Source organism: Capra hircus, chromosome 25 (genome assembly GCF_001704415.2).
Source record: "Capra hircus breed San Clemente chromosome 25, ASM170441v1, whole genome shotgun sequence".
NCBI lineage: Eukaryota > Metazoa > Chordata > Mammalia > Artiodactyla > Bovidae > Capra > Capra hircus.
In genome coordinates, this window is record NC_030832.1 from 2,098,939 (window position 1) to 2,220,834 (window position 121,896).

The 121,896-nt window shown below is 53.1% G+C and overlaps 8 protein-coding genes and 1 long non-coding RNA gene across 25 annotated transcripts; 5 read left to right on the top strand and 4 right to left on the bottom strand.

The window, feature by feature from the left end:
• Nucleotides 7,738-10,324, bottom strand: LOC102189536 (zymogen granule protein 16 homolog B). Its single transcript, XM_018039849.1, has 5 exons — nt 10,131-10,324; nt 9,819-9,924; nt 9,648-9,729; nt 9,320-9,425; nt 7,738-8,234 (listed from the first exon to the last, which is right to left on the bottom strand). Exons 1-5 carry the CDS (start codon nt 10,322-10,324, stop codon nt 7,895-7,897), a joined length of 828 nt encoding a protein of 275 aa, XP_017895338.1. The 3' UTR covers nt 7,738-7,894.
• On the bottom strand, nt 21,119-23,108 carry LOC108633841 (zymogen granule protein 16 homolog B-like). The gene is made up of 4 exons (XM_018039850.1): nt 23,010-23,108; nt 22,845-22,926; nt 22,513-22,618; nt 21,119-21,431 (listed from the first exon to the last, which is right to left on the bottom strand). The coding sequence occupies exons 1-4, from the start codon at nt 23,106-23,108 to the stop codon at nt 21,119-21,121; spliced, it is 600 nt and encodes a 199-aa protein (XP_017895339.1).
• On the bottom strand, nt 32,437-36,131 carry LOC108633876 (testisin-like). Its single transcript, XM_018040102.1, has 3 exons — nt 35,927-36,131; nt 34,971-35,275; nt 32,437-32,668 (listed from the first exon to the last, which is right to left on the bottom strand). Exons 1-3 carry the CDS (start codon nt 36,070-36,072, stop codon nt 32,631-32,633), a joined length of 489 nt encoding a protein of 162 aa, XP_017895591.1. The 5' UTR covers nt 36,073-36,131; the 3' UTR covers nt 32,437-32,630.
• Nucleotides 45,211-56,627, top strand: LOC108633241 (putative serine protease 41). The gene is made up of 4 exons (XM_018039851.1): nt 45,211-45,431; nt 46,060-46,718; nt 55,914-56,068; nt 56,349-56,627. Exons 1-4 carry the CDS (start codon nt 45,217-45,219, stop codon nt 56,601-56,603), a joined length of 1,284 nt encoding a protein of 427 aa, XP_017895340.1. The 5' UTR covers nt 45,211-45,216; the 3' UTR covers nt 56,604-56,627.
• PRSS33 (protease, serine 33) lies at nt 62,415-65,800 on the top strand. The gene is made up of 6 exons (XM_018039852.1): nt 62,415-62,460; nt 63,255-63,281; nt 63,383-63,593; nt 63,914-64,185; nt 64,597-64,766; nt 64,964-65,800. Exons 1-6 carry the CDS (start codon nt 62,415-62,417, stop codon nt 65,120-65,122), a joined length of 885 nt encoding a protein of 294 aa, XP_017895341.1. The 3' UTR covers nt 65,123-65,800.
• TCEB2 (transcription elongation factor B subunit 2) lies at nt 71,494-75,836 on the top strand. Its single transcript, XM_018040152.1, has 4 exons — nt 71,494-71,587; nt 71,708-71,842; nt 73,062-73,167; nt 75,447-75,836. Exons 1-4 carry the CDS (start codon nt 71,585-71,587, stop codon nt 75,557-75,559), a joined length of 357 nt encoding a protein of 118 aa, XP_017895641.1. The 5' UTR covers nt 71,494-71,584; the 3' UTR covers nt 75,560-75,836.
• On the bottom strand, nt 75,837-93,951 carry SRRM2 (serine/arginine repetitive matrix 2). Of its 16 annotated transcripts, none has more exons than XR_001917222.1 (16): nt 93,719-93,949; nt 90,340-90,612; nt 89,319-89,426; nt 88,964-89,128; nt 88,730-88,807; nt 88,255-88,317; nt 88,127-88,159; nt 87,860-87,910; nt 87,621-87,713; nt 86,771-86,960; nt 78,949-85,598; nt 77,910-78,194; nt 76,999-77,617; nt 76,735-76,848; nt 76,492-76,602; nt 75,837-76,400 (listed from the first exon to the last, which is right to left on the bottom strand). XR_001917222.1 is itself a non-coding variant. In XM_018040149.1 (15 exons), exons 2-15 carry the CDS (start codon nt 90,579-90,581, stop codon nt 76,391-76,393), a joined length of 8,190 nt encoding a protein of 2,729 aa, XP_017895638.1. In that variant the 5' UTR covers nt 90,582-90,612; nt 93,719-93,948; the 3' UTR covers nt 75,837-76,390. The 16 variants fall into 16 exon arrangements, 4 of the variants coding, with proteins under 4 accessions (XP_017895638.1, XP_017895637.1, XP_017895639.1 ...); XR_001917230.1 differs by adding an exon at nt 78,613-78,707 and having other exon boundaries at nt 76,735-77,617; XR_001917226.1 differs by having other exon boundaries at nt 76,735-77,617; nt 88,255-88,314.
• On the top strand, nt 102,170-103,938 carry LOC102186545. Its single transcript, XR_311067.3, has 4 exons — nt 102,170-102,337; nt 102,692-102,752; nt 103,427-103,572; nt 103,763-103,938. It is a non-coding gene; the product is annotated as an uncharacterized LOC102186545 (long non-coding RNA).
• On the top strand, nt 108,976-115,378 carry FLYWCH2 (FLYWCH family member 2). Of its 2 annotated transcripts, none has more exons than XM_018040153.1 (3): nt 108,976-109,147; nt 113,450-113,878; nt 115,059-115,378. In XM_018040153.1, the coding sequence occupies exons 2-3, from the start codon at nt 113,548-113,550 to the stop codon at nt 115,160-115,162; spliced, it is 435 nt and encodes a 144-aa protein (XP_017895642.1). In that variant the 5' UTR covers nt 108,976-109,147; nt 113,450-113,547; the 3' UTR covers nt 115,163-115,378. The 2 variants fall into 2 exon arrangements, with proteins under 2 accessions (XP_017895642.1, XP_017895643.1); XM_018040154.1 differs by lacking the exon at nt 108,976-109,147 and adding an exon at nt 111,251-111,292.

Here is a 121,896-nt window from a genome sequence, read left to right on the forward strand (position 1 = left end):
AGTGACAGGCCATGGAGGGCCAAGCCCAGGCTGTCTCTACCACCTGCCATAGGCCCTCAGAACTGAGCTGTCTGCTGCAGCTCTGAGGGTTAGAGGGGAAAGCCCAGGGCACACAAGGCTCTGCCCAGGCCTGAATGAGGCCCCGAAGTGGGTTCTGCATGAGGAGGGAGCCCTGAGCCCCATGAAGCTGCTGGGGGGCAGCTACGCTGAAGCAGCCGAGGGGTTGAACCCTGTTTGCTCAAACTGGGAAGGGCTCTCAGGACACCTCGCCACGGCTGAGGTCAGGGTCTGGTGCAGGGTCCAGACAGGAAACCCAGAGGTGACAGTAAAATGCCCCTAGAGTCACATGTTGTTTGTGGTGACCACGAGACCAAGGCAGTAAAGAGCATGTCCCCTCCCCCGGACGGCTCTGCGGATTCCCCCAGGAAGAGCTTTCCCCAGCTCCTTCCTGTCCCACTGGCCCCTCGACCGTTCCTCCTGCCGGGGGGCCACACGGCCCAGGAGGGTATAAAGGGCCCAGAGGAGGGTGCCCAGGCACGAGACTCCCGGCACCAGGACGGGACCTCAGGACTCCGCAGGCCCGGTAAGGCCCCGCCCCCACCAATCTTGGGCCCGCGAGGTCAGGGGAGGCCCCTCTCTGAGATGGGATGGCCTGTCCTCTTCTCCCCAGGAGCCTTTGACTCTCCAGCCAGAAGCCATGCTGCTGTGGCTGACCCTCGCCCTCCTGTGGTGCCCCACCTGCTGGGTACAGCATAAGTCTAGCTGGGGATCCCCCCCGCTCATCCCCCTGGAGGCCCCCCTCACCCCCCTCCCTCTGTCCCGGGGGGTCTGGGCCAGCCCTTGAGACAGACAGACTCTGCTCTCAGGCCTGTCCCCTCGTCTGGAGGGGCTGTGTCCTCCTCTGGGCAGAAATAGCCAACATGTCACTGTGTGTTTATTTTTTCCTCTTCCCCACCTGGTTCTTTCATATAATAGAGACATTAGGGCCTGGAGGAGGTACCTATTTCAGTACCTCTAGAGACTTCCAGACAATATCACCGGGATTTGAGTGTTCATAGGTCCTCAGAGCCTAATCAAGAGGTGAGTTGAGCAGGGCTTGGAACCCCTCACTGCATCCCAGCCCCTGCCCCAGTCTCGGGAACCTGGGGAGGGGGCTGGTCCCTCCTCCCAGCACCCTCACTGGGGTGCTGCTGTCTCCTGAGTCAGCTGGGGCCTTGGGGTCCTGGAGCCCCCAGCCAGCACCTTCTGTCTGGCCCTCTTCCTCTGCTCTTTCCTCCCCTGCACCCCAGCCCTCTCCCCTCCTCTCTCCTCCTGCAAGTCCGGCCTCTGCTTCCTGGGATGGCCGAAAGGGAGGGGTGCTTCTCCCCACTGCCTCCTTTCAACCCCAACTCAGCTCAACCAGAAATGGTCTCTCAGTCTGAGAATGCCTATGAGAAAGCAGAAGTTCTGCCCGGGTTAGGGTCAAAGAGAAAAAGAAGGAGGGTCAGAGTGGACCGCTGATTGAACACTAGAAGCGTAGAGGCAGCAAGCCCAGGGGCTCCCCCTAATGGTTGACTGCAGGCTCTGCTCAAAGTCTGGGGTAGATATTTGCTCTGCATTTACGGGGTTCCAGTGACCTGGGAAGAGGCAATGGGCCAGAGCAGCAGGCACTGTGGGGGCCAGAGTGTGGGCGAGGCCAGGTGAGGAGGTAGGCTCCAGGACAGGCACTGAGCTGGGGGAAGATCACAGATCGGGGTCACCTGCTTCAGGTCCCCCCACCTGGTCTAGTGCAGTGACTGGGGCTGCAAATGCTGGGCCCAGGGTCAGCTCCCCACTCTGAGCCGTGAGTCCACCTGCACCTCCTGAGGGTCACAGTGACTGGGCATCTTGAGGAGCTCTCCTGATGGAAAATCTCAGTGACTGCTCCACAAAATCACTCCCATTTTGCAGGTGAGAAAACTGAGACTGAAGAGCCTGGCTAACAAGCCCCAAATCACCAGAGCCTGAAATTGGCAGAGCAGGGAGACCTAAGACCAGGAAGCCTGTCTCGGGTCTCAATGTCACGTGTCACGGGCTTATGCGGCAGTGACAGGCTGCCCCCTTGCTGGTGATGGGAAACTGAGGACCTGGGATTTGGGGCGTCACCCAGATCCTGGACCTTCAAAGCTCCCCCTTCTTCTCAGTATCCAGGTGAGATACAGCTCCTCCTGGAGTGAGAAATACAGAGACCCAGGTGGGATAACTCAGGAGTTGCTCCTACAGCAGGGTGAACACATTATAAGAAGCCACTGCTCCTACACGAAATACCTTCAGTCTTTGCTCATACGCACTGACCTAGGAAGTTCATCCATTTTGAAAGAAAATCAGACAGCACTTTTGCTGCCTCCCGTGATGACATAGAGAAGGTACTCACCGGCGTCTATGGACAGTGTACGGTTCAGAGCATTACCCGCATCAGCTTTGACTGGAATTATCCTTCAAACTGAAGCAAACAGCACTTCAACCAAAGAGAAATGACTACTCCTGGGTCCCCAGGTCTGGGCCGTGGGTTATCCAGCCAAGGCCATCCGACTGATGGTGGGCACGACGCACCAGAGGCCTGAATCAGAATCCACCAATAAATCCAGCTTCTGCAGCGACAGTGGGTCCAGGGTGCTCCTTGGCCCGGGATGTGAACAAAGCCTTCTGAACTTGCGGGGACAGGGCCTCCAGGGTGGAGCTGCAAGAGAAGGCAGGAGGGGGTCCAACACCCCAGGGCTAGGTGATTCTGACAGGATGCAGGGCCTGCTTGTGCAGACCTCGGGCTGATCCCATAATCTCTGAGGATTTGGGGCTCCCAGAGGCCCCATCCCCGACTCACTGGTGCAAGGCCATCCAGGTAGCCTGAGCGGTTCAGGCTCAATTTCAGGATTCTCTGAGTGTGCAAAGCTCCAGAGAAGCCATTCAATCATTCACTCACTCATTCAGAACACGTATGGCAAGCCCTGGCTGGCTACGGGCTCCCTGGACTCTGGAGGAATGGAGGATGGGCCATGTCTAACCAGGGGCTTTCCGTGAGGAATGGATGCAGAAGCAGATGGAGCAACTGATTGTTCCATCTGCACTGATAAGGACAGGTCTAGACCCTGTACTCAGAGTTTATTTTCTTGGGCTCCAGAACCACTTCAGATGGTGACTGCAGCCATAAAATTAAAAGACACTTGCTCCTTGGAAGAAAAGCTATGACCAACCTAGACAGCATATTAAAAGCAGAGACATTACTTTGCCAACAGAGGTCCATCTAGTCACGGCTATGGTTTTTCCAGTAGTCATGTATAGATGTGAGAGTTGGACCATAAAGAACGCTGAGCGCCGAAGAATTGATGCTTTTAAACTGTGGTGTTGGAGAAGATTCTTGAGAGTCCCTTGGACTGCAAGGAGATCAAATCAGTCAATCCTAAAGGAGATCAGTCCTGGATATTCACTGTAAGGAATGATGCTGAAATTGAAGCTCCAATACTTTGGCCACCTGATGGGAAGAGCTGACTCATTGGAAAAGACTCTGAAGCTGGGAAAGATTGAAGGCGGGAGGAGAAGGGGATGACAGAGGATGAGATGGATGGATGGCATCACCAACTCGATGGACATGAGTTTGAACAAGTTCTGGGAGTTGGTGATGGACACGGACAGGCTCAGACACGACTGAGCCACTGAACTGAATTCAGGCACAAGGCCAGTAGAGGGTGTGCTTCAGGGAAGACTTCCTGGAGGAGGCAACATCTCAATTAAGTATAAAGGCTATGTGAGAGCTGGCCAGGTGGAGTTAAGGGAGGGAGGCCTTCCAGGCCAAGAGATCAACATGGGAATGACCAGAGCCAGGCATCCCCAGGACCCCACTTCTTGAAAGGCGGGCATCTGTTACAGCACGAAGGGAAAGGAAAGCAGCCCCCAGGCCTGGCACATTCTCTCAACGCCTCCATCAGACTGCAGCAGCCTGCCCCTCAGCCACGGTGCAGAGGCCGCCCTGTCCACCCTCAGCTCCCTGCCCGGCAGCCCTTGAGGGACAGGACTGCTGCTTCCCCGCTTGCAGCAGGAGACAGTGCAGGCCCAGAGGACACAGAGGCTCGGCCTGTCACACGGCACGAGTGGAGGAGTCGGGATTCAGGGGGAGGAGGTCTGGCTGCAAAGTCTGGACTCAGATCCCCAGACCCAGTGAAGCTTGCCTTACTGATCAACATCTCTCTGCAGTTCCCTCGCTGACGTGTTCCTCTTCTCTACTTTTACATTAATTATAAATGCTGGTTGCGTGTGGGAGAGGGAGTGTCAGGTCCTGGGCCCCACAGGGACCCCCAGAGAGAATCCTTGCCTTTGCCCAGGAAAGAAATCAAGAGCACTTCAGAGTAACAGGAGAGGTTTATTTGGGGAGATGCACACATCCTAGGCAGAAGGCGGTCCATCTCTGAAGCTGAGCGTGACACCAGGGCTCGGGGTTAGAGGTTTTTACAAACTCAGTCATTTCCCGCAGTAACAAGTGGTGGGACATTTTTGCTACTTCTGGATAGGGTGGGAATTTCCAGGAATTGGACCACTGCCTGTATTTTGGTTTAATGGTCACACTCGGAACTGTTGTGGTGAAGGGGGGTGATGTTCAATAATAAAGCGAAGGCAGAGTGAGCTAAAGTTAAGGACCCAGCTATTGTCAGAGTCCCCTTGGCTTCAGCTGGTCCAGCCTGTCTTCACTGCCTGCTGGCTGCCTCCCTGCTGTCTCAGTTGAGGGCTATTTGGTGGTTCTTAGCCTGGAGTCTGTGGGAAGAACTCAGGGATCCGTGACCCAGGATGAGGAGAAAAGCTCCCATGTTTTCACTGTCCTCTCCGGGCAGTTTCCGGTTTCCTCTGGTTTGTCAAGGCCCGGGCCCCCCTTTCACAGCGCCTGTGCCCTCGTCCCGTCAGTTACAGTTGCCCCAAGCCCTTGGCCGTGGGGTCTTTCCTCTGATTCCCATCTTCTCCAATCCTGGGTCCCATCTCTCTGGGGTTTCCGGCTAAGCTTGGATTGTGTGATCTTTTCCACATCTATTCCTATGTTGGATGAGGTTGGCAAATATCCTTATTGTGGGTAAATGCACAAATTATGAAATTCACCATTTAGCTCTTTTTAAGGAGAGCAACTCCGTGATTAAGCACATTTGCTGGTTTTGCAATATTGCTTGCTGCTATTCAGCTCCAGAGCCTTTCCATCGCCCCTCAGAAATCCCACACCCAGTACCCATTAAGCAGGAAGTGCCACTATTTTATCTCATTTATACAATCGACCTTAAAAATGCTTCTGTGAATATAAGTTTTCCATTTCACGCTCTCACGTCTGTCCAGATTTTGCTCGGAGATCTTGTCTACCTCGTCTAACGTGGTCACGTGACCCTCCACAGGGTGTCGACAGTCAGCTATAGTCTCTCCCCAGTTTTCCTGTTTCGTTTCTATTCGGCTTTATTGAAGTACCATTTACATGTAATAACACGCACGTATGTTAAGTCTGATGAGCTTTAGCAAGTGCGCACACTGACACCCATGCATCTCCCACCACTCTCGGATTAAGGAGACTTTTTGCCGCCCCTACACGGCACCTCGCACGCCCTTGGCATTTGGTCCCATCCCAAACTCAGCTTCCCTAATTACAGGTCTGCTTTTGTCACGGTGAGTCACTTTTGTGTTTTCTAAAATTCCACATCCATGAAATCATACGGTCTGCTCAAAGGAAAACCTGCGCCCCTGCCCACAGGGGTAAGACCCTGGCGTTCACCCTGGGTGGAGAAGGGTGTCACTGAAATCTCACAACCCCTGCGAGGAGGGGCTATTGCTTCCCACGTGTAACAGGGGGGCAATTGAGACACGTGGGTGACCTGAGCTCCCCAAAGCGGGGGCCAGGGAGAAGGGAAGTGGAGCCTGTAGGGTCTGAATCCCCCCTTCCCTGGTGCGATCTGGGCCAGGTCGTCTCTTGTCTGTGGAAGATGGGTTTTCTCCGAGGTCTTCCTTTTCTCATTGGATGTGTGAAATGTCCCTGCCACCTTGAAGGGGTGGTCCTTTAGTGAACAAGCTAATGCCTTTCAGGTGCACCTAAGCTGGCAGAGCACAGGCTCAGGAGCTGTGGCACACGGGATTCGTGGCTCCTCAGCCTGCGGGTTCTCCCAGACCAGGGACTGGATCCACGTCTCCTGCATCGGCGGTGGATCCCCTACCACGGAGCCACCCAGGAAGTCTGCGAGGGTTCCTTTTAAAGTCGAGGATTGAGAGCGCTGGGACGGGGGGGGGGGGGGGGGGTGGGGAGAGAGAGAGAGAAGGTAGGCTTACATCACGAGAAATTCTGTTCCCACGTGCTGCTTGTAGAAATGGGTTTCTCCTAAAGAGCTTTGTGTGTCTGCTATCAAGTTGCCTGTCATCTGATTTATTCCTTGAATGAGGGGATGAAGGGTGGGTGGATGGATGAATGGATGGAAAGATGGCATTAATCCTGCACCCAAGTGGGGCCAGGCGGAATGCCAGGTGGTTTAACAATTATCTGATTTGATCCTCACAACACCTTTCCAGTGAATGTTAATCTCCCATCATCACAGATGTGGAAACTCAGGCTGAGAAAGTGGAACGTCATTTGTAACAGACTCTGCTGTTTTTAGTAAGAACCACTAAGTGGCGCTCAACCAGCATGTAAAATGAAAATAAAGGTAGACAAGAATCAGGCAGTGTCTTCCCAGAGATGAGGATCCCTCTGGAAACCCTCTCTGGGTCTGGGGATCTCAACCCAGACTTTGCAGCCAGACCTCCTCCCCCTGAATCCCGACTCCTCCACTTGTGCCGTGTGACAGGCCAAGCCTCTGTGTCCTCTGGGCCTGCGCTGCCTCCTTCTGCAAGCCGGGAAGCAGCAGTCCTGTCCCTCAAGGGCTGCCGGGCAGGGAGCTGAGGGGGGGACAGGGCGGCCTCTGCACCGTGGCTGAGGGGCAGGCTGCTGCAGTCTGATGGAGGCGTTGAGAGAATGTGCCAGGCCTGGGGGCTGCTTTCCTTTCCCTTCGTGCTGTAACAGATGCCCGCCTTTCAAGAAGTGGGGTCCTGGGGATGCCTGGCTCTGGCCATTCCCATGTTGATCTCTTGGCCTGGAAGGCCTCCCTCCCTTAACCCCACCTGGCCAGTTCTCACATAGCCTTTACACTTGGCTCAGATGTTGCCTCCTCCAGGAAGTCTTCCCTGAAGCACACCCACCACTGGGCTTGTGCCTGAGCACAGGACACTAGACCTGTCACTCTCTATGCAGATGAAACCACCAGTTGTCTCCGTCTGCTTCTGCATCCATTCCCCATAGGGAGCCCCTGGCTGGACTCTTGGCCCATTCTCTATTCCTCCAGAGTCCACAGAGCTTTGTGCTGGCCAGGGTTTGCCATATGAGTTCTGAATGAGTGAATGAATGACTGAGGGCTTCCCTAAGCTCATACGCACTCAGAGAATCCTGGAATTGACCCTGGGCTGCATAGGCCACCTGCATGGGCTTGTAGAAGAGAGCAAGGGATGGGGCCTCTGGGACCCCCACGATCCTCCCAGATTACGGGATCGGCCCGAGGCCTGCATGGGCAGGCCCTGCATCCTGTCAGAATCACCCAGCCCTGGGGTGTCGGACCCCTCCTGCCTCCTCCTGCAGCTCTGCTCAGTGAGCTCTGCCCCAGAGGCCTCGTCCCCACGATCTCAGAAGGCTTTGTTTGCATCCCAGGCCAAGGAGCACCCTGGACCCACTGTCGCTGCAGAAGCTGGATTTATTGGTGGATTCTGATTCAGGGCTGCACTCAGGTCCCTGGTGACTTGTGCCCACCACCAGCCAGACGGCCTTGGCAGGGTAACCCACGGCCCAGCCCTGGAGACCCAGGACTGCTCATTTACCAAGCTTAGTTTCAGTTCCAAGCTATCCTGGAGTAGTACTTTCTTGATCATAGGTCAACTGTACTATTGGATAATCCCACTCAAAGCCGATGCTGGAGATGCCCAGAAGCTTATGCTGTCCGAAGACTCCAGTGAGCACTTTCTCACTCCCGTCAGGGAAGGCAGAAAAGCTCCTGCCACTCTTCTCTCCAAATGTGGCCTTACGCCCATAACTGGTGTAGATGACGAGGTGCCGGAGGAAAAGCCTGTAGGAGCCATCAACTTCTGTAATGTATTCACCAGGCTGCAGGACAAATTCCTGAGGGGTCCCACCTGGGGCTCCATATTTCTCACTCCAAGAGGAGCCAAACTTCACCTGGATACTGGGAGAAAGGGCGAGCTTTGAAGGTCCAGGGTCTGGGTGACCCGCAAATCCCCAGTCCTCTAAACACCACCCCCCTATGTCCAGCAAGGAGAGCCCATCACTGCAGAATAAGCCCCTGACATGACTTTGGTGCTTGAGTCAGACTTACTGGTCTCAACCCCTGCTCTGACACTTTCAGGCTCTGCGATTTGGGGCTTGTTGACCAGCCTCTCCAGGCCTCAGTTTGCTCATCTGCAAAGGGGGACTGATTTGGGGGAGCAGTCACTGAGATCTTCCATCAGGAGAGCTTCCCAAGGTGCACAGTCACCAGGACCCTCAGGAGGTGCAGCTGGTCTCACGGCTCAGAGCAGGGAGCTGACCCCAGGCCCAGTATTTGGAGCCCCAGTCACGGCACTAGGCCAGGTGGGGGCCTCAGGAGCAGGTGACCCGTCTCTGTGACCTTCCCCCACCTCAGTGTCCATCCCAGAGTGTCCCCTCCTCACTGGCCCCGCCCACACTCTGGCCCCCATGGTGCCTGCTGCTCTGGCTCATTCCTTCTCCCCAGCTCCCTGGGGCCCCGTAAATGCAGAGCAAATATCTACCCCAGGCCTGGAGCAAAGCCCCCATTTAACTTAACCATTAGGGGAAGACCTGGGCTTGCTGCCTCTACGCTTCTAGTGTTCAATCAGCGGTCCACTCTGACCCTCCTTCCTTTTCTCTTTGACCCTAACCCGGGCAGAACTTCTGCTTTCCCATAGGCATTCTCAGACTAAGAGACCATTTCTGGTTGAGCTGAGTCGGGGTTGAAAGGAGACAGTGGGGAGACGCACCCCTCCCTTTCAGTCATCCCAGGAAGCAGAGGCTGGACTTGCAGGAGGAGAGTGGAGGGGAGAGGGCTGGGGTGCAGGGGAGGAAAGAGCAGAGGAAGAGGGCCAGACAGAAGGTGCTGGCTGGGGGCTCCAGGACCCCAAGGCCCCAGCTGACTCAGGAGACAGCAGCACCCCAGTGAGGGTGCTGGGAGGAGGGACCAGCCCCCTCCCCATGTTCCCGAGAAGGGCAGGGGCTGGGATGCAGTGAGGGGCTTCCCGGCCCTGCTCAACTCACCTCTTGATTATGCCAGCAATACCTATAAACACTCTGATCCCGGCGATCTCATTTTCATTGTCTTTAGTTGTGCTGAAATATGAGCCTCCTCCATGCCCATACAGAGCTGTTCATGAGAGAACCAGGTGGGGAAGAGAAAAGAAAAGAAACACACAGTGACATGTTGTTATTTCTGTCCAGCAGAAGACTCAGCCCCTCCAGACAAGGGGACAGGTCTGAGAGCAGTGTTTGTGACAAGAGCTGGCCCAGACCCCAGGCCCTGGATGGTGGGAGGTGAGGGTGGTCTCCAGGGGGATGCTCTGGACAGGGGAGCCCCAGCCAGACTTACCCCCTGCCCAGCAGGTGGGGCTCCACAGGAGGGTGAGGGTCAGCCACAGCAGCATGGCTTCTGGCTGGAGAGTCCAGGGCTCCTGGAGAGAAGAGGACAGGCCATCCCATCTCAGAGAGGGGCCTCCCCTGACCTCGTGGGCCCAAGCACGGTGGGGAGGGGGTGTCTTACCTGCCTGCGGAGTCCTGTGGTCCCGTCCTGGTGCCGGGAGTCTGGTGCCTGGGCACCCTCCTCTGGGCCCTTTATACCCCCCTCCTGGGCCCTGTGGGCCCCCCTCCTGGAGGAAGGAGCAAAGGGGCCACCAGGGGGGCAGGAAGGAGCTGAGGGTGGGGGTTCTTCCTGGGGGAATCCCCAGCGCCATCCAGGGGGAGGCTCCCGGATGCGCTGTGTTTATTGTCTTGGCCCCGCAGCCGACGCAAACACAAGGAGACAATGACAGGTATTTCACTCTCACCCCTGGGCCTCTCCTCTGGGTGCCTGCACTTGACCTTGACTTCAGAGGTGGGGGAGGTGTCCTGAGAGCCCTTCCCAGTTGACCAAACAGGGTCAGCCTCACAGGGGTGCTTCAGGGTAGCTGCCTGCAGCAGCTTCACGGGGCTCAGGGCTTCTACCTCGAGCAGAACACGGTTCAGGGTCCAGGATCCCCCATGGTGACAAGGAGAAGGGGTGCAGAGCATGGCCTGGTGTGTGCACGGCCTCGCAGGAGAAGAGCTGGCCACCAGCAACCAGGGACCCTGGCTTCATCAGGATTGCAGTGCTGGGGGCCTATGTCCAGTGGAGGCTCTGTCTAGCTGCCACCTCCCTACTCATACCACGTGGCTAACCCAGGGGTCAGCACACTATTGCCTGAAGGGCAAGTCTCACCCTCCATGGGTTTATTCCCCCACCACTTGTGTGCTTAGAATACTGTTTACATTTTGATATGGTTAGAATAAATTTCCAGAAAATTTGCAACAGTCGGAAAACCCTGAAGTTTCAATGTCGTTGTCCATAAACACGTGTTATTTTTCATCATCTGGATACAGTCTGGGGCTGAGTCCAGGCTGGAAGTGGCACTGGGGAGCGTGTTCCACATACTTCATGACCTGGAAACATAAGATGTGTGGCCCTTCACCCACCACGTCAGGATTCCTGGTGGACCCCTCTTCCCTGCTTGGGAAGAGACCACTCTGTCCATGGTCCTGGCTGCAGGGCCTGGGGGGCTTCATACAACAACCAGCCTTTGTGCAGAGAAGGGAGCAGAGGGCAACTTTGTCCAGAAGCTGGCCCCTCCTCTGGGCCTGCACTGGCCCCCCTGGACAGGCTCCTTAGGGTTCAGGCCCCCCCTGACTCCTAGGCCCTCACCTGTCCTCCAGAGCTCTGCACACGCCCCCAGAGGCCTCCAGCCCTGTGATGCCTCTGGGCTGGGGAAGGGTAGGGCCAGCCGGCTGCAGGGGGCAGAGAAGCCCTCCCGGGGTCCCGGATCCTCCTGGGGAGGTGGAGACGCAGGAGGTCTAGGAGCCTGGCAGGTACAGCTGCTGGAGGAAGGGGCCCAGAGGAGGCACAAAGTGGCTTGTGTTCCTGCCCCAGCCCAGCGCCAGGCACTTTTTCTGAAAAAGCTGCCAGTTTGGGAGCCTTCCTTCTCTCTGCAGACTGCCAGGGTTTGAGCTCAGAAGGAAGGTCTGTCTGGCTGGGACTCCAGGAAGAGTACCTGGGGTGGGAACTGGAGGAAGAGTTGGCTGCCGGCCTGGACAAGGAGGGGATGACAGGACTTGCCTAAGGTCACAGAGGGTGCATTTTCATAGAGCACACGATTATTCGAGATGCACACACACGTGCATGCGTGCTCAGTGGCTTCAGTCATGTCCGACTCTTTGCAATCCTAAGGACCATAGCCCATCAAGCTCCTCTGTCCATGGAATTCTCCAGGCAAGCATGCTGGGGTGGGTTGCCATGCCCTCCGCCAGGGGATATCCCCGACCTAAGGATTGAACCCACGTCTCCTGCATTGGCAGGCAGATTCTTTACCACTAGTGCCACCTGGGAAGCCCACATATACACACACATAAGCTCAGTCAGTCAATCCTAAAGGAAATCAGCCCTGAATATTCATTGGGAGGACTGATGCTGAAGCTGAAACTCCAATCCTCTGGCCACCTGATGCAAAGAACTGACTCATTGGAAAAGACCCTGAGGCTGGGACAACAGAGGATGAGATGGTTGGATGGCATCACCGACTCAGTGAACATGAGTTTGAGTAAGCTCCGGGAGATGGTGAAGGACAGGGAAGCCTGGCGTGCTGCTGTCCATGGGGTCGCAAAGAGTTGGACACGACTGAGCAACTGAACTGAACTGAAGCTCAAAAGGCACCGCAGGCTTGTAGACACCTTCAAACACACACACCTGCCAGATCTCCCGACAACAGGAGCTTGCACAAGCTTCTCCACGCGTGTACACCATGCACTCATAAGCAGCAAGCCCTCGTCCCAGCGGAGTTCTCCTGCCCTGCAGACAGTCGCCTTCTTTCTGCGCCCTCCCAGGGCTGATGTAGCCAGCTCTCTGCTGTCTCTTTTACAAGGATTCTGATTCCATTGAAAGGGCCCCACACTAAGGCCCTCATCTCACATAAGGACTTCCCAAGGCCCCATCACCCAGCTTCCATCCTATTGGGGCAGGGCTGTAACATACGGATTTGGAGGGAGCCCAACTTTCAGTTCATAACCCATCCTGTGCGGACTCTAACTTATTTTCCTGCCTCTGTTTCCTGCTAATTGATATCTGTATCCAGAGGCTTGAGCAAATACAAATCAGTTTTTCTGGACAAGATACTTCAGAGTCGCAGGAGTGTCTTCTATCAGGAGGTGTGCGACGCTTGCTCATCTCTTGGTGATGGAGGCAGTTGCTGGACATCATTGCAAAGATCAATTTATTTATTCGATTGCACCATGGTGATATTCTATAATTCCTTCTCCACAAATAAGCTGCAAATTGTCTGTAAAGAGTAAATTTCCTCTTCTATTTAATTATCCTGAGGTACAGCTCATGTGTGACTGGAGCCCGGGTCTCCCAGACACAGGGGTGACGAGCTGCCTGCAGGATGGCGTGGCTCCACGTCCACTCCAAGGGGCCCGGACCAGCTCCGCCGACCTTGGCTCCTAGGAGGGGGTGGCCTCAGATGAGCCTCCTCTCAGCCATCTCCCTGGAAGGGCAGCACAGGAGCCCAAGAGGACTAGGGTGAGGGGTGGGCCAGGTACCATCAGTGAGGGGCCCGCCAGCCGTCCCCAGGCACCGCCGACCCCTGAGCAGGGTCTGCAGGAGGAGGGCTTGTGGGGCTGGGCGGCCTCCTGCTGCTTCTGCTGCCAGGTCTGCTGACTCCGAGGGGCCCCTCCACCCCTGCCCCACTCCTCCTCTGCTCTCCTGTGGGCCCTGGGTCTCCTGCTTCTCTCATCCTCCAGGGAACTTCCTGGATGTCCAGGATAGGGCTGCCGGCCAAGGCCCGGCCTGGGGGGCAGCAAGCCTGCTGGGGAGGGGGCAGGAGAAAGAATCAAGGAGGAGACCCGGAAGCCCCTCAGTGCAGGTGGGTCCCCTCTGCCCGGAAGGAGAACTGGGACTCGCCCTGTCCTTGCACTCCTGGCCTTCAAGACCAGGAGGGTGACCCCTCCTGCCCCGGCTGTCTGGTTTCCTCGGGGCCCTCAGGGACGTGCAGCCTCTGGGAAGGCCCAGCCCTGGATGTTCCAGCCAAGGGTCCAGGCCAGGGGCAAGCGTGTAGAAGACGCGGGAGGAGAAACAGAGGAGGAGACACGTCTGATGTGTGAGGCTGGGCCCCGTCTCCACCAGCCTGGCCCTCCAGGGTGCGGCCCCTGCAGGGAGGCCAGGAAGACTATGGGAGACCAAGAGTCCCCCAAGGACCGTGGCTGCGCACGTCAGCTGGGGACGGCCTCAAGGGGCAGGAGGTTGGGGCCCCCCTCACCCCCCAGTTGGGCGCCCTGGGGGTTACAGTTTCCTCGGGTGGGCGGAGGATGACCACAGGCTCTTCACCTCGCCCCCAGCACCTGCGTCTGTCCCACCTCTGTCCTGACTGATTGATTGATTTATGTGGTTGGGAGCAGCTGTGCTTTATTGACCAGGAGGTTGTCATCAGTGGGCTTCGTGAAGGGGGATCTCCACCCGGGGCCCTGGATGCAGAGCCAAGCACAGGCCAGGATACGGGGCCAGGGGCCTGTGTGCGCAGGAAGCTGAGCCGATGCTCCAGCTCTCATTGCCACCTATCTTCACTAGCCCCGACCCCAGCCCAGGACACCTGCTCACGGCTCCCACGCAGGGCCCCCTGCCCGCCCTGCCCCTGAGGTCGGGGTCCCTGGTCCCATACTGTCGATCTCCCTGGGCTAAGGTGACCAGGTCGGGACTGTGAGCGGGGAATCACGCTGCACGGGGCCACACCAGCCTGGTGTCTACACCCAAGACCTACACAGACAGGGTGGGCGAACCCTGGCAGGTCTCCCTCAAGCAACATCATTGCCCACTGCGCCCCTGCTGCAGCTGCTGGCCTTTCTCTTACTTCACAAGTGAACCCTGAGTGATGGCGTCCAGATTCACCTTCCGGGTGAGATTTGCAATTCAGGAGCCTTGGTGGTGACACAGAAGACGGTGAATCTCAAATGGATTTGGGAGTTCCCTGGTGGTCCAGTGGTTAGGACTCAGCACTTTTACAGCCAAGATCAGGCTCAAGCTTTGGTTGAGGGACTAAGAGCTCACAAGCTGTTCAACACAGCCAAAAACAGAAACTCCAACAAGCAAAAAAAAAAGGGGGGGGGGCTTTGAAGGAGACAGCCAGGCATTTGAGGCCCAGGGCTCACAGTGACTCTGGTGCGTCATGAGTCCTGATGTGGCGGAATCCAGAGTCGCAAAACACCTCGGAGGACACTCGGGACAGTGAAATACAGTTTATTATGCCAGCAGGTCCAAGGGGAATCAGTTCCCAACAAGCACCCTGACGTTTCTGAGAGGCCCAGTTTTATATCCCCCACTGCATGATGTTGGGAACCTCTTGTTGTATATGATTGAGTTTTACAGCAAGTCGGTGCTAGGAGAACAAACAATTAAGGTTAAAGAACGGGGAATAATGATTATGCATCAAGGGGGGATGTCTCCATGGTTAATCTAACAGGGGCAGCCTGACCTCAGCAGCAATCTCTGTTTGCCGTGTGTAGTGAAAGAAGTCTCCAGATCTGGTTTTCACCAGCAACGGTTTCCTCACTCTTGGGCAGGGCTCAGGCCTAGTCCACATCCTGTCTTTAAGACCAATGACAGGCTTCAAGATGGAGTCTCTCTTGCTTTCCTTGCACTGGCCCCAACACTGGGACAGCTGGTCATCACTGAAGGCAAACACCCCGCGTGGAGTGCACGTCTGTGTGTGTGTCTGTGTCTGTGTGTGTGTTTGTCTCTGTGTGTGTGTCTCTGTGTATATCTCTATGTGTGTCTGTCTCTTTGTGTGTGTCTGTGTCTGTTTGTGTGTGTCTGTGTTTCTGTGTGTGTGTCTCTGTGTGTCTGTGTATGTGTGTGTCTGTGTATGTGTGTATCTCTGTGTGTGTATCTGTGTGTGTGTGTCTGTGTGTGTGTCTCTGTGTGTCTGTGTATGTGTGTGTGTCTGTGCCTCTGTGTGTGTGTGTGTCTATGTGTCTATGTCTGTCTGTGTGTCTGTATGTCTGTGTCTCTGTGTGTGTGTCTCTGTGTATATCTCTATGTGTGTCTGTCTCTTTGTGTGTGTCTGTGTCTGTTTGTGTGTGTCTGTGTCTCTGTGTGTGTGTTTGTGTGTGTGTGTGTCTCTGTGTCTCTGTGTGTGTGTCTCTGTCTGTGTGTGTGTCTGTGTGTATAGTGCACGTCTGTGTGTGTGTCTCTGTGAGTCTGTGTGTGTGTGTCTGTATGTCTGTCTGTGTGTCTGTGTATGTGTGTGTCTCTGTCTGTATGTGTGTCTGTGTGTGTTTCTGTGTGTGTGTCTCTGTGTGTCTGTCTGTGTGTCTGTGTATGTGTGTATGTCTGTATGTGTGTACCTCTGTGTGTGTGTCTATGTGTCTATGTCAGTGTGTCTGTGTGTGTGTGTCTGTGTGTCCTGTGTGTCTCTGTGTGTGTCTCTGTGTGTCTGTGTGTGTCTGTATGTCTGTGTGTGTGTGTGTTTCTCTGTGTGGATCTCTGTGTGTGTGTGTCTCTGTGTGTGTATCTGTGTCTGTGTGTGTGTCTGTGTGTGTCTATGTCTGTCTGTGTGTGTCTCTGTGTGTGTATCTGTGTGTGTGTGTCTGTGTGTGTCCCTCAGACCCCACACTCTTGCCAGCAGCAGACAGCAGAGATTGCTCAGCTCCTGGGCTCCTTCTGCCCCCACCCCGCCTCCTGCTGTGTCAACAGTGAGTGAGGAGGAAGGAGCCCGAACCTCAGACCCTGCAGCCCGACCTTGGCCAGGATCTACCTCCAGCCCCTTTGTCCTCTTTCCCTGCAGCTTCCAGAGGGTGTTTGCAGAGGATTCGGAAGACTGACACTTGTGCTTATAGAACTCCACCCCAGCCCCGGCCTGGAAAACAGACAAGGAGGGTTCTGTTGGGGCCCGTGGGGGGTGTCCTGGGGGGCGGAGGGAGCCCCGCCTCCAGCAGCTCCTCTTGGCCCCTGGCTGCCCACTCCCCCCGCTGCATGGCTGAATATCTCTCAAGGCCCCAGGGCTGGCGGGCCCCCGCGCCCTGGGCGTCTGGCGGCCCAGGACGAGGCCCACCGCCCAGGGACAGGACAGGGGAGGGGCCGGGCGCTGCACTGGTCAGTGCTGCGGAGGAGAAACAGCTCACAGCGCACACGCGAGGACCCTGCACGGCTCAGCTGGGACATGGGTAAGGAAGGGGTTAGAGGCCCTGGAATGTTCCGAAGGCCGCAGGGCTGACGTCTGACCACAGACCAGATGAGGAGCAGGAACCAAGCCCAGGATAAGCCACCCCACCCCCCAGCCAGGACCCCAGGGCTCAGGTGTGGCATGTGCCTGGTCTCTGAACTTTCTAGGACTGCTGAGAAGGAGCTCACGGGCACCAGGCCAGCTCTGCCAAAGGCCTTGAGCGTCAGCAGGAACTCTGCAGGGAGCCCCGGGCCATGGGAGTCTGCAGCGTGTGGGCACGAGGGCTGTGGGGACACAGGAAGGGATATTTCTCCCCAGAGGGCACCAGATGGACCCTGGATGGACATCTGAATGTGGGGGCAGAACGGTGGGGGGTTTAAATCCCACAGCTCACTGGGTCAAGCACGTCAACTCTCCTGAAGATAGGAGAGGAATACCCCTCTGAGAGGTGCCGTGAGGATTAAATGAGATCACACTTGTGAAACCCCCGGGCATTAGGCCTGACCCCACGGGGGTTCAGGATCAATGCTAGTCTTCCATCCATCCATCCCTCCCTCCATCCACTACTGCAGGAATAAATCAAATCACAGAACTGCTCACACACACATGAAACTCTTCCGCAGGAGTAGCTTCCACCAGCAGCACTTGGGGACTGGCTCCTTTCTGTTGCAGAATTATAATTCCTTGCCTCTGACTTGCTAAAAGGGACATCGGTTTCAGTCCTGAGGAGACTGGACCCCTTTTCTGGTGCCCATCTTCTCTGGAGCTGGCAGCTGGGAGGGGGTTGCCTGCCAGTGTCTCCTGGTTGGGGAAAGGAGGGTCAGGATGGAAGGCTGATGGAAGGAGGTTGATGGAAGAGAGACAGGACTGATGTTCACAGCAGGCCCTGCCTTAGTCTGGGGAAGGCAGGAGACAGGAGGATGTGGAGGAGAGACAGAAGGATGTGGAGGAGAGCCAGAAGCCGGGGAGGAGGCGTGGGGCGGGGGGCAGGGTGCCAACTAGGTGGGGGGCTGTTGTGGGGGTTCATTGAGAAGCGCATGCCTGGGCACAGTCCAGCCACATTCGGGAGCCGGTTCTCAGGGATTCCTTCGTGGTTCCCACAGCAAACACCGAGGCATCCTCCAGGCTGAGCCCTGTCCCATGCAGTCACACGTTGGGGAGACGCCACCCGGGTCCTCAGCATTTCGGGTGATCCGCTTGCGAGGCTTGCACGGTGTGCCAGCCGGCGGCTAGCACCCGGGACCAGGGAGCTTGGGGGCCCCTGGAGCCACTGCCCTCGGGAACAAGAACCAGGCGTGCTCACCTGCGTGCAGAACCTTTATTCAGCGCGGGCACTCAGCGTCGCTCTGGCCTTGCAGACTGGTACCAGCCCGGGGTCACCTAGCCTCTGGTCCCAACGGGTGGTTGGAGCCCACCTGACTGCAAGGAAGCCCCAGGCAGGGGGCGGATCCGGGACTGGGCCTCGCTGGGTCCTGCTTCCCCGGGCGGGTCGTCGGCTCCGCAGTCACCGCAGCAGGCCGACTGCGCGGACAGCTTCTCAGGGTTGAATCCCTGCCTGAAGCTGATTCCCGAAAGGCAGAGGAGCGGGTGCGGGCGGTCAGCGGACTGACCGCTGGGAGGCGGGCGCGCGCGGTACCCGGCGGCGGCTGGCGCCCCTGCTGGTGCCGCAGCGCGCGTGTGGGAAGCGGATGCCCGCTGCCGGCCGCCGGCCGACGCCTCTAGCCTGTCCACTGCGGGGACTCCAGTCCAGGCTGCTGGGGGCTCCTGACCGAGGGCTTCAGTGGGCCCCAGACCCCAGCCGGACTCTGGGAGGGACGCAGACTCACCGGCCGCCCCTCCCTACCCTAGCACCCCCCTCCCCACTCCAGAACTGATGTTTGTTCTGAAACACCCAAGATGCACAGAGCTGGGGGGTTCGTGGGGAGGAAGTATTCAGGCAGGTTCTGCCCAAGGTGAGCTCCAAGGGGAGACACAGAAACAGCGGCCCAACACAGGCTGGCTGCAGAGAAAGTGGAGACAGGGCCCCACCCTTCCCTCACTTGGGTAGAGTTGCCTGAGCTCTTGGTAGATTTCCTGTGTAAATTACAAATCTAAACCCCTGCCCCTTCCATAGACTTGGAATAAGGTACGTGGATCAGGCCTCCAGACCAGGTGTCTGATCCCTGGTGACATCACTTCACTGCTTTTTTCCCCACAGTATCTTAAAGAACAGCATGGGAGAGGTTGATGACCTTGCCCAAGGTACTTTGGGGAGATAGTGGCCAAGGCCAGACAGGATCTTGGGGACAAGACCTGAGCCTGACCACCATTGCCACACGCCATCACCCTGGATCTGCAGAGACCCCGCTGAGCTCCAGGCGCCCTGCTCCTAGGTCTCTTCCCAGCACCCCTTTCCCTGTCCCTGGTTCTTGCAAACGTCCCCCAGCTAAGGGGTACATGCAGATCTCAGCACAATCCAATCCGCCTTCCCAGGGCATGGCACCGGAGGACAGCTGTCATTTACTCCACCCCCTGGGGACAAGGGGGAAGCCCGCCTGCGCGGGACTGGACGCAGAAGAGCTGCCAGCCGGCTAAGCCCTCAGCGAAAAGGACGCCAGGAAGCCGTGAAGACAAAGCTGGAGAGTCCCCTCCGCCATGCCTGAGGCTGGAGAAGCTCCGCTGTGAGTCTTGCTGCCTTTTCTGGATCCTTCCTTCTGCCCTCCCTGACCAGAAAGAAGGGAATGTCCTGAAAAGCAGCTGCACATACACCTGTCGACGCGTGCCTCACAAGCGTCCTGTGAACCCCTGTGACTTTATTACTCTTCAGGAAGAGACAGATCTGGGAGTTCCCTGATGGCCTAGTGACTGGGATTTCGCTATGAAGGTCTGGGTTCAATCCCTGGTCGGGGAACCAACATTCAAGCCTCAAGGCCTGGCCAAAATACAAAAAGAAAAAACAGAAACCCCCGAAAGGCAAATCTGCAAACAGCCAGAATTAAGAAGTCATGCTGAATGTGAAATTCAAGCTATCTGGGAGGACTGTAATTTACATGACAGGGTCACAGGTGATGTGAAAGAGTGGCCTGAAGTACCCTTTATACCAAAGGAAAGATGAAATTTCCATAGAAGACGATGAAAACATCAGAGCTTTCCGCCACATCTGAGTTCATGGATTCCTCCATTTTCCCTACAGACTCCAAGTTAAAACCACAAAGTGACCCTCCTGTGTGGACTATAGCCTGCCAGGCTCCCCTTTCCATGGGATTCTCCAGGCAAGAATACCATGGGATACCATGCCCTTCACCAGGGGATCTTCCTGACCCAGGATTCAAACCTGGGTCTCCACACATTGTAGGCAAGATTCTTTACCATCTGAGCTACCAGAGAAGCCCAAGTGACCCTCAATGGCATTTAAATTTAAAATTAGAGAAGAGGAACATGTCGGCGAGGATCTCCCCAAAGAGATGAGGATCTGCCTGGAAACCTTCGCTGGTCTGGGGGTCTGAGCCCAGACTTTGCAGCCAGACCTCCTCCCCCTGAATCCTGACTCCTCCACTCGTGCTGTGTGACAGGCCGAGCCTCTGTGTCCTCTGGGCCTGCGCTGCCTCCTTCTGCAAGCCGGGAAGCAGCAGTCCTGTCCCTCTAGGGCTGCCGGGCGGGGAGCTGAGAGGGGACAGGGCGGCCTCTGCACCGTGGCTGAGGGGCAGGCTGCTGTAGTCTGATGGAGGCGTTGAGAGAATGTGCCAGGCCTGGGGGGTGCTTTCCTTTCCCTTCAGGCTGTAACAGATGCCCGCCTTTCAAGAAGTGGGGTCCTGGGGATGCCTGGCTCTGGCCATTCCCATGTTGATCTCTTGGCCTGGAAGGCCTCCCTCCCTTAACCCACCTGGCCAGCTCTCACTCAGCCTTTATATTTAGCGCAGATGTTGCCTCCTCCAGGAAGGCTTCCCTGAAGCACACCCTCCACTGGGCTTGTGCCTGAGCACAGGGCAGTAGACCTGTTACTGTCAATGCAGTTGCAACAGCCAGCTGCCTCCATCAGCTTCTGTATCCACTTCCCATGGGGAGCCCCTGGCTGATCACTGGGCTCTTCATTTCTCTGGTGTCCAAGGATCCATCTGTGGCCTAGGCCTTGGCAAATGTATGCTGAGTGAGTGAATGGGTGAATGAATGATTGAGCGGCTTCCCCAAGCCCCTGCACACTCAGAGAATCCTGGAATTGAGCCTGGACAGCTCAGGGCCCCTGGATGGCCTTGCAGCAGAGAGCTGGGGTGGGGCTTCTGGGAGCCCTGAATCCGCAGAGATTATGGGAGCGGCTGGGGGCTGCATGGCAGGCCCTGCATCCTGTCGGAATCACCCAGCCCTGGGGTGTCGGACCCCCTCCTGCCTCCTCCTGCAGCTCTGCTCAGTGAGCTCCGCCCTGGAGGCCTCATCCCCACAAGCTCAGAAGGCTCGTTCGCATCCCAGGCCAAGGAGCACCCTGGACCCACTGTCGCTGCAGAAGCTGGATTTATTGGTGGATTCTGATTCAGGGCTGCAGTCAGGTCCCTGCCGCCTTGTGCCCACCACCAACCAGATGGCCTTGGCAGGGTAACCCACGGCCCAGCCCTGGAAACTTAGGAATGGTCATTTCTCTTTGGTTGAAGTGCTATTTGTTTAAGTATGAAGGATAACCCCATTCAAAGCCAATGCTGGTAATGCCCAGAAGCCTGTAGTGGCCGCAGACTCTGGTGAGCACTTTGTCACTGTCATCAGGGAAGTCAATAAAGGTGTTGCCATCTTCCTTCCCAAATGGGAACACCCTCCCTTGGTCCGTGTATATGACCAAGTAGCGGAGGAAATTCTTATAGGCACCGTAGATTCCTGTAATGTGTTCTTCCGGAAGCAGAATGAATTCCTGAGGGGTCCCACCTGGGGCTCCATATTTCTCACTCCAGGAAGAGCCATATCTCACCTGGATACTGAGAGGAAAGGGGAGATTTGAAGACCCAGGATATGGGTGACCCTCCAATCCCCAGTCCTCTAAACAGCTCATCCCCCAATGTCACCCGCAAGGACAGCCTGTCACTGCAGAATAAGTGCCTGAGCACGTGACTTTGGTGCCTTCCTGGTCTCAACCCCTGCGCTGACACTTTCAGGCTCTGTGATTTGGGGCTTCTTGACCAGCCTCTCCTGGCCTCAGTTTGCTCATCTGCAAAGTGGGACTGATTTGGGGGAGCAGTCACTGAGATCTTCCATCAGGAGAGCTTCCCAAGGTGCACAGTCACCAGGACCCTCAGGAGGTGCAGCTGGTCTCACGGCTCAGAGCAGGGAGCTGACCCCGGGCCCAGTATTTGTAGTCCCAGTCACTGCACTAGGCCAGGTGGGGGCCTCAGGAGCAGGTGACCCGTCTCCGTGACCTTCCCCCACCTCAGTGTCCATCCCAGTGTCCCCTCCTCACTGGCCCCGCCCACACTCTGGCCCCCATGGTGCCTGCTGCTCTGGCCCATTCCTTCTCCCCAGTTCCCTGGGGCCCCGTAAATGCAGAGCAAATATCTACCCCAGGCCTGGCGCAAAGCCCCCATTTAACTTAACCATTAGGGGAAGACCTGGGCTTGCTGCGTCTACGCCTCTAGTGTTCAATCAGCGGTCCACTCTGACCCTCCTTCCTTTTCTCTTTGACCCTAACCTGGGCAGAACTTCTGCTTTCCCATAGGCATTCTCAGACTGAGAGACCATTTCTGGTTGAGCTGAGTTGGGGTTGAAAGGAGACAGTGGGGAGAAGCACCCCTCCCTTTCGGCCATCCCAGGAAGCAGAGGCCGGACTTGCAGGAGGAGAGCGGAGGGGAGAGGGCTGGGGTGCAGGGGAGGAAAGAGCAGAGGAAGAGGGCCAGACAGAAGGTGCTGGCTGGGGGCTCCAGGACCCCAAGGCCCCAGCTGACTCAGGAGACATCAGCACCCCAGTGAGGGTGCTGGGAGGAGGGACCAGCCCCCTCCCCAGGTTCCCGAGACTGGGGCAGGGGCTGGGATGCAGTGAGGGACTCCAAGCCCTGCTCAACTCACCTCTTGATTAGGCCCTGAGGACCTATGAACACTCGAATCCCAGTGATATCGTTTTGGAAGTCTCTAGAGGTACAGAAATAGGTACCTCCTCCAGGCCCAAATGTCTCTATTATATGAAAGAACCAGGTGGGGAAGAGGAAAAAATAAACACACAGTGACATGTTGGCTATTTCTGCCCAGAGGAGGACACAGCCCCTCCAGACGAGGGGACAGGACTGAGAGCAGAGTCTGTCTGTGACAAGGGCTGGCCCAGACCCCAGCCCTGGAAGGAGGGAGGGGAGTGAGAGGGGCCTCCAGGGGGGTAGGGTGGGGGCACCCCCAGCCAGACTTACTCCCTGCCCAGCTGGTGGGGCTCCACAGGAGGGCGAGGGTCAGCCACAGCAGCATGGCTTCCGGCTGGAGAGTCAAGGGCTCCTGGGGAGAAGAGGACAGGCCATCCCATCTCAGAGAGGGGCCTCCCCTGACCTCATGGGCCTAAGCATGGCTGGGGGCGGGGCCTTACTGGGCCTGCGGAGTCCTGTGGTCCCGTCCTGGTGCTGGGAGTCTTTTGGCACCTGGATGTCCGCCACTGGACCTTTTATACCCTCCTGGGCCATGTGGGCCCCCCTCCAGGAGGAAGGAGGCAGGGGTCAGCAGGGGGCAGGAAGGAGCTGGTGGGGGTCTTCCTGGGGGAATCCCCAGAGCCATCCAGGGGGAGGCTCCCGGACGTGCTCTGTGGTTGTCTTGGCCCCGCAGCCCACACAAATACAAGGAGACAATGACAGGTATTTTACTCTCACCTCTGGGTCTCTCTTCTGGGCCCTTGCACTTGACCTTGACATTAGAGGTGGGGGAGGTGTCCTGAGAGCCCTTCCCAGTTGGCCTAACAGGGTCAGCCTCACAGGGGTGCTTCAGGGTAGCTGCCCGCAGAGCTTCGTGGGGCCCAGGGCTCCTGCCTCATGCAGAACCCGGGTCAGGGTCCAGAACCCCCAAGCGATGACAAGGAGAAGGGGGGCAGGTAGTGGCCTGGCATGTGCACAGCCTCACTGGGGAACAGCTGGCTGCCAGGAACCGGGGACTCCGGCTTCATCAGGATGGTAGTGCGGGGGTCTTGGTGTCGGGTGGAGGCCCTGTCTAGCTGCCACCTCCCTACTTACATCATGACCCGGAGCCAGGGGTCAGCACACTGCTATCTGCAGGCCAAGTCCCGCCTGCCATCGCTTCTTACACAATCCGTGAGCTAAGAATACATTTTGCATTTTAAATGATTAGTAAAAATTCAGTAGAATAATGTGAGATTTGAAAAGTTCATGAAATGTCAATGCCATTGCCAATAAACAAGTGTTACCACCCTTTTGCGTTTCCCTGCAGGCTCAGCGGTAAAGAACCCGCCTGCAATGCAGGAGATACAGACAGGGCTTCGATCCCTGAGTCAAGAAGGTCTGCTGGAGGAGGGCATGGCAACCCACTCCAGAATTCTTGCCTGGAGAATCCCATGGAGAGAGGAGCCTTGTGGGCTACAGTCCACGGGGTCACATAAAGTCGGACACGACCGAGCAACTCGGCACACATGGAGCAGAGAGCAGCCTTGTCCAGAATCTGGCTCCTCCTTCTGGGCCTGCACTGGCCCACCTGGACAGGCTCCTTGGGGCTCAGGCCCCCTGACTCCTGTGGCAAAGATGAGGTCTTCACCTGACCTCCAGAGCTCCACACACACCCCCAGAGGCCTCCAGCCCTGTGATGCCTTTGGGCTGGGGAAGGGTAGCGCCAGCTAGCTGCAGGGGGCAGAGAAGCCCTCCCAGGGCCCCGGATCCTCCTGGGGAGGCAGAGACGCAGGAGGCCTAGAACCCTGGCAGGTACAGCTGCTGGAGGAAGGGGCCCAGAGGAGGCACAAAGTGGCTTGTGTTCCTGTCCCAGCCCAGCGCCAGGCGCTTCTGCTAATGCTGCCAGTTAGGATGCTTCATTCTCACTGCAGACTTCCAGGGTGTGAGCCCAAAAGCAGGGTTTGTCTGGCCGAGACTCCAGGATGCAGTACCTGGGGTGGGGGTTGGAGGAAGTATTGGCTGCCAGATTGGACAAGGAGGGGATGAGGGCACTTCCTCAAGGGCGCACGGGCAACGCATTATCCTAGAGGGCAGTGCATGGTTATCAGGGACACACACGCACACACGTGCTTTCAGAATGCATGTGTGCAACACAGGATGCACCTTCTAACGTTTGCCCAGCTACCCCTACACCCAGGAGTTTGCACTTGCCCTGAGCAGTCATGTGCACCATGCACACCTATGCTGGAAGCCCGGTCCCCAGAGGAGCCCTGCCCTCTTGGTCACCCGGGCCCAGTGCTGGCTCTGAGCCCACTGGGGAGATTTAACACAGGCCCTTTGTCCCTGGGGATCAGAGTTGCGCACAAGGGGGTTTAGGAGCATTGAGACCATAATCCCCTCTGTGGGCGTACCCCGGATCTCAGTCTGCCAGGAGCCCGGAACAACTGGGTCCCCTTCTCCCAGCCGGGGCAAACGCTGGGCCAACTGGCATGTGGGTCAGGGGCAGGTCAGGACTGACATCTCTTGCCTCCCTCCCTGCTGTGCTCTGCAGCCTTAGGACAGCCGATTGAGGCCTCGGTCGCCAGCACACTCAGAGCTGGTGGGCTCCTCCCTGCGGCCCCTCAGCAGGAAGCCCCTGCCTTGCTTGCTTGGAGGCTGGATCCTGCGTCCCAGGCTCAGGCTCCCGAGGCAGGGCAGGGGGTGCTGGCTCCCACAGGCGGCCTCATCTGATGTCCAAGGCCCCAGGAATCAGATGGAAGATCCTGCTGTGCAGGGTAGTGGGGAGATCAAGAAGGGAAGGGGCATTCTGTCCCAATCCCAGGAGAAGTCCAAAGCTGGCCTTTGTGCCTGGTGGGGCTTCCCTGGTGGCTCAGATGGTAAAGAATCTGCCTGCAATGCAGGAGACCTGGGTTCCATCCCTGATTTGGGAAGATTCCTTGGAGAAGGAAATGGCTATCCACTCCAGGATTCTTGCCTGGAGAATCCCATGGACAGAGGAGCCCGGCGGGCTGCAGTCCCTGGGGCTGCAGAGTCGGAAATGACTGAGCGACTTTCCCTTGCTTGCCTTTGGGGGGCTGTTGCCACACTAGGTGGCCCCCTCCGAAAGGACAACTTGGCTGTGCATTTCTGAAGCCCTCGATTCTCCGCCTTTACTCACTCCTTTAAAAATCTCACTGAATGCTCTAAGCAAAACATTTTTCTCCAGCTTTCTGCAGAGAAACTCAATACTTTTAATGGAATGCCAGGTAGCCCGGCCACACGTTTTTGTCTAATCTTATATGTAATTAAAGTCCCATTAGTGCAAGTGCTGAAAATAAAATAACCTCCACCCAAGGGTCAGGTTGACGGAGGCAAGATCTCCAGGTTCAGTTCCCCGAGGCTGCCCTGATACAAGCGCTTTTCACCTGGTGTATCAGTCAGCCTGGGCTGCCGTAACCGATACTGCAGACCGGGGGCAGGGGGAGGGGCTCAAACAACAGAGGTTTATTTCTCACAGTTTTGGAGGCTGGAAGTCCAAGATCAAGGCTCCAACGGACTCAGTTCTTGGTGAGGGCTTGCTTTCTGGCCCAACCCACTGCAGGGAGTTAACCAGACTGAGGTTTTCTGAGAGCCTGTCATGAACCCCAGATCCACTGATTTCTGCCTACAAACCCCTAGACCCATATCAATGCAAGCCCATCTGCCTACCTCTCTTTTTTAATTTAATCAACTTTAAACTTTTGTCTGTTCTAGGTCTTCCTTGTTTTGCGTTGGCTTTCTCTAGTTGCGACAAGTGGGGGCTACTCTGTAGTTGCGAGTATGGGCTTCTCGTTGCGGTGGCTTCTCTCATTGTGGAGCACAGGCTCTAGACATGCAGGCTTCAGTGCGTGGGCTCAGTAGTTGTGACACACAGGCTTAGTTGCTCCCTGGCATGAGGTCTTCCCGGACCAGGCATCGAACCAGTGTCCCCTGTAGTCGAACTGGTGTCCCCTGTAATTCCCATTACAAGGTGGATTCTTAACCACTGGGCCATCAGGGAAGCCCCTGCTTATATCTTTGAGAAGCTTCAGTTCAGTTCGGTTGCTCAGTCGTGTCCAACTCTTTATGACCACATGAACCGCAGCGCGCCAGGCCTCCCTGTCCATCACCAACTCCCGGAATCCACCCAAACCCATGTCCATCGAGTCAATGATGCCATCCAACCATCTCATCCTCTGTCGTCCCCTTCTCCTCCTGCCCTCAATCTTTCCCAGCATCAGGGTCTTTTCAAATGAGTCAGCTCCTTGCATCAGGTAGCCAAAGTATTGGAGTTTCACCTTCAACATCAGTCCTTCCAATGAACACCCAGGACTGACCTCCTTTAGGATGGACTGGTTGGATCTCCTTGCAGTCCAAGGGACTCTCAAGAGTCTTCTCCAACACCACAGTTCAAAAGCATCAATTCTTCGGCGCTCAGCCTTCTTCACAGTCCAACTCTCACATCCATACATGACCACTGGGAAAACCCTAGCCTTGACTAGATCGACCTTAGTTGGCAAAGTAATGTCTCTGCTTTTGAATGTGCTATCTAGGTTGGTCATAACTTTCCTTCTGAGGAGTAAGCGTCTTTTCATTTCATGGCTGCAATCACCATCTGCAGTAATTTTGGAGCCCAGAAAAATAAAGTCAGCCACTGTTTCCACTATTTCCCCTTCTGTTTGCCATGAAGTGATGGGACCGGATGCCATGATCTTAGTTTTCTGAATGTTGAGCTTTAAACCAACTTTTTCACTCTCCTCTTTCACTTTCACCAAGAGGTTCTTTAGTTCCTCTTCACTTTCTGCCATAAGGGTGGTGTCATCTGCATATCTGAGGTTATTGCTATTTCTCCCAGCAATCTTGATTCCAGCTTGTGTTTCTTCCAGTCCAGCGTTTCTCCTGATGTACTCTGCATATAAGTTAAATAAGCAGAGTGACAATATACAGCCTTGACGTCCTCCTTTTCCTGTTTGGAACCAGTCTGTTGTTCCATGTCCAGTTCTAACTGTTGCTTCCTGACCTGCATACAGGTTTCTCAAGAGGCAGGTCAGGTGGTTCATCTCTTTCAGCATTTTCCACAGTTTATTGTGATCCACACAGTCAAAGGCTTTGACATAGTCAATAAAGCAGAAATAGATGTTTTTCTGGAACTCTCTTAGAATTGCTGGGGTCCAGCATTCTTAGAAAATTACTCTGTACATAAGGTGTTGTTTTCTAGAGTTTGGAAGTGTCTAGGAGAAGCAGGTCTCCATGCTGCCCCACCTGCTTATCTTTCCTTCCATCTTTCTGTCCTTGAACTTGCCTTTTCAAACAGATTTCTGGAACAATGTTCAAACAAAACTAGGGTTACTTCCAGACGATGGAATTTAGGACATTTTTCTATTCTCTCTTCTGTTCTTTTTCGTACCGCTTCCATTTTTTAAATAGGATTGTATTAATTTACAAAGTAAAAACGATTGTTCTTTTTTAAGTGGGATATATTTTTAACCTATAAGTTCTCAAAAGATATGAAATTGGAGGTTCCCAGGGTCAGGAACAATGTGGAGAATGGGTTCTCTTACTTACTTGGGGGGAGTGTACTGAGGACCTTCTCATGACCTAAAAATCTTACAAACATGAAGGCCATTTGGATAAAACATTACTCCCACAGAAAAAGGGAACCTAAGAAATGATGAGAGGGACTTCCCTGGTGGTCCAATGGCTAAGACTCCATACTCCCAACGCAGGAGGCCCGGGTTCGATCCCTGGTCGGGTAACTAGATCCCACCTGCCACGAATAAATGACCCTGCATGTCGTCACTAAGACTGATGCAGCCAAATAAATAAATGAATAGAAGTGATTGGGAGGGTGTGCCAAATTTATAAATTAAGGTTTTCCTGAAGATATCATTTTTAGTGACAGCAACTTTTCAACTATCCAGCACTAGGAGACTGATTACAAGTTTGGTTCTGGTGATTTTTTTTTTTTTAAGTTTCTTCTTTGAGCTCCTTGGATTGACTTTTATTTTCTAACAAGAAAGCATTATTTTGATAATCATCATAAAGCTACTTTTACTTTGCTAAGAAGTCTGGTTCTGCAGAGCGATTTTCCCCATTATCTGAATTATTCCCCAAGGTGGGGGCGTGATGAGCAGCCCCAGCAGCCCCACACGTGCTAATTCTTCAAGCCATGATCTGCTTCCCATTTTAAAAGGAAAAACAAGCTTCTTCGTTAGTCAGATGACCTGGTGGCTCTGCCATCGGATTCTGTAGGGGAGAGAGAGATCTCCTGGAGGTGGACAGAAAGGGAGACCCCCATGAAGAGGGACTCTGCAAGGGACCTGGGCAGCTGGTGAATGACAATGCGGGTGAGGGCGATGGGAAGGCAGGGCCTAGAGCTGTCACAACGTAGACATGAGTGCAGGGAAATGAGCGTCATTTCACCCACCTCAATTTGCTGCATTTTCATCTACCGGCTGTATTTAGCAAAAGGAGAAAATGTCAATGTTGAGCCATTTCCTCACGTCTAGATAAACACCAGGCCGGCTTGAGCAGCTGGATCTCAGCTCTCCAACGCCCCCTTGTGTCAGATGGGGTCCCTGGGAGGGACAGGTGCGGAAAGGAAATGAAATTGTACTGGAGAAAAATCCACCTGAGAAGGGAGAAGCTCTCGGCTGGGGGCAGGTCCTACGAGAGACACAGAGAGAGAGAGAGGGAGAGACTCCAAGGGAACTGGGAAGATTCAGCCTGGCCCTAGGGATGGTGGGGCAGCATCCACACATCCCTTAAGAAATCCCTCACAAGTGACGGTTCTATGGTCAAGAAGTCTGGGAAATGCAACCCACTATATTTTCTCTTTCAGATTCCTGATGCATTTAGCAAGTAAAAGTCATTGAAAAGTTCTGCAACAGAAAAATTTTTTATTACTGCAACTTTTATTCTGAAAACTAATTTTTCTTTATATTTTTAATTTTTATCTTTTTATTGAAGGACAATTGCTTTACAGAACTTTGTTATTTTCTGTCAAATCTCGGTATGAATCAGCCATAGGTATATCCCCTCCCTTTTGAACCTCCCTCCCATTTCCCACCCCATCCCACCCCTATGTTGATACAGAGCCCCTGTTTGAGTTTCTGGAGCCATGCAGCAAATTCCCATTGGCTGTTTATTTTACATAAGGTAATGTAAGTTTCCATGTTACTCACAACATACATCTCACCCTCTCCTCCCCTCTCCCCATGTCCATTAGTCTATTCTCCATGTCTGTTTCTCCACTGCTGCCCTGGAAATAATTCTTCAGAACCATTTTTCTAGATTCTGTATATATGCGTTAGACTATGATATTTATCTTTTTCTTTCTGAGTCACTTCACTCTGTATAATAGGTTCTAGGTCAAACAAAAAATGTTTTTCAAAGATTTCGCTTTCCCCAAAGTCTGATCATAGGATCCTTTTACAAATGAAGTCTATTCACAGCCCTGGGAAATAACATTGCATGGAACACATAGTTGGGAACCACTGCTAAAATAGAGCCATGGCTGAGGAGGGCTGGGCTGTTCCAGAATTGATCTAGAGAAAGAGAAGTAAGGTGGTCATTCTGGTGCTCACACTGGGGCCTCGGGAGCTGGGCGTTCTCTTCCTTTCAAAACTGCTGGCTGGGTCACAGGGTGGCGATGGTGGTGTTGGCGATGGTGGTGGTCGGGGTGTCGGTGGTGATGAGAGCCCAGGCGCAGTACTTATTCTGGGTCTGTTGTTCAGTCACTCATTTGTATCTGATCCTTCTGCGACCCCATGGACTGTAGCCTGTAAGGCTCCTCTGTTCACGGGATTTCCCAGGCAAGAATACTGGAGTGAGTTGTCATTTCCTCCTCCAAGCGATCTTCCCAACCCAAGGATCGAACCAGCATCTCCTGCATTGCAGGCGAATTCTTTACCACTGAGCCACCAGGGAAACTTGCTTCTTCTATACCAGATATTGTCCTAAGCCGTTTATAAATTAACGCATTTTATTCTAACCATCTGTAGGAAAGATACAAATTGTTAGATATAAAAAATGAAGCTGAACTCATTCATAGCTGGTGGGAACATACTATTGGTACATCCAGTTTAGAAGACAGTTGGGTGTGTCTCCCAGGCCGCTGTACAATTTGTGACATGTTCAAATCAAAATAACACCTTCGGGGCCACCCACGGGGCCTCCCGATGGCCTGAGGGGGCTCTTTCTTCAGATAAGAGCCTCTTTATCAGTCTCAGGTGAGATTTTCAGAGGTTGATACTGAGCGGGGTGAGGATGGCATGGTGGCTGGCTGCAGCCTGTTTTCCTTCTGAAGGAAGGGCACCGTCACCCAGCCCTGGGGACCCCACCTGAAGCTAGGCTGGGGGCTGGGGGCTGGGCTCTGGGCACCACCTCTGGCTCTGCCCCCAGCACCTCTCAGGGTTAACGTGGGAACTTCCTCTTGGGGCCGGGAGGGGGTGCCGCCCGTGAACTGCAGAGCAGCCTGGGCGGGCCAGAGCCCAGCAGGCACTGTGTGTGGGAGACCTCCTCTCCCAGGACGGGGGTGTGAGGCCCTCAGAGGCCATCCTGAAAAAAGAGGGGAGATGTGAATATTTCTTGGTTTTGTTCACTTATTTGTCGACTAGATGCCCCTCCCTCCCAGCCATGAGAAGGTTTGTCTAGGTCACTTGTGGGCCACCAGCTCTGAAAGCAGAGATCACACCCCCACACCCTCGCCCTCCCCTTTCCCAGGTCCCCTCACTACACGTGGCTGCAGGGCAGGCCTGCCCATCTTCCTGGTATCGGCTCAGAAGCTCCTGGGCTCCAACCCTGCTGGCTCTACAGACTCCTGGCCAGGCCAGGCCCAGGTCCCCGTATGGGTCCCTGGAAGGGATCGGTGAGGGACACTGTGTCTCAAGGGCCAGGCCTGGGCAAACAGGGCTGGCGACATATCTGGGCCCTACTGCCTGCCTCCCAGGACCTTCCTCCTCCGTCCTGCCCTCTGCACCATCAGGGGACTAACTCTGGCCCCAGAGAGAGCTCCCTGGTCTTGTCTTCCCAGGACAACACTGGGTCTGACATGAGCCTCACCAGCCAAACCTATGGTTTTTCCAGTAGTCATGTATGGATGTGAGAGCTGGACCGTAAAGAAGGCTGAGCATCAAAGAATTGATGCTTTCAAATTGTGGTGCTAGAGGAGACTCTTGAGAGTCCTTTCATAAATGATCTTTCTGATCGAACTAACCTTGAAAGGGTTTTGTTGTTTGCAACCAAAACCCACATAGCACAGATGGGTGGACGATGATCTAGGAGTTAAGGAGTGGTCTTGGAGTGGATGGGATGCAAGTGTCCATGAGGGTGTCCAGGAAGCCACCCGGGGCCACCGAAAGTGCAGCAAGGTGTCAACTTGAACATATACACTTTTATTAGTAAAGGGGACAGAAGGGGACTGGGCCTGACTCAGCCGATGGCCCCAACTCTCGGGGGCCATTGGCTGGGCTCAGGCCAGCTGTAGGAATGGCAGAGCCCAGAGCAGAGGAAGGAGCAGCAGCATCGGGCAGGGGTCCAGCCTGCAAGTGTCGTTTTGGGCCAGAACCTCTCGGATCCACATGTAGTGCGCACTGACATTGGTGTAGACACCCGGCCGGTTGGGCCTACCGCAGCCCACTCCCCAGCTCACGACTCCAACTTGATACCACAGCCCTTTCTTTTCACAGACCAAGGGCCCACCTGAGTCACCCTGGGGACCAGCATGGGTGAGTCCAGCCTGGGGCGGCACGGGAGGGGTGAGCAGAGAGGCCAGGAGAGCAGGAGGGGCTGTGGAGCCAGGCAGAGGGGGTGCAAATCCCACCCCTCCCCTCCACCGAAGTGAGCAAGCCTCAGTTTCTGCATCTGCAAAGTGGAACAGTCGCCCCCCGCCCCCAGGGTGGACACGAGGCCCGAATGGAGGGCAGGGACGCAGGGTGCTTTCTGGCCGGGGCAGGGAGGTGGGCAACTGGGGTGATATGTGAGCTGGGGACGGGAGGGACACTCACAAAGCAGGAATCCTTGCCGCCTTGAGGGTCGCCAGCGCAAATCATGTCTCCCCAGATGTCAACGCGGAAATCGGGCATTGAGAACAGGTGATTACACATGGTCGTGTTTATGATCCCGACCTGCACTTCCTGGAGGGTGTAGGGATATGGCAGACCTTCCACGGAGTTGAGGGAACAGAGAAAGATGGCATCCTGAGCCTCTCCTCTGCCATCAGAATGGCACAGGCTATGAAGGTACGCGGTGGGGGGACCCTGGGGCACCCACAGAACCTGGGACATTGCCCTTGACTCCTCTGCTATAGCCCAGCACCCAGCACGTGGTGGGTGATGAACACACCACAGAAGGGCCTAGAGACGGGACAGGCTGTTACAGCTTCCCTCTCTGCAGCCTGCAGACAACAGGCCCTGCTCCAGCCCCTGGGGAGAGACCTTAGCACTCCAGGGTGGGGCTGGTGCAGCTGGGACGGTTTAGGATCTGCACAGTCCAGCGCCCAGTGCCTGCAGGCGTGGGGCAGCCTGGCGCGCTCTCTCTCCCCCTGCAATGCGCCTGCCCAGCCGGAGCCCAGAGCTCTACCAGGTGCTCCTGCAGCACCCCTAGGATGCAGTGCAATCAGCCTCCATCTTGGGTAAGAAAAGATTCGGGAGGAAGGTCACCCTCCCTCAACCCCGGCAAAGTACCAGGAGCCGTCAGAGCCTAATATGAACCCTTGCATGCTAAGTTATTTCAATCGTGTCCAATTCTTTGCAACCCCACGGACCATGACCCACCAGGCTCCACTGTCCATGGGATTCTCTAGGCAAGAGTAGTGGAGTGGATTGCCATGACCTCCTCCAGGGGGTCTTCCCGACCCAGGGATCGAACCCAAGTCTCTTATGTCTCCTGCATGGGTCAGCGGATCCTTTACCACTAGCACCCCTGGGAAGCCCTGATATGAGCCCAGGCCTGTCCAAAGTCTAGACCTGAATCACCTCCTTGTCCTGCAGAGGATGGTGACCCCATTAACACTGGAAGGTGGTGAGGCAATCGTTTCTTGGCTGCCAGGCGCTCCGCTAAGCCCTCATGTAGGAATGCTTTTAAGGCTCGGAACTACCCTCTCTGGTAGGAATTATTATCACCTCACTTTACAGATGAGTAAGGTGAGGCAGAGTGAGATGAAGTGCTTTGCCCAAGGTTTCCCCACTAGTACAGAGTATATCAGCTCTGGGGATGGGGTCAAGAAGTCACCTTCTACCTGTCGGACTGAGGGTTCAGCTGGAGCTGGGTGTAATTGCCTGTCAGCTGGGGGAGAGGCAGTGTCAGCCTGGCTGGGCCCCTCAGCTCAAGGCCATCCAGCCCTTTGGGCCCAAGAAGTCTACACTAAGGCACTTTCTCCAGCCCCCTGGGGTGCAAGGAAAGGACAGGGCAGGTCTCCAGTCGACTCCCCTCTCCTTGCTGGCAATGCCAGGTGTGTGGCTGGCTATCCTCTCTGGGCCAAGGAGCCCTGGCTTCTCCATGGATCCCCAGGGCCTGGGAAACGCCCCATGCCTCTCTGGGCTTCCTCATCTGTAAAGCAGGCATAAAGATGCTCCCAGCCTCTTTGGCAGGTAGACTTCAGAAAGAAGAGAGTCCTTGGAGCCCAGAACCATGCTGGGACACACAGTGCACCAGGGGAGCTTGGTCTGTCACGGCTGCTGTGGTTGAGGGCGAGGCAGGGCCGCGCTAGGCCCGGGAGCAGCAAGACCGGCGGTCTAATCTGTGAGCCCCTCTGGGGGGCCTGGGCCCAGCGGATTCAAGGGACTCGTGGTAAGAGAGAAATGGGTGGCAGCTAATGGCACCCCACTCCAGTGCTCTTGCCTGGAAAACTCCATTGGCAGAGGAGCCTGGTGGGCTGCAGTCCATGGGGTCGCTAGGAGTCGGACACGACTGAGCGACTTCACTTTCACATTTCACTAATGCCAGCACATGCAGCCCCGCACAGACTGGATGGGAGCAAGGCTGGAGCAAGGCTCGAAGTTTCAAGGAGAGAGAATGAATGAGCTGGCACTCCAGGATGGGAGGGCTCCCCCCTCCCACCGCCCCTGTCGGTGCAGAAGGGGTGGGGGAGCTGGAGTGGGAGGCTGGATGGAGGGGGTGGGGGAGCACCCTGCTGGGGTAGAAAGAAGGGTTTCCTGAAACACACACACACCCTCCCCCCACAGCACCCAACAGACACCCAGCAGGCTGGGTGTGCTAGCCTGGGCCTTCCTCTCTGGTTTCTGGCTCACAATCTCCGGAAGAGAAGGGGAGCTTAGGGTACAGAAAGCCCTGCCCTACGGGCGAGGGGCAAGAGTGGAGAGCCAGCGTGGGGAGAACACTGAGCAGGCTGCCCGTGGGAGGCTGGCGCAGCTGGAACCAGCAGGCGATGACACTGCCACCCTCGCCTGGCCCAGACCCATCTGTCCCCACACTCACTCAGCTCTTCTTCAATGTCTCCCCAGCCGGTCACCCAACAGTCACTGCTGTTCTCAAACTCGGAGATGGAGGCCATGACACAGATGGGCTGGATGTACTTAGTGTAGGTGACTGAGGAGGACAGCTTCACCAGGGCGATGTCATACACCGGAGCGCCCAGATAGAAGGGGCTCAGGAAAATCTGGTCCACATAGTAACGGTTGTAGTAGGCTTGCAAGTTCCAAATGGATGGTGCGGCTGACAGCTCCCCAAACTGGACTGACCAGTGAAAGGGATTTCGGTTGCTATCAAGGGAGGAGAGAGCCCTCAGGGGTCTTCAAAGGGAGGGTGGGCCACCCCAGCACGCCTGGGGCCGCTCCCTGAGACCGCCGGGCCACTGCCCGACTCATCCCGGACACAGGTCCTCCTTCCACAAAGAGGCCAGGGTAGAAATGGGGAGAACCCTGAGCCCCAGCCAAAGTCCCACATCTGGGGACTTGGGGCAGGAGGGTGCCTCCCCTGCCAGCTCACCTGGCCAGTCACTCAACCACCTGTCGCCTCCAGGGCCCTCCTCTTAAGGGGACCAGCAGGTTGATGGGGGTTACACAGGCTGGGCTCCACACAGCTTCCGGGACCACCGACCCCACCAGCCGGGCTCCTGTCCAGCACTTACCTCAGCTCATTCCTCCCCAGGGGGCACACCTCCGCTGGGAGGTGAGGTGAGGAAGGTGGAGGCTAGAGGTGCCATTTGGGGACAAACGAAGCAAGAAAGAGAACAAGACACACAAATGTTCCGGAAGAAACCGCATAGGGGTTCCTCCGGGAGCGCCCTGGGGGCCTCTCGCCGGTGTGGAACGGGCTGCAGCCCAGCCTGGGGCTCAGGAGCACACGAGGGCCGCGCCCACGTGGGACATGGGCGCGCTTCCTGGCACAGACCCGGGACGCGGGGTTAGCGGGCCCCCTTCCCCCAGACTCACTTTTCAAAGCAGTGCGCAGCCGAGAGCACCCAGCGGCGGTTGAGCAGGCTCGCTCCGCAGAAGTGGGAGCCCCACAGACGCAGGCTGCCCTGCCACGGCCACTGCCCAATCTCTGCATCCTTTCCACCCACTATGCGTGTCGGCATGACCCGTTGGCCACAAGGCCCTGGGATGGACAGACGGACACCAGGCTGAGCTGCGGGAGCCAGGCTCATCCTGTCCACCCTCACCCACTGGGAAGGGAAGGGGCTCCCCGGGGAACCGCGCGTCCTGGGGTCCTGCCACCCAGGAAGAGTCGAACGCTGGGGACCCGCCCCACGTGGCCCGAGGGCGCCCCCCCGGTCCTGCCCGTCCCCGGCCCCCCGGGGCCCATCAGTTACATGCGAGCATCGACGAGTTCTGAAAACCTGGAGCGGGGAGAGGGAAAGCTGAGGCGCCCTTCGCGCTCGGGCCCACGAGCCCTCCGCGGGGAAGCGCCTCCTGCACGCCTTACCTGGAAGCAGCAGGTCCTTGTCCCGAAAGGCTGGGGGCAGGAGACGAGGTGAGCTCGCCCCTGCCTCCTCGCGCCCCAGCCGCCCCCTCACCCCGGCTCGCGCCCGCAGCCCTCGCCGCAGCCCTCGCCCGAGCTCACCCTGCTCGGCGATTTCGATCCGCACCAGCAGCTGCGCCAGCAGCAGCGCCGCCCCGTGCGGGCGCATGGCCTCGCCCCCGGCAGCCCGGCGCCCTCTCCGCTCCCGCCCGCTCCAGGGCCCCGCTGAGCGCCCCCTGGGGGAGAGGGAGCCGCGGGAACCCTGGCCGCCCCCCGCCGGGCCGACGACCTCGCTGGTCCAAGGTTTGTTTGGGTACCTGGGACGTCACAGTGCCCGGCTTTGAGCTTGTTACTGGGACTGGTCCCCAACGACGTACCTTGCTATGGCCCGGGAACCGGTGCGAGCAGCCGACCCCTCTCTCGTTCGCCACGCTGGGGGCCTGGCCGCCCGCTGCTGCCCTCTGTACTGGCCGCTCCTTCCTCTAGAAAGGACCGAGGACCTGGCCCACCGTCAGGACTCTCATGAAAGCACAGTCCCAAGTCCTCACTGAGTGTTGATTGGGGCCAGGCACTGTATTATCTGCTGTTAAAAGTGATGACCTTCACTGGACCCACAGAATAAACGCTGGCCTGATTTGACCATCTAGGGGGCTCTTAACCTCCCTGTCTGCTTGTTGCTGGGCAAGGAGCTTCATCTATCTCTACAGAGCCTACAGGTTGCTTCCCCTCCTTGTGGACAGTGTTGCAGGCACCAAAGTCACTTTGTGGACGCAAAGTCAATAATTTTTTAGGAGGATTCACAGAACTCAGAAAAGCTGTTCCTCTCCTGATTGTGGTACCTTACAGTGAATGGATACAGATAACATCAGCACATGCCAAAGGTGCAGAGGAGAGTCTGGGAGAGATCGGGTACAGGCTTCCAGCTGTCTTCTTCCAGAGGACAGAGGTCGGGTGGGCACCGCTTAATTTTCCCACTCATGAAGTGCTGTCAACCAGGGGCACTCACCTAAGCTTTGGTGTCTGGAGTTTCTATTGGGATTTCATGGCAAAGGTATGGGGTGCCCACGTGGCTGACCTTAGTTCTGACTGCAGCCCCTTCAGAGGTCCAGCTGATCCAGTCTGACCCAAGGCCCCACCATAAATTACATCATTAGCAACTATCTGGAGAGGCCCCAGGGCCCCAGATCTACAGACAGTCTTTTCAGGCAGGACTCTCCAAGGGGTGGATGTTATTTCCTAAGAGCTGTTAAAAGGCCAGCCATTTCTTTGGACTATGCAGGGTTTAACCATCCTAGACCTGTTCAGTTAACCTTTTACTTGCACAGCAACCAAGAATGAAGAAATGTTCACAGAAAATTTGTACATGCAGTGGAAGGATCTATTCAAATAAACTGAACTGACTCCAGAGGAAACTGAGATATTACATGGAACAGCAGACAGCTTGAAAAATTCTAACTGGTTTCCTCAGAAAGCCTGAAGAGGTGTTTATCAGCATTAAATAAGAATTATACTACAGAAAACCAAGCAATCAGACAACAAGAAAGAGTGTCTGGAAATTTAAAATATTTCTGAAGTAAAGCAGTTTAGCCAAACACCTGAATAAGAAAATGGTGCTAATTCACTTCAGTCGTGTCCGACTCTGTGCGACCCATAGATGGCAGCCCACCAGGCTCTCCCATCCCTGGGATTCTCCAGGCAAGAACACTGGAGTGGGTTGCCATTTCCTTCTCCAATGCATGAAAGTGAAAAGTGAAAGTGAAGTCGCTCAGTCGTGTCTGACTCCTAGCGACCTCATGGACTGCAGCCTACCAGGCTCCTCAGCCCATGGGATTCTCCAGGCAAGAACACTGGAGTGGGGTGCCATAAGAAAATGGACATAGCTAAAAAATGAATTGGCAAACTTGAAGACAGAGTAGTGAAACATGGAGAACTCAGAGCCAACGTTTAAAGGGGGCAAATTACATGGGAGATAAATGTAGAGGTGTGGAATGACGGTCAAGACTGGTTCTTGTTGGGACTTCCCAGTCGTTAAGAATCTGCACTGCAATGCAGGGGATGAGGGTTTGATCCCTGTTTGGAGAACTAAGATCCCACATGTCACCACAACTACTGAAGTCTGAGAGCTCTGACGCTCACTCTGGAGTCTGAGAGACACAACTAGAGAGTCCATGCACAGCAAAGGAAGATGCCCCGTGTGACACGACTAACACCCGCCTCAGCCAAATAAATAATAATAAAGAGTGGTTCTTGTGTATCCGTTTCTCCACAATAAACAGCACTTTAAGTGAAATAAAATAGGGGGTTGAGAAAAGGTGAAGATCAGGCCTGCCTCTAGAATCCCCATTAGCAAACCATTAGAAAGGCAGGTTGGGGGCTTCCCTGGGGGTCCAGTGAGTAAAAATCCTCCTGCCAATGCAAGTGACAGGAGTCACTGATCCAGGAAGATCCCATATCCTGCAGGGCAACTAAGACCGTGTACCTCAACTACTGAGGCCTATGCGCCTGGAGCCCATGCTCTTCAGCAAGAGGAGTCACTACAAGAAGTCCATGCAACTCAACAAAGAGTAGCCTCCACTGGCTGCAACTAGAGAAAGCCCACCAGGAGCAACGAGGAGCACCGCAGCCAAAGGGAGAAAAAAAAGCAGGGTCTGTACATGGTACTGGTCCCACATCTATTTTTACCTCCTCAATATCATTCTGAATAGGTGACCAGACACTTGTGAACACAAAAAGAGTAATCGGGAGCTTCCCTGGTGGCTCAGGGGTGAGGAATCCGCGTGCCAGTGCAGGAGACGTAGGTTCGATCCCTGATCTGGGAGGATCCCACACGCTGCAGAGCAGCTCAGCCTGTGCACAACTGCGGAGCCTGTGCTTCAGAACCCGGGAGCCACAACTACTGAAGTCCGAGGACCCTAAAGCCCCTGATCTGCAACAAGAGGAGCCACTGCAAAGAGAAGCCCAAGCACCACACCTGGAGAGTAGACCCTGCTCGGCACAACTAGAGAAAAACCCACACAGCAAGGAAGACCCAGCACAACCGAAAATAAATACATAAAAATAGCGACAGCAACAAAGCAACAAAAGACTCGTTGAATGGCTGTGAGTTCTAAGGGACGTTTGATGATCAGGAGTGTCAGGATGTCTTCATTCTTTTTTTTTTTTTTTTTCATTCTTATTTTTTATTAAAGTTTTTTCAATTGAAATACAGTTGATTTACAATGTTGTATTAGTTTCAGGCGTGCAGCCAAAGTGACTCAGTTTTTTGTTTGCTCTTTCGGCCGCGCCATGTGGCATGTGGGATCTTAGTTCCCTGACCGGGGATCCAACCTGTACCTCCTGGCAGTGGAAGCTCAGAGTCTTCATCACTGGACCACCAGGAAAGTCCCAGTTTTATACACATGCACACACACACACATTCTTTTTCAGATTCGCCTCCATTATAGGCTATTACAAGATATTAAGTATAGTTCCCTGTGCTGTACAGTAGGTCTTTGTTGGTTGTCTATTTTATATATATAGCAGTATGTATATTTTAATCCCAAACTCCAAGTTTATCCCTCCCCCCTTTTGTAACCATAAATTTATTTTCTATGTCTGTGAGCCTATTTCTGTTTCATAAATAAGTTCATTTGTATCATTCTCTTTTTAGATTCCACATATAAGTGATATCATGTGATGTTTGTCTTTCTTTGACTTACTTCACTTAGTATGATAATGTCTGGGTCCATCCATGTTGCTACAAATGATATTATCTCATTCTTTTTTTCTTTTCATTAACAAAACTTTTTATTTTGTACTGGGGTATAGATGATTACAAGGATGTCTTTACATCAGATTACTGTTAAATGCACTGGCTCTTACATAATTCTGATAATCTAGACATTCTCAAAATAATTTCTGGGACCAAAGAAACAAAAAATCACAAACAGGCACGATGTGTCTTTCTTTATCCCCATAAGGTGTCAGTAAATCATGAAACTTCTGTTTGTTTGTTTTTTTCCAATAACAAAAATCTGTAAATACTGTTAGTGGAGGTACTTTACTATTTTACAAGGATTCCAGCAAGTCTACTCCAATAAGGGCCAAGCATAAGTAGGCTGGGCTTTCCAGGTGGCATGAGTGGTGAAGAACCTGCCTGCCAACGCAGGAGACATAGGAGACTCGGGAAGATTCCCTGGAGAAGGGCATGGCAGCCCACAGCAGTATTTGGCTGGCAGACCTCATGGACAGAGGAGCCTGGTGGGCTACACGCCAAAGGGTCAAAAAGAGTCAGACACAGCATGCACACATAAGTAGGTTAAGAAATTTAACTTCTTGTAATTTCTTTCTAGGACTTCCCTGGTGGTTCAGATGGTAAAGCATCTGCCTAAGATGCAGGAGACCCGGATTTGATCCCTGGGTTGGGAAGATCCCCTGGAAAAAGAAATGGCAACCCACTCCAGTATTCTTGCCTGGAAAATCCCATGGATGGAGGAACCTGGCAGGCTACAGTCCACGGCATCGCAAAGAGTTGGGCATGACTGAACGACTTCACTTTCACTTTCTTTCTTTCACTTTCTTTCTAAACATCTTCTTTTTATTTTGTTTTGACTAAGGATATATATTGGGGGGAAAGTCACAAGCAAGATAAAAGTGGCTGTGGATGATCACGTACCAGATACTTGCAGATAAAACAGAACCCAAGGCTCAAAGTCTTGAGAATGAGCTATGAGCCACAGGGGTATTTTACGTTGGTAAGAGTTACAAGCGCCTGAAAAGATATAAGAGGCATGACTTTTATACCCCAATAACAATTTTTATTTTGAAATAATAAAAATAAAACAAAAGATGTTATACATAAAAATAAGACAAAAATGTTCTAAATATTCAAGGAACTAATAAATCCACATTTTTTTTCCCCTCTCAGAAATCAAGAGATCAGGTAAATGAAAAAGCAATAATGCAGTACTGAGCATGATTTTGGCCTAAATCAAGCATTTGGGTGGAGAAGGAAATGGTAACCCACTCTAGTATTCTTGCCTGGAGAATCCCACAGACAGAGGGGCCTGGTGGGGCACAGTCCACGGGGTCACAGAGTCAGACATGACTGAGAATGAGCACACATGCAAGCATCTGGGGCTTCTCAGAGACCCAAGGAGCCCCTTGGAGGGGGAGCTGCCTGCAGGCTAGGCCGATGTGAGGGGCAATCCAAGATAGGTACTTTTTTGTTGTTTGTGTTTAATCTTTTGGCGGCACTGCACAGTATCTTAGTTCCCTGATCAGGGAATCAGGGTTCCTGCATTGGGAGGTGGATTCTTAACCACTGGGCCAGCAGGGTATCCCCTGGGCTTGCTCCGTATCTCTCCTCCTCTTTCTCCAGCCCCTATCTTTCCAGGGAAGCCTGAGAACTGGCTGGAGAAATGTAAGCCAGCCACTGGCGTAGGGAGTACAGGGCAGGACCTCAGGCAGGGGCAGGGGTGCTGGCCACTGTGCAGGGAGAGGAGGCAGGAGTGGGCGTCCTTTGGGACCTCCATCAGTCTTTCAATTTCTTGAACGTTCACCGGCTGTGTTACATAAAGTCCCTAGAGGCAGTTGACAGCTACACATGCAAATGACAGAACAAGATCATTTTGGATATTGCTAAGTTCTAGGAAGGAAATGGACTTCCCTGATGGCTCAGATTATAAAGCCTCTGCCTGCAATGCAGGAGACCCAGGTTCGATCCCTGGGTCTGGAAGATCCCCTGGAGAAGGAAATGGCAACCCACTCCAGTACTCTTGCCTGCATAATCCCATGGATAGAGGAGCCTGGTAGGCTATAGTCTATGGGATCATAAAGAGTCGGACACAACTGAGCAACTTCACTTTTGCCGGAGTCCAGCTCCAGCAGCCAGGGAATCAACCTGGAGGGATGGGTGGTGTCGGCAAGTAACGATGCAGCCTCTCAGGTTTCCTGGACTGCATATTTATTTCAAACTTAAGATTCTCTTTTATACTTTTACAAAAGCATTAGGTCAGAGATTTGACATTTTCAGTTCCCCCGACCCAGATTTGTTGTCTCCATAAATCACTGTTGCCCCTCAAAAGGAGTTCCTGCCTCAGCAATTCTCTTATCTACTTCGTCTCATGTGTCCTTGTGAATACATAGTAACTCATGCTAATGTCTGGGCTGCATACCACATTCCTCAGTTTATTTCTTATCTTTCTAAATCCTGTTTGCCCCTAGTATCCTGAGCTCACTTTCTCTAAAAAGGTTTCTAACCACTAATATCTCCAAAATTCCTAATCTCTGTAAGCTATAGTAAAATATGCTAACATTACAGCATTCCTTAAATCTTTAGCTTCTAACTATTTAAATTATTCCTAAGCCCTAAATTCAGCAAACTCCTTTGCCATAAACATTTTCCTCACAAATAGGTTTCAGATGGCAATCCCTCCCATGGCCTCAAGCTGTGGCCTACGTGCTCATCCTGGAACACTCTTCTGTAAAGGTTCTTGAATGAATGTCAATGATTCACTTTATGAATTATTCTCTGAGCACAGCTGCAGAAGGCTTTGTGCCTTCTCATGCTCCTCTCAAGAACAATAAGCACCTTAATATTCTTTTCAGTCAACTCAGCCAAGGAGAGGAAAAAACAAGTCAGAATCACAAAGCCTGACTCCTTTATCCCGGGTCTGTGCCTGCGGGACAAGGAGAGGGAGTTGGGGCCGTGCCTCCGTTTTGTCCGTAATGCCTAACGCGGCTCCCGACACACTTTCACTTTCAGGAAGGAAATACAGGAAGGACAGTCACTGGGGGCATGTGGGCTTGACTTGAAGGCTCAGAAGAAGCTTGCCCTGTGACCGTCTGGGAGAGAAGTCCACAGAGAGACGCCAGCCCGGGGCTGGAGCAAGCTTGGTGTTCACCAGGAAAGGACAGTTGGGGCAGGGGACAGGCAGATAGGTGGTCAGGAGGAGGAGAGAGCTCTGGGACCATTGTCAAGGACCAGGGCAGGACCTGTGTAAGCAGTCCCTTGGGTGTGGGGGAGGCAGGTGCTGGCACTGTGCCTCATCTCTTGCAAGGGGCTGCGCTCAGCCTTGACCTGGGAAGTTCATGGGGACTGGCCAGTCACAAGTGCTGGGTAACAAAGACCACAGAGGGGACCTTCTTAGGGGAAACCTTACCGCTTTTTGCACACAGTGTGCCCCTGAGCCCACCAGCCAGAGCCCACGCCCACTGCCCCTTCTGCAGTGTGTGAAGTCCAGAAGGGGTGCTGCCAGCCCAGCTTCAACCTCTGGAGAAGCTTCCACGCTCCCCAAGCACCAGGCACGTCCCTCATGTCTCCCCAATGCGCCCTGAGGTCAAGAACACCCTGCTCTGCCTGCTCTGGCCCGCAGCGGCTGCTTCCCTTAGAGTCACCACCTGGGCCCTGCTGAGGGTACCAGGGCCCAGTATCCCCGAAGGTGCCCACCTGCTTGGGATATTCCTGCAAGTCCAAACTCCAGACTGCCTTTCCTGCCTGGAGGGACCCCTGCCCAAAAGCCAATGCCTGGGGACTCATCACTTGGTGCACACGGAGGGGCACCAAGTAGGCACAGGTTCCTCCCAGGTTCCTGTCTGTAGTGTCACAGGGACACAGAAATAAATAACCAGAGATGTTTCCCTCTTCCTTTTTTTTTTTTTTTTTTTGGCCATTTCCTTCCCCGTAGGACCCAGGTAAGAACATTTGTGAAAGGCGATTTCAACTTGAAAATCACCCAGACGGTGACCAAAAGGGCTGGAACCTGTCACTAGGGGGCAGCTTGGGCCACACGCGGGGACCAGCCTGAGGCCCGCAGAGAGTGGGACGAGACCCAAGACCACCAGTCCCCCAGGAGAGGCTTGTGAGGGTTCTTCTCCTCCCGGCTCAGCCCAACAGTGCCCGGCCCCAATCGGTACTCAGTGAGGACTTGGGACTGTGCTTTCATGAGAGTCCTGACGGTGGGCCAGGTCCTCGGTCCTTTCTAGAGGAAGGAGCGGCTAGCACAGAGGGCAGCAGCGGGCGGCCAGGCCCCCAGCGTGGCGAACGAGAGAGGGGTCGGCTGCTCGCACCGGTTCCCGGGCCATAGCAAGGTACGTCGTTGGGGACCAGTCCCAGTAACAAGCTCAAAGCCGGGCACTGTGACGTCCCAGGTACCCAAACAAACCTTGGACCAGCGAGGTCGTCGGCCCGGCGGGGGGCGGCCAGGGTTCCCGCGGCTCCCTCTCCCCCAGGGGGCGCTCAGCGGGGCCCTGGAGCGGGCGGGAGCGGAGAGGGCGCCGGGCTGCCGGGGGCGAGGCCATGCGCCCGCACGGGGCGGCGCTGCTGCTGGCGCAGCTGCTGGTGCGGATCGAAATCGCCGAGCAGGGTGAGCTCGGGCGAGGGCTGCGGCGAGGGCTGCGGGCGCGAGCCGGGGTGAGGGGGCGGCTGGGGCGCGAGGAGGCAGGGGCGAGCTCACCTCGTCTCCTGCCCCCAGCCTTTCGGGACAAGGACCTGCTGCTTCCAGGTAAGGCGTGCAGGAGGCGCTTCCCCGCGGAGGGCTCGTGGGCCCGAGCGCGAAGGGCGCCTCAGCTTTCCCTCTCCCCGCTCCAGGTTTTCAGAACTCGTCGATGCTCGCATGTAACTGATGGGTCCCGGGGGGCCGGGGACGGGCAGGACGGGGCGGGCGCCCTCGGGCCACGTGGGGCGGGTCCCCAGCGTTCGACGCTTCCTGGGTGGCAGGACCCCAGGACGCGCGGTTCCCCGGGGAGCCCCTTCCCTTCCCAGTGGGTGAGGGTGAGCAGGATGAGCCTGGCTCCCGCAGCTCAGCCTGGTGTTCGTCTGTCCATCCCAGGGCCTTGTGGCATCCAGGGCATCCAGGGGCGCGTGGTGGGTGGAAATGAGGCCAAGCTTGGGCACTGGCCGTGGCAGGGCAGCCTGCGCTGGAATAAAGTCCACAGCTGCGGAGCGAGCCTGCTCAACCGCCGCTGGGCGCTCTCGGCTGCGCACTGCTTTCAAAAGTGAGTCTGGGGCAGGGGGCCCACTAACCCCGCGTCCCGGGTCTGTGCCAGGACGCGCGCCCATGTCCCACGTGGGCGCGGCCCTCGTGTGCTCCTGAGCCCCAGGCTGGGCTGCAGCCTGTTCCACACCGGCGAGAGGCCCCCAGGGCGCTCCCGGAGGAAATTTCTTCCGGAACATTTGTGTGTCTTGTTCTCTTTCTTGCTTCGTTTGTCCCCAAATGGCACCTCCAGCCTCCACCTTTCTCACCTCACCTCCCAGCGGAGGTGTGCCCCCCGGGGAGGAATGAGCTAAGTGCTGGACAGGAGCCCGGCTGGTGGGGTCAGTGGTCCCCAAAGCTGTGTGGAGCCCGGCTTGTGTGACCCCCGTGAACCTGCTGGTCCCCTTAAGAGGAGGGCCCTGGAGGCGACAGGTGGTTGAGTGACTGGCCAGGTGAGCTAGCAGGGGAGGCACCCTCCTGCCCCAAGTCCCCAGACTTTGGTTGGGGCTCGGGGCTCTCCCCATTTCTACCCTGGCCTCTTTGTGGAAGGAGGACCTGTGTCCGGGATGAGCCGGGCAGCGGCCCCAGGCGTGCTGGGGTGGCCCACCCTCCCTCTGAAGACCCCTGAGGGCTCTCTCCTCCCTTGCCAGGAACAGTCACCCCTCCGAATGGTCAGTCCAGTTTGGGGAGCTGTCTGCCGCACCATCCGTTTGGAGCCTGCGGGCCTTCCTGCGTCGATATGGAGTCGAGGATATTATCACATTCCCCCACTTCGGGAAGAATTTGCAGCATGACATCGCCCTGGTCAAGCTCTCCTCCCCGGTTACCTTCAATAAGCACGTCCAGCCCGTCTGCGTCACCTCCTCCTCTTTGGAGTTCAAGAACCGGAATGACTGCTGGGTGACTGGCTGGGGGGACATCCGTGAGAGACAGAGTGAGGCTGGGGACAGATGGGCGGGGGAGGGCAGCGCTGTCCGCCAGGCCCTGTGCCGGCCCGCACAGCAGCTGCAGGGGCCCCGCCTTGGTCTGTGCCCACGCTGCCCTCGCTGTGTCCCCTCAGCAGACGGCCCTCACCCCCTCCCCGCCCCCACCGCGGAACAGCGCTTTCTGCACCCACACTCAGCTCCCCCTCCCTTCCAGAGGCTTCGAGCCAGGAGCCAGGCACCGAGGCCCACCTGCCCAGACCTGCAGCCCCAGCCTGCAGGGGTGTGCGAGGTTTTGGGGTGCACTTATCAGAAAAGCACTGGGCTTTTTTGTTTTTGGAGATACAGTTCACAAAGCATAAAAAGCATCCTTTTAAAGTGTACAATTCAGGGACTTTCCTGGTGGTCCGGTGGTTAAGACTCTGCCCTTCCACTGCAGGGGGGCATGGGTTCAATCCCTGGCTGGGGAACTAAAATCCCACATACTATGTGGTATGACAAAAAAAAAAGAATGTAAAATGCAGAGGGTTTTTTTTGTTGTTGTTGTTACTCAGAGTGGTGCAGGTATCACCACTATCTAATTATGGAATATTTTCATCATCTCAGAATGAAATCCCAGGCTTATTAGCCATTACTCCTTATTCCTCGTTGTCCTTGGCCATAGTCCCTGGCAACCACTAATCTGCTTTCTGTCTCTATGGATTTACCTACTCTGGTCACTTCATATGAACACGATCGACAACATATGGTCTTTGGGGCCTAGCTTCTCTCACTCAGCATAACATTTTCAATGTTCATTTTTGTTTTGGCATGTCAGTACTTCATTCCTTCTTTTTGAGTTATTTCTCATATTAACCATTTTAAAATATATAATCTGAGACTTCCCTGGTGGTTCAGGGGTTAAGATTTCGTCTTCCAGTGCAGGGGGTGTGGGTTCCATCCCTGGTCAGGACTAACTTCTTACATGTTGTTGTTCAGTTTTTAAGTCGAGTCCAACTTTGTAACCCCCATGGACCGCAGCATACAGAATGCCACATGCCTTGAGGCAAAAAAAAAAAAAAACCATAAAAAAGAAGTGATGTTGTAACAAATTCAATAAAGATTTTTTAAATGGTCCACATCAAAAATAAATGCGCTGGCATTTCAAACATGCACAGTACATAACCATTGACTATCAAGTTCAAAAACATTTTCATCACGCCCAAAGGAAGTCCCATAACCATTAAGCAATCACTCCGTCCAGCCCTTAGCAACCACTACCAGCCTTTTGTCTCTATGGATTTATGTGTTCTGGGTATTTCAAGTAAATAGAATCATCCACTACGTCACCTTTCATGTTTGGCTTCTTTCACTTAGTATACAGTTTTCAAGATTCATCCATGTTATAGTATGTATCAAAACTTCATTCTTTTTTACAGCTGAATAATATTCCATTGTATGGATGCACCACAATTTGTTTATTCATTCATTCACTGATGACTATGTCGTTCAATCTTTTGGGTATTTGTGTCAATAGTGAAGTGAAGTCGCTCAGTCGTGTCCGACTCAGCGACTCCATGGACTGCAGCCTACCAGACTCCTCCATCCATGGGATTTTCCAGGCAAGAGTACTGGAGTGGGTTGCCATTGCCTTCTCCATCAATATTGTGTCGATATTAGTATACAAATTTGTGCTTGAATACCTCGTTTTGGTTGTTTTGTGAACGCATTTAGCAGTGCAATCCTGGATCGCATGATAATTCTATTTTAAATTCTTGAGGAGCTGACAGTGTTCCATAGCAGCTGCTCCATTTTATAGTCCCATCAACAAGGAGAGTTATAATTTCTCTCCATTCTCCTCCACACTTATTATTTTCCAGGTGGTTGCTGTCTGGGGGGAGGGCGTCCTAGTGAGTGTGAAGTGGTGTCTCACTGTGGTTTTTTAAAACTAACAGTATTTATTTTTGGCCACGCTGTGTCTTTGTTGGGGCGCAGGCTTTTTTCCTCCACTTGTGGTGTGCAGACTTCTCATTGCAGTGGCTTCTTCAGTTGCAGAGCTTGGGCTCTAGGGTGCAGGGGCGTCAGTAGTTGGTGGCTCCTGGGCTCTAGAGCACAGGCTCAGTAGTTGTGGCCCACCAGCTTAGTTGCTCCACAGCATGTGGGATCTGCCCAGGCTAGGGATGAAACCTACATCTGCTTTGGCAGGAGGATTCACACCACGGAACCACCAGGGAAGCCCCCTCTCGCTGTGGTGTTGATTTGCATTTCTCTAATGACCAGTGATGTTGAGCATCTTTTCATGTGCTAGTTGGCCATTTGTATGTCTTCCTTGGAGTAATGCCTATTTACGTACCTTACCCTGGTGTGTTTTTGGTTTTTCTTTTGGCCACACTACATGACTTGTGGCATCTTAGGGATTCAACCTGGATCTTCAACAATGAAAGCATGGAGTTGTAACCACTGGACCACCAGGGAATTCCCAACTCATTTTTAAAAAAATATTTAATTTATTTATTTGGCTGATCCTGGTCTTAGTTATTGCACAAGGGATCGTCGATCTTCGTTGCAGCATGAGGAATTTTTTTTTTTTAGTTGCTGCATGTGGGAGCTAGTTCCCTGAGAAGGGATAGAACCTGGGCCTCCTGCATTGGAGCAGGGAGTCTTGGCCACTGGATCACCAGGGAAGACCCCCAACCCATTTTTAAGTTGAGTTGCCTATGCAGTTGAGTTATAATAGTTCCTTATATATTCTGGATATTAGACTCTTTGTAGAGATGTGATCTGCAAATATTTGTTGCTATTTTGTGGGTTTCTTTTTTTTCTCCCCCCCCCTTTTTTTTTTAAAACTGGTTCCTGAGTCTCACTCGATAGATTTAATTGGTCTGGGATGTGGCATGGACACTGGGGTATTTTAAAGCTTCCCAGGTGGTTGTAATATGTAGCTAGGGGTGAGACCAGCTGGCTTGTTGGGGTTCATGATGAGCAGAGGGCCAAGTGATGCCAGGAAGGAGGGTTATGATAATCTCCAGGAAACGGATAAAGAGCTAAAGATTTGAAAGTTGAAATGAAGACCTTGCCCAAGTTCTGTCGAACAGGTAGGCTTTAGTGGCTGAAAGCTGTGTTTTGAATCCTCTTACGTAACTCTTCAAATTCCTCGAAATAGGGATCGTAACTTCCTTCCTCCCAGGTTGCTCCATGTTGTCAGTCCCTGGTGTTGATGCGGGAATAGCACTTCAGATGCAGGGCTGAGCCAAGACTCACGGACCGCATCTCTTCACTTTCATGATAGTGTCAGTTTTTTAAAATATATTTAATTGTTTATCTTTGGCTGCACTGGGTCTTTGTTGCTGCTCATGGGCTTTCTTTCGCGGCAGTGTGCAGGCTTCCTCTCACTGCAGTGGCTTCTCTTACTGTGGAGCACGGGTTCCAGGGCAGGCAGCTTCAGTAGTTGCGACCTGTGACCTCAGTAATTGCGGCTCACGGGCTCAGTAGTTGTGGCACGTGGGATCTTCGAGGACCAGGGATCGAACTTGTGTCCCCTGCATTGACAGGTGTATTCTTAACCACTGAATCACCAGGGAAGTTCATGATAGTGTCTGCTGATGCACAACATTTTTAATTTTGATGAAGTTCTGGTTGCTTTTTTCTTTTGCTGCTTTAACTTTTGATGTCATGTCTAAGAAATCATTTTCAAGTTCAAGGTCATGAGAGTGTACTCTCATGTTTTCTTGAAGAGTTTTAAGTTTTATTGTAGTTTTAGCTGTTATATTGATATGTATGTCTTTGATTCATTTTGAGTTGATCTTTGTTTATGGTGTGAGATAAGGGGTCTGGCTTCACTTTTTGCATTTGGATATCTAGTTGTCTCAGCACCATTTGATGAAGAGACTGTTCTCTACTCTACTGAAGGGTCTTGGCACCCTGGCCAAAAATCAGCTGGCCAAAGAAGAAAGGGTTTGGTTTTTTTTTCTACACTCAAAATTATATTCCACTGGTCTGTATTTCTTCTATCCATTTGCCAGGACCCTGTTGTCTGATGCATTCCAATTATGTTTTGAAATTGAGAAGTGTGTGTTCTCCAACTTTGTTCTACTTTTTCAAATATTGGTTTTGTTATTTGGGGGTCTCTTAATATTTTACATAAATTTTAGAATCAGCTTGTCAATTTCCACTCAAAAGACCTTTGACATTTGGATAGAGGTTGCATTGAATCTGTAAATTGCTTTAGGAGAGTATTGTCATTGAAATAATATTAAGTCTCCAGTCCATTAACATGAGATATGTTTCCATTTATTTAGATCTTCTTGAAGGAAATGGCAACCCACTCCAGTATTCTTGCCTGGAGAATCCCATGGACGGAGGAGCCTGGTGGGCTACAGTCCATGGGGTCACAAAGAGTTGGACACGATTGAGTGACTTCACTTTTACTTAATATCTTTCAGCAATCTTGTGTAGTGCCTCTTGTGTAAAGATCGTTCATCTCCTCAATTAAATCTATTTCTAACTATCTTATTCTTATTGACGCTATTATATAAATGAATTTTCTTTTCTAATATTGTTTTGGAATTGTTCATTGGCAGTGTATAGAAATATAACTGATTTTTATGTCGATTTCATATCTGCAGATTTGCCAAGTTTATTAACTCTAGTCCTTTCTTGTGTATTCTTTATGATTTTCTGTATACAAGATCATGTCATCTGTGAATAAAGAGAGTTTCACTTCTTCCTTTCCAACTTGAATATGTTTTTTTTTTTTCTTGCCTAATTTCTCTGACAAGAACTTCCATAAAATGTTAAGTAGAAGTGGCAAAAAAAAAAAAAAACTGGCATCTTTGTCTTAGAGGGAAAGCTTTCAGTCTTTCACAATTCTGTATGATATTAGCTGCAGATGCTTCACATATGATCATTCTCAGGTTAAGAAAGCTCTCTCTATGCTTAGTTTACTGATTGTCTTTATAATGAAAGTGTTGGATTTTCCTGCATCAATCAGGATAACCATGTCCATTTTTTCCTTTATTCTGTTACTATAGTATGCTGTATATTGATTGATTTTTGTATATTGGACCCCCCCTTGCACTCTTCAGGTAAATCTCACTTGCTCATGGTGTTAGAATTCCTTTAATATGAAAGACAGGGAAGCCTGGCATGCTGTGGTCCAGGGGGCTGCAAAGAGTTGGACATAACTGAGCAACCAAACAACAATGCCACTGGACTCAGTTGGCTCGTATTTTGTTGAGGATTGTTGCATATATGTTGATCTGTAGTTTATTTTGTGAGATAGCTTATCTGGGTTTTGTTGTCACAGAATGAGTTAGGAAGTGTTCTTCAAAAAGGTCTGATGTTAATTTCTCTCTGTATTTAAAAATATATATTTACTTGCTTGGCTCTGTGTGGTGTTAGTTGCAGCATGTGGGATCTTAGTTCGAACCCTCATCCTTTGCATTACAAGGCAGATTCTTAACCACTGGACCACCTGGGAAAACCCTCTTCCTGTGTTTGACAGATGTCACCTTTTTAAGTCATCTGGCCCAGGACTTTTCCTCACTGGGAGATTTCTGACTACCGACTAAATCTCTTTACCTAGATTTTCTATTTCTTCTTGAATTTGTTTGGGTATTTTGTGTGTTTCAGGAATTTGCTCACTTCTTCGAGGTTATCTAATTTGTTGGCATACAATTGTTCATAGTACTCACAGTCCTTAAATTTTCTTTAAGGTCAGTGATAGTGTCCCCAATTTCATTGTCAGATTTGTTGATCTTTCAAAGAACCAGTGCTGCACTCAATATGTCAGCAAATTTGGAAAACCCAGCAGTGGCCACAGGACTGGAAAAGGTCAGTTTTCATTCCAATCCCAAAGAAAGGCAATGCCAAAGAACGCTCAAACTATTGCACAACCGCACTCATCTCACATGCTAGTAAAGTAATGCTCAAAATTCTCCAAGCCAGGCTTCAGCAATACATGAACTGTGAACTTCCAGATGTTCAAGCTGGTTTTAGAAAAGGCACAGGAACCAGAGATCAAATTGCCAACATCCACTGGATCATGGAAAAAGCAAGAGAGTTCCAGAAAAACATCTATTTCTGCTTTATTGACTATGTCAAAGCCTTTGACTGTGTGGATCACAATAAACTGTGGAAAATTCTGAGAGAGATGGGAATGCCAGACCACCTGACCTGCCTCTTGAGAAATCTGTATGCAGGTCAGGAAGCAACAGTTAGAACTGGACATGGAACAACAGACTGGTTCCAAACAGGAAAAGGTGTACGTCAAGGCTGTATATTATCACCCTGCTTATTTGACTTATATGCAGAGTACATCAGGAGAAATGCTGGGCTGGAGGAAGCACAAGCTGGAATCAAGACTGCTGGGAGAAATATCAATAATCTCAGATATGCAGATGACACCACCCTTATGGCAGAAGGTGAAGAAGAACTAAAGAGCCTCTTGATAAAAGTGAAAGAGGAGAGTAAAAAAGTTGGCTTAAAGCTCAACATTCAGAAAACAAAGATCATGGCATCCGGTCCCATCACTTCATGGCAAATAGATGGGGAAACAGTGGAAACAGTGGCTGACTTTATTTTTGGGGGGCTCCAAAATCACTGCAGATGGTAATTGCAGCCATGAAATTAAAAGATGCTTGCTCCTTAGAAGGAAAGTTATGACCAACCTAGACAGCATATTAAAAAGCAGAGACATTAGTTTGTCAACAATGGTCCGTCTAGTCAAGGCTATGGTTTTTCCAGTGGTCATGTATGGATATGAGAGTTGGACTATAAAGAAAGCTGAGTGCAGAAGAATTGATGCTTTTGAACTGTGGTGTTGGAGAAGACTCTTGAGACTCCCATGGACTGCAAGGAGATCCAGCCAGTCCATCCTAAAGGAGATCAGTCCTGAGTGTTCATTGGAAGGACTGATGTTGAAGCTGAAACTCCAATACTTTAGCCACCTGATGTGGAGAGCTGACTCATTTGAAAAGACCCTGATGCTAGGAAAAATTGAGGGCAGGAGGAGAAGGGGACAGCAAAGGATGAGATGGTTGGATGGCATCACCTACACAACGGACATGGGTTTGGGTGGACTCCGGGAGTTGGTGATAGACAGGGAGGCCTGGCGTGCTGCGGTTCATGGGGTCGCAGAGTCGGACACGACTGAGCGACTGACTGAACTGAACTGAACTGAATTACTTTTTGATGTGTTGTGTTCTTATTTCCATTCATCTCGCAGTGCTTTCTAATTTTCCTCATGATTTCTTCTTTGGTTAGGAGTATGTTGTTGAATTTCCATATGGTGAATTTTTCAGTTTTCCTTCTGTTCCTGAAGGAACAGAATTCTAGCCTCAATCAGCTGTTTTCTATGTGGTCAGTCTTTTCTACTTTATTCTAACTCATTTTGTGGTCTGACATCTATCTTGGAGAATGTTTTGTATCCACTTTAAAAAAAAATGTGTTCTGCTCTTCTTTGGGGGGATTGTTCTGGTCTACTGACTATTCAAGACCTCTATTTTCTTAGTGGTCTTCTCTTTGATTGTTCTTTCCATTAATAAAAGTGGGACATTGAAGTCTCTGCTGTTATTCTAGAACTGTCTGTTTCTCCCAGCAGTTACATCAATTTTATGTCATGTAGTTTGGGGCTGTTATTAGATATGTAGATATTTATAGTTATTTTATCTTGAAGACTTGACACATTTATCAATATGTAATGTCTTTTGTTGACTCTTATGACATGTTTTGACTCAAAATCTATTTTGTCTAATATTAGTACAGCAACCTCAGCTCTTTTTGGTTACTGTTTGCATGGAATCTCTTTTTCCAACCTTTCACCTTCAATCTATATTTGCATTTGGATCTAAAATTATTGTCTTGTAGATGGGATATGGCATCCCAGTCCAGTATTCTTGCCTGGAAAATCCCATGGACAGAGAAGCATGGCAGCCTACAGTCCCGGGGTCACAAAGAGTCAGACACGACGGAATAACTTCTCACCTCAGAGACAGGATATAGTTGGATCCTTGTTTTTAATCCATTCTGCCAATCTCCGCCTTTTAATTGGTGTTTAATCCACTTACATTAAAATTAATTTGATAGGAAGAATTTACTGCTTCCTTGATTCTGTTGGTTTTCTATATTTTGTCAGATCTAGAAGATATAGATATTTTGTATCTATATCTTATATCTATCCCTATGCCTTATATCTTATTTCTTATTTCTTTTCTTGTTTAATTGACTTTTATTAGTATACTGTATTGATTTTCTTCTCATTTCCTGTTCTGTGTGTTTTTTAGTTATTTTCTCAGCAGTTGCTCTGGAGATAAGTTAACAACTTAAACTTATAACAATCTATTTTGAATTAATACCAACTTAGGTTCAATAGCGTACAAAAATTCTGTTCCTATACCACGCTATTCTTTTCCTTTAAGTTGTTATTGTCACAGTTTCCATCTTTATCTATTGTGTAGTCATTAACAGAGGTTTATAATTATCCTTATGCATCTGTCTTTTAAATTGTATAGGGAAAAAAGTTATGAACCAAAATCATAATAATACTGGCTTTTCTATTCACCTGTGTAGTTACCTTCACCGTTGTTCTCTATTTCTTCCTATGGGGTTAAGTTTCTGTCTACTGTCCTTTCATTTCAGCCTGAAAGGGTCCCTTTTCCATTTCTTGAAGGGCAGGCCTGCTATGATGGGCAGTCTCGGCATTTGTGTGTCCGGGGTTGTCTTAATCTTGCCTGCATATCTTTGAAAGGTAGTTTTGCCTGGTGCTGAATGCTTGGTTGACTGTTTTCTTCTCTTAGCACTTTTCATATGTCATCTCACTGCCTCTTGGGCTCCAGGGTGTCTGGAAGGAATTTAGCTGTCAGTCTTGCCAGAGATCCCTTCTACTTGATGTGTGTCTTCTCTCTCCACGTTTTTTAATAAGAGTCTCCCTTTGCCTTTTGATATTTTGAAGATGTATCTCGATGTGGCTCTCCTTGTGCTTATCCTCCTTGGCGTTTGTCCATCTTCTTGAATGCGTAGACTCGTGTGTGCGCGTCCTCATTCCTGTCCTACTCTTTGCGATTCCGTGGACTGTAGCCCACCAGGCTCCTTTGTCCGTGGAATTTTCCAGGCAAGAGTACTGGAGTGGGTTACCATTTTCTACTCCAAGGGATCTTCCCAGCCCAAGGATTGAACCCACATTTTCTGCACTGGCAGACAGATTCTTTATCACTGAGTCACATCTTTCATCAAATTTGGGAACTCTTCAGCCTGAATCATGCAGCTGTAGTATACTGATTACAAACAAACTCAGCAGCATCAGCCCCTCCCCACGGTGCAGCTTCAGCCAAGATCTCTCCCCACTGGTCCAGGCAGGGCCTGCCATCTGCATGCCACGAAGAGGGACACTAAATCTGGGGGAGGAGCTGTAACAGCCTCCCCATCCACTGGGTCCTTCTGTGGTCCACCGTGTGCTGGGTGCTGGGCTGGAGCAGAAGAGCCATGTCCTGGGGACTGTGGGTGTCCCAGGAAGTCCACTGCCCCGCTTCTTACCCTGTTTCCCCAGATGGCAGAGGAGAGGCTAAGGTTGTTTCTTTCTCTCTCCCACCCTCAACCCCTGGCAGAGCTGCCGCCTCCCTATAATCTCCAGGAAGTGCAGGTCTCCATCATAAACAAATCCAGGTGCACCTACCTGTTCCAGCAGCCTTATTACCGCAGAAATGTCAGTCATGACATGATTTGTGCTGGCTCTGAGGATGGCGACGCCGACAGCTGCAAAGTGAGTGAGTAGGCCTGCCCCAGTGAGGGCCGCACCGCTCCTCCAAGTCTTGGTTCTGAGGGCAGCCCTCTCGACTCCCTACCAGTCCATCCTCAGAGTGTATTCATGAGATCACTGTAGACCTCACCTACCCAGCCTGTAAAACAGGCTTCCCGCTTCACATTCACTGTACCTTCTTGGATCCTTATGTGAAATCCAGAGGACAGACTCTGCTCTCCCAGTCTCTCCTTGGGCCCCTCCTGCGCCGCCCCCGGCCTTGCTCACCCACACTGCTTTCCAGGGTGACTCAGGCGGACCCTTGGTCTGCGAAAAGAATGGGCGGTGGATTCAGATTGGAATCGTGAGCTGGGGAGTGGGCTGTGGTAGGCGCAACCGGCCTGGTGTCTACACCAATGTCAGTCATTACTTCAGCTGGATCCAGTTGCTGACGGCCCGCAGCACACCCAGGCCAGACCCCTCTTGGTTGCTGCTCACTCTCGCTCTGCTCTGGACTCTCTTACTCCTGCAGATGGCCTGGGCACGCTTGAGCCCATGAGGATGCTGTGGTTACCGCAGCTCTGGGCACATTCACCAAGGGCTGGGGGCACCCTGGTGGCAGGACGGCCTGCTGGATCAGGCCTCGTCCCCTTCTGTCCCCTTTGCTAATAAAGTGTGTATATTCGAGTTGACACCCTGCAGCACATTCTGTGGCTCCGGCTGGCTTCCTGGACACCCTCATGGTCACCCACGTCCTGTCCACCCCAAGACCACTGCTTAACTCCTTAATCATCATCCACCCAGTCTGGATTGCAAACAACAGAACCCTCTCAGGTAGCTTAGTCTGAGAGGATGTTAGGAGCAGCAGGGTGGCTGGGGGCTTGGAGGGCTGGAGTGGGGCTGCTGTGGCGGAAATGCCCTCAGACTCCCCAGTGCTCATACTGCGTCCCCCACCACACAGATGCAGACACTCTGGTCTTACCACGGTCCCCAAAGGCTGACCTGGGACCAGGACAAGGGTGTGGATAGTTCATCTGGGAGGCAATGCCAAGAAGCCCCAGTGAAGAGCAGAGAAACTGAGGCAGAAGGGGCAAGAGCCAATGACATTTGACCCTTGGGGCAGCTGAGGCAGAGTCTGGCTGGGGCCTCCCCCGAGAGTTCACAGAGACACACCTCAGCATCGCCTGGGGGACAAAGACCCAGTGTGGCCACTTTTCTCCAGATTCCCTGTGGTTGAGGGTTGTCCTGAGGGCATGGAGGCTCCAGGCTCCATCACGTGGCCTGGGTGGAGGGGGCAGCATCAAGCATGTCTGCCCCACCCCCACTAGGCTCCCAGAACGCAGCCTCATTGTGGCCAATGGACAGGTCAGCAGGGTTGTCTGGGGCCCCTGGGAACTGCTCGGGCAGATGTGCGTTTTCATGGGACCCACAGGTGCTGTGAGCACAGAAGGTGCTAGAAGCTCTGGTCCGGCTAGGGCTGGTCACTGTGGAGAGGCAGGCAGAGGAGTCCGGGAGGGGTGTCCTTGTCACCCCTGCCTGCCCAAAAGCCACATTGGCTGTGACACCACTTTCATGCCCCTTAGCAGCCCCCAGAGCTGGAGCTTCCCCTTCCCCAACTACTGAGCCCACAGGCTGCAGTGAAGACCTGACTCAGCCAAATAAATAAACGTTTTTAATAAAATAAATAATTTTTAAAAATGATGAGGGGCTTCCTTGGTGGCTTCATGGAACAGAACTCGGCTGCGAATACAGCAGACATGGGTACGATCCCTGGCCTGGAAAGATCCCACCTGCTGCAGAGCCACTAGGCCCATGCACCGCAACCACTGAGCCCGTGCTCCGTGACGAGAGAAGGCCAAGCAGCACGGCCAGAGAGCAGCCAGCCCCCGCTCACCATGGCTAGGGAAAGCCCACGCAGCAGCGAAGACCTGGCACAGTCAAAAATAAATACATTGTTTAAAAAATGATGAAACTGAGACCCAGAGAGGTGACAGAAGCCTTCAAGTCACCTAGCTCACAATGGCCCGTGTCGACCTCAGGCTGTGTGGCGTGCGTGACTCAGGGGCCAGCAGGTGCCTGGCGCCTGGTGTCTTCCACGTCTCCCAGGTGGGACTCACCTGCTTTGAGATTTCCACCCTCCGCCATCTGCCCTTCGGAGCAGTCAAAACCTGAGGGCATCCTTGCTCATCTCCCCCAAAGGCCCTCCAGGCTGACCCCACACAGAACGCTCACTGCCTGGTGTCCCGTGTGTTACTGGAGGACCGCATGATTCAATGCCTGTGAAGCGCTTGGCCCCAGACCAGCCGCCCTGCGACACTGCCCCGCAGGCCTGCCTGGCGGGGTGTTACGGCCGCTCCTCCAGCAGTAGGCCGAGTAACCTCTGGTGGCCTAGTGCCTGCGTGACAGTCTTGTCCACAGAAATACCGTCAAGCCCGGCCAGGCGCACGTTCCCCATAGCGTCCTGTTCAGGGCCACTCAGCCCGGCCTGGTGCCACAGCGCGCCCCTCCCTGTGGCCCAGCTTGCCCCACACCATTGTTCCTCCTTGCATGACTCTGGTTGTTGGGGTCGGCATCAGGTGGGCTCAGGCTGCAGCCCTCCCAGAGGGCCCGGGTTGTGCTGGGACATCAGTGGGAAAACACCTGGGTCCCAGGAAGGCCACCCCCCACCACCTCATTTGCTGCCAGGTCTGCAGGGTGCCTGGGGGTCTGGCCAAGAGCAGGGTTGGGCACTCATCAGAGACGAGTCCTGTGCTACAGGCGGCAGGCTGGGTGCCACCATCCTGAAACACACTGGCAGGGCAGCCGGCTCGGGGGCACCTCCCCTCCACCTTTGTTGAATGTAACTTTGTTTTCATCTTTGGCACTTAAAGACTTTGGTGGTAAGCAGCAGGATCCCTTAGAACCAGCATGAGTGAAGGAGAGTTGGTTTAGAAGGATACAGGGCAGCCCTCCGAGCACAAGGATGGCTGGAATGAGGAGCTCCAACTCTACAGGGCACTCTTCCTCAGTCCAGAAGATTCCAGGCTCTCAGGCCGGCGGAGAGTCCTTGCCTGTGGCCGCAGTCGTGGCGTCCCCTGCCCGGGTCCCAGTGGTCATCCTGCAGGGTGAAAATCTCAGGGAAGGATTCTGATTGGCTGGTCTGGGGTCACATGTCGCCTCTTGACCCATCACTGTTACCTGGGGGCCATGGTGGGATGCTGGCCCCGCCTGGGTCATTTGCCCATACCTGAGAGTTGGGGCAGGTCCGGCAGCAGAGAAAGCTGGGGCTGACTCAGCTGTGGCCCCAGGAGGGTGGTGAGACGGGCAAGTAGATGACACTTGTCCGGGGGCCGTTTGTGCAGGGTGACTCTGGGGTGGGCCTGAGGGCATGTAGGCCAGCAGGGGCCTGTGCCTCAGTTTCTCAATCTGAGACAGGGGGCTGGGTTGGGGTGAACCCCTGGGAAGGGGTTCCCTTCCTACTCCCCTCAGGTTTGATCGCCCGTTAGTCAACCGGTTCCAGATCCTCCCACCGTAAGCCAGTTCCTCGGTGGGAATTTGTTTCAAGGTCCTTGCCCTCAAGTGTCCTCCAGGCCTCCAAATTGCAACAGGTAGAGGCCCCCGCAGCTCCCTCACTGGACTGGGCATTCAGCCTTCCAGTGAACCCCCTCTCAAGGTATGGCCCAAGTCCCCGGAGACAGCTGTGTGTCCCCAGGGTCCTGGGTCACCCTCCGTCCCATCAGCCTCTCCAGCTACCCCAGCTCTGCCCAGCTGGCTCCACTGCAGCCAAGGCCTCCAGTGGCGGCTGGATCCAGGGCAACCAAGGTCAGCACCTCAGGGAGGGCGCTGCTTTTATTCTCCTGGACCTTCTAGAGCGTTTCCATCAGCCGGGCATGGTTCCAGGCTCTGCGAGGGCTAACATGGTTAATTGTTGCAACCACCCGGGGGGCGGGTTTTACAGAAGAGGAAACTCTCCCAAGGTTTCGAGGGTGGGAGGGACGACGTTCCACAAACCAGCTCCGGAGGCTGGAGCGTGGGCTTGAGCCTGGTCCCGGAACGTGGACAGTGGAAGTCAGGCCCGAGGCCGCCCTCCCTCGCTTTGTGTGGAAGGGCTGGGGCTGGTTCACCCCTAGGTCCCCTCGTTCGTCCCCTTCACCCTCGCCACCCCCTACACCTACTGGCCCCATCCACTTACTCCCAAGCACTCAGTGCCCACTCTGTGCTGGCACTGCTCTTGCCAGTGGGGACTGGATATTTGGGCATGTGCTCAGCCTCTCAGTCGTGTCCGACTCTTCGAGATCCCATGGACTGTAACCCACCAGGCTCCTCTGTCCCTGGGATTCTCCAGGCAAAAATACTGGAGTGGGTTACCGTTTCCTCCTCCAGGGGATCTTCCTGACCCAGGGATGGAACCTGTGTCTCCTGCGTCTCCTTCATGACAGGTGTGTTCTTTACCACCGAGCCACCTAGGAAGAACATCTGTGAACTTTCCAAAATTTATACTTTGAATCTTTAACCCCAATGACTCCAGAAGTAATCAAATGAAGTCATAGGCTGGACTTATTAGTGTCCTTATAGAAAGAGATACGGAGAAGGCAATGGCACCCCACTCCAGTACTCTTGCCTGGAAAATCCCATGGACGGAGGAGCCTGGTGGGCTGCAGTCCATGGGAGTTGCTAAGAGTCGGACACGACTGAGCGACTTCACTTTCACTTTTCACTCCCATGCATTGGAGAAGGAAATGGCAACCGACTCCAGTGTTCTTGCCTAGAGAATCCCAGGGACGGGGGAGCCTGGTGGGCTGCCGTCTATGGGGTCACACAGAGATGGACACGACTGAAGCGACTTAGCAGCAGCAGCAGCAGCAGAAATGGTCCAGTGGCTGGGACTCTGAGCTCCCAATGCAGGGGGCCCAGGTTCGACCCCTGGTCAGGGAAATAGATCCCACATGCCACAACTAAGACCTGGTACAGCCAATAAATAAATAAATAATTTTTTAAAAAAAAGAGATAGAGAGACACCAGGGGACTTCCCTGGCAGTACAGTGGTTAGGACTCCATGCTTCCACTGCTGGGGGCCTGGGTTCAATCCTTGGTCAGGGGACTAAGATCCTGCACGCCACACAGCACAACCAGAAAAGAAAAAAAGACAGCAGCACCTTCCCCCACTACCCCTCATGCTCAGAAGACACAAAGAGAAGGCAATGAGATCATTCAGTGAGATGGTAGGGCAGCCCCCTACAAGCCAAGAGAAGAGGCTCCCATCTGGCCAGTTCCTTGTTCTTGGACGTCCAGCCTCCAGAATGGAACTTAAGCCCCTAGTCTGTGGGCTCAGACGGTAAAGAATCTACCTGCCATGCAGGAGACCTGGGTTCGATCCCTGGATTGGGAAGATCCCCTGGAGAAGGCAGTGGCAAACCACTCCAGTATTCTTGCCTGGAGCATTCCGTGGACAGACCATGGGGTCGCAAAGAGTTGGACACGACTGAGCGACGGACACTGTGGTGTTCGGTCCTGGCAGCCTGAGCTAAGACAGGGACAAAGACCCAGACCCTGCCTCACAGAGGGGAGACAAACAGGTACGAATCAGATCTCCCCTGTCACACATCACCTCCTTCTGGGACACGGCCAAGGAGGGGGTGTGCCGGACAGGAAGGCCCCCAGGAGGGGGAACCAAGTGGATGGCAGCTGGAGGGGTCACTGACTTGGTAAAAGGAGGTTCCGAAGCCTTTCCGGGAGGTGGGAGCAGTCCAGGCCCCCACCCCACCCCATCCCGTGTACCCCACGCCCGCACTCCACCCTTGCCTGGCTGGACTCAGGCTCCCAGCCCCAGCTCCGTGCACCCTGGCCCAAGCCAGGCTTCCTTCGAGAAACTCCAGTGTCCCTTTCCTGCTGCAGCAAGAGCACTGCTCAAAGCATCTTTGTTCAAGGCTGGACTGAAGAAGCCGCAGCTCCGCCCTGACCGCCTTAATTACCTCCTGCCCCCCACCCCTCTCCTGGCTCTTTAAGCCCCCAGATCCTCCCCCAGCCCAGTTAGCAGGGAGGACACCAGCTGCAAGGGTGAGAAAAGAATTCCGGGTCTGCGGAGAACAGGGTTCTGGGCACCTATCAGGGAAATACAAGATGGGAGAGGGGCTGGGCTCCAGGGCTTGCATGGAGACCTAAGGTGCCCAAATCGTGCAGCACTTGAGGGCGCAGGGGTGGCCTCTGGGGCCTGGGCATAGGGCATAGAGCCTGGGCCACAGGGCTAGGTCTGGGACCAACCAGGGTCTGAAGGAAGACAAAAGGAGCTCAGGGTGGGTGGGGGGGCTAGATCCTCCTCTTCTCTCGGCAGGCTCCAGCCAGGCTAGTCCTGGGCAGCACCACCCTTACGGGGCCCAGCCCTAAAGACAGAATGAAGTGGGCTTCCTCCCTCCAGGTCCTGCTCCTACTGCTGCTGGGTGAGTGGGGGCGGGGCTGGGGGTGCTGATCACAGGAGCTTGGCTTCCATCTGCCCAGCCTTCCTGCTTCCTCTAGAGCACTCTAAGGCATCCTACTCTTTTTTCTATTTTTGGCTGCACTGGGTCTTCCTTGCTCCTTCCAGGCTTTCTCTAGCTGCCACAAGTGGGCTTTTCACTGCTGCGTCTTCTCTCGTTGCATGTAGGATCTTCCTCGACCAGGGATTGAACCTGTCTCCCAATCCACACTGGGAGGCGGATTCTTAACCCCTGGGCCACCAGGGAAGTTCAGGCGTCCTATTCTTGGCTCCAGAGCTTCCCCAGTGACTCAGCCGTAGAGTCTGCCTCAATGCAGGAGCCACAGGCGACGCAGGTTCGATCCCTGGGTGAGGAAGATCCCCTGGAGAAGGAAATGGCAACCCACTCCAGCATTCTTGCCTGGAGAATCCCATGGACAGAGACTAGCGGGCTACAGTCCCTGGGGTTGAATAGAGTCAGACACGACTGAAGTGACCTAGCACACCCGCACTACTGGCTCCAAGAGTTCCAGTTCTCTCTGTCACTGACCTTGGGCTCTCCAAATCTGGTTGTGCTCATCTGTGTAATCGGTGTAAGTCCCCACCTCACAGGGCTCTGGGGAGGGTTTAATCCTGGTAGCCGATTGCACAAAAATCTGGCATCAAGTCAGTGCGACATATTCATTCTACCCTCCTTCCTAATCTGTGACCGCCCTCCCCGTCACCCCGTTACCTGACACCAGACCCGTAATCCAGTCCCTTCCCTGCTTCCACCTCCAGGAGCAGCCGGGACCCTGGCAACGGAAGGTAAGAAAGCCGCGGAAGCCCCCTGTGCCTGCCTCTCCATAACCCCGCCCCCACCCGCCTCCCCGGCCCCACCCCTCCCTAACCCCGCCCCCACCCGCCTCCCCGGCCCCTACTGCTCTGCCCACCCCCTAGTCCCCTTGTCCTCCCAGCGTGCGGGCAGCCTCGGGTGTCCAGTCGTATCGTGGGCGGCCGGGACGCCAGGGCCGGAGAGTGGCCGTGGCAGGCGAGCATCCAGCACCGCGGGGCGCACGTGTGCGGGGGCTCGCTCATCGCCCCGCAGTGGGTGCTGACGGCGGCACACTGCTTTCCCAGGTCAGCAGGCAGCCGGGCCCCGCCGAGGGACGGTCCCCTCCCCCTAGGGCTCCGCGTCGAGATTTGCCAGGCCGGGGCGGGTGGAGCAAGACCCAGGGAAGGTCTTGGATTCGGGGGCTGTAAGTGGCCACGTTGGTACTGACCCCCGGGCGGTTGGGCAGGGCACAGCCCTTGCTCCAGGGTCCCACACCCACCGGGACCCCGCGCCCAGTCTTCGCACAGGTCTCACCCCGGGCTCTGAGAGAGAGGGCGACGGGGACGAGCGCTCCAGGGCTGGAGGGGAAGCTGCCTTAATTAGATCTAGCGCCCCCGTCACGCAGGAAGGCTGTGCCCGCTGAGTACCGCGTGCGCCTCGGGGCGCTGCACCTGGGTCCCAGCTCGCCCCCTGCTCTCCTGGCGCCCGTGCGGAGGGTGCTACTGCCCCCGGACTACTCGGAGGACGGGGCCCACGGGGACCTGGCGCTGCTGCTGCTGCGCCGCCCAACACCCCTGAGTACCCGCGTCCAGCCCGTCTGCCTGCCGGAGCCTGGGGCCCGCCCGCCGCCTGGCACACCCTGCTGGGTCACTGGCTGGGGCAGCCTCCGTCCAGGAGGTGAGGCAGAGGGCAGGGCACGGGGGCACTGGGGGCGGGCCAGAGGCTCTCTCCCCAGCTCACTCTGACCTCCAGGGACCCAGACATCCTCTCTGTATGGCCAGGGAGCCCTGGGCTGGCAGGTGAGGATTTTCCCACCAATACCTGCTTTCCACCTCATCGTCTGCGGGCTCTTCCTGGGTGTCTGACTCTTGCAACCCCATGGACTGTAGCCCACCAGATTCCTCGGTCCATGGGATACTCCAAGCAAAAATACTGAAATGGGTTGCCATGCCCTCCTCCAGAAGATCTTCCCAACCCAGGGATCAAACTCACATCTCTTAAGTCTCCTACATTGGCAGGCAGGTTCTTTACCACTAGTGCCACCTGAGAAGTCTCTGCCGCCTCTTAGACCTCCCCCTTCTCCTCCAGTGCCACTCCCGGAGTGGCGACCCTTGCAGGGAGTGAGAGTGCCACTGCTGGACGCTCGCACCTGTGACCACCTCTACCACCTGGGCACCAATGTGCCCCGGGTCGAACACATAGTGCTGCCGGGGAGCCTGTGCGCCGGCTACGTCGGGGGCCAGAAGGATGCCTGCCAGGTTCGAGAAGCTGCCTGGAACGTCTGGAGCCCACGCCCCTGTGGCCAGCACCCTACCTCCTTAGAACCTGGGACCCAGGATGTACCACCTCCAGGCTCAGTGTGCTGAACCCCAACCCAGAGGCACCACTGAGGGATGGCAGCCTGGGACCCAGAGTCCCTGGGGGGCTGGGACCTAAGCTCTCCTTTCTCCTGCAGGGTGACTCTGGAGGACCCCTGGTCTGCATGAAGTCTGGGCGCTGGGTCCTGGTGGGTGTGGTGAGCTGGGGCAAGGGCTGTGCCTCGCCCAACCGTCCAGGGGTCTATACCAATGTGGCCACTTACAGCCCCTGGATTCAGGCTCACCTCAACATCTGATGCAGTGACTGGCCCGAAGCCAGACTCTGGGGTCCCTTGGCTGCCCGGTCTGTCTGGGGACTGACACATCCCTCACCCTTCTGACTGAAGGCTCAGAGGCCTGATGAAGCCAAGGAGCCACCCATCCATCCATTCGTCTGTCTGTCCCCGGCGTCCTCCGTGGAGCTCACCAAATGCGAGTTGCCAACCCTCCTCCAGGAACCTCCTGTGTGTCTATGGGTCTCACATTCCCTCTGTTCCCTTCCTGCTCATATTTACCCTCCTGAACTCCAGCCAGGGCACCCGAAGACAGGCAAGTGAGTCAGTGCTGAGTCTGGTCTGCGTGCCCCTCTTTTCCGGAAGGAGTCAGAGAGATACAAATGGGACCAGTACCCAACCCCAAGGAGGTGATTGTCCATTGCTAGCTTTGAAGATGGAGGGGCCTCGTGGTGAGGAGCTGAGGGCGGTCCCTGGCCAACAGCCAGTAGGGAAAGGAGCACCTCGGCGTGACGACAGCTGCAAGGGACCAAATCTGGCCAATAACCTGAACAGGCTTGGAAGCCAACAACTCCTCCCCCAGTCTGCAGACCAGAGCCCTGAAAGTCTATGCCCTTGGTTTCAGCCTGGTGAGACCCTGAACAGGAACCCCGCTGAGCCCACCCACAGAGTTGTGATTTAATAAATTAGTGTTTAAGCTGCTGTGTCTGTAGTCATCTGCTGTAGCGGTAGAAAACTCATATTTTGCCCCACTGTAGTGAAGGTGCCCCAGGAGGCAGGTGGCGGCCACCAGACCTGGCCTTCCCATACATTCAGGAGTCTGGGGCACTTGGCATCATGCCCTCTCCCAAGAGGGGCCCTTCTGCTGTCCTTAGCTTTTTCTGCCACTCCCTCATTCCATGCCCTGGCTGGTCTGGGGCTTCCCGGCCCAGGACCTCCCTTCCCGGCCTGCACCTGGAGACCGGCCTAGGCCCTTTCAGCTCCCTGACCACACTCATGTACTGGCACCTGGCATCCTTGCCCCTCTCTGTCATCTCACCCCCAGGCCAAGGGTCATCAGAGCCCAGTTTCTAGAGCTCAGTTTCCAGAAAGAACAAGAACCTGAACAAAACCTAGAAACGCCAACCTTCGGAACTGACAGGGGCAAGGGGGGCAGGGGGGCAAGGAAGGCTATCCCTGAAGGGGCAGCCTGCCTGGATGGGGCCAAGTGCGGCTGCCCCCACGCAGGCCTGAGCCATGGCTCCCTCCCTTTTCTTTCTTTTCTTTTTCTGCCACTCCGTGTGTCTTATGGGATCTTAGTTCCCCAACCAGGGATTGAACCCATGCCCTCTGTGGTGAAAGTACTGAGTCCCCACCACTGGACCGCCAGGGAACTCCCCCTCCTTTTTTTTCGTTTTCTCCCAGGGGAAAAAGTGACTGCAGCAGGTGGTCACTGCTGGGCCAGACCCAACTGGGAGAGAGGGTGGGTCTGTAAACAACGAGGGACCTCCAGGCTGCCACCTCCCCGCTAGCCTGAGCACCATCCATCGGGGGCAGAGGTTGGCTGTAGCGGGCCAGGTGAAAGGCTGTGAGCACATCGCAGTGGGGCCCTAGTAGCCCCGGCTGGGCAATGCTGGCTGTCCTCCCATCCCGCCCTCAGCCTGGGGCCCGCCAAGAGAACATCCTCAAGACGCCTCCCAAGGCATTGAGACCAGAACAAGCCAGGGACTGAGAGCCAGGATACCTCAGTCTTGGGCCTGCCATGATCAAAGTAATGGGTCCCCATTCAGAGCTCAGTGTTTCTTTTATATATTTATATAATTTATTACTATATAACTTATTACTATATAATTTATATTTTTTATTGATTTATTTAAATTGTGGCTGTGGTGGGCGTTCATTGCTGTACAGTCTTTCCCTGGTTGCGGTACTTGAGCTTCCCCTTGTGGTGGCTTCTCTTGTTGCAGAGCAAGGGCTCTAGGGCACAGCTGTGGCTCTCGCGACCTAGAGCACAAGGGCTCAGGAGCTGTATTGCACGTCACACTGCTCCTCTGTGCCCCGCAGGGTCAGGGGCACAGCACCCTGCGTTGCCCCCCGCCTATCAGCAAGGTCAGTGAGGCCAGCGGGGGTGTGTGACAGGCGGACCGGGCCCAGCATCAGTCTCACGCCGCATCCCGTCCCCGCAGGCCTCAGAAAGCCAGCCTGACCTGCCAGGAGGGGCTTTCAGCGTAGTCCTGAGAACCACTCTTGCCGAGGACAGGACACTGGGCTCCTGTCCATGCAAGTATTTTTTAGCCGTTCACCTGCTCCAGTTGGTAGCGCTGCAGCCAGAGGGCCCAGCCTCTCCCAGAAGTACTGATGCACCTGTTTCCCCATCTGTGATCTGACCTGGTAACATCTGCCCCATTATGGCTGTTGGGAGAGTCAAAATGACTCAGTTCTGCCCAGCGAGCATGCGGGTTGTGCCAGGCATCGGTGGGCTCTCAACTGATCTCTGAATACTCGGGAGGTGTTCCCGTTTCATGAATGGGGAAACAGGCCCCGAGAGGCTAGGTTATGTGCCCCACGACCCACAGCAGGCAAGAGGTGAAGCCAGATTTGAATCTGGGCCGTCAACTCAAATTCCACAGTGAGTTGTGTCACTTCCCTTATAGAAAATAGTTGTAAAATGCTGCAAATGAAAGACACACTAGTAACTAGCAGTGATTGACAATTACTATTTATTTTTAATATGTGTTTTGTTTATTTCGCTGTGCTGGGTCTTAGTTGCGGCGTGTGGGATCTAGTTCCCTAACCAGGGAGTCAAACCCAGTGCGTGCATGCTGAGTCACTTCAGTCATGTCCAACTCTTTGTGAACCCATGGACTGTAGTCCGCCAGGCTCCTCTGTCCTTGGGATTCTCCAGGCAAGAATACTGGAGTGGGTTGCCATGCCCTCCTCCAGGGCATCTTCCTGACCCAGGGATTAACCTCTTATATCCCCTGCATTGGCAGGTGGTTCTTTACCACTGAGCCACCTGGGAAGCCCCCAGCTCCCTGCATTGGGAGCACACAATCTTAGGCACTGGACCACCAGGAAAGTCCCTGACAATTGCTATTTATTAATAACATTTTAAGAAACGTAAATAGAGTAAAGGAGAAGGTCCACCAGCCGAGACCCTACACGCTTAGTTTAGAAGCCATGGTGAGCTTTGAGTGGCTGAAGCAACAGGGCAGAAAGGACCTGGGAGGACTTCCTGTGCAGGGAAGCAAGAGCAGCTGGCCAGCTGCCTCACCTGCCATCTGGAGGAGGGTCTGCACCCAGCTACAGAGCTAGGGGCTGGGGGCTGAGCCTCTACAACCTCCCTCAAGCCTCTCCTGACCCCATTCTCCCTGCAGGAGGTGTCATTGTACTCATTGACCCGAGGATGGAAGTTACCTCCTGCAACCGACCACTCACCACAGCACCGTAGGGTGCACAGAGATCCCATGTGAGGGGAAGGGTTGCCTTGAGGCCTAGGGAGGGAGGAGACCCAGGAAGGAAAGGGGCTTCAGAGGACTCCTGAGGAGCCAGAGGTCAGAAGTCAAAAATTATAACTATGGCTATAGCCTAGGAAACATCTATATTTACTGAGTGCTAACTCATGGTGATATTACCCAAAAGCTGGGTTTGCTTCTTGGTGGGTATTGAGCAAAAAGATACAACCAAGAAGTGAGGATTTATATTATTTGCGGCAAGTGAGGCAAGCACTTTGGGTATCTCTTCCAAAGCAGTGTCTGCCTGGACAGCAGCATTGGGGGAATTTTAAGCTAAGGGTATGCGCACATTCAGGAAGGGGGTTGCATTGAGGCCAGGCGCAGATCACAAAATGGCCCAGGCCAGAAATGGCTTCTCTTCTGCCGATAAAACCACACCAGGTTCTCTTTCTTCAGGGACACCCCACCCCCCATCTGCTTACAGTAAGGCTCCACAAACTTTACAAACAGCTATTCTGCCGCTTCAGAGAGGTGGACACTGGGCTTTGGTGAAGTTAACTGCCCAAGGCTGCACACTCAGTGCCAGAGCAAGGATTTGAATTTCAGCGAGTATGAGCCCAGAGCCTGCATGGCTAGCCACCAACCTGATTCAGGGCCAAAGCAGCATCATCTTCAGATTCCACCCACTCTAAAGAATTATCCATTTGTGGCCTCAGTAACTGCTGAGCTGTTCAGCATCCAGGATCATCACTGGCTCATTTCTCATTGGGTGCCACAGCATGCCTCTCTGGCACACGCCAGCAATGACCCAGATGAGGTTCTCCTTCTCCCTGAGAGAGGTTGTGAGAAAAGCCTCCTTTGGGCGCGACACAGGAGAGTGTCCAAGGAGGAAGCCCTAGGCCGTTAGTAGGGATGAGGGGTGGCCAGACAGGGAAACCAAGTCCACATGCCCTTCCGGAGCCAGAGTGGACCTGGGCAGAAGAGTATGTAGGTGCCCAGGGCACCTTCTGCCTGGGAAGACTGAACACCAACTTTGGCCATGAATGGTGCTTCTAACAAGTTAGGCTGTTCAATGGCCTAGTTAGTTATCGAATGGAAGTCCTACTGCTTGCCACTCACAAAATCAATTACATACTCACAAATGTTGGTGGCAAAAGAAAAGTACTTTTAATCAGAATGCTGGCAATCTGGGGAGATGGTGGACTCAACCTCCCCAAAAAACTTTTAAAGGGAAGAAATCTCAGTTAGTCCTTGAGATCAGGTGTCAGAATTGTCATGAAACTGTTTACCTCGGATTGGAACTTGAACCCATGTGCTGGGGTTCCAACTCAGCCAAAACGTTGCTTGGGACTTGAACTGACAAGATTGGGACTTGAACCCAGCCAAAACCAATAGTCTTCCAACTGAGATCACAGACCTGGTTTCAGGACCTAACAAACCTCATATCAGAAAGACTTCAGTGAGACACAAAGTGATAGCTAAGAAATGTATTTATTCAGAAAGAAACAACACTCCATAGCGAGCAGGCCATCACAGAGGGTGAGTGTTGTGGTCTTGAAACACGGGTGTAGTTACCTTTTATGGGCTGGGTAATTTCATGTGCTAATGTGTTAGTCGTGTCTCTTTGCGACTCCCTGGACTGTAGCCTGCCAGGCTAGTCTGTCCATGGGATTCTCCAGCAAGAATACTGGAGTGGGTTGCCATTTCCTACTCCAGGGACAGGATAATGAGTGGGAGGATTATTCCAACTATTTGGTGGGGAGGGGGTGGAGATTTCCAGGGGTTGAGCCACTGCCCACTTTTTGGTGTTTGAGGGTCAAGCTGTCATGGTGGCTCACATTAGCTTGCTGCTGTGTTACAATTAGTTTATACTGAGAAGCAAGGTCTAGGCAACTTGACTTGTCTGCCATCTTGGACCCATTTGATTCTAATCAATTTATGTTATGCCCCCTGGTTATGTCATTCTTTCAAAGGTTGTGCCCTGCCTGCTTCCCTCCTGTTTCACCCATGCAGTTAACTTCTTGGGCTCTTCCTCTAGAGGCTATCTTGTTCATAGTTTGTTCAGATTACTGAATTAGAGGCTAGGGAAGCAATCCAGTCATCTGCTGAATTCTTCATTTCTCCTTTCTTGATATGCAGAAAGAACTAATATGGCACGATATTGTGCGATTAAAAATTTGAAAGGTGTGCTTAGCCCAGAGACAGGTAAAGTATGGTTTCAAGGAGGGGATGTGTGTGCTGGTTCAAAACTTGTTTACAATTTAGCTTTGCTAAGAGACAAGAAAAGGAGCTTCCTGCTGAGGGCAGTTTCCTGCAAAGAGCTGCTTTCACACTGCCTCATACCAACAACACCTTACCAGGGTCCTTATTGGACCCGCTAAACTGGTTTAAATAATCCTAAAGCCCCGCAAAACTGGTTTAAATAATCCTCACAACCTAGGCTAGGGCGGGGAAACAGTACAGTTTTCTGATACGGTGGCCGAAAGATCCAGAATTTAACACCTCCTCAAAATGGCCACCAGGGAGTCCCATAATCATGAGTCAGACTACCAGGTCTGACTGTGATGAATACAGGTCTATGGCAGCCCAGGTCTCTCTGTGATGTGATTGTCTTGACGCCGCGATGACCAAGACATATCATTCATACATTCTCCTTGGGGCGTGAGGCACCCTACACTTGCGAACTTCAGCACCGTATTCCCTGCAAGAAGGATGGACCTGCGCCCAGGCCTCCGCGTGACTGCATCAACACGGGGACCTCGCCTTTGCCACAACCAAGATGGCTCCACCGCCCACAGTCCCTCCCGCGCTCGCTCGCTCCCCGCCCGACTCCCACCGCCTCCATCACTCCGCCAACCGGCCCCGCCCGCACCACGGCGCCAAGATGGCGGCCAGACGCTAAGTCGGAGCGCCCCCTTGGCGGATTACTTAAAATGGCGGCACGGGGCGGGGCCGTCGGGCGCGGGGCACGCTGGGGCCGGCGCGCGGGCTGCCGGGAACGGGGCGGAGCGCGGCCGCGCCGGCGCGTCGAGGGGGAGAGGCAGCCGCCGCGATGGTGAGCGGGTGCGGGGGGAGGGGCGCCGGGCCGGGCCGGGGCCGGGGCCGGGGGCGGCGGGGGTGCGGGGCCGCGCGGGGGGGCCGCGGCTCCGCGCTCACGCTGGCCCGCCGCCCCCAGGACGTGTTCCTCATGATCCGGCGCCACAAGACCACCATCTTCACGGACGCCAAGGAGTCGAGCACCGTGTTCGAGCTGAAGCGCATCGTCGAGGGTATCCTCAAGCGGCCGCCGGATGAGCAGCGGCTGTACAAGGTGCGGTCCCGTAGGTTCCAGGCGCTCGGGGGCTGCAGGCGCCGGTGGGCGCACGGCGGCAGCGTCGTTGATGTAAACATCGGCGACCAGCCGCCGCGGGCCGGAACTCCCCCGCGTAGGGCCGTTGCTCGAACTCGGGGAGGTGAAGCCCCGATAGCGCTCGCTGCACCGGGGTTCTCCATCAGGAGGGCGTGAGCGGCTCGCGCCAGACCCTATGCTGAGCGCCGAGGGCCGGCGTCTCATCTCATTCCTACAGCGGTCCCCTGCGCCGTTCCGGCTCTTGACTTCCTAGCTCGGCCATGAAGAAAACTGAGGCTCGGAGGTGGCCACTTGACCAACCCAAGGTCGTTGGCAGAGTTAGGATTCCAGCCGTGATGCTCTTAATCCTCTGAAAGCCTATCACTCGCCCCTCGGCCCAGACACTCCTTAATGTAAAGAAACGGAGGGTTTTGAGATGAGTCAGGTCCCACCACTTCTTCCCTCAACAACTGTTTATTACTCCCCAGCTTAATGGTGATGTTCTAAAAGCCCCGCGCCCTACCCCCTTTCCCCTTACAAACCAATCGCAGTTATTCAGCCAGGATCGCTCGGGGTTTGGCGTTTTGGGGCAATCCAGTGTCGTCCCCTCTTTGAAGTCTGGCAGCAAGAGGTCGCTCACCTAAGTGCATTGATCTGCTTCTGCCTGGAAACTGATCTTTTGCTCCACTCCCTTTGTCTATAAAGGCTTTTTTTCCCTTATCTACTGGGATTTCTGTGATAAGGACCCTTCCTGCTGCCTGAGTTCCTTCCACTGTGTAGCCTTTGCTCATTGAAGCCTCTTGGCTGCCCTATGAGTTAGGAATTCCAATAACTTCTATTTTACAGATAAGAAAACTTCACATCAAAAAGAAGAAACTGTTTGTCCAAGGTGGTAGAGCTGGGGTGCAACCAGAGCTACCTGTGGCCAGATTGGTTAACTGGCACTTGGAATCGCATTCACCTAGAGTTAATGGGTGGGGTGGGGAGCAGGGGAGATTCCAGAGCCCTATCCTGGAAGATTCTGATATGGAAAGTCTTGGCTGTAGCCCTGGAAACTTACATACTCTGGGGTGGTTCTGGGCCCTACTGGGGCTGTGTCTCTTCCCTCTTCTGACTTTTAATGTAGGTCTTGACCAGAGAAGTCTTTGTGACTTGCCTCTCCTGGGGCCTCTCCTGAGACCCTGCCATCCTCTATCCTCAGGACGACCAGCTTCTGGACGACGGCAAGACATTGGGCGAGTGTGGCTTCACCAGCCAGACAGCACGGCCTCAGGCCCCCGCCACTGTGGGGCTAGCCTTCAGGGCAGGTGAGAGGGGCAGTGACAGGGCGGAAGTGGCCAGTGAAAGGGGTGTTCAGGGAGCCTGCAGTTGTTCCTCCAAGCCTCTTAAACCCTGTCTCCCCGTATACCATCCAAGCAAGCAATGGATAGTGTGAAGCAATGTGAAGGATGTAAGATGCTTGTGGAAACTGAAGCCCATTTCTTGGAAGATTCAAAGATCCTTAGTCACAGTACTGGCTTACATTTACAGAGAAGTAAGGGCCTGGCCCTGCAGTCTGCATCTTATTTCCATTGTCCAGTCCAATCCAGTCTGGCTAGCCCTGAGGGGCAAGCACTGCCATTCCCGTTTGTGAGCTTTGGATGTCCAGTCTTGCTGGCAGTCACGTGGGGACCCCCCAGTCCAGATGCAGGCTGCCGGGACCTTGTTTGAGCTGGGTGCCATGCCGCCTGCTGTCTCCATGGTGCATTTCTGTACTGGGCAGACTTTTATTAGGATCATTTTAAGGATGAGTGAGCTGAGCCTGCAGAGGTTAGAATGGATTCTGCCGTTTCTTGCCCTCAGAGCTGGTACTCTCCTCAACCACGTGCCACCCTGACCTAGGCTTAGATACCTGAATGGTGGGGGTGGTTTGTGTTGCTCCGGTGTATCTCTTTTTCTCAAGAAAAAGATTTAAATTTTATCCTTTGTCTCTGAAAATTTGAACAGAGGTCATAGGGTCTTTTCTGTAGACTCGGGGGCTGGTGAATTTGGATGAAGTTACAAGTTCATTTTTGTAGCTTGTAAGAAATCTTGGCTAGGGCTTAGGAGGGAGCATATAGCCTCAGTTAACTTTAGCCTCACAAATATCCTGTTCTGAGGACAAAGCAAGTGAAGAAGCCTCAGCAGCTGTGTCCTTGGACAGCTACATCATGCCCCGTGCCTCCCAGACTGGTGTGGTCTCCAAAAAGGAGTATGATGCCGGGACCAGCCTCACAGTGAGGGGGTGAGACCTCGTGCACCCAGGCCCCACGAGTGCTCAGGAAAAGGCAGTTCTAGGGGCCTTTATGTGGGTTCCCTTGAGTCTCAGTGATGGGCAGGCAGGTGCGGTGCTCTCTGAAGGTGTTCTCTGAGGCAGGTAGGGGAGGGCTGAAAGTACATATGTTCTTCCTAAGCTAGGCCAGGCTGCAAGTATCTGCATGTATCCAAGAGAAAGTATCTGTTCCTCTGATTTGAACAAAGGCACTCTACGGACTGGCAGCACCTCAGCCATCTTGCAGGTGAACACTGTCACAGAGCAGTGAGGTGATTGGTTTTCCCCATGACCCCCAGTTGTGACATACGTTGTGGTGACTGCACCTTGGGTGGCAGCACCTCAGGTATGGAATAGCCATTTTGATGAGGGCTGTGCTGTGGACTGAAGACAGGCTGCTTCTACTCACAAAGTGCACTTCTGGGCTGGTGGGGGGCGGTGTTGTTTCCTTGTGTAGAGAGTGGTCTCCCCACCCCACCAAAGTGGCTGCTTAGGTAGGGAGGTGTGGTAAGTAAATGGCACCTTTCAGACTATTTCCAAAGAATGGGGAGAGGTGGTAATAGACTCAGATTGTGTCTTGGAAGATGACACAGATGGTTATTAGGCTGGGCCGGGTGTCTTTAGCACTGCTGACGTTGGGGCTGGATGATTCTGGGGGAGGTTGTCCTCTGCACTGCAGCATGTTTAGCATCGCCAACTCCTGGTAGGTTGTCTCTCCACTAGAGGCCAGTTTCAGCCGAGTAGGGAGCCTAATTGGTTGAGATCCTGAGCCAGGTGGAGAGGTTTTTCATGCAGAAGAAAAAGTGCGGTTCATTTGCGGTGCTGAGGTCACAGCAAGAACAAGACAGGGAAAGCTTCCTGGGACCCGCTGTTCCTAGTAGAGCAGTGGTCATGAGAAACAGGGCATTCCCAATTGGTGGTTATGTGTCCTGGGCGCTGGGAACATAGGACTGTATAGGGTGCCTGGGGAAGGTTTCTCTGAAGAGGGAAGAGGTGGTATCTGAACGCCCTTGGGTGCCTGGAGGCAGCAGCCATTCTAAGTGGCAGAGGGCAAGGCAAGAAAAAGTTTGATGTGGGAACACGGGGGGCATAGGAAACATGAGGAGCAATATAATGTCTTGATGCGAAGTAGGGAGAAGTGTGAAGGGAATGGAGGAGATTGTAGGTGGATGCAGATAAGCCTGGAGGCTCATTCAGGGAGACAGAGTAAGGACAAGGGCCCCCCGCATGGCCAGGCTGGGGGAGGGCAGCGGAGGCCACCCCAACTCCAGCGAGGCCCCCTTTCCTCTCCCCTAGATGAGGCATTCGAGGCCCTACGCATCGAGCCCTTCTCCAGCCCACCTGAGCTGCCGGACGTGATGAAGCCACAGGACTCAGGAAGCAGCGCCAACGAACAGGCTGTGCAGTGAGAGGCCTCCCCAAACTGTCCCCCCTAAATAAAAGATTTGGGCGTCCACCTGGTTGCTGCCTCTTTCTGCACACCCTCTCCTGTGTCAGGCGTGCCCCTTCCTGGTGTGTGGCCCACCCTCAGCCTCTTCCAGCCCAGCCTTCTCAGCCTGGGGACAGAAAGGTCTTCCGCTTTGTTTCTTCAGGGCAGCACCCTCCTTGGGGGCAGGGGACACAGCCAGAAAGCAAAGGCAGCTCCTCTCCTAGCCCTCCCACCCCCAATAAAGTTTGTAGACCCAATTCCTGCATTTCTCATTTTTATTTGACAGAAAAAGTTGCTCTTGCTGTACAGATTTTAAAAAACCAAAATGCCTTTAAGAAACGTGAAGAAAAGTTGGGGGGAGGGGCCACAACCTCACTGGGAGGCCAAGAGGAGCCAACTGATTTCAACTCCCCTTCCTTCTGGGTGTAACTCACACAGGTCTGCTAGTTCCAAACCATCATCCCCCCAGGAACTCGGGGTTCAAGGGGGGCAGTGCCTCCGAAGTCCTTTCTGAGTCAAAACCTGGGAGTCCCAAACCGTATCCTCCCCTCCCACAAATCCCATTCTCATTCCCAACCCACCCCAAACCCCCCAAAACATGTGAACCAGGAAAAACTCACAGAGATTAACATTTCACAGAACAAAGAAAAAAAGGAGGGAGGGAAATAAGGGAGCCCTCCCCAACGGGATGCTGCCAGGGTTGGGGGGGAGGGCAGACAAGGACCCCTTTCCCCCAGCTCTGTTGGGAAAAAAGGAGGGCACGCCCCGCAGCTCCAGAACTTGGGGCAGGATGGAATTCCCCTGAAAGGATTCACGGAGACCTGAAACAGAGGAGAGTCATCAACGCAGAGGCCCAGGCAGCCCCACGGCACTCAACATTGGGCCCAGCCCCGGAGTGTGACAAGGACTCACCTTGAGGAGCGGTGCCGCACGGGGTGGGGGCTGGGCGTCTCCTTCCTGCGCTTGTGACCCGGGGAGCGGCTGTCCCCACGCTGGCTTCTCCGGGAACCCCGCTCGCTGCTGCTGCAATGGAGAACCGTCATGAGACCACACACAGCACATCACCAACACCTGGTACCCTGGAACCTGAAAACTTCATCCTGCAGGAATCAGCTGCTAGAGCAGGCTATCACAGGAGAGCAGTGGCAACTGTACCTCTGCTGGTCCCGCGGCGAGGGCTGGGGTGAGGGGCGGCGGCGCTCAGCGGGCGAGTAGCTGAGGGACCGGGAATCCCGGAGGGAGTCTATTGGCTTCCGGGGGCTGCGGGACCTGGGGATCAGAGCAGGTCGCCATAGTGCCTCACTCTTCCAAACTCAGCAGCCAACACTCAGGACCACCTCCACCCCACCCCAGGTCCTGACCGCCAAACCTCATACCACACAGGGCCAACCTCAGACCCACCTTCATCCGCTCACTCACCCATCCGCCCGCACACCATCCACCGAGTCCCCCAACAGGCGGGGCACGGGGTGCAGCGGGGGACGCAAAGATAAAGACAGTCCCTGCCCTTGGAGGGACTCAGTCTGATGGTGAAGGGAGGCCAAGGGAGGCTCGCTGTGCCCCATGTGTGGGAAGCAGCCCCACAGTTGTACACAGGATGTACACGGGGTCTGGGGACCCAGGGGAGGGAAGACAAGGGCAGGGCAGGGAAGGGGCAGGGCAGTCTTCTCGAAGGTGCTGTTTGAGCGGAGTCTTGCAGAACGAGGAGTTCACCAGGCGGACAAGGGAATTCCAGGCAGGAGGAACAGCATGTCCAAAGGCATGGGGTTCTCCTTAGACTGCAAGGCGCTGTTGAGTGTGGCTGGAGCACAGGGCATGTGTGGGGGCGGGCAGGAGAGGAGAACACAGGGCAGGCAAGGCCAGTTGGTGAAGAGCCTCACACGCCATTCCCGCAGAGGTGGGGCTTTTTCCTGCAGGCCACAGGGCGTCCCGGAAGGATTTGTGGAGTGAAGGGAGTAACCAGATGTGCGGTTTTAGAAAGATCCCTCTGGCTACGTGTGGAAGAGAATGGCGTGGAGGCAGGGAGACAGGGAAGAGGCTGTGGACAGAGTCGGGAGAAGATGACGGTGGCCAGACCAGAGCCCTGGTAACAGTAACAGGCTGACTTAAAAGCTAGAATCCCTCGGACCTGGGACCAGGTTGTATGGCAGGGAGAGGAAGGAACCTAGGACTCCCCAGTTCTGGCTCACGCACCCGCTTGGATGGCGCAGCCCTCCGCCAGCACAGGGCACAAGAGGAGCAGGCAGGGAGAGGAGAGCCCAACTCCTCCTGTACGAGCAGACACACCCAGGGTCACACCCCACCCTTGTGTCCAGCAAGGCAGCACTCACCTCCGCTCACCAGGGGGTGGCTTCTTGGGGCTTGCAGGTTTGGGCAAGGCCTGAGGGCCAGGCTTAGCAGGGGAGGGGGAGGAAGAAGTAGAGGAGGAAGAGGAGGAGGAGGAGGAGGAGGAGGAAGAGGAGGAGGAGGAAGAGGAGGAGGAGGAGGATGATGAAGAGGAGGAGGAGGAGCTGGAACTGGAGCTGCTAGAACGCCTCTTCCGCTTGGCTGGGGCTGGCTCCTGAGGACGGCCCTCTCGAACAGCCTCCTTGGGGGCTGGGGCAGGGCTGGGGACCCTGTGGGAGAATAAAGTGTCACGTGGAGACGAGCTGCCCCAGCCCCAACCCTACCTTCCTTGGCCTGGAGGAACGGCAGTGGGGGAGGGGTGCTGAGGAAGGCCCTGGGAGCTCTCCGAGTTGAGAGCTGAGCCTGAGCTGGGAGCCTGTGAGCGCATTCTCTGGAGAGCGTGGCCCCAGCCGACCCAACCTCTGCTAACACAAGCAACAGGCTGGGGCCCGCAGCAAAAGGGATCAAGGTTAAACCTCAAGAATGTCCCTGAAGGAAGAATAAGGCCCCTGGGCTCAGGTGTGGAAGCCGAGCTGGGTGGTCTCCGTCCACGGAGAGGAGAGCCGCAGCTTGGGGAGGCCACTGTGTGTGCGGGTTGGCTGGGGGAGGGGCCGTCCTGCCTGGAGGCAGGGAGAGGGATAGGATGACCTCTGAAGATCCTTCCAGCCCAGGGAGTTCCTCTTGAGGTCTAACTGCCATCCCTCCTGCTGTAAAATTAAGTCCATTTCCTCTAGTTCTGTCCTCTGTAGAGACGGAAAACTTTTCATTATCCTCTAGAGAATTAACCTTCGGAGACTTTTACCTGTCCCATCCCTCCCCCCGTTAACCCCCACCCCAGCATTCTCTTCTACCCCCAACTTAAGGGTCAGGGTCCCATACCTCCTCTCAAAGAGCAAAGAACCTCTGGACAGGGATTCTCCCTCCCCACTCCCACCAACCATCCCTGAAGCCTTCCCCGTACGAGACTTCTACAAGTCCCCTCACCTCTTTAGTGCTACCTCAGGTTGCGCAGGAAGGCTAGAGCCCTCCGAGTCACTAGAGCTGGAGCCAGAGGAGGAGGAGGAGGACGACGAGGACGACGACGAGGAGGACGAGGAGCTGGAGGACGAGGAGGACGAGGAACTCCGCCGCTCCTTGGCTGGCTGCAGGGCAGCCAGTGTGGAAGGCTGCTGGGCCCCCGCACAGGCGGGTGGTTCCCCGCCCTCTGAGTGGGACACCCCGGGGACAGGGCCAGAGAGCATGCCATTGTGGTCACCAGCAGAGGATGTGGTCTTTGCCACCGTCCCGGAGGAAAGGGACTGAGACCCTGCTACAGGGGTGGTCTGGGCAAGCAAAGATCGAGATTGGTCAGAAAAAGCAGATGGCACAGGGGACCTAGGCCGATCCTGAGCTGGAGGAAGAGCAGACTGTGAGGGAGCCTGGACCATTCTAGAAGCAGGAGAGGGAGCCCGCTCAGAGGTCACTCTAGACTGGCTTGGGGCAGATGGCGGGGTTCTGGACCTGGCTCGGTCAAGGAGTGGTGGTGAGGTTCTCCCACTAACACGCTCATAAGCAGAGAGGGGCACCCTGGGGCTGGTGAGGTTTGCACCAGACAAGGCTGGAGCCATTCTAGCACTAGTGAGGTTTGCAGGGGCCAAGGCTGGAGGGGTTCTTGAGCTGGCGATATTCACAGGTGCTGTGGCATGTGCAGACCTAGGACCCACCAGGTTTGCAGGGGCTGGAGCCTGGGGTGCTCTGGAGCTGGACGGATAGTTTGCAGCAGTCGGAGCTGTGCCAGAACCCGTGAGACTCAGAGCTGCCAAAGCAGCGGGGGTTCTGGCTCCTGCTAGGTTCACAGCTGGGGCTGTGGGAGTACGAGGGTCAGCGAGGTTCACAGCCGAAGGTGCCACCGCTGTTCTGGGGCTGGCCAAGTTCATGGCTGCTGCTGCAGCTGGTGTTCTGGAGTCAGCCAGGTTGACTGCTGAGGGGAGGGCAGGTGTCCTGGCACTGGCCAGGTTCATGGCTGCTGCAGAGGCTGCAGGGATCCTGCTGGCAAGACTGGCCGCAGGGGCCGTTCGGAGACTCATGAGAGGCACTGGAGCTGGAACCTGGGACATTCTCGCAGCAAGGCCAGCTGCAGACATGGACGGAGGAGGCCGAGCGGTGCCAAGGCTGATGGCCGTCAGAGCAAGTGCAATTCTTGACTGAGCATGGTTTTCAGGTACAGATGCTCTTGGGTGATCAGGAATTCGGGGACCTGGACCATCCATCATGGAACCGCCAGCTTGCTGCAGGACAGACATGGGTGTTCTGGAGCTGCCGAGGGGCTCAAGTACTCCAGGTGACCTACAGCGGTCAAGAGGAGTTGGTGACATGCTAGGACGGCTGAAGCAGCCCATTCTGGAGCTATTGAGAGCTACAGGAGGTGTCCGAGAACCAGAATGGTTTCTTGTTGCTGGAGGAGTAGCAGAACGTGATCGATCGGAACTGCTTCCAGAGGCAGAACGTCTGCGGATGGCCGGAGGAGATCTTGTTAAGGACCGTTTGCCCCGAGTTGTTCGTGGAGTACGGGATCGGGAACGGCGGCGAATAGCAAGTGGCGAGCGACTTCGAGAGCGCTTGCGTGGCAGCAATGGGGTTCGAGACCTGGAGCGGCGCCGAATAGCTGGAGGAGTTCGGGACCTAGATCGGCGGCGTGTCACTGGAGAGGTTCGAGAGCGAGACCTCCTTCGAGTTACTGGAGAAGTGCGAGATCGTGATCTCCTTCGGGTGACTGGGGATGTTCTGGATCTCGATCTCCTGCGAGTGATAGGGGAGGTTCGGCTTCGAGATCGCCTTCTGGTTACTGGTGGAGTCCTAGATCTGGACCTTCTTCGAGTCACTGGTGGCGTTCTAGAACGAGAACGCCGGCGGGTCGGTGTCCTGGACCTTGAACGTCGGCGGGTTACTGGTGGTGTTCTGGACCTAGATCGCCTTCGACTCACAGGCGAAGCTCTTGATCGGGATCTTCGTCTAGTCACTGATGTCCGAGACCTGGATCGTCTCCGACTGACTGGTGAGGTTCGAGACCTGGACCTCCGTCGGCTAACCAGGGGTGTTCTGGACCTGGATCGCCGGTGGGTAGCTGGAGAAGCCCGAGACCTGGAGCGTTTCCACGGTGCTGGTGATGTGCGTGAGCGGGAACGCTTCCGACTGGTTGGGGGCGTCCGAGAGCGACCTCTGCGACGTCGAGAGGAGGTTCTGGAACTCTCCTGCCGAGCAGGAGATCTTGAATGGTAACCAGAGCCTCCCCTCCGACGGCGAGTAACCCGAGACCTCGACCGGCTCCGCTGTCTTCTCCGAGAGGTTGACTGAGATGATCCAGACCTATCCCGACGTCGGGTGGCCCTGGTTTTCTCCCTCCTCGAGCGGGAACGGGACCTCTGGAGCCCACGAGGCTTTGGTGAAGGAGAACGGCCTCTCCTTGAAGCTGTCTTAGTGCGTGGAGAGGATGCTGAACGCCGCCGGCGGGAGGATCTCGACTTTTCAGCTGGCTCTGGGGAAGATACTGAGGGACTTCTTCGGCGTCTTGGGGGAGTTCTAGAGCGGGTCTCTGGTGAAGATGACGCAGAACGGCTCCTACGGGAGAGCCGGGCCTTCCTAGTCAGCTCAGGAGATGACCGGGAGCTGCGACGGCGCGGCGGAGTACGAGACTTAGTCTTGGGCTCTGGTGATGACCGAGAGCTTCTTCTAGCAGTTCTGGATTTGGGAGGATGTTCTGGAGAGGACTCGGAACTGCTGCTTCCTTCAGGAGAAGGGCCTCTGCCTTTGCTTGATGAACCTGATCTGCTTCGTCTTGGAAGGACTCGAGGGGCAGGAGCCTTGGGTTCAGGAGAGGAATCAGAACCACTCTGTGCCCTGGGTGCTGCTCTTGGCTTCTCTTTAACCTCAGGGGATGAGCCAGACCTACTACGCCGAGGAGAAGGCCGGGATTTGCTGTCCACCTCCGGAGAAGATCCAGAGTGACTCCTCTGCCTGAGTGGCATTCGTGTATTAGCTTTAGAATCTGGAGAAGAGTCTGACTCACTTCTCTCCTGAGGGGATGCACTGGGTTTCCCATCGAGTTCCTGAGAAGATCCAGACCGACGTCTCTGCCCAAGAGGTGTCCTAGCCACAGTCTTCTGTTCAACTGATGACTCTGACCCACTTCTCTCTCTCTGGGGGGTAAGACACTTATTGTTGAGCTCCGGGGAAGATGGAGAACGACTCCTTGGCCTAGGGGTCTGAGGCAAAGCTTTTGGTTCTGGAGAAGAATCACATTCACTTCTCCCCCTGGATGGTGTTCTAGGTATATCTTTCATTCCGGGAGATGACCCAGATAGGCTGTGCCTGGAGGGAGTCCCAGATCCATCTCTAAGTCCTGGGGAAGACCCAGACCTGCTTCTCCTTGAGGGAGTTCTGGGTAAGCCATCTTTCAGTTCAGGAGAAGACGCAGAACTACTTCTTTCCCTTGAAGGGGTTCTGGGTATAGCTTCAAGTACTGGTGAAGACACACTCTGGTTTGAAGACATTCCTGCTTTTTCCACCACATCTGGGGATAACTCAGAGCTGCTGTGTCTGGAGGACCTTGTTGATTGTTCTTTCACATCTAGAGATGGATCTGTCTCTAGCTGATTAGGAAAAGGTCCATTCAAATCTTTACCCTCAGGAGAAAATCCAGTATTCATTTCTGCAACAGGGCCTCCTGAGTTTCTAAATTCTAAAGGTGATCCAAAGCTGTTCTCCCTGGGGGGAGAGTTTGACAGTTCTTTATGTTCTGGAGAAAAGTGTGGCCCGCTCCAAGCTGAGGCCATTGCAGGGACTTCTTCCGAAGAAGCCTGCAACTGGCTTTGGTCAAGAGTCAAAGGTACAGCAGGCCTTTCTATTTCTGGAGATGATTCAACATTACTTCCAGCAATTTCTTTAAGTTCTGGAGACAAATTCGGCAGGACTTGGTTTGATGATTCTTCAGATTTCTCTACTACCTCCATTAATTCTTCATCTTGGCTTGGCTTAACTAATGCAGAACTTTGGTCTTTTGTATCTGGAGATGACCTAACATCACCTTTTTCCCTTGATGGAGTTCTAGGGGTATCTCTGAGTACTGGTGAGGACTCAGGCCTATTCTGCACTGGAGGAGGACTCAATTTGTCTCTTGGTCTTGGAGATGATGCACTAACATCCTCTTGCAGGAATAAGCCAGTTTTTTCTTTTGATTCAGAAGGCTCTAATCTGCTCTGTCCCAGAAGAGATTTAGAGTCTATGGCAGGATATGAGAAAGAGTCGGACTGGGACCTGCTCTGTTCTGGAGATATTTCAGACTTCAGCCTAGGACTTGCTGACAATTCACCTCTTGTTGGAGATCTGGGTGCCAGCTCAGCGACTGGAGATGAGGGCCTAGAGCAGCTGCCCTTAGGAGGTGTTTGAGATTTGCTCTGCAGATATGGAGATTCAGAATGACCTGGTCTCATTTCTGGGCTTGAAGTACCAGATCTGGAGTCTGGTGAAGTTGGAGATTGTCCTTTCTGTTGCATAAATGAGGGCGGCGTGCTAGACTTGCCTCCTGGACAGAGGGAGAAGGATTCAGAGCAACTTTGTGCTAATGAATCTTTAGACTTCTCTTGGGAACATGGGGACTTTGATCCAAGATTATGCCCTGGTGGAGTCTGGGGCTTTGCTTTGGGGCACGGCGAAGTAGACCCTGAGTGACTCTGTCTTGGTGGTGTCCCAGGTTTCACTTTGGTATCTGGAGAGGAAGATCTAGAATGACTGTGTCTTTCCAACAATCTAGATTCTGTCTTAGAGCATGGAGACACTGATCTGCTTTGCCTTGGAGGTGTTTTAGATGTCATCCTACTAGGACTTGGAGAAGAGAAGCCAGAATGGCTTTGGACTGGTGACGTTACTGCCTTCACTTTGGGTTGTGGAGATGACGACCCAGATCGGCTCCGTCTTGGAGGTGTGCCAGATTTCACCCTAGAAGGAGAAGACCCAGAGCAGCTGTGTCTTGAAGGGGTCCTAGACTTCACCTCAGGGTCAGGTGATGATTCAGAACGGCTCCGTCTCTGTGGCGTTGCAGACTCTTCATTTACCTGGGGACTTGTTACGGACCCTTGCCTTGGTGGTGTTCCAGACTTCCCTTTAGGTTGAGGAGATGAACTGGAATGACTTTGCCTTGATGGTGTTTTAGATTTCTGATTACCAGGCGGAGAAGAACCAGAGCGACTTCGTCTCAGTGGCGTTCTAGATTTAGCTTTGCGTTGGGATGATCCAGAACGACTGCGCCTTGGTGGTGTCTGAGACTTTTGTTTTGGACATGGAGAGGACTCTGAAAGGCTTCGCCTCACAGACAAACGGGATTTTGCTTTGGACCTTGGTGAAGAGAGAGACCTGCTCCGCCTAGAAGAAAGCCGCGATTTCTTCATTTCTGGACTTGAGTTGGACCTGCTCCTTCTCTGTGATGTGCGGGATTTGTTCTTCCGCTCTGATGATGAGCCAGACCTGCCCCTTCTTTGTGGTGTTCTAGAGTGAGATCTTCCCCGTCTAACTAGGCTTCTACTACGGGATCTTCCCCGTCTTGCTGGTGTCCTAGACTGAGATCTCCCTCTCCTGTTTGGGGTTCTAGAGCGTGACCGGCCACTTCGTCTAGTTGGTGTTCTAGAGCGTGACCGCCCACTTCGTCTTGCTGGTGTTCTAGAGCGTGAGCGCCCACGCCTGGCTGGGGTTCTGGAACGTGACCTGCCACTTCTCCTGGCTGGTGATCTACTACGAGACCTCCGTCGTACAGGTGATCGGGTCCTAGATCTGCGCCTTGCAGGTGTTCTAGACCGAGACCTGCCTCTCCGGGCAGGTGTTCTAGATCGTGACCTCCGCCTGGCAGGTGTTCTAGATCGTGACCTCCGCCTGGCAGGTGTTCTAGACCGAGACCTGCCTCTCCGGGCAGGTGTTCTGGAACGAGATCTACCCCTAGTTGCAGGGGATCTAGAGTGTGACCTGCCTCGTCTTGCTGATCTAGACCTGCCTCTTCTCTGTGCATTTCTGCTCCTGGACCAGCCTGGTCGCTGAGGAGACCTAGAGCGGCCACGTCGCTGGGGGCTTCTAGATCGTCCCCACCTCTGTGCAGAACGTGACCTACGCCACTGAGGTGACCGGGACCGAGAATGACCTCTCTTGGTAGGGGTTCGAGACCGAGACCGCCCCCTCTTATTGGTGGTAGGACTACGGGACCTCCCCACCCTACGGGAAGGAGTATGAGAATGTGACTTAGCCCGTTTTGCTCGGCCATGAGAGCGACTCTTGGATGCAGGAGAGGAACTCTCTCGGCGGGACCCAGGAGCTGGTGCCGGTTTAGGGCTTTCAGGGGAAGAGCTGGCATGCCGAGAAACTTTGGTAGGTTGAGGGGATGGTGGGCAGCTCTCTGAAGAAGATTGGGGAGGTTTCTCAGGAGACTTAGGTGGTGAATGACCCTGGGCTGGAGAAGCCTCAGAAGGGGGGTTCACTGGCTCCTGACTTAAGGGGGTTGTTGCAAGGGGTTGCGGGGAGCCGCCATGTTGCTCAGCAAGGAGCAGAGTGGTAGCCGGTGGTTCTGGCCCTGTGTTGCTCCTTTCCGGAGAGGGACTAGATCGAACTGCAGATTTCTAAGAGTGGAAAAGAGGGTAGGGGTAGGGATAATGTAAGCACCAAAACTTCCTATCATCTGTAAGGTCTCAACACCCCTTCCAATGAAACACCTTTTCCTCACCACAGGCAGTCACATTCATTCAATAATCACACAGTACAAAATACAGTTAAAAACATGTGAAAATAGAGTCTATAATAATCTCAAGTCTTCTAATCTAGAAAAAAACAATGCAATCTAATGTACTATTAGTTCACAACAACCACTGTAACATGCTGGATGCAGAAAAGAGTATTTTTAAATGTAAAGATAAAGCAGTTTCCCAAAGTGACTGACTTCACCCTTAAAAAATAACCACATTAAATGGAAAAAAAACTGAAAACATGGCATGTGAATAACAAAAACTAGGATAAAGTATAGGAAAACACAGAAAAAGAGACCAAGTTATAAAAACCTTAAAACATAAGCCAAGAGAAATAGGAAGTAAATTATGTTTCTGAGGTGATCGAACTTGCAGTTTGGAAAATCAACTCTGGAGAACATGAAAAATAACAGGAGAGCTACAACTTTATCAAAGAGCAATTAAAAATATATTGTGATGATAGAAATAAGAAAACATGATTAGGGTCTGAATTAGAATAGCAAGTATAAACAGAGAAGGCAATGGCAACCCACTCCAGTGTTCGTGCCTGGAGAATCCCAGGGACGGCGGAGCCTGGTGGGCTGCTGCCTATGGGGTTGCACAGAGCCGAGAGTCAGACACAACTGAAGCGACTTAGCAGCAGCAAGTATAAAAGAAAAGGTATGGAAGAGATTTCCGAAAGTAGTTTTCAGACTGCAAGCAGCAACTCAGCAGGCTGAGAAGTTTTAGTAAGCCACAACCAGCATTTAATGAAATAAATACTAGAGACACAGAATAGTAAATGGCTAGTAAGTGTAAAGAAAATTTTTTGTTCCAAGTTTTATCTTACATTTACAAACAGAACAGTAAGATAAAACCTATTTATTAATATCTAGTGAAGTTTGAAAATCACAATTCTAAATGATTTGCAGATGCAAAAAAGAACTTTATGAATACCAAGAGACAAATCAGAAACCAAAACTTGATCTTACTCTTTCCTTAACTTTGAACAGCTATCCTGAATCCACAGCCTTGCAACCCCAAGAACATCCATTAATTCAGGAACATACCTCCTTCTTGTCTTTGTCTTCACTGGGACTGCTAGGCTGCTTTGTAGAAGGCTCCGGACTAGGCTGCCCTATGCTGGTAGTACCTGGTTCCCTGGGAGGTACGTCTCCCTCCCCTCGATGCCCCAAAGCAGGTGAAGGACTTCGTCCAGTCAAGGCAGTTGTATGGGTTTTAGCTGCAGCACTTCGAGACCTGAGAGAGGTAATCAAGGACGGGAAGAGAGAAAGAAAATCAGTTCAGGAGAGAACAGAAAACCCCCTCCCCAGCTCCCATCTACCTTTCCTGACTATAACCCTCCTCCAAAAAACCTTCTCTCACTCACAAGATTCAAATTACTCATACTGAAATTCAGGTCCAGTTCATTTTGCTCCTTCTCTTCTCAACATCAATCCCCCAAAAATATTCTCCCTCTACCCCTTCATATTTACCTCCCCCAAACCTCCCAGAACCCTCCACCCAGTCCATTCCCTACCCGCTTCATTCACAACTCACCTCTGAGCCCACCTCCTTCAGGAAGCCTTCCCCGATTAAGGAAGCCAGGGTAAGGATTCCTTCCTCCCCCAGACACCACGAACAAACCACCACCCCCCCTATTCTGGCAGTCCATATATATCAGAACAAAACAAAAAACAAAATAAATAAAATAAACAAAAACAAAAAACAAAAAAAAAGAGAAGGGGAAATGTATATGTCTGTCCATCCTGTTGCTTTAGCCTGTCAGCTCCTAGAGGGCAGGGACCGTGTCTTCCGAATGGTCTGTGCAGCGCCTAGCACACCGTGGGCGCTCAATAAATATTAAATTGATTAACCCACAAGTCCCTCTCCCTCCCTTCCTCCTGGACCACCCCTTACCGACTGCGGGAAGTATCTGAAGAAGAAGCAGAATCAGCAGAAGTTGAACGGTGGGCCCGTCGGCTCTTGGGGGCTGGAGTTGTACTTCGAGATCTGAAGAAAGACCAAGATCGCAGCTCAGAGCACTGTCACAGGTCTACAAGGTTCCCCTTATCCATCCCTCAACCTTCTACTGGACTGCCGTATTCCCAAGTGGCACTCATCTACTCATTAAGCAAATTTCCCTCTAATTTACTCACCGCTTCCGCTTCTTGTCCTTAGATTTACGTTTGCTCTTCGGAGTAGGAGACCTGGGAAATAAGGCAAGATTATTTAAAATAAAAATCATTTTTAAAGAAAAAGACCACCAAAAGTAGAAAGGGAAGAATTGTTATTCAGGAGAATCAACAGCAAGAAATCAAGGAACTGAGCTTTAAGGAGAAAAAAAAAGCAAACAAAGCCATCAGGTAGCAATGGCTCATCACTCCATGCGCCACTGTCCTCCCTCTGCCGCAAAGAGCGCTTACCTGTGCTTCCTTTTCTTGGATTCAGATTCTGACCTGTGGATAAAAGAGAAATAAATAAAACATAAACCATTATCTATGCCTGAACTCGCTAAGCTTCTCCCATCACTCCATGTACTCCCACCTCATACCTGTGCTTCTTCTTCTTAGAACTCTTCTTCCTCTCTCGTCGAGGAGAGCTGCTCTCTGACCTGCTAAACATGGGTTCAGAAACAGAGTCATTCAGCTTGCCTCCTTCCCTGGCCCACCCTACTTACGATCCATCCTCAGAAGGCTGCACAGAACAACTCCAACAGCACCTATGTGCCAGATCTACACCCAGAACTTTACTCTCTAAGCAGCATAAGTACCTATAACAACAAACCTCAAAAGAGAATACAGTACCAAAATTCTCATCAGTCCTGCAGAGCTACACAATCAACCCTTCCCACTGAAGCAGCAAACATATTTTTTCTCTCAGCTGAGACCTGAATGGTAACTCCTCTTCCCTGACTTTCCTGACAACTCCCTCCTGCTTCCTAGAGATAAAAATTTTCTATTTCCAAGGAGAAAAAGCCTGACAGGTGCGGTCCTCTGGCTACTAAAATAACTTTCCAACTAACTTACCGTCCTCTATCTTTCTTCTTTTTCTTCTTCTTTTGCTTTGGTGTTGGTGAACGAGAACTGCTAGACTCCCGGACAAGGCTGAGTGAAAATGAAAAGAAGCAAAGATGGGTGCTAAGATGAATTTTCTGAGACATTTCAACTTCAGAACAAAATCTGAAGAATATGAAACCACACACAAAAAATGGAGCAAAGCACTTAGAATTAGGAAGAGAAACTGACACTAATCTCATGTACCTGTAAGGTTTGGGAGGCTCAGGAGCTGGTTGTTTAGCTTCCCGAGCACGACGCTGGGGATCAAAAGAGCTGCCATCCACATAGGAATCACTGATGCCAAAGGCAGCTCGGAGTCGCTCATTCTTCTTCTCATTCAATTCTGCCAACTGGTGAGTCTCAGTTACCCTAGAGGAGAAAAAGTCAAAGGTCTAAAGGAGATAGACAACAAAATGCAGAGCCATATTCACACAATTGCAGGCATGGACCAAACAGCCATGAGAAAAGGCAGACAAGAGCAGGGAGAATGTCCACAGTAAGGAGAGAAAACAGCAAAAGCACAAGAGAGTCCAGAGAAAATGGAGAGGGAAACACTCACGCTGGCCTCTGCCCTGGGTTCTCCTCCTTCCCCCCAGGGTTCACATCCTTCTCCAGCAACATGAGTCGAAAGGTCGCCACTTTTTCCTGAATTTGCTGTTCCTCGTACCTGAAGAACAAAAGCCTTCAGGGTTAGAGCCTGACCAGACACTCTCCCCAGACCTGGGTTTACAATTCCCTCGTTCCCAGCAGGACCCCTTCCCTTTCCATGCACACATTAAATGTTTCACTCACTGTCACCCAAAGGGCCCTCCTATCAAATTCTGCTCTTTTCCTGTAATCTTTCTTCCCTCCACTGACTACACCCTCTAGAACAGTGGATTTTAAACATGCTACACTCCAGGGCCAAAAGAGGAAAGTTAAGCAGGCAGAGTTCCAAGTGTTCCTCCCCAACTTCAATCAACATGAACAGGTCTTTCATTTCATGGGATTCTGAAGTAACATGCATTGTTTAAAAAAAAAAAAAAAAAAAAACAGGGGGGACGCCACTGCTGAAGTTTGAAAACCACTGCTCTAAAAGGTTTTCTGCCTGAACATGCTCGTTTTCCACAAATTTCACTTCCCTACCCAACTCATGATCCCCTTTATCCAGGTGTTATTCCAATTTCCTGTCTTCCTTCCTTTGCTACTCTCCAAGGCCTCGACCCTCACATCCATTCACCTTCCTTTTCTCTACCAATGACGACAACATATCAGCTTACCAAGCTCTTGTGTCTTGCCTAGTCTGCTTCCTTCCCCACCTCTCCCTTAAAGCATGTTTTTCTCAATGGCCCCTCTCTTTCCCCCTGTGCCTTCCTCTAAATAATTCAGACTCCCTCAGGCTCCCTTTTATGTTCCAGACACAGGTTCCACTTTGAACTGCCCCTCAACTCCTTTCAATTTGCTAGCTTCTTTACCGCCTCCCCTCCTACAACTCACTCCTCTCCAGGCCTCTTTCAACTTGCCCAACACTCCCTACAGCCCACCTAACTCCCCAGCTCTGCACTCGCTGGGTATGTGGCTCTCCCCCAGACCTCCCTCACCCCTGCTCCTCCATCATCTCCTCCAGCTCGAGGCATCGCAGCTCCACGCGCCGCTTGCGCTCGTGGTCCAGGATGTCAGGATTAGGCCGCTTCACCAGGGCAGCCTCCAGGCGCCGCAGTTCCTCCTCTCCCTTGTAGTCAGGCCGCTCACCCCGGCGGCCCCGCACCAGGGACAGGTTGCGCTGGACGTAGCCGTTGGTGCCGCTGCCCCGGGGCGTCGGCAGCCCGATCCCGTTGTACATGGCCCCGTGCCCGGGGGGGGCACCACCGCTCCTGAGGGGGAGCGGGGAGACACGGGTCAGGCCCCTGGCCCCAAACTAGCCACTCTCCACCACCCAAATCCCTGCTCTTCTTCAACCCTACTTCAACAGGTCTCTCCACACTAAACCTCCTTTGGCTGCATAATCCTCCTGGTCTCCTAAACAAACCCTTCCTTCATCCTTCCCTCACTTACTTTCTACCAAATCAAGACCAGCTCTTACAGTCTTTACCCTCAGTGTGCAAGAGCCACTTCTGTTTGTACCTAGCTTTTCCTTACCCACCCCCAAAGATCCCATTTCTCCCAAATTTCTCCACACTATCCCTTTATTCTCCTTTGAACCCAATATGCACAAGCGATATCTTTACCAACTACTCTGATTCCTTGGCAACTGACTGAGGCCTCCAAACAGGGCACAACAAACACCAACAAAAAATAAAAACAGAGAGAGAGAGAAAGAGATCTGTGGCACACAAGGGCCTGCAGTCAAGTCTAGAGTCTTCCAAGAACTGACCTAGGCATTTCAGGCTAGCTACCCTGAACGAAGCCAGAAATTATGACTACAAATTGACTCGAGAACCCCTTGATATCCAAAAGGAGGCCTAACCTAAAAGGCCAGCACGCACTACAGAAACACATGAAGCCTGGATACATAATCCTCATATACATCATCTCTCAGGTAAGGGGCATATCAACTATCCTGACTGATATGTTATTTCTTCAATTTCCTTCCCAATAGGATTTCTCACATGGTTTGTGGCTCACCCAAGTCTCCCTAGCTCCTACGAAAAGATTGCGTTTCCAACTCAAACTCTCTATGTATCAAAGCGGTCTCCTCTAGTCCAACTGTTCCCCATACCTTCTCTACATCCTTTCCCTACATTTAGTCACAAAAACCCCACTCTTTCTCCCTCACCTTCATTCAAGTCAAACTGCTGACTTTCTTTAACAGTCTCATTACCTTACTGCCTAGTTTTTCTCATCCAGCCCCACATGACTCTGAAGAAACCCTCAAATGCTAGTTTTTTTCTGATTAGGTTTCTTGACTACACAGACTTCCTTTCTCCTGCTCTATGTACTCTTTTTTCCTCCAACTCCTCCTGTCCAAGATAGTTTCACAAAGGAAATGTGTGAGCGAAAAGGACCCCAGGAAAAGAACCCAAGGAACAAAGTGGAGATATTAGTGAAGGCAGAAGAAAAAAAAACACAGAACTGGATAAAAAGAAAAGTTCCATTTAAAATACTCTGGAAGAAACATATAAACACCTGGGAAAATGTACTAACCTCCCCTTTTACACGTAGATGTTGAATGAAAAGAAAACAGCTCAACTCTAGAACAGTTTGGTACCCCTTCCCCCCCCAACTCTAAGGCTGGGTCCCTACCCAATCCCAGTTGCAGACTCTAGAGATATGAAAACAAAACAAAAAAATAACCATATTGGGGTAAAGGATGATGCTAAATCTAGGAAAGGCAAGTGGAACTGTGTGAAACTAAAAATTTCTTTATAGTACAAGAAATCTTCCAACCTTCACGTTTACTTTCTCAAAATTTCTCCTTACTCTTAAGCTAGATTTTCTCTGGCTCTCTATACCCTACCTAGTTTCTGCTTCCCTAGCAGAAAGCTTCTGACCTGCAATTAATTTTTCAGTTTAACCATTCACCCACACTTCCATACCACCTCACACAATAATCCTCCCACTCCCTGGAAAAGGATAACCAGCAGCTGCTAAGCAAAGGGTATTCAATCACAACAGACTACTTTTAGAAAATGACCCAGCAAAGAAAACAAAAAACAGAAATACCATGGCATCCAAGACAATGCTCACAAAGGACAGATGGACAGGAGGAGTGTATCAATAATACATAATACACAAATCACCAAAACCCAAATGTAGACACTTAAACTAGGATCCACGGACTACGGGCATGCAAAAGTCACCAAAGCTAAAGGCAGATGAAAAGCAAGCTGCAAAAGAAGATAAAAAGCAGTTTTTTCTGTTGGAGAATTATCACATGTTAAACAAGACAAAAGGAGTCTTAAAATTCAGTATTATGACAGTCAAGGAAAGAAACGCAGGAAAAAGGGAGCGGAGAGTGCAGGAAAATGAAACTAATACGTAAGCACATCAAGTTCAGCACTGGGGCACCACAGTAGCTGACGAGGGACTACGGAACCCAGAAAGCTGAAGTACTAGCTCAGTAAAAGAGTGCCTAGATTCAACACACTCAAAAGGAAAGACAACACAACTTTTAAAATTTTTGACCCAAAAGATATCTTACATAAGCGTTTGCGTGAAAACCAAGGTCTGGAAGAGTTTTGAGTCAAATTATAATAAAACCCTGCGCTTTCTCCTCAAGAAAGGGCTGGCAGCCGCCTTCCCAGCTTCAACACAACTTTGGAGATCATGAAAAGGTGCAAGAAAAGAAAAGAGCACGTGGTCTGCCTTAACATACCTAGACTGAATACTTAATTAAAAACAACAAAAAAAACGTTTTGAATGCTTCGCTTAATACTTCATGGCAGACAGTAACGAATCCAAACTGCCTAAATCGAGGAGACATCTAGTTCAAGACCTTTTTTGCACAGGCTGAGCCGCCAAGACCTATTTTCGGCCTTGCGGGATGGGGGAGGGGGCTGCGCGGCGCCCGGTAGTCTGGGAGGCTCAGGGCCAGACCCCAAGCCCCGGGGAGGGACGGACGGGCCGGACGCCGGCGAGGCGCGGGGCAAAGGAGCCGACAGCCGGCCCCCGCCGCCGCAGCCCCCTCCCCGCAAACAAGATGTCGGCAAGGACAGCTGCAACAGGGCCTCGGCGCCGCACGCGTCTGGGAGACGAGAAGCCCGAGTCGCGCGCTACCCACTCCTCGCCGAGAACGCGCGCGAGCCCAAGTGCACTCGGCGGCGCGCGTCGTTGCCATGGGGGAGGGGGAATAAAAGCCCGCGCGCGACAAGAACCGCGGGAGAGGGGGAGGGGAGGCAGGCGAGCAGGGACGTCCGCGCGAGCTAGGGGCGGCGAGCGCGCGTGCGCGCGGCGGCCTGGGCCGTTCTCCGCGCGCTTTGGCCTGGCGCCGGGGCCGCCGCCCCTCCCCCACCCGGCTCGCTCGCTCCCTCACCCTCTCACCCGCCGCCGCCTCCGCCCGCCGCCTCCGAGGGGGAGAGGTGCTGCCGCAGATCGAGCTCCTGAGTCCTTCGGGGCCTGGAGCAGCGGCCCTGCCTCGCCGGTCCGCCCGACTCAGCCGACACCGCCGCCTCCTCGCTTCCTCAGGGGCCGCAGCGGGCTCCGACTGCGCCACTCGCACCCCGCCTGGGCCGCGTTGCACGTCAGCACGACCAACTAAACGCGTCAGCACGCAACCGCGCGCGTCGCAAGGCCCGCCGGGAACCGTAGTACGCTCCGCGGCCTTGTGCGCAGGCGCCGAATCAGCACGGGATGTGTAGTTTCTTGAGTCCCGAAGGAGAGTCAACTCTGTTGTCGATGAACTACGATTCCCGTCAGGCAGTTGCGAGGAGGGTCTCGGGAGCGGTTCGGAGGAAGCAACGCATTCCGGGGGTTTCCGACGGGGAGCAGGAGGACACAGGGCCTACCGTCGCTAGCCCTCGATCGCTCCCGCCTTCGGCCCAGAGCATGCTGGGAGTTGTAGTTCTAGTGTGGCGTGGAACCCGGAGGTAGCTTCGCTCTCCCCCCACCCCACGAGGCCGCCATTTTGTCTCCCCATGTTAGGAGGCAATGGGCCCGAGGCCAATAACACCGCTTCCTCCAAGTGACCGCACGCCTCCCGGGGTGAGCCCGGGGGCTGTGCTGCACCTATCATTCCGGACCCAGGAGTACCCGCCCCCCGGACCCTGGGCAGCGGACACCCCGGTTATCCCAGAGCCCAGCTACAGGCCCAGGGCCTGAGCCAAGAGCTGAGCCAGCAGACCGTGGTGTTCGCAGCTTCCATCCGCTGAACCGGGCTGGCTGCCCCTGAGGAATGATTTTTTTTTTTTATGACTGCGAGTAAGGGGGCCAGACAGAGGTGCAATTTTCTCCTGCAGAACATGAAGCGTGTTACATACGTGGCAGGGTAAAAACATTACAACCGCCCCCCACCCCGCCCCAAGTTTGTCAGCCCTGTGCGGAATGTCTTAGGTTAATGTTTTTAAGTCTGTTTTGCTTCAGCCTGAGGACCAGCTAGTCTCCCTCGGAGCAGAGTTGGGAGAAGCTGAGTTTTTGAGGCAGGCCAGTCGTCCGGGTTATCTGTTTGGGGTGGGGGTGGGGGCAGCCTATACCAGCAGCCACTTAATGAACTGTGGCCCCTTTGACTTTGTATCTGATGTTACTAGGTTTTCTTTGTAATCGTGGAAAGATAACTCACCTCATATGCTGGAGCGGGGCAACCTACTGCTTGGTGTAGGAGCTGTAGCTTTGGCTTAAAGGTGCCAGGGCTGATGTAATCTTACCTTGAACTCCTGGCAAGTGCTTCCTGGAGTTGGACGCACCTTTGGAGTGATTTATGGTAAAGTGGAAAAGCCTGTCCTTTCTGGGCTTAAGCTGATATTTCCCAGGTGAGGGTGAAGGGTGATAGTTTCTTAAAACCTATTACCTTCAGTAAGACCCTTTCCTGTAACAAAATTCTCGATGATATTCTTCCCAAGAGATAGGAGGGTAGGAGGTGGGGCACAATCTTTCAAAAAATGATATAATATCCTGAGGACCCAAGATAAACACTGATTAGAATTAAATGGGTTCAAGATGGCAGACAAGTCAAATTTGACTAGAATTGATCCTCAGTATACACTCATTTTAACATATCAGTGAGCTAGATGACCCACGGAGAGGCCCCATGACAGTTCAAGGCCAACCATCAAAGACCAAAAACTGTGCAGTGGTCCAATTCCTGGAAATCTCTGCCCCTTGCCCAAATTAGTTGGAAGAATCCTCCCACTCATTAGCCTATGAAATTACCCAGTCCATAAAAGCTAACTACACCACCTTGTGAGGCTGCACTCACCCTCTGAGATGGCCCACACTCTGTGGATTGAGTTTCTCTCTAAATAAATTAACTTTTACATATCACTATCTCTCGCTGAGATTTTTTTTTTAGTTTATTGATTTAATTGGAGGACAATCACTTCACAACAATGTGGTAGCCCCTGCCACACGACAGGGACCAGCCACAGGTGCACGTTTGCACCCCCGCCCCGCCATCCTGATCTACTGAGTTCTTTTTGCCATGAGACACCAAGAATCTGAGCTTCATTAGGTCCTGAAACCAGGTGTGTAATCTCAGTTGGAAAGCTGTGGGTTAGAGTCCCAAGCAGGGTTTTGGCTGGGTTCAAACCCCAGCACATGGGTTCAAGTCCCAATCTGAGGTGAATAGTTTCACCTGTATTTACTGAATATTTCGTGCTAAGTTCTGTATGTGAATCACTGCATTTAATGCTTGTGAGAACGTCCTATTCCTATGAGAAAGGGATGAATTATGAGAACTACGAGTTTATTTACATATCCACAGTCTATGTGCTCTGTTGTTCAGTTGTGTCCAACTCTTTGCAACCCCATGGACCGTAGTCCACCAGGCTCCTCTGTCTATGGAATTTCCCAGGCAAGAATACTGGAGCAGATTGCCATTTCCTACTCCAGGGGGATCTCCCCAACCCAGGGATCAAACCCGCATCTCCTGCATTAGCAGGTGGATTCTTTACCACTGTGCAACCTGGGAAACCTACATATCCACAGTACAGTTTTCAAAATAAAGTAACATTGAAATAATCCACAAACTTTATATAGAGGTGTTATCCATTGTTCTGATAATATCCTGAATAGCAAAAGAAAATTCAAAATCATAAATGTTGTGTTCTTAGACATCTTAATCCAGAAGGGTTGCAGATTCTTTGTAATTCGTGGCGTTACCATCTTTGAAAAGTACAAGCCATTTATTTTGTAGAAGGTCCCTCAATGTGGGTATGTCTGATGTTTCATCATAGTTTTAAAATGCAGGTTACACATTTTTGGCAGGAAGACCAGGGAAGTGTTACATGTTCTCAGTGTACAGTAGGAAGAGACACGTTCTGCCCAGTAGCTTCATTACTGCCAACACTGATCTGATTCAGGTCATTTAGTTAAGAAGGAGTGGACCAATTTTCTCATGAAATTTCTAGTTTGTGAAAGTGAAAAGGTGTAAAAGTGTTTGTTGTTCAGTGATGTCCAACTCTTTTCAACCCTGTGGACTATAGCCCACCGTGCTCCTCTGTCCATGAAATTCTCTAGGCAAGAAAACTGAAATAGATAGCCATTCCCTTCTTCAGGGGATCTTCCCAACCCAGGGGTCAAACCCAGGTCTGCATCGCAGGCGGATTCTTTACTATCTGAGCCACCAGGGAAGCCCCACTCTTTTATATATGAGCACCTAAATTGTTTCCAGTGTTTTGTGATCACAAACCATGCTGCAATGAGTAACCAGGGGCATACATATTTTCATATTTGTTGGGGTGTATATCTTCAAGGTAGGCTTCCCAGATGGGTCAGTGGTAAAGAATCTGCCTGTAATGCAGGAGACCGGGGTTCGATTCCGATCTGGAAGATCCCCTGGAGGAGGAAATGGCGATCCCTTCAGTGTTCCTTTTTTTTTTTTTTTTCACCCTCCAGTATTGTTGCCTGGAAAATCCGATGGACAGAGGAGCCTATTAGGCTACAAGACTATAGCGTTGCAACAGTATCTTCAAGGGAAATTCCTAGAAGTTGGATTGCTAGGGCAAAAGGTAAAGACAAATGTAGTTTTGTTAGTAAGGACTGATCCCTCTCCGTAAGGGTTGTACCAGTTTGCATTCCCACTGGCAGAATATGAGAGGGCCTGTTTCCCACTGCTTTACCAATGGACTACCTTGCAGTGCTTTTCCATTTTGGCTAACCTCATAGGTCAGGAGTGTTACTACAGTGTAGTTGTTTTGTGTGTGGTAAAGTGCACATGAATATAAATTTTACCATTTAAACTAATTTCTGAATGTACAATTCTGTGGCATTAAATACATTCATGGTGTTGTGCGACCATCACCACTATCCATTTCCAGAACTTTTTCATCCCCCAACTCTGTACTTGTTAAACAATAACTACTTCCTACCCTCTCAGTTCAGTTCAGTCGCTCAGTCATGTCCAACTCTTTGTGACCCCATGAATCACAGTACGCCAGGCCTCCTTGTCCATCACCAACTCCCAGAGTTCACCCAAACTCATGTCCATCGAGTCGGTGATGCCACCCAGCCATCTCATCCTCTGTCGTCCCCTTCTCGTCCTGCCCCCAATCCCTCCCAGCATCAGGGTCTTTTCCAATGAGTCAACTCTTCGCATGAGGTGCCCAAAGTACTGGAGTTTCAGCTTCAGCATCAGTCCTTCCAGTGAACATCCAGGACTAATCTTTAAGATGGACTGGTTGGATCTCCTTGCAGTCCAAGGGACTCTTAAGAGACTTCTCCAACACCACAGTTCAAAAGCATCAATTCTTTGGCGCTCAGCTTTCTTCACAGTCCAACTCTCACATCCACACATGACCATGGAAAAACCATAGGCTTGACTAGATGGACCTTTGTTGGCAAAGTATTATCTCTGCTTTTCAATATACTATCTAGGTTGGTCATAACTTTTCTTCCAAGGAGTAAGCGTCTTTTAATTTCATGGCTGCAATCACCATCTGCAGTGATTTTGGAGCCCCCCAAAAAATAAAGTCTGACACTGTTTCCACTGTTTCCCCATGTATTTCCCATGAAGTGATGGGACCGGCTGCCATGATCTTCATTTTCTGAATGTTGAGCTTTAAGCCAACTTTTTTGCTCTCTTTCACTTTCCTACCCCCTAGCCCTTGGTAAACTATTTTTCTCTCTGTGAATTTGCCTATTCTGACTGAAACTGTCCATCCTGGCCAGGCACCACAGTTACCATTGGCATCAGTTATTCTACAACAGGAGATCCTAATAAGGAACATGAAACTAACAAGCCACCGCCAAACAAAAGAACTAACGAAAAGTCAAAAGGAGACACCAGTCCACGTGTCCCCCAGAATCCTTCTTCCTGGAATCCACCTTGGCTGAGCACCGCGCTGGCCACCAAGAAGCACCCTGAGTCAGAAGGACTGGCCAGAAACTAACCCCATCACCATAAACCCCGAGACTGCTGACCTTGAGACCCCTGAGTTCTCTTACCCTGCGGCTCTCTGCCCAGGTACCCCTCCTCAGTAAAGTCTCTAGCTTTGTCAGCATGTGTGTCTCCTCAGACAATTCGTTTCTGAGTGTTAGACAACAGCCCACTGTCGGGCCCTAGAAGGGGACCCTTTCCTGCATCAGCTCTAGGTTCCTCATCGCTCGATCGGGCCCCTCAGGAGGGCTGTTCTCTTGCTGCCTGCGCATGCCCTGTGCATGCCTGCTTCACTTGCATCTTAAGCTCAAGACTGACCTTCTTACGTACTTGCCCCCAGGACCCAGCTAGTGACTGTTCCTATTAAAGGGGCACTAGGAAGTGTGCCAGGGAGCCAAGGCTGCCACTTTATCCTGCCCAGTGTCAACCCCACATGGTGAGGTGGTTGCCCCAGGACCTTGCTCAGACATGTAAGTGAAAGTTGCTCACTTGTGTCCAATTCTTAGCAACCCCATGGACTGTATAGCCTGCCAGGCTCCTCATCCATGGAATTTTCCAGGAAAGTATACTGAAGTGGGTAGCCATTTCCTTCCTAACCCAGGGATCAAACCCAGGTCTCCTGCATTAAGATTCTTTACTGTCTGAGCCACTAGGAAAGGCTCAGATGTGTTAAGATCCCCCCCGTTCATTAAACCACTGACGTCTCTGTTGCTGATGCAGGCTGTTTCTGCATTCTTAAAGCTGGGAAAGTATGTTAGGCCTGCTGTGTGCGCCCCAGCACTCACAGGGTGGAGTCTATCTGTCCTTTCGAACCCATCTTATTGTACTTAGCATAATGTTTCTAAGGTTTATGTTGTAGCACGTGTCAGCATTTTTTATGACAATAATGCCCCGTTGAATGTATATATATCCCATTTTGTTTACCCATGCATTCACTGATGGACTTTTGAGTTGTTTCTACCTTGTGGCTATTGTGAATAGTGCTGCTGTCAACATTAGTATGCAGGTTACCGTGGGGACAAGTGTTTTCATTTCTGGACTCTACAGACAGTCTCCTCTCCAGGCTCCCAGCCTCTGGGCTTCCCCTTCAATCTTCATGAAACCTCGTAAAAGATTGTTTTTTTTAATTAAAAAATTGTATTTATTTATTTATTTTGGTCCATGCTAGGTCTTCGTTGCTGCTCAGGTTTTTTCCTGGCTGCAGCGAGTAGGGGCTACTCACTAGTTGCAGTGCCCTGGCTTCTCATTGCAGTGGCTTCTCTTGTTGCCGCTCCTGGGCTCTAGAGCACAGGCTCAGCAGTTTTGCCGCTTGGGCTCAGTTGCTCCACCGCGTGTGGGATCTTCCCGGATCAGGGATCAAACCCGCGTCTCAAGCAATGGTAGGCAGATTCTTTACCCCTGAGCCACCAGGGAAGTCCCCAGAAAGATTTCTTAATTTTTCCTTGAAATGTAATTTGTATCCTACAGTGTAACGTGTTGACTAGTGGCCCCTCCAAACTTCGTGTTCATCTGAACCTCAGAATGTGATTTTGTTTAGAGCCAGGGGCTTGGCAGAGGTAACTAGTGAAGGATCTCCAGACAAAATCACCATGAGTTGAGAGAGGAGACGGATGCACAGGAGAGAAGGCTGTAGGAAGATGGAGGCAGAGATAAGAGGGATGCAAACACAAACCAAGGGATGCCAGCAGCCACCAGGTGCTGGGAGGGCTGGGAGACTCCTCCCCCAGGGCCTCTGGAAGGGTGGGAGACTGCAATGCCTCAAGTTAGGACTTCTGGCCTCCAGACTGCAGGAGACAAATTCCTGTTGTTTGAGCCACGTTGTGGCAATTTGTTACAGCAACCCTGGGAAGCTCACGCATACAGGTAAGCCACATACCAGGATGTACTGTGCTCCCCACCCCTTTCTTCTCCGGGTGGATGTTCTCTGCAACTTGCGGGTTTCTAGAGCTTTTTTAGAGCACTACCTTTATTTCTTAGCAGTTGAGGCTTCATGAAAATTCAAATGAAGTATGACACTTTTTTAATCTTAAAAAAAAAAACTGAGGGGAAAAAAACCCCTAAACACTGAAAATAAAAGACCAACCAATCAAAATCCCATCACTTAAAAATTACAAATGTATTTCATAAAATATAAACATAATTTCATTAAAATACAAACATTTTATATAAATATTTTATATTTTATAAAAGACCAACCAATCAAAATCCTATCACTTAAAAGTATAAGCATATTTCATAAAAATGTAAACATTTTATAAAATAAGCATGTTATAAAATATAAATGTATTTTATTAAAATATAAATATTTTATAAAAATGCAAACGTTCTTAATAAAAATGTAATCGTATTTTACAAAAATATAAAGTGGCACTCCCTCAGCTGGTACCCCACACCGCAGAGCCCTCGGAGCGTTGGTGGGAGCCGCTCCCTGGAGAGGCCACAGAGCATGATGCCAGCTGAAGGTCAGAAGGAGACATCCATGCATGCATAGTATTGGCACAAATTCATAATATGAAAAAAATGAGATAAACCTAAATGTCCATCTATAGGATATTACTTAAAGTAACAGTGAAAAAACCTTGCATTAAAAGAGCAACTCTGTTCTCCCGGTTGTCAAGGCACATGCATCAGGCAGTCTGTATTCTCTGCCAACATAGGAAAGTAGATGATACATGGGTGGTGGGTGGTGGATGGTAAGATGAGGGGTGTTTTGTATGTGTCAGAGACTCCGGGCTTTGCCCTGCAGGACCTGTCCCCAGAAAGCCTCAGGCTTCCTCCTGCTAGCTAGCCCTCCCCAGGACACAGCCCTCCTCAAGTCACTGCCCTCCCAAGACCAATTGTCACCTCCTCCAGGAAGTCTCCCAGGACTGAAGGCTCCTGGCTGGGACCTCCCAGAGTAAATGTCTGCTGCCAAACCTATTGGCTACAGGGATTCTGATCAGTAGGAGCTGGAGGCTACTGAGTGGGGAGGGACTGGACTCAGCGGCCGGACTTGCAGCTGTGTTTACGCACGAGCTCAGCCTCCTCTCCAGAGAGCTCCAAGTTCTGGGGTCTTTGGCTCCATTTTCTGCAGTCTGCGGCCTACAGCCTCTCCAAGCCTCCTTTACCAGCTGCGTGGGAAGCCCGCCCAAGTGCTGGGCACCCCCTCTCCCCCTCATCTGCACCCGTGGAGCCCTGAGTTGTCTCACAGCTGGTACCTTTAAAAGCTTTTGTTGCAGAGCAGACGAAAGAGAACAAACCATTGCTTCCCAGTGGCGGTAGTGGTAAAAAACCCGCCTGCCAATACAGGAGATGTGAGAGACGCAGGTTTGATCTCTGGGTTGAGAAAAGCCTCTGGAGCGGGGCGCGGCAATCCACTCCGGTATTCTTGCCTGTAGAATCCCATGGACAGAGGAGCCTGGCAGGCTACCGCCCATAGGGGTCACAAAGAGTCGGCCACAACTGAGCAACTACGCATGCATGATCTCGGAACCGTGCTTTCCGGGAAGCTACTGCTTTTCTGAGAAGCTGTGGTGGTGCGGTGCGGGGCGTGGGAGGGAGGAGAAAGGAAATAGCAGTACCAAGTCCATTTGCTGATCTGGCCTAGTTAGAGCTGAGAGTCAGAGAGGAGAGAGCTCGGCTTCCTTCAAAAGGTGAGGGGGTGCCAGACTGGGGACCCGAGTGGGATTGCTGATCCACCAACACGTGGGGGTACCTTTGAACAGGCTCGGGGTGGGGGCAGTTGGGCAGGAAGTCGGGGGGAGGGGAACTAGATGCTCCTTTCTCCAGACCCAGCAATCCCTGGGGTGGCCCAGCCTACACCCCAGTCACCTTCCAGCGGACCCCCATCCCCCCAAGGTCAGCTCCAGGCAAGTGGCACTTGTCTCTTGTCTGGGCGACCCCTCCAGAAGGGTTTGGGGAGGGGCCTCAGTCTCTGCGGGAGGAGCCGGGGGACCTTGGGGGAGTCAGAGTGTGTGGGAAGGAAGATGACAGGTGTCCCCCTACAGGGGTGAACTCTGATACCTTGAGAAGATGACAGACGTGAAAAACGGGATAATCTTCTTCATGGTGAGAGACAAGTCCACCCCTCAAAACCAGCCGGACCTGACCAGGCCCAGCCAACAGCTACCGGCACAAGAGCAAGACCCTGGTTGTTTCCAGAACAGATAAAGTCTCCAGGGACCTGGGGGTGAGGGTGGAGGGACTGCTTCCCTTGGACTGAGACCCCAGCACATCCCCAGCGACAGACCAGGAGGTTCAGGGGACCTGAGGGACCCCTCAGCCCCCACCCCCTGCTGGGAGCCTGGGTCTGGCTTGAGGAGCGAGAGTGCCCCCCTCGCCCCAGACCCTAGAGCCCATGCCTGGCTCACCCAGAAGGGCTCCCCCCAGGCAGTCCTGTCCCAGGTGCCCCCCACCCTGTGGGCAGTTGTTTCCTCCCACCAGTCCAGGAGGCAGAGGGTGCCGTCTCCATGAGGGCCAAGTCGCTGCCCTGAAATTACTGGATTGTTACTGCAGAGGGAGGGGCAAGGCCGGCATCTGCCTTACAGCTTATTCTTTCTGCTCAGCTGGGGGTGGGGGGGCAGGGATGGGGCCATCTCGTTGAGCGGCCCTGTCTTTTCTCTGGTTCCTGCACCTTCTCCCGTCAGTCTGGGACCCCGAGCCCCACAATCCCCTCACTGTCTCCATCCTGTGGGGTCACCCTGGTATCACTCAGGTCACCTGACCTCATTCCCCCCTTATAGGCAAAAGGTTCTATGTCTGTGGGTTTGATGGTCATAGGGCCTGCGGTGTGGCCTGCTGCGCTAGTGGTGCTCGCTGGGATAGCCGTTTACGCCTGGAAGAGGAGCACTGAAAGACCGTGCCCTCAGAAGTCCTAGGTTGACCGCAGGTAGGGATGGGGAGTGTGTGAGTAAGAGGGAGGTCTGAGTGTGGTTTGGGGGAGGCACAGGTGCGGCGGGAAGAAGGTGGTGGGACTCCCTCCATTGGCCTGTAGCCCTAGTGGCCCCACCCAACTGGCCACCTTTGTCCTCCTGTGGTCAGTTCTGGGCCCTGCCTGACCCCACCTGCTTCTCTTGCAGGTAAAAATGAACAAGAACCCTAAAATGTATTGAAAGGAATTCTCTCCCAGCTCCCTGCAGACTGGAGAGTCCACTTTCCTGGGGTCAGGAATTCTTTGAAGCAACATTTTATCTTTGGGGTTTGAGCAAAATTAACTTGTGGGTAAAAAAATAAATTCATCGAATGTGCCTGACTCTGTTACAGAACTGGTCTCTGAATCCCAGGATTCAGGGTCCTTGGAGGCCCAGCTCTAACCTGAGCAGCCCTGAACCATCCCCACCCCAACCAGGCTCCAGGGCTGCCTGGCCCGGGTCACCTCTCAGCCCATGGGGAGCCCTTTGGGGCCTCTGTGCTCTGAAGCCCTGACAAGGAAAAAGCACCCTGCTTTTCCTCTCCTGCGCTCACAGTCACACACCAACAATTCTCACACCAGATATGTGGGATTTATCACACCTGCCTGTTTTCCGATTTACTGTGGACAACAGCTGAGATTTTTATGACAACTATGCTTTGATTGATTTTACTGACATAGAGTTGATTTGCAATGCAGTGTTAATTCCTGCTGTTGTACAGCAAAGTGATTCCCTTATACACACATATATATACTCTTTTTCATATTCTTTCCTGTTATGATTTATTACAGGATATTGAATATAGTTGCCTGTGCTATACAGCAGGACCTTGTTGTTTATCCAGCTTGCATATAATAATTTGCATCTGCTAATCCAAAACTCCCACATTTATTATTTTTTCTTTTCTTTTTCTTTTTATCTGCTGTGCCATGTGGCAGCGTGCGGGATCCTAGTTCCCCGAACAGAGATCAATCAAACCTGTGCCCCCTGCAATGGAATCATGAACTCCTAAACACCACAGGGAATTCTCTGGGTTTTTTTTTTTTTTTCTTTTCTTTTTTAACTGAGATTTAATTCACATGCCATAATATTCACCATTTTTTATTTAAACAAAAAATTTTTGGCCACACAGCTTGCAGGATTTCAGTTCCCCCACCAGGGGTGGAATTCCCCTCCTGCCACCACACCCCTGCAGGGCTGTGAAAGCCCTGAATCCTAACCACTAGCTGCTGCTGCTGCTAAGTTGCTTCAGTCATGTCTGACTCTGTGCGACCCCATAGACGGAAGCCCACCAGACTCCCCCGTCCCCAGGATTCTCTGGGCAAGAACACTGGATTGGGTTGCCATTTCCTTCTCCAATGCATGAAAGTGAAAAGTGAAAGGGAAGTCGCTCAGTCGTGTCCGATTCTTAGCGACCCCATGGACTGCAGCCTACCAGGCTCTTCCATCCATGGGATTTTCCAGGCAAGAGTACTGGAGTGGGGTGCCATTGCCTTCTCCGCCTAACCACTAGACCAACAGGGAATTCCCAGTATTCACCATTTTAGAGTATACAGCTTTGTGGCTTTTATTAATAGTATATTTACAACCGTCACCATTATCTAATTACAGAATGCCGTCATAACCCCCAAAGAAACCCAGTCCCCTTTCAGCGGTCACTCCTCGTGTTCCCCCCAGATCTCTCAGCCCCCGCCGTTACTAGTCTACTTTCTGTGTCTATGGATTTGCCTTTTCTCTGCGTTTCACATAAATGGAACACGCTGTATTTGTCATTTACTGTCTGGCTTCTTTCACCCAGCGGTGAGGTCTCCCAGGTTCGTCCACGGTGTACAGCTATCTGTATTTGGTCCCTTATTATGGTGGCTCAGACAGTAAAGACTGCACGAAATGCGGGAGACCCGGGTTCCATCCCTGGGTTGGGAAGATCCCCTGGAGAGGGAAATGGCAACCCACTCCAGTATTGTTGCCTGGAGAATTCCACAGACAGAGGAGCGCGGCAGACTACAAGTCCATAGGGTCACAAAGAGTCGGACACCCCTGAAGCGACTTAGCACAGACACAGCACATGGCTGAGTAACGCTGCTTTGAGGGATAGCCAGCATTTATTTATCCACATATCAGTGAATGGACATCTGAGTCACGTCATATTTGTTTGACTGTTATAAATACGTCAAAAAGCCTGAGGCTAAATCCGGGTCACCTAGGTAGGCCAAAGACTGAAACTGGCCCTGGAACAACTATGTCAGAGGATAAACAGGAGGTCTAATTATTCAGTAATGGGGTGGGGGGAACGGGAGACCAGAGAAACCAAACAGCCCTTCTGTGTACGCGACCACTGTGCTTGTCCCAGGGGAGGTCCCATGGGGGTCCCATGCTGTCCCATGGAGAGTAGACCCACGTTTCCCACCCGTGGACACTCTGCAGCTGATGCTCCTGGTGGCAAGGAAGGGGCGCCTGGGGGTGCCATCTGAGCCAGCCGACTTCGGGGGCCCACCCGGGTCCTTTGAGGCCTGGGCACCGGCTCTAACTTGTCTTCTGCAGGGGTTGGGGGAGGGTGGTGATTCATCCAGGAAGGATCTCTGATGACCCGGCAGATGGCTGGCTATCTGAAGAACACAGGTGATATCCTTCACTCCAGAGTCCTCCGACATCAAGCTCAATGCCAATTGCAGGCCCCTCTTCCTCTCCTTCCTCTTTCTTTCCTCCCTCCCTTCTCTCTTCCTTTCACAACACTTACTTTTTACAAAAGCAATGTCCTTGAAGTACAGTTGACACAGAATAAAATTTTCCCTTTGGAAATACATATTAGTCACTATTAGACATGTATTTGTTGAATACATAAATCCCAGGGGATTTCCCTGGTGGTCCAGTGCTTAAGATTCCCAGCTTCTACTGCAGGGAACATGGACTTGATCTGTGGTCAGGGAATTAAGATCCCACAAGCCGAAAAAAACTATTTATTAGGGGTAATGAGAAATTCAATTTTCAATCAATTAAAATTATAGACAGGCCCCTAAGTATTATCAGGGTTTTGAAACAATTTGGCAATATATTATAAAAATAAATAAATTGCAAAACATGAGAGAATCGTGCGGAAAGGGAGAAATTATCAAACCATTAGAAACAAGTCAAAGCAAATGCTGTGAATTGAATTGTGTCCCCACTCCCCACACGAAGAAGTTCAAGTCCTAATCCCCAGTGCTTCTGAATGTGACCTCGTTTAGAAATAAGAACTTTGCCTTTAAGTCCTTAAGATGATCGTGTTAAGATGAAGTTGCTAGTTCAGTTCAGTTCAGTCCCTCAGTCGTGTCCAACTCTTTGCGACCCCATGAATTGCAGCACGCCAGGCCTCCCTGTTCATCACCATCTCCCGGAGTTCACTCAGGCTCACGTCCATCGAGTCCGTGATGCCATCCAGCCATCTCATCCCAGGTCGTCCCCTTCTCCTCCTGCCCCCAATCCCTCCCAGCATCAGAGTCTTTTCCACTGAGTCAGCTCTTCGCATGAGGTGGCCAAAGTACTGGAGCTTCAGCTTTAGCATCATTCCTTCCAAAGAAATCCCAGGGTTGATCTCCTTCAGAATGGACTGGTTGGATCTCCTTGCAGTCCAAGGGACTCTCAAGAGACTTCTCCAACACCACAGTTCAAAAGCATCAATTCTTCAGCGCCCAGCCTTCTTCACAGTCCAACTCTCACATCCATACATGACCACAGGAAAAAACCATAGCCTTGACTAGACGGACCTTAGTCTGCAAAGTAATGTCTCTGCTTTTGAATATGCTATCTAGGTTGGTCATAACTTTTCTTCCAAGGAGTAAGCATCTTTTCATTTCATGGCTGCAGTCACCATCTGCAGTGATTTTGGAGCCCCCCAAAATAAAGTCTGACATTGTTTCCACTGTTTCCCCATCTATTTCCCATGAAGTGATAGGACTGGATGCCATGATCTTCGTTTTCTGAATGTTGAGCTTTAAGCCAACTTTTTCACTCTCCTCTTTCACTTTCAAGAGGCTCTTTAGTTCTTCTTCACTTTCTGCCATAAGGCTGGTGTCATCTGCATATCTGAGGTTATTGATATTTCTCCCGGCAATCTTGATTCCAGCTTGTGTTTCTTCCAGCCCAGCGTTTCTCATGATGTACTCTGCATATAAGTTAAATAAGTCAGTGGACTATTAATAGATAATGGAAAATAAACTTACTAAGGCTTTTGAATGAACGAACCTAGAAAATACCCAGGAAATGACGTGACCCCTGGAGAAAGGATTGGAGGGTGTTGGAAGTCTGGCTGCTGAACCTGAACCAAGGGTGGGGATAGGAATCTGCAGATGGGGAGGCAGGGGCGAGGAGGAAGCTGGGAGTCGTTGGGAGGCAGACACAGGTTCTGCTGATGTTTGGACCTGAGGAGGATACAGGAGAATGTGCGTGAGCTGAAGGACACAGGATGGAGAAGATGCAGAGGACTTAGGAAATGCCTGACATCCCGGGCGGGCAGGCCCCTAAGGGACCTGGACCTGCCCTGCCCAGGGAGCCCAGAAGCAGCCTTAGAGGAAGAGGAGGGAGACGGAGGGCAGGGGTGTCAGGGGAGTGGCATTTTCTAGAGGAATAGTGTCTTCATTCTGTCCACGTGAGGACACGCAGCCAGAAGACTGGGGGCTCCAGCAGGGCTAAGGGCCGGGGTGGGGGCGGCAAGTGGAGGACTGGGAAGGGTTGAGGCGAACAGAGGGCGCAGGCGCGGTGCGGGAGGGGAACAGGGGCGTCGTTGCACCTAGGGCGGGTGAGAGGCAGGGCCGGCCTCAGCTCGGAGGATGCTGGACCACTCGGATCGCCACCCGCCAAGTGTCCAGGAGAGCACTCCCAGGCCTCGCAGCTGCCCGCACCAGAGCAATCCCGGTCCCCGCCACACAGGGTGGTCAGAGAATGAGTGGGCAGTGACTGTGCGCTATGAGTGGGGGCTGGACCTATGGGCGATAGACGGACTAAAAGATAAGTACTGGACCTGTGGGGGTTTGGGGGTACCAGTAGCGAGGAAGAGACCAATGGAGAGTGTTGGACCGAGAATCCAATCAATGCCAAAGATGCTGTGCCCTCAGGGATGCTGGGGGCAGAGAGGAATCAGTGGCTTTGATGAACATAAAGGAAGTTCTTTCTGTTCGCTCAGAAGAACGAAGAGGACGATCGAGGCCCTTAAACAGATGCTCAGGCTTCCTCCGCTTCGGGCCGATGTCAAACACTGGGGGAGGTCTCACGGTCTCAGTTAAACCCACCCTCCAGTCCTGGGAGAGCCCCACCCAGTACCCGCATGGTCCCGCCCCCGCGCGCCGATTGGTCAGACCGCCAGCTCCGCCCCGCGCGGGGAAGACCCGGAGAAACCACTCTGGCCCAAGGAACTGGCACCTCACAAACCCTACTGCGCATGCTCGTTCCTTGACCCCAGCCTGAGGTGACTGCCCAAACCTAGGCGGGGGCCCCCAGACACCGAGGCCGAGGGACCCGCCGCTGCTCGGCCTCCGGAGAGAGAGGGCCCCTCTGCCGTCGCCGCCCGGCCGGTGCCCGGTGAGGACGGGCCCCAGCGGATCGGGGAGGGTCTCAGGTCCCTGCCGGGCTCTCCTGGGGGTCCCCAAGGGCTACTGATGCTGGGGTGGGCGGGGTGCTCCCCACCTCTGCCTCCCGGCACTCAGGCTACCTCCTTGTCCTTCATCCGCGATTCAAGCTCCTTTCTCCTCGTTCCGCCTTGCCCCCAACCATCCCGACCCCAGGACTGAGCCCTCACACCCCAAATCAGGGAACCCCACTCTGGGTTGTCTATCCCTGACCGCGTCCGCCCCACCCAGTACCGCCCCCGCCCTGCACCCAGCCCCTGTCCCGTCCCATCCTTGTGGCTCTAGCGATGCTCACAGGGCTGGCGGTTGGTGGTCTGAGATGTTGGGACAGGGGAGGCACTCAGGGGCTTGGTCAGGAGGGGTGATCATGACGCGGGAGGAGAGAGCTGGGGAGCGGGGGCCATTTGGGCTTAGCATAGACAGGTCTAGGGGCGGAATACAGCCGGTAAGAAGGAGTAAAGCTAACTCTAAGACTACCTTTGGTGATTCTAAGCCATGGTGATTAGGGGAAAGGAGATGTCATTACATGAAATCCCCACTTTGGGGAAACCGTTCCCTGTACACTATCAAGTAGCAATTCTTGACCCTTTTTGGATCTTACTGCTGCTTTGAAAATCTCCCTGTGAGGATTGTACCTGATGCCTAAGTGAACCCATCACCTCACCAGCAGCCCCATCACAGCCCTCCAAGAAGCACATGGGACAATGATTATGGAGTGGCCGAAGAACAGTTCAACTATGAACGAGAGATTAGAAACGTCCTAAGCTGAGGACCCATGACATCAGCCATGTTTCACAAAGTATCAGAATCAAATAGAGTACTGGTTTAAAAAAAAGGTAGATTCTCAGGGCCCTCTCCAGACACACTGAGAAAGAAGTCTGGGGTTGGAGGAGTCCAGGATTGGGCATTTTAAACAAGAATTCTGGAAGATTCTTAGGTATTGTGAAGTTGGAAAACCACTGGTCATAGACTTAATTTCCCTTTTCTTAATACATGCGTTTTATTGAGATAGTTTACATACTGTGAGTTCACTCACAATGTACAATTCAGTGGCTTCTAGTAAATTCACCAAGTTCTACAGCCTTCACCACCATCAGTTTTGGAAATTTTTCATCATTCCAGAAACCCCCATGCTAGTATTAACTCTTCTGGCCCCCATCCCTCCCAACCACAACCCTAGAAAAGCACAAATTTACCTTCTGTCCCTATGGATTTTTCTACTGTATCAATTTTCTAGAGACTTCAGATCATTTTATAGAAATGGAATGTATAATTTGCGATCTTTGATGACAGGCCTTTTTTTCACTCAGCTAATGTTTCCAAGGCTTATTCATGTGTGGCAGGAATTTGTCAAATTATCAAATAATATTCCATTGTGTGGACACATCACATTCTGTTTATTCATTTACCTGTCGATGGATATTTGGGCTGTTTCACTTTTTGGTGTCTATGAATAATGCTGCTGCAAGCATTCTATGTACAAGTTTTTATGTGGACATCAGTTTCCATTTCTCTTGGAGAAACAACTAGGAGTAGAATTGCTGGGTTATATGGTAATTTTATGTTTAACCTTTTGAGAAATTGCCAGATTGTTTTCCAAACTGGCTGCGCCTATATACAGCTCCACCAGCAGTGTATCAAGGCTCTATTTTCTTCTCAACCTCACTATCACTTGTTATTGTCTGTTTTTTGCTTTGTTTTATTAGATCCATCCTAATAGTGTGAAATAGTATCTCATGATCCACGTTCCCCTCACGACTAATGATGTTGAACATCTCATGTGTTTACTGGCCACTTGTATATTTTCTTTGGAGAAAGGCCTTTTCAGATTCTTTGCCCATTTTAAAGTTGAGTTATTTATCTTTTCATTACTGACTTGTAAGTGTTCTTTATAAATTCCAGATGCAGGTCGTTTATCAGATATGTTGTTGTTTTAGTCACTAGGTTGTGTCCGACTCTTTTGCGGCCCCATGGACTATATGCCAGACTCCTCTGTCTACGGGAAATCCCAGGCAAGAATACTGGAGTGGGTTGCTGTTCCCTTCTCCAGGGGATCTTCCCGACCCAGGGATCAAACCCGGGTCTCCTGCATTGGCAGGTGTGTTCCTCACCACTGAACCACCAGGAAAACCCTTTATCAGATACATGATCTGCAAAAATGTTCTCCTATCCTATGGATTGTCTTTTAACTTTCTTGATTGTGAGTCTCTTTGACTCACAAAAGTTTTAAATCTTGATTATGTCCAATTTACATATTTCTTCTTTGGTTGTCTGTACATTTAGTTCTTTGCCTAATCCAACTCTTTTTTTTAAGAGTTTTATCACTAGCTCTCATGTTTAAGCCTGTGGTCATTTAGAGTTAATTTTTTGGATATGGTGTGAGGAAGGGGTGCAACCACCTGGAGTTTCATCCCTGGACCACAAAGGTTTGGGCTAGGCCAGGGATGTGCCCCAGGGCCAATCAGGGGCCTGGGGGCGGGGCTTCCCACCATAACCCTTTCCTGCCCAGGGAGGCACTGACAGCATCTTTTCTGCTGGACCCTGTGTTCCCCCAGACCCCGGATACCACCATATTGCCCACCCTGTGGGGCAGGGTGGGCAGAGCTGGGAAGGACCACATGGGAGGGGCAGGGGTTGGCTCATCCAGAAGCTGGACCAGGGACAGGAGAGATAATAAGACATAATCCTAGGGGTGCCAGTGGTCAGGGGACTTGCTACCAGGCAGCATAGACCTGAGGACAACCCCCCTGGAGTCCTCCCTGTCACAGTGGGAGGTTTCTGCTCTCATGTCTAATTGTCAGGGGAACTTGTCGGGGGCAAGACACCCCAACCACACATTGATCTTGCACTTCAGGCTCCTGTCATGGGTGATGGGGTCTTGGAAGACTATGAAGTGAGGGGCATGGACCCTTCAAGCCATATGAGTTTGTTGTTCAGTTGCTCAGTCGTGTCCGACTCTTTGCAACCGTATGGACTGCAAACTCAAAGAAACAGTTCAAAGCCAGGTTGGAAAAGCAGGTCCAGGGGGGCAGGTAAGAGTACAGGCTTCACTGCCCCCTGGTTTCTGGACAGGGTACATGAGATGTCTGCCAAGGTGACAGCCTTGTTTCTGGGCTAAACTGAGAAAGACCCTCACCATCTGCCCACTACCCAGTAACCCCCAACAGACACCCCCACACTGATGCCCCAGGGCCCGGGTCTCCAGGCCAACCCTGCCCCTGTCAGCCATCTTTTGTGCTTCTCCAGACCAGCAGCCAGGGAACCCTCAGTGACCACAGCTCCTCTGGACACCTCCACAGCCTTGTCCCCACTCAGCTGGGGCAGCACCAGCACCAGCTCAGACAGAAGTCGCTGCCCTCGTGGGGCCCTGGCATCTCCTAGCCCTGGGGGCCCGGGCCTCTGGCCTGGGATGGGGACTGGATCTATTTGTGAATCCAGAGTCCGGCCTCCCAGGGCCAGGCTCCCCTCTGGGGCCTGCAGAGTGCCCTGGGGGCCCAGCCCCCACTCCTGGTGACACAGACAGAGTGTCGGGGTGAAGGGCAGCAGACTTTCTGGGAGGGTCGGTGACCTGAGCTCACATCCCCCAAGTGCTTTTCCCCGACGCCCGTTGCTCAGGGAGACCGGCTCCCGTCATCCTGGACCAGGTAGCCCAGGCGCAATGCGGGGCGGGCCCTGGGCCAGCTCGACCGGACCCGCAGCTATGCTCCATGGCCGTGTGCCTCCGTGGTCTCATCTGTAACCTGGGGCGATGAGAACAACTTCCATAACATGGAGTGAAGGTTAAATGGGACAAACCCGTGGAAGCACTCGACCCCGAGCTCAGCACCTGTGGGCCTGGATTCCTAGTAACTCACAGCTGTCAGTACCTTGGTCATCCCAACAGCCCCTGGAGAGCCCTGTTTCTGGCCCATTTTACAGTTGGGGAGTGAGGTTTGGCTGGGGGAGGTGATGGTCCCAAGGCTGCCAAGACAGCAGACATGCTGGCCCGGGTTCTCCAGCTCCATTCAGGTCCTTCCCCAAGGTGGGAGCGGGCGTGGGGGGCCCAGGGCAGCCCCACCTGCCCTATCCTCCAGCCCAGATTCCTCTTGAACCCTGGCCCAAGGGCCCCTCCACTGATGGGATTTTTTTTTCCCATGTGAGATCTTAGTTCCCCAACCAGGGATCAAACGTATGTCTCCTGCATTAGAAGCCCAGAGTCTTATCCACTGGACTGCCAGGGATGTCCCCGCTGATGGGATTTTGTCTCCTCCCTTAGGACAGAGCCCCTGGACTGCCAGGTTCCTTGCAGGGAGGTGGAGGACAAATCCTACTGAGACCTGAGCGTGGCCTGGGGGCCCGGCCGCCCATCCCAGAATGCCCCTGCCCGAGTCCAGCGAGCAGGAGGGCGAGAGTGTAAAGGCCGGCCAGGAGCCCACCCCTGAACCCCCTGAGCCGGGCACAGATGTTGTCCCCGCAGCCCCCAAGAAACCCAGGAAGTTCTCCAAACTGGTCCTGCTGACGGCCTCCAAGGACAGTGCCAAAGTGGAAGGGGCCAAGCGCAAAGGCGTGCACTGCATCATGTCCCTGGGGGTGCCTGGCCCTGCCACCCTCGCCAAAGCCCTCCTGAAGATCCATCCTGAGGCTCAGCGGGCCATCGAGGCCGCCCCCCAGGAGCCTGAACAGAAACGCAGCAAGCTGGACACAGGTGAGGCCTGGGCCCAGCACGCAGTACAGGAGCAGGGCCTTCTTAGGGCCGAAGTCAGGGGGACCGCCAGGCTTGGCTGGCCTGGAGAGGGTGCATGTGCTGTGGGCATTGTGTGTCTGTCTAAACACATCTCGGTGTGAATCTCTGCGTGTCTGTAGGCCTCCATGCACACGTGCATGTGTGTGTGTGTGTGTGTGTCTAAGGTTCTGTCTGTTTACATGTGTATTTGCCTAGAAGGGTAACTTTGTGTGGGTCCTTGTGTGTCTGTGTTCCTGGGCCTATTTGTCTCCTATTTCTACATTTACATATTCATGTGTCTTTTTCATGAGATGGGGGCATCCCCAGCCACCAGCCTAGAGTTCTCAGGGAACCTAAGGGACCCCTCAGACTCCATCGCCTGCTAGACGGGGCCATCCTCAGGGAGTCAGGGAACCCGGAGCCCAGAGGCCCCTCTGCATGGGGCCCGGCTCACCTTGAGCCCTTCCGCTGGCCTGTTCCATGTCCACCTGCCTCTGTGGGGGGAGAGGGTCCTTCCTGGTGACCTGTGGGGAGGCAGGGCTCAGAGGAGCAAAGTCACCGCCCTGAGGTCATCAGTCGGTCGCTGCAAAGGATGGGGGTGGGGAGCATCTGGCTCAGAGCCCGTTTCTCCAGCTGGGCTGGGTGGGACAGGCCATCCCGGGGCTCCCTCCACACCAGCTGAGACCTCTGCTCACTTCTCAGATCATCCTGGGCTCTGGAGCCAAGTAGGCCTCAACCCATAGGGAGCCTTTGTGAGAATTAGGACAAATCTACCTTCCTCGGACGCAGAGATGGGGCGTGGAACAGGGGCTACACGCAGGCCCCCAGGCGCCCCTGGGCAGGCGCTCATGGGCACCCTCGGCCTGCCCCTCCACCTTTACCTCCAGACCTGTCCGCAACGCTTCCCGCCCCTGGCCAGGCAGCAGGGGTAGCAGCGGCTTCCTGGTGCTCAGCCCAGAATTGGCCTGAAGTCTTCTGGAAACAACCTCTGTGTCCCCCGGCCAGTGGCCTTTGCGAGCATGTCCGGAGTCAGCAGTTACTTCTCTAAGTCAGCCAATAGCTCCGCACCCCTCCCCTGGCAGCTGGGACCCCCAGGTTTGCCCCCCACCCTTCCACCCCTTGTTCCTTTGACAACAGCCTGACCCATCCCCTTCTCTTCCAGATGGAAAAGAAGACGGAAGCTTAGCAGGCCCTTCTGCCTCCAGCCCCTCAGTGGACGGGGAGGAGTCCACCTCGGTCCCCGTCGAGCCCAGGGCGGCCCCGTAGCCCTGACAACCGAGGGTGCGTCCTGCCCGGGTCAGTGATCTTGGCTGCGGCTTCTACATGTTCCACTGGGCTTCTCCTGGGGCCCAGCCCCTGACTGGTTTTCACTTTCAGCACTGTAATTTTTTCCCCCTTGATCAAGCATAATTTACTTTTGTAGCAAAAAAAAAAAAATTTTTTTAAGAGAATAAAAGATGCTGTACACTAGGTCCCATCATAGATAGGCTTTTACAATTCCATGATTCGGGATCCTTTGAGACCCCAGCTCCAACCACCACCGCCCCCCGTCCCCCTCCCCGCTCACCGTCCCCCTCCTCCCAGCCCCCACCCCAGGGCCTCCCTTCTAGCACTTACCTCGCCCTTCCTGGCCTGGACCATCTCAGAACCCGGAGGGCTCTGCAAGGGCCTCCATGCCCCAGGGCCTCACACCCCTGGGCCTCTTCAGCATCGACATCCAGCCTCTGATCCAGAGATGAGGTGGAGACTCGGAGGCCTCCTCTTTCTGCCGCCTTTGGTCTCCAGCCCAGAACCCCTGGGAAGTGGATCCTGCCTGTCCCTGGCTCTCCCTCCAGAGCCAGTCCACAGGAGGCCTCAGCCCGCTCCTTTCTCCTGGACCCTCAGAAAGGCTGCCTCCTCCAGGGAGCCGCACAGGACTGACAGCCCCCCTGCACAGGGGCCCTGACGTTCATGGCAGCCCCAGGCTCTGCTGAGGAGGAGGTGGGCCTGCAGTCTGAGGGGGCACCCCAACAGCAGTGTATGGTGCCCCATTGTGTTTCCTCTGGGTGGTGTGGGGGCCGAGGTAGATTCTTGGGAGCCTGAGCACCCCGCCTCCAGGTCTCTGTAGTGCTGGCCTGCTGTTGCCCTCCTTCAACCAGAAGTCGGGGTTCCCTGAGAAAAGGTGTCAGCCTGGAGAAAGAAATGGCAACCCACTCCAGTGTTCTTGCCTGGAGAATTCCATGGACAGAGGAGCCTGGCGGGCGACAGTCCATGGGGTCATGACTGAGCGACTGACATCTTCAAGACGCTTCAGCCCACGTGCTCCTCATCATTTGGAAACTGCCTTTGAGCAAAGCGAAATGGATTATTTTTTTTTAAGGCAGAGTTTAGAGGACTTCTGTTTTCAAGCAACATTTTCCAAATTTAATCTGTTATCTGTTGACTCCCTCTTGGGAAAAGTGAGTTACGTGGCATCTTCCTTGCCCAACTCTCCATTCTGCTGTTATTTTTACAGCGAGGTTGTCTGTAACATTTACGTTCTGTACCCATAACTTGGAAAGTTCTTTTGTCTGGATTCTATATTTAAATAGATTCCCATCCCCCACCCTGGTTCTCCTTTCCTGAGGTCTGAGTCATCCCCGTGGTGGGCTGGTTCTGAGGGTGCTGGGGGGCTGGGGGGGACCGTTCGATGGTGGAGCTGCCCTGGAGAAGAGGTGGTGGGGAGAGGAGCTGACCCCTGCCCCTCAGCCTGGTCTCCAGGCAGTCCTGGCCTGGACAGGGTCCCAGCGGGCATCCACTCCCTTGAACTGTGCTGTGGCACAATTGACCCCTTCTGCAACTGCCAGGCAAGGCTGGGAGTGGCACTCGGGGCCCCAGTGAGGGGGCCTGGTTGACTCACTGGTCCCTGGAGGCTGCGTGGGGGAGCAGCAAGGGGGTACCTCCCTCCGGGGGCCCAAGTCGCCCTGCCTGGAAAGTGGTCAGGACTGCGGGGCAGGAAGCCATTGCCAGGATGGGAACCCACAAGCTGGATGTGGAGGTTTTCTTATTTTTTAAATTTTGAAACATTTGGAAACTCCCATAGAAGTTGTACAAGCATGCAGAGAGCACCACCTAGATTCACCTGCCCTCTCCCTCCTGCTGCTTTCTTCCCCCTTGACTTCTTTCTTTAACACACCCAGACCAACATTGTATATTTTATTCTGTCTTACATTCATTTAAATTCATATTTATTTGGTTGCAGCAGGTCTTGGTTGGGGCACACGGGATCTGCTGTGCCCCATGTGGGATCATTAGCTGTGGCACATGGGATCTAGTTCCCTGACCAAGGATCGAACCCAGGTCGGCTACATTGGATGTGCAGAGTCTTAACTGCTGGACTACCAGGAAGTCCCACCTTTGGAGAACCTTATGTCTTCCCAGAGCAGGATACACAGGACCCAGTGGTCAACAGATCACAGCCCAGGCTCCCAGAGCTAGACAGGAAGCACGGAACTTCCTGCGACAAGTCCATGAGAACTGGGGCTAAGGGCTGCCAGAGAAAAGGCCAACAGCTCCTCAGCATATGACAGGGCCCTGGGGAAGCCCTGTGAAGGGAGCTGAAGGGTAAGGACGGCATGCTTGGGAGAGGCAAGACTTGGAGCCAGAGAGAGAAGGACAGGAAGGCCATGGGGCAGGCAGGATGGACAGAGGCTAGTGGCCCAGAGCCCAGGGGCCTAGAGGCCACAGGTAAGTCCAGGTTCATGGAAGGTAGAGGGAGGTGGGGAAGGATTCTCCCAGAGGGGGAACCTAGTCAGCGTGGTTTTACAAAACTCACTGAACACCCAGGAGGAGAACGGATGCGAGGTGCGGTGGGGGCATCCAAAGTGGGAGCTGAGAGAACAGTCAGGAAGCCACCCCACAGACAACTCCCTACCCCGTACCCCAGGGTAGAGGAAAGGGAGGGAGAGGGGAGATGCTGGAAGGGGGCTGAAAAGGGCTCAGCGATGGCGGTCTCTTTCAGGGAACTGGGTTTGAGAGACAGAGGACTGGCCTGCCCAGCCAGTAGCTCAGTGGTAAAGAATCTGCCTGCTAATGCAGGAGACACAGGTTTGAGCCCTGATCTAGGAAGATCCCACATGCCTCAGAGCAACTAAGCCCGTGGGCCACAACTACTGAGCCTGTGCTCTAGAGCTCGGGAGCCACAACTGTTGCCCCCATGATCTGCTATTACTGAAGGCAGAGGGCCCTAGAGCCGGTGCTCTGGAGCAAGTGAGTGAAGTGAATTCGCTCAGTCGTGTCCAACTCTTTGCCATTCCATGGACTGTAGTAGCCTACCAGGGTCCTCCATCCATGGGATTTTCCAGGCAAGAATACTGGAGTGGGTTGCCATTTCCTTCTCCATAAGATCTCCCCGACCCAGGGATTGAACCCAGGTCTCCCGCGTTGTAGGCAGACGCTTTACTGTCTGAGCCACCAGGGAAGTCCTGTCTGGAGCAAGAGAGGCCACCAAAAGTAGAGGCCCCAGCAAAGCAATGAAAAGTAGCCCCCGCCGGCTGCAACTAGAGAAAACCGCTGGCAGTCACAAAGACCCAGCACAGCCATAAATAAATAAACAATAAAATTTTAAAAAATACATAGGATGACGGTACACTTTCTTTTTAAAAATAACTTGCATTGGTCTTTCTTTCAAGCTAAAAATAATGTCATTCATGGTCATGAAATAAATAAGAAAATATTGATTAAGAAAAAATATTACAAATATCTCCAATAATTCCATCACCTAGAGATAGGTTTGTAATAAATATTTTTATATTCAGAAACTTGGGGTCATTCAGTTCTTTTTTTTCTTGGACGTTCCCTCTGACTTCTGGGACCTTAATTCCCTCCGGAGAGTCAAACCTGGGCAGCGGCAGTGACACACCGAGTCCTAACAACTGGACAGCCAGGGAATTCCCTATTTTTTCTTAATATATTATAAAGGTCTTTCCCGCATCCATTTTACAGCGTACCACAACGTCCTGCCACAGGTGATCATTCATCCAGCCAGTCCCGCTGGACGTATCCCGGTCGTGTCCAGGTCGGTAATGATCCTCTCAAAAGTCTTGGGTGAGATAGCGGCTCCGCGGGAGGACACCGCTCCCAACATTTCCACCCGGCGCTCAGGCATCCTCATCGACACCCAGCAACGCCACTGAAAAGAAAATATTGACAACGCCCCGCCCACCACCACGCTTCATCCGCCGGCACACCCTCCGCGTGTTTTCTCCTGGGGGCTGCCACCGCTAGGACCGGTCCAGAGATGCCCCCTCCCCCGCCCCGCATGGCTGATGCTCCGGGCGGACGGGAGGCGGCGCGCCCGGAAGCTGTCCGGCCCAGTGGACCCAGGACGCCCACCCAGGCCCTTTGCAGCCGGGGCACCGGCTCCAAAGTGACTTCTGCTGGGGGCAGGGAGGATCCCTCAGTGGCGATCCGGCAGATCGCTGGCTATCCGAGATCCGTGCTCCCAGTCCTTCTCCGACAGACCTTCCGACCCAAGTCGCAGGCCTTCCTCCTCGGTGTCTGATTTCCCCCAGCAGGTACCGCTTCCAAGCACCACGTGACCCACTGTTTATTAAGATCTATGGCTTCTCCCGCTACTCTCCTGCTCCGTAACTTAGGCTCAAGTAGGCGGGGGCAGCGGTTTTTTGTCGATTTCCGCAGGGGAGGCGCTGCGGGCGGACAGCAAGGGGTGCGGGACGCGAAGCCCCGGCAAGGGGCGGAGATGAGGGGACCCCGAGCGCCGAGCAGGAGGTCCGGCGGAGCTTAGGCCCGAGAAGGAGGCGCAGGACAGAGAACACGGATGGGAAAGGGGGCAAGACAAAGCAGGACGGAGGGGATTCGACCGAGGGTGCGGAGAATGTGGGCAGGCTGGCCCCGCGCGACCTGGCCCCGCACCTGCCCGGAGCGCAGGGACACGGCGAGGCGCGGAGGAGCGAGGCGGAGGGAGGGGTGTCAGGCGACCGGCATTTTCTAGAGGAGCAGTGCCTTCTTTCTGTCCACGTGAGGACGCGCGGCCAGAAGTCTGGGGGCTCCGGCCAGACGAAGGCGGAGCCGGGTGGGGCGGGCGGAGGGCTGGGAAATGTCTCGGCGAGCAGAGGGCACAGGCGCGGTGCGGGGGGGTGGGGGGGGGGGGCGCAGCGGGGGCGTCGTTGCACCTGGGGCGGGTGAGAGGTAGGGCGGGCTTCAGCTCGGTGGATGCTGGACCACTCGGATCGCCACCGCCAAGTGTCCAGGAGAGCACTCCCAGGCTCCGCAGCTCCCCGCACCGGAGCAACCCCGGTCCCCACCGCACAGAGTGGTCAGAGGATAAGTGGGCAGTGACTGTGAGCTGTGAGTGGGGGCTGGACCGGTGGACGATGGCCGGACTCATGGACGAGCATCGGATAGCTGGGCAGGGACTGGAGCAGTTCGGAAAAAGATGCTTTCCCCTCACTAAATGCCAAAGGGATAGTTTTTTTCTGACGTTTTATTTGGACATAATTTCATGCAGAAAAATTGCAAGAAGTGTACAAAGCGTTCCCATATACTTTCACCCAGGTACTCCGAAACTTAGGAATGAAGCAGTCACAGCAGCAATAGTAAAATTTAGAAATGAGTGTCCAATAGGAAAATAACTAAATTAGGTAGCCAATCATATGTAAATAGGCTTATAATATTGGGGAGCGTTATAATATACAGGTAGGTGGAAAAAGCAAGAATACTTGAAAATAATTGCCATGGAATGTGTTTGCAATGATGTAAAGTTTAAAATAAAGATCTGTTTTCAAAAAGACTGACAAGAAAGATGACAACTGTAAACTTAAGGGGTCTAAAGCCATCCTGAGAAAGAATGAAGTTGGAGAATTCACTCTCTGATTTCAAAACTTACCACAAAGCAACAGTAATTGTGTCTGGGTGGTGCTGGCACAAGATAGACACAGATCATGAATAGAATTGAGAGTCCAGAAATAAATCCTCATATTTACAGTTAATTGTTTTTCAACAGCGAAGCCAAAAGAATTACAGGGAGAAAAGAACAGTCTTTTCAACAAATGGTACAACTAGGATGTTCATATGCAAAAAAGAAAAAAGAAATCACAGCCCTACTTTGCCTGTGCATACTTAGTCATTAAGTCATGTGCAACTCCTTGCAGTCCCATTGACTGTAGTCTGCCAGGCTCCTCTGTCCATGGGATTTTCCAGGCAAGAATACTGGAGTGGGTTGCCATTTCCTTCTCCAGGGAATCTTCCTGACCCCAGGATCGAACCTGAGTCTCCTGCATTGGCAGCCGGATTCTTCACCACTGAGCCACCTGGGAAGCCCCGTACTTTGCTCATACACAAAAGATAACTCAAATTGGGTTTAAGTCTCAAATGTAAGAAGTAAACTACCAAACTTTTTAGAATACGTGGGAGTAAATCTTTGTGAACTGGGACTAGGCAATGATTTCTTAGATGTGCCATCAAAAGCACAAGCAAAAAAAAAGATAAACTGGACATCATCAAAATTAAGAACTTCTGTGCTTCAAATGACCCTGTCTTAACTGGGGGCAATAAAATGAAAAGACAATCCACAGAATGGGGGAAACTTTTGCAAATCATATATCTGACAATGGACGTATATCTAGGATATATAAAGAATTTTTAGGCTTAATAATAAAATGACAACTCAACTTTGAAATGGGTAAAGGCTCTAAATAGACATTTCTCCAAAGAAAGTATGCAAATCGCAAATAAGTACCTGAGAAGGGGATCAACATCATCAGCCATCAGGGAAATGCAAACCAAAACCACAATGAAGTGCCACTTCACTTCACAATGAAATGCCATGCTAATCAGAAAGACAGATAATAACAAGTGTTGACCAGGATGTGCAGAAATTGGAATCCTCATACATTGCTGGTAGGAATGTAAAACGGAGCAGACCCTGTGGAAAACAATTTAGCAAACGCTGACACAGCAAGTCTACTCCTAGGTGGGAAAATAATTGAAAACATCTGTCCACACAAATTTGCACATGTATC

What these genes read in the sequence shown, in the direction of transcription:
- SRRM2 (XM_018040148.1), bottom strand. Translation starts at nt 90,581, where the DNA reads ATGTACAACGGGATCGGGCTGCCGACGCCCCGGGGCAGCGGCACCAAC. An exon ending in TCTAAGAAGAAGAAGCACAG is followed by an intron (nt 88,160 to 88,254) that starts GTATGAGGTGGG and finishes TTTTATCCACAG; the next exon opens with GTCAGAATCTGAATCCAAGA. An exon ending in TCCAAGAAAAGGAAGCACAG is followed by an intron (nt 87,911 to 88,126) that starts GTAAGCGCTCTT and finishes CTTATTTCCCAG; the next exon opens with GTCTCCTACTCCGAAGAGCA.
- PRSS33 (XM_018039852.1), top strand. Translation starts at nt 62,415, where the DNA reads ATGAAGTGGGCTTCCTCCCTCCAGGTCCTGCTCCTACTGCTGCTGG. An exon ending in CCTGCTCCTACTGCTGCTGG is followed by an intron (nt 62,461 to 63,254) that starts GTGAGTGGGGGC and finishes TTCCACCTCCAG; the next exon opens with GAGCAGCCGGGACCCTGGCA. An exon ending in GGGCAGCCTCCGTCCAGGAG is followed by an intron (nt 64,186 to 64,596) that starts GTGAGGCAGAGG and finishes CTTCTCCTCCAG; the next exon opens with TGCCACTCCCGGAGTGGCGA.
- LOC102189536 (XM_018039849.1), bottom strand. Translation starts at nt 10,324, where the DNA reads ATGCTCTGCACCCCTTCTCCTTGTCACCATGGGGGATCCTGGACCCTG. An exon ending in ACCTCTGAAGTCAAGGTCAA is followed by an intron (nt 9,925 to 10,130) that starts GTGCAGGCACCC and finishes TCCTTCCTCCAG; the next exon opens with GAGGGGGGCCCACAGGGCCC. An exon ending in ATTGCTGGCATAATCAAGAG is followed by an intron (nt 8,235 to 9,319) that starts GTGAGTTGAGCA and finishes CCTTTCTCCCAG; the next exon opens with TATCCAGGTGAAGTTTGGCT.
- TCEB2 (XM_018040152.1), top strand. An exon ending in ATGAGCAGCGGCTGTACAAG is followed by an intron (nt 71,843 to 73,061) that starts GTGCGGTCCCGT and finishes CTCTATCCTCAG; the next exon opens with GACGACCAGCTTCTGGACGA. An exon ending in GGGGCTAGCCTTCAGGGCAG is followed by an intron (nt 73,168 to 75,446) that starts GTGAGAGGGGCA and finishes CCTCTCCCCTAG; the next exon opens with ATGAGGCATTCGAGGCCCTA.
- LOC108633241 (XM_018039851.1), top strand. Translation starts at nt 45,217, where the DNA reads ATGAGCCTGGCTCCCGCAGCTCAGCCTGGTGTTCGTCTGTCCATCCCA. An exon ending in GCTGCGCACTGCTTTCAAAA is followed by an intron (nt 45,432 to 46,059) that starts GTGAGTCTGGGG and finishes CTCCCTTGCCAG; the next exon opens with GAACAGTCACCCCTCCGAAT. An exon ending in GCGACGCCGACAGCTGCAAA is followed by an intron (nt 56,069 to 56,348) that starts GTGAGTGAGTAG and finishes ACTGCTTTCCAG; the next exon opens with GGTGACTCAGGCGGACCCTT.
- FLYWCH2 (XM_018040153.1), top strand. Translation starts at nt 113,548, where the DNA reads ATGCCCCTGCCCGAGTCCAGCGAGCAGGAGGGCGAGAGTGTAAAGGCC. An exon ending in ACGCAGCAAGCTGGACACAG is followed by an intron (nt 113,879 to 115,058) that starts GTGAGGCCTGGG and finishes CTTCTCTTCCAG; the next exon opens with ATGGAAAAGAAGACGGAAGC.
- LOC108633841 (XM_018039850.1), bottom strand. Translation starts at nt 23,108, where the DNA reads ATGGCCCAGGAGGGTATAAAAGGTCCAGTGGCGGACATCCAGGTGCCA. An exon ending in CCCCACCAGCTGGGCAGGGA is followed by an intron (nt 22,619 to 22,844) that starts GTAAGTCTGGCT and finishes TTCATATAATAG; the next exon opens with AGACATTTGGGCCTGGAGGA. An exon ending in CCTCAGGGCCTAATCAAGAG is followed by an intron (nt 21,432 to 22,512) that starts GTGAGTTGAGCA and finishes CTTTCCTCTCAG; the next exon opens with TATCCAGGTGAGATATGGCT.
- LOC108633876 (XM_018040102.1), bottom strand. Translation starts at nt 36,072, where the DNA reads ATGCCGACACGCATAGTGGGTGGAAAGGATGCAGAGATTGGGCAGTGG. An exon ending in GCTGCGCACTGCTTTGAAAA is followed by an intron (nt 35,276 to 35,926) that starts GTGAGTCTGGGG and finishes AAGACCCCTGAG; the next exon opens with GGCTCTCTCCTCCCTTGATA. An exon ending in AGACATTGAAGAAGAGCTGA is followed by an intron (nt 32,669 to 34,970) that starts GTGAGTGTGGGG and finishes TACACCCTCCAG; the next exon opens with GAAGTGCAGGTCGGGATCAT.